The sequence below is a fragment of the Cnephaeus nilssonii genome (assembly GCF_951640355.1).
Source record: "Cnephaeus nilssonii genome assembly, chromosome: 13".
In the NCBI taxonomy this organism is placed as follows: Eukaryota; Metazoa; Chordata; class Mammalia; order Chiroptera; family Vespertilionidae; genus Cnephaeus; species Cnephaeus nilssonii.
This window is the reverse complement of record NC_137084.1, coordinates 6,765,281-6,889,297: the sequence shown is the minus strand read 5'-3', so window position 1 is coordinate 6,889,297 and position 124,017 is coordinate 6,765,281. Positions and strand designations below refer to the sequence as shown.

The 124,017-nt window shown below is 59.8% G+C and overlaps 11 protein-coding genes across 16 annotated transcripts; 7 read left to right on the top strand and 4 right to left on the bottom strand.

Moving 5' to 3' along the window:
* Positions 1-1,965: 1,965 nt before the first annotated feature.
* NDUFS8 (NADH:ubiquinone oxidoreductase core subunit S8) lies at positions 1,966-6,194 on the bottom strand. Of its 2 annotated transcripts, none has more exons than XM_079787924.1 (7): positions 6,126-6,194; positions 4,977-5,034; positions 4,837-4,887; positions 4,252-4,341; positions 3,989-4,161; positions 2,234-2,362; positions 1,966-2,150 (listed from the first exon to the last, which is right to left on the bottom strand). In XM_079787924.1, the coding sequence occupies exons 2-7, from the start codon at positions 5,032-5,034 to the stop codon at positions 2,019-2,021; spliced, it is 633 nt and encodes a 210-aa protein (XP_079644050.1). In that variant the 5' UTR covers positions 6,126-6,194; the 3' UTR covers positions 1,966-2,018. The 2 variants fall into 2 exon arrangements, with proteins under 2 accessions (XP_079644050.1, XP_079644051.1); XM_079787925.1 differs by lacking the exon at positions 6,126-6,194 and adding an exon at positions 5,441-6,086.
* Positions 6,195-7,180: 986 nt separating this feature from the next.
* On the bottom strand, positions 7,181-23,388 carry ALDH3B1 (aldehyde dehydrogenase 3 family member B1). 2 transcript variants are annotated; one of them, XM_079787537.1, is made up of 10 exons: positions 23,084-23,388; positions 18,048-18,210; positions 14,526-14,636; positions 14,262-14,382; positions 13,886-13,971; positions 13,465-13,546; positions 11,336-11,722; positions 10,551-10,717; positions 8,622-8,721; positions 7,181-8,099 (listed from the first exon to the last, which is right to left on the bottom strand). In XM_079787537.1, exons 2-10 carry the CDS (start codon positions 18,207-18,209, stop codon positions 7,909-7,911), a joined length of 1,407 nt encoding a protein of 468 aa, XP_079643663.1. In that variant the 5' UTR covers position 18,210; positions 23,084-23,388; the 3' UTR covers positions 7,181-7,908. The 2 variants fall into 2 exon arrangements, with proteins under 2 accessions (XP_079643663.1, XP_079643662.1); XM_079787536.1 differs by lacking the exon at positions 23,084-23,388 and adding an exon at positions 22,415-22,800.
* Positions 23,389-31,659: 8,271 nt separating this feature from the next.
* Positions 31,660-41,437, top strand: UNC93B1 (unc-93 homolog B1, TLR signaling regulator; the record flags this gene model as incomplete). Of its 3 annotated transcripts, XM_079789445.1 has the most annotated exons (11): positions 31,660-31,817; positions 31,955-32,096; positions 32,593-32,746; positions 34,761-34,922; positions 35,144-35,276; positions 35,552-35,645; positions 36,269-36,393; positions 36,946-37,128; positions 37,626-37,899; positions 39,745-39,863; positions 40,618-41,437. In XM_079789445.1, the coding sequence occupies exons 1-11, from the start codon at positions 31,725-31,727 to the stop codon at positions 40,951-40,953; spliced, it is 1,815 nt and encodes a 604-aa protein (XP_079645571.1). In that variant the 5' UTR covers positions 31,660-31,724. The 3 variants fall into 3 exon arrangements, with proteins under 3 accessions (XP_079645571.1, XP_079645570.1, XP_079645572.1); XM_079789444.1 differs by having other exon boundaries at positions 31,955-32,746; XM_079789446.1 differs by lacking the exons at positions 37,626-37,899; positions 40,618-41,437 and having other exon boundaries at positions 39,745-39,861.
* Positions 41,438-50,734: 9,297 nt separating this feature from the next.
* LOC307109515 (aldehyde dehydrogenase family 3 member B2-like) lies at positions 50,735-57,420 on the top strand (the record flags this gene model as incomplete). Its single annotated transcript, XM_079788293.1, has 10 exons — positions 50,735-50,793; positions 53,654-53,816; positions 54,188-54,298; positions 54,466-54,586; positions 54,776-54,861; positions 54,979-55,060; positions 55,275-55,661; positions 56,265-56,431; positions 56,903-57,002; positions 57,236-57,420. The coding sequence occupies 10 exons, from the start codon at positions 50,735-50,737 to the stop codon at positions 57,418-57,420; spliced, it is 1,461 nt and encodes a 486-aa protein (XP_079644419.1).
* Positions 57,421-62,345: 4,925 nt separating this feature from the next.
* On the top strand, positions 62,346-66,418 carry ACY3 (aminoacylase 3; the record flags this gene model as incomplete). Its single annotated transcript, XM_079788001.1, has 6 exons — positions 62,346-62,581; positions 63,381-63,576; positions 63,821-63,914; positions 64,048-64,155; positions 64,338-64,447; positions 66,197-66,418. The coding sequence occupies 6 exons, from the start codon at positions 62,346-62,348 to the stop codon at positions 66,416-66,418; spliced, it is 966 nt and encodes a 321-aa protein (XP_079644127.1).
* Positions 66,419-69,312: 2,894 nt separating this feature from the next.
* On the top strand, positions 69,313-75,753 carry TBX10 (T-box transcription factor 10). The gene is made up of 8 exons (XM_079786857.1): positions 69,313-69,412; positions 72,183-72,450; positions 72,537-72,638; positions 73,018-73,189; positions 74,179-74,334; positions 74,625-74,692; positions 74,918-75,009; positions 75,433-75,753. Exons 1-8 carry the CDS (start codon positions 69,406-69,408, stop codon positions 75,720-75,722), a joined length of 1,155 nt encoding a protein of 384 aa, XP_079642983.1. The 5' UTR covers positions 69,313-69,405; the 3' UTR covers positions 75,723-75,753.
* A 1,222-nt stretch (positions 75,754-76,975) lies between these two features.
* NUDT8 (nudix hydrolase 8) lies at positions 76,976-79,429 on the top strand. Its single transcript, XM_079787673.1, has 4 exons — positions 76,976-77,273; positions 77,820-77,952; positions 78,553-78,630; positions 78,728-79,429. The coding sequence occupies exons 1-4, from the start codon at positions 77,080-77,082 to the stop codon at positions 78,959-78,961; spliced, it is 639 nt and encodes a 212-aa protein (XP_079643799.1). The 5' UTR covers positions 76,976-77,079; the 3' UTR covers positions 78,962-79,429.
* Positions 79,430-79,433: 4 nt separating this feature from the next.
* On the top strand, positions 79,434-84,980 carry LOC307109106 (double C2-like domain-containing protein gamma). The gene is given in 12 exon segments (XM_079787672.1): positions 79,434-80,904; positions 81,001-81,120; positions 81,126-81,381; positions 81,543-81,622; positions 81,697-81,768; positions 81,980-82,089; positions 82,170-82,308; positions 82,441-82,491; positions 83,689-83,840; positions 83,944-84,025; positions 84,199-84,295; positions 84,375-84,980. Coding segments are annotated over 11 exon segments (1,239 nt in total). The 5' UTR covers positions 79,434-80,904; positions 81,001-81,054; the 3' UTR covers positions 84,509-84,980.
* An 18-nt stretch (positions 84,981-84,998) lies between these two features.
* NDUFV1 (NADH:ubiquinone oxidoreductase core subunit V1) lies at positions 84,999-90,423 on the bottom strand. The gene is made up of 10 exons (XM_079787671.1): positions 90,264-90,423; positions 89,191-89,273; positions 88,947-89,117; positions 87,816-87,999; positions 86,851-87,040; positions 86,258-86,470; positions 85,926-86,092; positions 85,563-85,644; positions 85,268-85,413; positions 84,999-85,163 (listed from the first exon to the last, which is right to left on the bottom strand). Exons 1-10 carry the CDS (start codon positions 90,333-90,335, stop codon positions 85,077-85,079), a joined length of 1,395 nt encoding a protein of 464 aa, XP_079643797.1. The 5' UTR covers positions 90,336-90,423; the 3' UTR covers positions 84,999-85,076.
* Positions 90,424-98,438: 8,015 nt separating this feature from the next.
* Positions 98,439-101,075, bottom strand: GSTP1 (glutathione S-transferase pi 1). Its single transcript, XM_079788932.1, has 7 exons — positions 100,992-101,075; positions 100,621-100,656; positions 100,300-100,406; positions 100,104-100,191; positions 99,694-99,797; positions 98,886-98,993; positions 98,439-98,702 (listed from the first exon to the last, which is right to left on the bottom strand). Coding segments are annotated over exons 1-7 (633 nt in total). The 5' UTR covers positions 100,993-101,075; the 3' UTR covers positions 98,439-98,513.
* A 15,300-nt stretch (positions 101,076-116,375) lies between these two features.
* Positions 116,376-121,049, top strand: CABP2 (calcium binding protein 2; the record flags this gene model as incomplete). Of its 2 annotated transcripts, XM_079787956.1 has the most annotated exons (7): positions 117,356-117,457; positions 117,919-118,077; positions 118,561-118,591; positions 119,360-119,494; positions 119,944-120,053; positions 120,204-120,351; positions 120,913-121,049. In XM_079787956.1, 7 exons carry the CDS (start codon positions 117,401-117,403, stop codon positions 120,936-120,938), a joined length of 666 nt encoding a protein of 221 aa, XP_079644082.1. In that variant the 3' UTR covers positions 120,939-121,049. The 2 variants fall into 2 exon arrangements, with proteins under 2 accessions (XP_079644083.1, XP_079644082.1); XM_079787957.1 differs by lacking the exons at positions 117,356-117,457; positions 117,919-118,077 and adding an exon at positions 116,376-116,540.
* Positions 121,050-124,017: the final 2,968 nt, after the last annotated feature.

Genomic DNA, 124,017 nt, shown 5'->3' with positions numbered 1-124,017 from the left:
ACCACCTAGAGGGCTCGCTGGGCCTATGGCTGATGGGACCCCAACACCCTCAGGCCTGGGGTCCAAGATCCGCCGAGGTTCCAAGACAGCCTGCTCCCCACCTCTCGACCCCTCCGTCTTAGTGAGGCCTGTGACACCTGGTCCTTACACCTTCCGGCCTGACCACCAGAGAAGCGCTCTGTGCCCCAGGGTGGATGGCTGCCCTCTCTGGGCCTCTTCCCTCAAGGACAGCAGGACCCGGAGGCCAGGCAAGGCTGTATTCTACTTGGGCCCTGCTCCCAGCGTGTGCTGGCCAACGCTCTGTGCTTAACTGTTGCTCCACGGGCTGTGGGGTGTCCCAGGGACCTGGCTGACTCAACTCCAGGGGGTTCATCGGGTCCCAGCACTGAACTGGGGCTCACAGCTACCCAGCCGCCTGCACTTTGGACAAACCAGGACCATATCCACTGGGGCGCAGGGGCCCCTCAGCTATGGTGATCCTTGAAAGTCACACTGAGGGGTAGGAGTGAGCAAATGGAACCCCAGAAACAGGGCTGGAAACTGAGTCACAGCCAAGGTCAGCACCCAAGGGAAGTGGGGGATATTTGGGACATCCTAGGGTTGTTCCCAGAGGGAACCCTCAACACAACCAGAGCACCAGTGTGTGTGTGTGGGGGTGTGTGTCTCAGGTCCATAGTGCTGGGTGCAGGGGACACCGGAACGCTATCGTGTTACAAAAGGGCGTTAGAGCTGTAGTCCTGACACAGGAAAACGGGTTAGTAAGGGAAGAACGGCATCAGGAGCGGGAACGACAGTTTAATAAGTGTTCTAGTTACCTGTGCCAACAGGCTCCGTGCCCATCCTCTAATGCTGGTTGTCTGGGAAGTGATTTGGGGCTTTTGAGCCCCTTTTGCGACTGTTTGCAAGCGCTTTGCCACCAGGACCAGTGGGGTGGACTCCCAGGCACTTCCTGGGCTCTGGGATTCCCTTCGGGTCCTACACTTACTTCTCATTTCTGTGCTGTTCCTTGGGCTGTGGGGGCCCAAAAGCCTTGGCCAGTGTTGGGGTCCAGCCTGGCCCAGGGGTCAGCAGTGATCTGGGAAAAGGGGATCCCTGGGCATGAGCTGGGGAAAGGCTGGGTTTCTTTGCTGCAGGCCTTCTCAGAGCCTTGACTGTTAACATGCAGTGCTTGTCCCAGTGAAGAGACTTGGAGCATTTCCCACACTTGGTGACCCATGGAACCCCCTCCCACTTCTTTCCAAGATGATCTTGGGAAATGAGTGTTTATAACAAGTACTTCTGGAATGATGGAGCTCAGACTGAGTTAGTTTGTTCATTGGATATAGGCTGTGTGATTGAGCAAATCACTGCCTCTCTCTGAGCCGGCTTCCCCACTGCTCAGCACACACAGAAGTCCTTACAGTGCTCAGCACCAACTTCCAGGGGCTCATTTTGACTATTCCACCGGCACTGGGCTTGCTTCCCAGAGGGAACCACACCACTTCGCTGGGATCGCAAAGCAGGAAGTCCTGAGCAGAAGCCAAGCCGGCAGCCTGGTCTGGGGAACTTGGCAAGAAAAGGGGATGTGGCTGGAGGTGAGGCAAGGCCAGCTCAAGGTCAGCAGAGCCTGTGTCACCATCTCGTGACTGTCATCCCCAGAGCAGGCTTCACTCTGACCAAAAAGAATGATCTGGCATTTCTGAGTTTCTGCCATTGACGTGCTTCTGCCTGAGACTGTGGGAAGCTCTATGTCCCAGTGCTTAGTTGTGGGAGCCCTCAGGAGAGGGCAGGCCCAGGACCTAGCCCGTGGACACCCCGCATCATGGGAACTGGAGCTGACTGCGGCCTGCTGAGCCCGGGGAAAGTGCCTGGAAAGATGTGTGGCCAACAGGGCTGCTGTGGGCTGGAGCCCAGCCCCAAGGAGGGCCTAAGGGGAAGGCCGGGCTGGCTCAGCTGGCGTGGACAGCGGATACATGACAGAGGCGGTGGGGGTCAGAGCTTCTTTATTGGCAGCAGGGCCGCGGGCCAGCGGGACTGCGTCACCGGTAGAGGTAGTCGGCCTGGATGTTGGCGGCGATCTCGGCCTCCCACTTGTCCCCGTTGTTCAGCAGCTTCTCCTTGTTGTACAGCAGCTCCTCGTGCGTCTCCGTGGAGAACTCAAAGTTGGGGCCCTGCGGGTGGGGGTGCAGGCGGCCATGTCAGGCCTCTCCAAGGAGCTTCTGCCCCAGCCTCCCCCACCCCAGGGCCCACTCACCTCGACAATGGCATCCACAGGGCAGGCCTCCTGGCAGAAGCCGCAGTAGATGCACTTGGTCATGTCGATGTCATAGCGAGTGGTCCGGCGGCTGCCATCGGCTCGCGGCTCAGCCTCGATGGTGATGGCCTGGGGAGTGGCTCAGGGTGCTGCCATCTGCCAGTCTCCCCCAGCTCGGAGCACAGGGTCCCCCCCTCACTGCTCATTTCCACCCCCAAATCTGCACAGGCCTGGCCCCTTCTGGCACTCATCCCCTGGGGCCTACAGAGCGGACCCTCTGTCATCACTTTCAGCCCAATCTGCCCTTCCTGACTTGTCTCCCAGCAGGCCGCCCGTCACGTCACCTCGTCACCTTGTCGGCTTCTCCTTAGCATTTCCCCAAGATGGCATCTTTCTTGTTTGTTTGTTAACCGGAGGACACGAGTCTCAGGAGGGGAGGGCTGTCGCTGTTTCTGCAGCGTGGAGCCGCTCAGTTCTCCTGGGTGTATGCTGAACAACCCCACTTACATCTAGCTTCCCCACTGATGGACCAGAAAACAGAGGCTCAGAAGGTTGAGGGGCTCCCCTAAGCCACACAGCAAACGAGGGGCAGAGCCCAGACTTGAAGGCCAGTCCTTAACTCTCAGTTCCTGGGTACAGCCAGGAGGATCTTCAAAGCGGTGTGGCAAAGCCCTCACATGCCCACCACTCACAGTGGGACCTTCGGCTGGTAGCCTTATCTATAACAAGGGGGATAGCCCTGGCCAGTGTGGCTCAGTTGGTTGGGCGTCATCCGTGCACCAAAAAGTCACTGGTTTGATTCCTGGTCAGGGCACATGCCTGGGTTACAGGCTCGATCCTAAGTAGGCGTGTGTAGGAGGCAGCCTGTTGATGTTTCTCTCTCCCTTCCTCTAAAAATCAATAAAAACGTATTTAAAAACAGGGATAACAATCTCTACTTCCCGGAGTTGCTATAAAGATAAGTCAAGAGCCTGGCACAGTGCCTGGCTTGCGGACGGCACTCGCTCCAGGGAGCATCACTGCTGTCGTGTGTTGGTGGCTGGACTGAAGACGTCAAGGCGACAGCCTGGGGCCTGGAGGGCCTGGGAGCGGCCCAGAAGGCATGCTCGGACTCAGAAAGGAGCCGTCCTGGGTCATGGACACGTGGTCCCGGAGCAGCCCCTGCGAGGGGGTCGCTGTGCCTGCTGGGGCTCCCGCTGGGCATGCCATGGGTCTGTCTGCCATGACTGGTCTTTCTGTTTCTACACAACCAGGCCCTGCCTTCGGGCCATCCACGAGGGACCCTCCAACTGAACCAAACACGGGGGTTCAGGGGAGCAGTGACCAGGGACAGTGACAGCCTCGACTGCGGTTTGCGTGTCCTTGGGTCTGGCCCTGTGACAGGCACAGGCAGGGCTCCTGAAACTGCTGCTGTGCCTGGGGAAATGGAGACCCTCGGTGCCACCCTGTGGCTCACAGGCCTGGTGTCACATCCCTGACCAGACCTCCAAGGGCAGCACCTGGTGTCATGCGGACTGCTCAGGGCTGGAAGCTTCCCCTGCTGACTCAGTGACTCACCGACTCTGAGCCGGCCCCAGCGACAAGGCCTCCTGGTTCCCATTCACAGTGGGACGTGGCTCAGAGAGGGAAAGGGCGTTTCCTGAAGACACACCTGGCAGCGGCCAGAGTTCTCAGCTTCCCTCTCAGCAACAGGCTTCCACCTCCCTCTCCCCAAAACAGGGGCCAGGTGGCGGTCAGGTGGGGTCAGGGGCTCACCTGGGCCGGGCAGACAGCCTCACAAAGCTTGCAGGCGATGCAGCGCTCCTCCCCGGACGGGTAACGGCGCAGCGCGTGCTCCCCACGGAAGCGTGGGCTCAGCGGGCCCTTCTCAAATGGGTAGTTTATGGTGGCTGGCTCCCGGAAAAGGTAGCTCAGGGTCATGCCCAGTCCTGTGGGCATCATAGGCATGGTAGGTGAGGCCCTCATCCCTGACCACTGGGTCCCACTCTAGCCCGTCTGGCCCTCCCCCAAGGGCCCACCTCGGATGAGTTCAGTCCACAGAAGGGTCTGAGCTGCCCGGTCAGTCACTGACTTCATGTCCATCGAGGGCTCTCGAAAGTTCACGTACTCTGCAGGGGAAACAGGCAGAAAGGCCTGTGGCGGTGGTTCGCACAGCCTCACCTCCCCCGCCACGAAGGCAGCTCAGGGAGATGAGCCCCACCCCTCTGGCAGGTACAGCAGCCCCAGGCGCTTGTTCATTCACCAAACCTTCCCAAACCGGGCTCTGGCCCGGTGCCTGTGGAGCCATCTGAGCCCAGGAGCTGAGGGCTGTGGGAAGGGGCTTAGGTGTTGGGGTCCTGATGAAGAGGCACGGGCACCCAGGGCGCACACCTGGCATTCTCTCCACGCCCCCCACAGGGGAGCTCTGAGGTCACACTGTAGCTGAAGGAAGGCCCCCACCCCCTGCAACGAGAGACTCTGTTCCCATGGATCCTCCTCCTCATTTTACAGAGTGGAAACTGAGGCTCCGAGAGGGGAAGACACTGGCAAAGCCAGGCCTCCTCCCCTGCCTCTGGCAGGACCACGGTCAGGAAGGCCCGAGGCTCCAGACGCCAGGGACTCACTGTAGGTGGCTGCCACTGCGCTGCTGTGGAGGCTCCGGGCACTGGGATGTCCTGCAAGGAAAGGGGCTTTGCTGTGCAGCTGCGACCTCAGGCCAGGACACTGGCCCCCCGGCACCCAGGGAAGGTTCTCTTGGTCCTACCTGCACGAACAGCCTGGGCCAGGGCCCGAAGCACCGTGGGTGTAGTCAGGCAGTGCATCTGCGGGTATGAAAAGGGAGGGAGGTATGATGGGTCCCAGACCTGGCCCCCCAGAAACTCAGGCTCTGCAGGAGACCTACCCTTGACCTCAGGGCCACTGTGTCATCTTGTCTCCCACTTAACCCCATTCCTGTCAGAGGCACAGATGGCCTTCCTGTCCCCAGGTATAGCACCTCTCAGCCTGCCAACGTGACAGCTCAGCGTGAGACAGAGCCCACGTTCTATCTTCTGACCTTCTAAGAAACCTTTCAAATCCATCTCTCCTCCCTCCCCCACCAGTGCTCCTGCCTCCCAACTCTCCCCTCCTGTCCATCCTCCCAACGCAGACCCGGACAACACTGCCAGCGGCCACCTGCAGCGACTGCGAGGTCACTGCACCAACGGCCCACTGTGCTAGGGGCCACTCAGTTATCTCGTCCTTACGAGGATCCCACGAGAGAGGCACAGATGAGCAGCTGCAGCTCGGCTGTGTTAAGTGACTTGCCCAAAGTCACGCTCCAGGCGGTTGGGACCAGGACCCGAATCCAGCAGACCCCTCCCTTTCCATCCCCAGCCCGCCCCTGCTGGAAACCGAGGCTTAAATAACCCTCAAGATCGAACTCCTTTCCCCAGCACCAAGGCCCTTCTGGAACTGTCTCTCAGACTGTCAAGTGACCCTGGGCAGGTGGGGTCACCTGGCCTGTTTCCTCCTATGAGAAATGGGGGATCGTAAGAACGAAGGGAGTTCCTACAAGCCAAGGGTTTAGCCCAGAGCAGGGCACTTAGCGGGAGCTCAAGACTGCCCCTCCCGTGACCTGTGACTTCTAACGGGTCCGTTTCTTTTGACCACTAACTTCAGTTTAAGGCACCCAACCCATCTTCTTCGACCTTCCCTATGACCTCTGACCCCAAGGACGCAAGCGGCGCATGCGCCCTGAGGAGGCCAACTTCCAGGTCCCTCTGCTGCACGCTCAAGGGCACAAGGACGGGGGTCTAAGCGGGCCGAGATGAGGCCCAGGGGCAGAGCCAGCAAGACCAACAGAGGCACCACACTCGCTCCCGACGCCGCGCTGCCCAAGCCCGGCCTTAGCAGCGGAGCCCCAGACACCCACCTTGAAGCGTTGCCACTCCTTCCCCTACCGAGCGGCCTGCTCGCCGAGAAGGCGGAGCCTACACCCTTGGATGCTGCCATTGGACCGGCTGGTTGCACCGTCTCCGCGCTGACTCCTCTTGGTGTGGTCTGATTGGCCAGCGGCGCAACCGAAGAGGCGGGACGTAGAAATAGCTTTCCTCTGATTGGCTATGGAAGAGCAGGCGCTTGAAGTTATGTTTAGCGCCGCCATGTTGTATCGGAGAGACCAATAAGCGAGGATTCCGAGACACTAGGGGCGGGACATCCGGGGCGTGGTTTAGGGAGCGGTTCCGGGCCGGCCTCCGCGGGGTGTGTGATAAAGGTGGTGAGAATCGCTTGTGGCGCCGGTCCGTGCGGGACTCCACCCAGGCGGCTTTATTTTACCCTTACAAAGCCCTGGGACGGTTATTACCGCGTTACCAATGGGGGAACTGAGGCACGGACTTGTTCATTTTGCCCACGCCCTAGGCCTGCGAAGTGCAGCTCCCTGAACCGAGTCCTCTACGTGACCCGACCCTCACCAGCCACCAAACCTGTTTCCTCTCGGTGCCTAGTGTGGCGGACGGACCCCGGAGGCTGCGGGCTCGGAGGCGGCCCTGAGGCCTCCTGTGTCTGGGAGCAGGGGGCGGGGGAGGTGGGCTGGGAGGGCTGAATGCGGGCAGGAGTTGAGCAGGCCAGCGAGGGCAGAGAGAGCATGCCCGGGTGTGCAGCGGTCCTCCCGAAAAGGACGGTCACGTGCGTGAGCAGAGGACGAGGACAGGCCACGCGTGCGAGCACGGGGCCATGGCGGGGCTTCCAGCCAGGTTTGCAGGGTTTCACGCCGCGGGCTCTCTGGGAGGATCAGTGGGTAAACTGAGGAGCAGCGGGGCCTGGGGAGAGGGTGGGTTAGGGGTGGCCCTGAGCGCAGTGGTTAATGTGTGGATCCGGGAAGTTGTGTGGTGTCACAGAATCATTGGGACTCGCTGAGAGGTGGGGCTTGGTAGATGAAAGGGGGGGGGGGGGGGGGGGTGCCGAGCAGGAGGCTGGTGAGTTGGGCTTTGTGGCTGAGTGTATGGGGGACCGATCCATGGCATCCGGGCCCAGAAGGATGAGCAGGACAGGGAGTAGGATGAGTCCAGTGTGGGACATGGTGCGGATAAGGCGCCTGGGGCTGGCCACTTGGGGGACAGGAGTGTGTTCAGAGCTCCCGAGAGCCTGAGCTGAAGGGGAGGGAGATCCCCCTGCAGGCGTCTCAGCCTGAGCTGGAGGGAGAGAAGAGGCAGGCAGCTGCACCCCACTTACACCAGGAGACAGGATGTCTGGAGCTCGGGGTCAGCAGCTCGTATTTATTAAGCTCCCAAATGTAATCTCACAACCATCTGAGATACTGATTGTTAGTCACCTCCACTGTACAGATGGGGAGCAGCTCAGGACAGGGACGCCCGGGTCACAACAGGTCCGCGATGTGGCCTGGACCGGATGTCCACCCCCTTCCGCACCCTCCTCAGGAAGGCCGTGGCCCACAGGTGCCCATGTCTGCACCCGGGATGCAGGTGCCTAGCATTGAGGTTTCCATCCTAGTTTGGGGGCAGCTGAGGAGGAGGCTGAGGGCCAGAAGATGGAAGGCCGAGGAGGAGGGCAAGGCCGGGCTGGGCTGGGCTGGGCCCTGGCAGGTCTTTTCATCCTTGTGCCCTGGACCCGAGGCCACATCTCCACCCACAGGTGACAGGAGGACTCGGACATTGCCAGGAGGGGCACTTGGTACCCTGGTGCCCGAGGTGGGCTCAGAGCAGGGTGCACCTGCAGCTCTGGGCCTTCATGGCCACCAGCAGCACCCTCAGGTTGCGCGGCGAGTAGGGTGGGTAGCGGATGGAGTAAATCTTCTCCATTCTAGAGCTGCGCAGCACGCAGGCGCGGTGGTGGGAGAAGGTGTCGAAGGAGAACTTGCCGTGGTAGCTGCCCATGCCGCTGGCCCCTGTACAGTGGCACAGAACGTGGCAGTCAGGCCCTCAGAGGCGTCATAAGACAGATGTGGGCTCTGCCAATCACGCAGTGCGACCTGGGTGGGCTACTTCACCCCCTCGAGCCTTGGTCTCCCCATCTGTAAAGTGGGCTGGCTCATCATGAGAGACTGGGTAAAGGGCTTAGCCCTGAGCTTGGCACCAGCTCAATAAGCGGAGACACCAGGTGCCCTGCCAGGTGTTTGACCTATGGCATGTGAGGACCTGGCAGAGCCCGGTGTGGCCGGGCAGCAGGCAGGGGAGCCGGAGAGGAGGCCGGGGCAGGAAGGGCCGCCTCCGGAAGCTGCCCGGCCCTCAGTGGCCAGCAGGGGCCTGGGAGCTGTGGGAGGTTCTCATGGGGATTTCATGGGGAGTGGTAGGATCAGATTCACTCCCAGACAGACCCCCACGCTCATATGTCAATGCAGAGGCAGGTCTGGAAGGTTCTGGGGCCATCAGTCTGTAAGGTAAGAAGGCAGGGCTCTGCCCGCACCTACCCACTCCTCCGAAAGGCAGGCTGGCGAGGATCAGGTGCATGAAGCCGTCGTTGCCACAGAAGCCCCCGCTGCTGGTCCGGGCCAGCACCTGCCTGACCACCTGGGCACAAGCAGCAATGAGGCTGAGTGGCTGGGCAGCAGGAAGCCAGCCTGCTGCGCCCCACCCCCGTTCCAGGGGCTCCTTCCAGCCCATTAGGGCCCCAGGAAGGGTCTGAGGCCACTACGTGACCCGAAGGGGGTGATGGGCCCAGTGGAGGGCATCGTTTCGCAGCCTGCCACCAAACTCCCAACTCGGGGCATGTTTCCGAGCATCTGCTCTGGTGTGAAGGGTGCTGGGGACACACTCAGGCCCCAGGGGGAGGTGGGAACCCAGCGTTTGCCTGGGGACATGCAGAGTGCAGGGGAGGTGCCAGGTAGTCAGGGAGGTGCCCCAGGAGAGGGATGTGATGCCTGTGGTGTCTCAGGGGGGCAGAAGTCATTCAGGCAGAGACGAGAAAGGCCCCCCCCCAGGCGTGCAGGGCAGGTGGGGAGGCTGAGGGGCAGGGAAGCGGGGGTTGGGGACTCTGATGTGTGGCACAGGGAGGTCAGACACAATCACGTGATCAGATTGGTATTTTAGAAACATGAACTTGGCCTTCGCTTGCTTTTAGGAAGCCCTTTCCTCTTCGCTCTGCAGGTTTATTTGAAGAATGAGAGGGAAAAGGTTAGTAGTCACTAATTGTCATTATGTTCCGTTCCAGTGTGTGACCCTCAGATGACAGCTGGGTCAGAGCTCGCCAGTGGTGGGCAGAGTGGACCCCCCATCAGTGGGCTCAGAGGTCAGTTGAGACTAGCAGTCATGACCACAGAGGGTGGAGTGGGGGGACGTCAGTGCTTCGAGAGGAGTAAGAATAAGTCGTCTGGGGGAGTCAGTGCCTTAAGGGTCCCTGCATCCTGGGACCAGGCCTGGGCAGTCAGAAGCTTGAAAGCCTCTATGCCAGGTGACCCCCATTCCCCAAACCCCGTGTTGCTCTTTCTTATGTGAACATAATCCTGATAAACCAGGGCTCCTGGAGGAGCGGCTGATTGTAGGGCTGGTGGAGAAATTAGGAGGTGAGCCGGAGGCGGCTTGGAGACCGGAAGGGAAAGGAAGGAGGTGGAGAAAAACAGGATGGGCGGGTCTCAGGCACAGCAGCTTCCAGTGAAGCAGAGAGACAGGCCAAAGGAGGAGGACAACTACACACACCGAGGACCCGGCTTGGGTCCTGGGGCAGAAAGAAAAACTGGCGAATCTGGATCAAGTGTGGAGTCCAGTGAACAGTACTGCGCCAATGTCCGCCCCTTAGTTTTGACCAATGTCAGGGCCCTTCACCGGGGAATTGGGTGTGTGGTATATGGTCCCTGGGCCATCTTTGTAACTTTTCTGTAAGTCTAGTTATTCCAAAATAAAAAGCTTATTTTAAAAAGCATTGTCGAGTCTCAAGGGGTCTCATGAGAGCTGGTTGAGGAGGGAGGTGTGCCCTGAACTGGGGGTGCTACCCTTGAGGCGCTGGGGCTGCCCCAGGGGCTTGAGCAAAGTTGAGGCAGGAGGTGAGGGGCCAGGAGTGGGGACCAGGGCCCATTCTTGGCCTATGTGTTCTGGTCCTTCACCCTCCTCACTCCTGCCCATGTGTGTGCCTTCCATGAGCTGGGCACTGAGCAGGGAGGGACACTAGCCACCAGGCCGAGATGGAGGAGGGCTGACCGAGGGGCCCTGGATACTGGAAAGCGTGGCCTAGAAGCAGGGGAGGGATGTGGCTGCTCCCGAGGGAAAGGGCAGAGACAGAACCAAGATTGCCACCAACCAGGAACTCCTGTGCTGCCCAAGGGGCCAGGACCCCGGCCTCCCTCCAGGTCCCTTGGTCCACTGCTGGCACCTGCCCCACCTGTCTAGGCCTGCCCGGGCCGCACCTGGCTGCTGTTGGAGAAGGCGTACAGGGCCAGGGGCTTCTCCCGGCGGTTGATGAAGTCGATGGCCTCGTCCAGGCTCCTCACGGTCACGATGGGCAGGATGGGCCCGAAGATCTCCTCCTGCATCACCGGCTCCGTCTCCTGCACGTCCACCAGCACTGTGGGGGCTGCCCGGGCACAGGGGGCGGCTCAGCCCTGGGCGTGGGGCCTCGGACAGGGCCCAGGGACCGGGGCTCCAGCTCGGGGATGTTCTAGGGAAGAGAGTCTCCCCACGGCCCTGAGCAGTGACCAGGAGCCCCGTGCCCAGCCGTGGTCTGACAGTCTCAGGGTGACTGGATCTCAGAGCCCTGGAGCCCAAGGTCCCAGGCCCCAGCCTGTTGGAGCAGCGGCGTCCCCACGGAGTCGTGCGGCCCAGAGGCTGGGGCTGCTTCGTGAGGACGGCCCAGTGGGTGCACAGGCCGGGAATCGGCTCACAGGACCCGGGGTCACGGCTGTGGAGCAGCAGGTGCTGGGGCTGAAGCTGGGGATCTGAGGGTTCGGGAGCCTGGACACTGGGCCCAGCTCCGAGAAGCAGGGCTTGGACCCGAGGGTGGGGTCACGGGGTCACAGGCTCAGACCACGGCGACATGTGGCGTTAGTGTCCGGGAATCGTGGCAACGGCCGTGGACCTGGCTGGGCTCCATCAGTGGGGCCCTGGGAACCTCAGGGCCCAGCCTCGGCCCAGCTGTGGCCTCAGCGAGGAGGGGCCTTAGCCCGGGGCCCCGGGTCGGGAGCGCGGGACTCACCAATGTAGCGGTCGCTCTCCTCACTCTGGCCCCCGATGGCCACGCGGCCACAGCCCAGCAGGCCCCGGAGCCGCTGGAAGTGCTTCTCATTGATGATGCGGCCCAGGTCTGGGGAGGCCCTGGGGTCTTCGCCATAGAAGCGGGCGATGGCGCTCTGCAGGGCGGGCACCAGCCGCTCCTGCATGTCGGGGCTGCACAGGACATAGTCGGGGGCCACGCAGGTCTGGCCGGCGTTGAAGTAGCGGAAAAAGGCCACTCGGTTGGCCACGATCTGGGCGTCGCAGTTGTCGTCCACGTAGCAGGGGTTCTTGCCCCCTAGCTCCAGCGTGACGGGCGTCAGGTGCTTGGCGGCTGCGGCCATGACAATCTTGCCGACTTGAGGGCTCCCTGTGCATGAAAAACCCCGAGTGACCGTCATTCACCTGGACCTGGTGGGATGGCCTAGGTTTGGGGACTGGGATCCCTCAAGGGGGCTTCACTACCTGCCCTGTGTCTCATTGGCCATCCCGTGCCAATCACTGCACTAGCAGGACCCTCTGCAATGCCCCCTACCTGCCCCCCCCCCCCCGCCCTCCCTGCTTCTGATTTCTGACTCCCCCTGCAGGTGTCTCACGCACTGCCCTGCATTCCTCACACTTCACGCTCCTCTAGGACCCCCCACCCCCCTTAGCTGGTTTGGCTCAGTAGATAGAGCGTCGGCCTGCGGACTGAAGGGTCCTGGGTTCAATTCCGGTCAGGGGCACATGCCCGGGTTGCAGATGTGGGCTTGATCCCCAGTAGGGGGCATGCAGAAGGCAGCCGATCAATGATTCTCATCATTGATGTTTCTATCTCTCTCTCCCTCTCCCCTCCTCTCTGAAATCAATAAAAATATATTTTAAAATAAAACAAAACACCCCTCAACCCTCGGAGACTCCTATCGCCGAGGCCGAGGCCAGAGTCCAGCTGCAGCTGCGGACATTTGGGTCTCTCTCTCTGAGCCGACCTGGCAGCCTTGCCACCTTCTGCACCCACTCCTCCCTCCCCTCCTGGCTTGTCCCGCCCTCTCCTCTGGGGTGATCTCCTGGGTCTCACAGCGCACTCCTCCTCTCAGCCCCCTGACCCTACGCCCAGGCTTCTCCCTCAGCTCCTCCTGTCTTCGCAAACATCTCCTTGTCTCTGAGGACTCCTGACCACTCCCCCCCCGCCCCCCCCCGCAACCTCCCCTTATTGAATTCCACTAAGGCAGTGGTCGGCAAACTCATTAGTCAAGAGCCAAATATCAACAGTACGATTGAAATTTCTTTTGAGAGCCGAAAACCAACTTCTGCGCATGGGCCACGAAGTTTCAGTCGCACTGTACGTGCGCGCCTGAACATGGTATTTTGTGGAAGAGCCACACTCAAGGGGCCAAAGAGCCGCATGTGGCTCGCGAGCCGCAGTTTGCAGACCACTGCACTAAGGCCTCCCCACCAGTGCCCTTGGGGTGCCTGGGCGAGGGCTGCTCTCCATAGTCCACTGAGTGAGTAAATGAACGGCCGCTTCCCAGGTCACGTGCCACGACAAAGGCTTCTGTGTGTCCTCCAGACAGGCCGGTGCCTTGAGGATGGTTCCAGTCTCCAGGTAAGAACACCAAGGCCTGGCCTGGAGCCAGCCTGGGGTCTGCCTGCCTCTGTACCCTCCGTCCTGGGGGGCCAACGCCCGAAACCCATCGAGCTGTGTGGCATGATGGTGGAGGTTGGGTTGGCACCCTCCCGGCTGCCTCTTTCTATACCTCCCACCCCCCAAAATCGGCAGGAACAGCTGAGGACCCTGGCCCCTCTGCTTCCATAGTCCAACCCTGGCCAGTGGGTGACCCAGGCTGGACACCGAATCTGGAGGTCTGTGCCCAGGGGAGGGTCCCAGTCCTCCTGAGGGTCCCCGGGTCCAGCGCTGCTCCCATCCTCCTCCAGGAGAGGAGCGAGCTTGTCCTGCAGCCCCAGGGCACCGCTGGGCACTTGTCCCTCTGAGTTCTGGCTACCCACCTGCCTTGGTACTTGTGGCCTCTCTCAGGGTTGGGGACAAGACCCCTCAAGGTGGGGCTAGTGCAGGCGCCCCCCCCCCCCCCCCCCCCCCCGTCCTGCCCCAGGCGCCTGCAGCAGGCTCCTCACCCGTGAAGAAGATGTAGTCGAACTTGTGCTCCAGCAGCTGCCCTGTCTCCTCGGGCCCGCCCATCACCACGGCAAAGCAGCTCTGCAAGAGGGACAGGCAGAGGGCTCCCCCTGGGACCCAGTCTGGACTCTTCCCTCCGAGCCTGGCCTGAGCCAGGACTGCCCAGGCTCTCGGTGGGCTTCAGGGGGGTGAGGTGGGGAGAGGGTCTGGGGCCCGGCAGGGCTGGTGGGAAGGCTGAGGCCACGGTTGGGGGCATAGGGACCCCCAGGAGACAGGCTACTCAGAACACTGCCGTGGTTGCCACCCCTCTGTGTTACTAGGAGGGAAACTAAGGCTGAGAGGGGTGGTGACTTGGCCAGGGCCACTCAACCCACAGGAGGCAGGAGTGAGGTTGGAACTGGGGCCGCCTGCTCTGCTCACCCGGTCCAGGTATTGGGGCAGCACCTCGACCAGGATCTTCTCGGTGTTCTTGCTGATCTCCGAGGGCTTCAGCACCACGCAGTTCCCTGCAGGGCGGGGCGGGGCCGGGCAGAGCTGGGCGAGGGGGAACCATGCCAGGCCTCACTCACTCACTCCTCACACCTGCAGGACAGGTGTCGGCCTCACTCTGCCTCCAGGTGAAGAATCTGGCTCAGAGAGGTGACATGCAGGCCCAAGGCCCAGCAGCCCGGGGGCGGTGAGCCAGATGCCAGCCAGACTTCCTTAGCCACCTGGCGCCACCGCTCCTCCCTAGCTCTGCGGGCTCCATGAGGCCATGAGGGAGGGGCCGGGTGGAAGGTGGAGGCTGGGCTCTCACCTGCAGCGAGGGCGCCCACCAGGGGCACCAGCGACAGGTTCAGGGGGTAGTTCCAGGGGGCGATGATGAGCACCACGCCGAAGGGCTCCTTCCGGATGAAGGCGGAGTCCAGCTGGGTGGCCTGTGCCGGGGCCAGCGTGGTGGTGAGGGGTGAAGGTCTGAGACTCCAGCCCCTCAGCACCACCCTTCACCCCAGGGGCTGCCCAGTGGGTAGCCCCCCCCACCCAGAAGCCCACATGCCTGCCCTAGCCCAGGCCCGCTCACCAGGTTCTTGGGCACGGTCTCATCCTTCATCCAGGCCCGCAGGTTCCTGAGGGCCAAGTTAATCTCGCCCTGGCTGATGCTGATCTCAGACACCTCCGACTCAAAGGCTGACTGCAGGGGGGAGGGGGGCAGGGTCGGCAGGTGGCCAGAGCCCTGGAGAGGGCACAGCCTCCTCTAAGCAGAGCCTGCTTCTGTTTCCTCATCCCCTCACTCTCTCCGTGGTCAGTGAGTGCTCACAGTGTGCAGGGCCCGTTCTGGAGCCAGGGATGCGGCCGCGGCCGAAACAGACAGAAAACCTGCCCTTGGAACTGCCATCGCAGGACAGTCAGCGTGACGATGACAACACAGGCGACTACCTTGGCAGGAGTTGGTGCAATGGAAAGATGAACAGGGTAAGGGGATAGAGACTGCTGGGGTGTGTGTGCGCGCGTGTGTGCGCGCGCGCGCGTGCACAAGTGTGAACAAGTATGCATGTGTGTGCAAGCGCACGAGTGAGTGTGTGAATGTGTGCATGTAGGTACGTGTTTGCTCTGTTTATGACAGATGTTCGGTGCCTGGCTCTGGGATGAGGTTACATCTGAGCTGTGAAGAAAGGGAGTGGGGAGCCCATGAATATGCGGAGGCAGAATATTCTAGGCAGAGGTCACAGCACGTGCAAAGGCCCTGAGGTGGGCACAGGCCTGCTGTGTTCCCGATTGGCCAGGAGCAGAGTGGGTGAGGCGATGGGGCCAAGCAGCCGAGGTGAGGACTGTCAAGCGGAGTAGGGACAGGACCTAGCTTAAGTTTTAACAGGATGGTCTGTGTGTCCCACCATGGCCTGCTGTGTGCATACCAGTCAGCAGGGGACAGGCATCCTGGGGTAAATGCCATCAGGTCCCACAACCTAGGGGCCAGGCCTCACTGTCAGATTTCCAGGGCAAAAGGGAGGAGAGACATCAATAGGGACATTGCCCTGGTCTTGGTCTCCATGTGCCTGTCCTGCCCCTACCAGGGAGGAGAGACCCCGTCCATGGGCTGCAGGCTGCATGAGGCCCATAGTCAGGGACACAGGAGCCAGGCTGTCCTGATGCCTGAGACTTGGTCATCACAGCACAAGCTCCCCCCTGCTAGAGGGCAGGGCAATGGTCCAAGGGGTGCCAGGCGGTTTGAGGATGAACTGAAGGCCAGAGATGGGGATGCCCTGCTCAGGGTCACTCAGCAAGCAGGTGGCAAGGCCAGGGCCAGAGCTGAGCCCCGAGGGGAAAGGGGGGGGGGGGGGGAGCTGGGACCTTGCAGGAAGATGCCACTCGCACCAGCGCTTCTAGGAGCTAACCAGGGTTCAAGCATGCTTCCCCCACACCTGTGAGCGCAGCCCAGGCTCCTGCCCAGTGAGCTGTGGGCCTGATCACTGCACCTGGTAGGTCACCTATGGCCCGAGTGAGGTTTGGGCTGGTTTAAGGACCCTCCTGAACACCATGATTTTAGAAGAGTAGGCTGTTTGTTTGTTTTTGATTGAAATTCTTTATTGTTTAAAGTCTTGCATCTGTCTCCTCCTCCCCTCTCCCCCCCCATTGACCTCTCGCTGAGAGTAGGCTGTTTCGAGCCAGGGCTGTGTGTTCTCTGTGCCTGCTCTGGGGTGACCGAGGGTGGCCACCCGACCTGGAAGGCCCTTTGGGGTTAACTGAGAGGATTCATGCAGAATAGGGCAGGGCAGGTTTGGGGACAGAACTTGCAAGACCAGAGGGAGGGACCAGGTGAATTTTCTGGGCCGCTGCTCCCTTTGTGGGGCCGGGCTCCTGGGGCTTGAGGAGCTGGGATGGGAGGCGGGAATGAAACCTGAGCCAGAGGGAGAAAGGGACCAGACAGACAGTCAGCTCAGGTCTCCGTGGAAGGGCAGCCGGGCCAGCAGGTGGGTGGTGGCAGAGGCTCCGTGGCGGTACCTGTCCCCTACCACGCCCAGGGAATGGGATACTCCCCACAGGGAGGCAAGGCCAGCCCCTCGAGATGGGGAGAGCGGAGGAGAGCATGGACGGAAGCCCTGGTTTCATAAACGGGACAAGAGATAATTCCAGAAAGGGCGATGAGGTGCTTGGGTGTCACCTGGCTACGGCACGGTAACGAGAAGGTTTGCCGACTCCGAGAAGGGAGCAGGTCTTAGCAGGAGGCCACCCTCTCAGACAAGTCTTCCTGGCCAGCGTCTGCTGTCCCTGTGGAGCGGGGACCCCTCATCCACGACCCCAGGTGCTCCGAGGCACTAGTCTTGAAGTCTGTGGCTGCTCCAGGGACAGGGCAGGCACCTGGCTGGGTGTCTGGGAAGAGGGTGGGTCCCAAGGAGCTGCGGAGGGACCCCTGGCCCTGCTGGCATCCGGCACCTGTGTCTCTATGTGACCTGAGTGGAGCGGCTGCCCACTGGGAAAGTGGGGGAGGAGGAAGGGCAGGGGAGGGGCTGGTTGACCCTGAGGGTCTGAAGCAGGCCCAGAGCAGCAAGGGGTGGACCCCAGGGGTCAACGCAGAGTCCCGAGTGTGGGCTCAGGAGGCCCCAGGCCCTTCCTTGGACAGACTCGGGCTGAGGACTAAGACAAGCTCAGGACAAGCCAACATGGGACTGTCGTTGTCCCCTGGGGACAGGAGGTGACCACCGGGCGGGTGGGCAGCCAACATGCACCAAGCACTGAGGTCCCCTCCCAAGTGTGAAGGATCAAAACACCACTTCACCTCGCTGGTTGACAAGGAGCCTCAGGCCTGGCTCTGGGGGCTCCAGGTGGTGAGGGGCTGGTGGGACGCAAGGGGTGGGTCTGGACACTGTGGCCTTTGCAACAGGCACAGGAGACATTTTTCCAAAGGACCCGCTGGACAGCTGTCCCAGGGCAGCTAAGCAGATGGGCCTGTCAGCTGAGGAGGAGGGGGCTGCCTACGGGAAAGTGCATTTCTTGGAGTCCAGCCACGGCTGCTGCTGGAATTGGGAGGGGCTGAGCCTGAGCTACTGTTAATGAATCGTAATGTAAATATCTGTGGGTCGCGACCCACAGGTTGAGAACCGCTAGCAGGGTTGCCTAAGACCATCGGAAAACACAGATATTTACATTACGATTCATTAACAGTAGCAAAATTACAGTTATGAAGTAGCAACGAAAATAATTTTATGGTTGGGGTCACCACAACATGAGGGACTGTATGAAAGGGTCGCGGCATTAGGAAGGTTGAGAACCACTGCACTAGATAGTCTCTCCGTGCCGTCACCACGCTATGTGGTTATCTATTTGCTGTCATGTTTGGTCAGAAGGCCAGCTTGCTGGGCACAGGGACTTGGTTTGATTCTCTGTTGCATCTCTAGATCCCAGAACGGTACCTGGCACATAACAGGTGCTCAGTAAATAGCCGAGTGAACGAAGGCATGAGTGAATGGATGAATGGAGAGGACCGGGCTATGGCACAGCAGAGGGTGGCGTTGGATGGGCTCTTAGCTCCACTTCACAGAGGATGAAGCTGTCACCAGGCCCCTTGTCCCAGCCCCCCGCCCCTGCCGCCTCCGCCGCCCCTCACCTTGCGCAGGTCCTGCGCCAGCGCCTCCTGCAGCAGCTGCTTGTGCTCCTGCAGGAAGCGGCCCAGGCCCTTGAGCTGCGCAGCCCGGAACTCCGCCGGCTGCGTCCGCCCGGAGCGGAAGGCCTCCCGCAGCCGCTGCAGCGTGTCCTCGAAGGGGTCCATCCTGTGAGGGCAACGGGGAGCATGGGCAGGGATCCCCACCTTCTCAGGCACCTGCTCCACCCTCTCCTGCACCCATGTGGGCTCACAGACACCCTCACCGGACTGGCGTGTAACCCCAGAGGGCCAGGGCTGGCCCTGTTTACACACACACACACACACACACACACACACCACACCACACCAATAAAAGCACAGACAGCTCCCCGTGGTCAGTGGACAGGGGAGCCCCGGACCCTGCGGACTGGTGTGGGCTCGGGGACAGCTACTCCTCAGCCCCTAAGGGTGGGCAGGCAGCCAGGGACCAAACAGAAATCAGCCCCCAGCCAGGGCCCCGCCCCTTTCCAGTGCCCCTCCTGGAGACGGGGCTGCCCTCACCCTGCCAAGCCTGGAGTGACCAGGAGGAGTTTGATAAGGAGAGGGACAGTCCACCAACCGCCACCACAGCCACCACGTGGGAACATTCCAGACACAGAATGCTCTGTTCCCCACCCCCGCCCCCAGCTGCGGGGGGGGGGGGGGGGCGGGCATTGCCAAGGGTGGCGGTGGCTCAGAGGGTGACAGAGAGCAGGGGCCTCCTCTCCCTGTTCCCGAAAAAGACAGGGAGAGAACGGCCTCCCAGAGGCCCTGCTGCCCACCCCAGTGGGGCCAGCCGCTGTGTTGGAAGAGCCCCTAGGGAACAGTGGGGACAAGGGGTTCAGGGGCAGTCATCAGCCAGGGCTGGCGGGTGGGGTAGAGGCCCCGATGTTCCCCCGGGGCCCCACCTGTTTACTTGACAGAGGAGTGCTCTGCGGAATACATCCCTTGGCCTGGTGCCAACGACCCGGGGGACCCTTTCCTCCTGCCCCTCTGACTTCCTCCTTTCAGGTCTCGGCTTGCCTGATGCCTCCTTCAGGCAGCCCGCCCTGGTTACTCCCTCCCACACCCCACAAGGCCCCTTGGCTCTGCTCCCGCTGCACCGGGTTACATGTGTAACACATACCCGTTTCATCCTGTCCTCCTCCCTGGATCTCCCCCTCCTCTCCACTCCCTCCTCCCACTAGACTTAGCGCATCACTGGGGGTCCTGGCACCCACTCTCCTGCTCGTTAGGGGGCAGTGAGGGCACCACCAGCTGGCGCGGTGTTTATCAAGGGCGAGTCCAGTCTGAGCCTGGGCGGCATCCGTGCCTCCAAGGCTGCCCGCGGTTGTGCAATGGCTGCTGTCACTGTGCCTTCCGCTTTCTGGAAGCGAGCCTGCTGCGGCCCACAGGATGGCGGCCTAACGGGCCTCGGCGCCGAGAGCCTGGCCGGAGCCCTCGCCGGCCCACTGGGTGCGCCGGGGCCAAGCGGACCCCACAGGCCTCCGGCTCTGGTTGGGAGAAACTGGGCAGTTACCTCGGGCACCATGGCCCTTAGAGAGGGTGACGGTGTGGCAGAAGGGGACGCGCTCAGAGCCCCTCCGGGCCCCAGGCTCCACCCTTTTTCTGGGAGGAAGGCGCCCTGGCCCTGGGGAGACCCAGGAGCAAGAGCCTGCGGCCTCTGGACCTGCATCTGGGCTGGTGCCCCCGGCTCTGCCCCTTAATGGCCTGACCTTGGGCGAGTCCCTCACCCTCCCTCCGCCTCAGTTTCCTTGTCACAAGGTGGGGACGAGAGAGCGCCTGCTGTCCTCCTGAGGATTAGGAAGCGTCTTCCTGTGAGCAGGGAGCGCCCAGGAAGCCGCGGTTATTTCACACGGTGCTCCTCCTGCCCCCCTCCTCCCCCCCCCCCCCCCCCCCCCCCCGTCCCGCTGCCACTCACAGACTTCTGATGGCGGCTGAGGGCACAGCACCCCACCCTCTCCTGCCTCCCAGGGTATCTGCACTTTCCTTAGAGTCTCGGCAGAAGCCACAAAAATGTCAGGCGCGCACTGGGCTCTCGAGTGGAGTGTGCACTTCAAGGTGCGAGGCTCTGAGCGAGGTGAGGGAGGCAGCTCTGCGGGGGGCGGGGGCGGGGTGGGAGGGTGGAAATCTGGATGGAACCTTCCAGCAGCCTCTCTTGGCAACCCTGAGGCAAACTCACCCGATATTGCCCCCTGCTGGTTGGTCACTCTGGACGGAGGCCCCCAGGAGCTGCCCGCTGGGGAACAAGGAGCTGGGCACAACCCAGGCGTGCAGAGAAGCCAAGGCTGCCTGCCACCGGGATCTGGGGGGACCCTGGGCCTGTGACCTCGCAAAGGACCCACAGATGACAGGGTTCCCCAAGTCCACCCCCCATCCTGGGCACATCTGAGCTGCCGAAGTTCATGAGAAAGGCAGGTTCCACCCTGGCGTTTGGCTCAGTGGATAGAGTGTCGGCCTATGGAGGGTCCAGGTTCGATTCCGGTCAAGGGCATGTGCCTCGGTGTCAGACTCAATCCCTGGCCCTGGTCAAGGCCTGTGCGGGAGGCAACCAATCAATGTGTCTCTCTCACATTGATGTTTCTCTGTCTCTCTCCCTCCCACTCTCTCTAAAATCAACGGGAAAATATCCTCAGGTGCGGATTAAAAAGCCAGGTTCCATCGCCTGCACCCGAGTGACTCACTTAACCAGGACAATGCTCTCCCCACTGGAGGAGATGGAGATCAGGCACAGACAGCAAGGAGCCTGCCTGAGGCCCCACCCCCCACCCGAGGCTGGGCGGGGAGCCGGGCAGCCTGTCCCTGCGGAGATGGGGCACCTCGGCCGGCCTCCGCTGCAGACCCCGGGCCAGGGTGTGGTACCCAGCCGGGGTGGGAAGGCATGTTGTCTGTATCCTGCTCCCTTGGCCTCTGGCCCCTCACTGTTCCTGACAATCCCCCCTCTGCTTCCCCCTCTTGCCTCATCTGAGGCCCCGGGGCTGGTAGGCCAGGGCTCTCGGGGGCACGGACCTCACAGCAGGCTGAGGGGCCACCCACTCAGCTGTTTCTGTCCCGGACCTGCTGCTTCTGGGGGTGGCCCAGGAGTTGCTAAATCGCTGGATGGTGATAAGGGACAGGCCTGTTCCCCTGGCCTGGGACCTGGGGAGGACGAAGCAGGTCCCCTCAAGGCCACAGGCCTGGGATTCCTCTAATAAGAATAACCAAGTGTCACCGTGCCAAGCTCTGTGCCAGCCTGGGTGTAGCTAGAGCCCGGGGCCCCGAAAGAAAGCCGAGGCCCAGAAAAGTCACATGGGCTTGAGGAGGGGGATGGAGGGGTGGGCACCCAGGTCTGCTGGCTCCAAGGCACCATCGCAAATCTCCTGCTAGGCGACCTCGGGCAGGTGGCACGGCCTCTCTGGGGCTCTCTCTCCCTGTCTGTGAAATGGGGGTGGCGCCTGCAGCTGCCCCGTGTGCTGCTGGGAGATTCTGTGTGCCACGCTCTGCCAGGCCGAGCCCTGAATGCTCAGCGACGATGTCTCTGAGCGGTTGTATTCAGACTGTGAAGGGCAGCTGCACAGGGGTTTGGGGCGGAGACGCTGGGGTGGGAGCCCGAGGAGAACTGAAGCCAGGGCTTCAGCCGGAGGCCCAGGTCGGGCCGGGTGCAGAGCTGGGGAAGATGACCGAGGTAAACAGGGTGGCTGGGGACCCTCTCAGCTGCCAGAGGTGGAGGTCACGGACCAGCCTCGAAGCTCCTGATTCCAATCTGATCTTAACCTGGATTTCCACAAGGTCCCTGAAGCTCTGGGCAGCTGCCCCCCTCCCTTCCCGGAGGGCCAGCCCGCCCACGGAGAGGCTGCGCTGGGCCCCCTTGCCCGAAAAGCCCCTCGATGACCAGTTCCTCATGCTGCGCCCAGGAAATGCAATGCGTGTTGCCAAATGCATGGCTTGACCCCCCACTCCAGGGATGGGGTGCTCTCCCTCCTGGGAATGCCAGGTCCAGAGCTGGGGCCCTGGGCTCCCTTACAGGATGTGTAACCCCAGAGAGAGGAAGGGTGGTGGCCCAGCTCAGACAAAACGAGGGTGCCTGCTGTCGGCCTGGCCTCAGCGCCCCCCCCCCCCACACACACACACACTCGGATCTCCCCTCAGCCCCTCCCACTCCCCTTTAGATCTCAGCACAGGGAAGTCCCTCCCTCCTTCCCCTTTCTCCCCAGGCTGGCGAGGAGTTCTGAGGACAGAGCCGGTCTGTGCAGTGGCCGGGAGTGGCCTGCCTGCCTGGGCTGCCAGCACCGGGAGTCCTGAGCCAGCCCACCAGCCAGGCCCCTGGCCCCGGCTGCTCGCCGCTCTCTCCCGGCCTCCCCAGGACACGGTACCTGAGGCTCTGCCAAGCTGTCCTTCCTCCTGGCGTCCTGCTCTGTGGCCAGCCTGCGTTATGAAATGTCCAAGGCTGGGCCTGCCCTGGGGCGGGGCCGCCCTGGCCTGGAGCCTGGGCTGAGATTCACGGCCACCTCCCTCCCTGTGCCGGAAAGATGTGACCCCTGCTGGCCCTGTTCTGGCCCGAGCTAGATCCTGGCCAGAACAGAGACTTCCTCCCCTAAGTCCCCACAGAGACTCTTATCAACCCTCCAGGCGATGGTTCCAGACAGGCCCCTGCCCTTCCCCGGGCAGGCACGTACGGCTTTTCCCTCACGTGTCTGGGACGGTCCCACCCGGTGTCCCCATCCTTCCTGGCCCGTCTTATGTAACTCCTTGGCGCCTTCCACGAATCCACATCACCTGGCCACTGCCCACGGCGCACCTCATGGGTAAGTCTCCTTAATGAACCCTGGAGGCAATGACAGGGTTGCCAGCCTCCTAGTTGGTCTCTCAGCCCCAGGGAGCTCTGAGCTGAGGGGTCAGCCCCAGGCCCGGTGGTAGGGACCCAGGCCCAGCTGGAGAAGGAGGCGGGACCGGGCGGTGGCTCTGAGGATTATGCTGTGGGGTGGGGCCCAGTGGCCTGGAAGAGGAAGGAAGACCCTGCCGCCCACACACGCCCAGCTCACCTGAGTCTCAGTTTCCCATCTGCAAAACGAAGAGGCAGATCCCAAGATGGCTGGAGTCCAGGAACACAAGCTCAGGGCCACGCCCGCCGCGCGTCTGCGTCAACACCATCCACACCTCATCGAGCGCCCCTCACGGAGCCGGCCCCGCAGCCTGACATTTCACCCGGAGGAAATGGAGTCCCGGAGCGGAGACAGGACTGGACCACACAGGGCACGGGTGGCAGGGCTGGGACCCCCCGGGAAGCGTGTTGCTGCGAGCAGGGCCCGCGTCCACTCCTCGGTGTCCCCTCCCCGCCGGGGAGAGCGCCGCTCTCTGCCCTCTCGGGCAGCCGTGTGATGACAGGTGTCACCATGGAGGTTCCTGTGCTCCGCTCCTCAGTGCCTGAGCGGGGCCGGGCCCTGTCCTTTGCCCTGCCCTGGCCTCCACCCCCTCGCACCTGTGGGAGCCAACACAAAGCGGGCGGTTCCCCAGCAGCTGCTGGTGTCAGACAGGCAGGTGGCTAGGTAACAGGTGTGGGGGCAGGAACATCCGTTGTGCCATCACCCTGGGCCAGCTACCCTGGACCTGCTGCCACGGTCCCCGTGCCCTTTTGCCTGGGTGCCCTGGATCTGCCTCGGATCCTGGCCTGGGGCCTGCGGGCCGCCCTGCCCCTGGGAGAAGCTCCTTGCCACCCCCACCCTCCCTGCTCCCCCTGCCTACCTGGGAGGGCCGGAGAGGTCTCCTGGCCCACACCTGCTCTGGCGGCCTCTGGAGGCGTTAGCCACTTGGGACAGGGGTCAGGGCCTGCAGGGGCCCCGTCCTCTGTGAGGGATGGAGCCCCCCAGCCGCTGCCTGTCACGTGGCTCAGCATGTGACAGCCCAGCCCTGCTGTCTGGAGCTGAGCCAGGCAGCGGCAGAGACAGAGGCAGCGGCAGAGCTGGCTCCAGGTGGGGCTGGGCTAGGGCTGAGCCTGGCAGCCCATGGCTAGGAATCAGGCTCAGAGAGGGACAGCCACTGGTCTAAGGCCACACAGCAAATCAGGGCCCCAGCTGGGGAAGTACTGGTGAGTAGGAGGCGTGTTGCAGGATCTTGAGGGGCCCCTCCCTAGCCAGGGATCTCCCCCTGCAGGGGCTACTCCTGAGCTTGTCATGAATTCAGGGACATCCTGGAAGGCCCCCCAAAGAGGCCTGACCTCCTGGCACAGGGGTCCTGACTGGGGCTGGCAGTGCAGCCCCCAGTCTGAGGGGCACTGTTCTTGGGGAGGATTAGGGGCCAGTCCTCTCCCTCTCTGGGTTGGATGCCTCTGTTACAGATGAGACAGCAGCTCAGAGAGGAGCAGGGACCGGGCCAGGGCCACAGCGAGAGGGACCACCGGGGGTTCTAGGCCCCCAGACCAGACTTGCCGGCCCTCGTTTAGGAGCTGGGTGGGAAGGTCACCCTACTCCTGGGAGCCCCTGAGCTGGACATGTGGGTGCCAGGCGCTGGGTAGGGTCCGTGGCACATCTCGGCTCAGGGGCCTCCCCACAGCCTCTGATGATCATCGTCCCCATGGCATTTCGTTTTAAAAAGCGGTAAAGACCCGCCTCGGTGCAGGGAGGTGGTGTCGGGCGAGAGCACAGTGGGCCCAGCAGGCTCCTGTTTGGTCCGCGATGCAGGAGCTGTTGTTTCAAGGTGTTCGCATCGCGAGCAACATTTGTCTCCTGTGTGCTTCTCTGTAAGGACAGCCCCGATGTCATAATGAGAACGAAGAATAAAATCGATTCCAGAGAAAGTCATTTAAAAACATTCCTGGGGGTGTGACAGTGAGGGTTTGCAGCCTGGATGGGGCGGGAGGAGCCTGCCTCCTCCTCAGGTCTGTGTCCTGCGGGCCACGGCCGCCGTGTTTGTCTGGATCCCCCAGGCCCGCTCACAGGCCGTCCCAGGGCGGGAGGCTGAAGTGGGGGAAAGCGGTGTCATCAGCCTCCAGAGCGTCAGGGGCATCCAGGGGCTGGTCTGTGGGTGCTGGGACCCTGAAGGAGCCAAGCCACGCCCACGTGCCTCGGGGGGAGGGGGGGAAATCCCGTGGCTCTCAGGCCCCGTCTTCCACTAGCGCCTCCCATTGGCCGAATCCAACCAGGAGCCCGTTGCCCAAGTATTGGAAAGCCCCTGTCTCAGGAGCAGTTTGCCAGTCGCATCCAAACCCCACGTCTGGACTGATCTGGCCATGTGTTCTCGCTAACGGACAGTTACTGAGCATCCGCGGGGTTTGGAGCCTTGGGGTGGAAAGCGCTGCCTTTCACATCCATCTGATGAGCACTGGCAAGGCGGAATGGCTCCTTGCTCCTTGGGACATGCATGTTTGTATTCTCTCTCTCTCTCTCTCTCTCTCTCTCTCTCTCTCTCTCACTCTCTCTCTCTGTGTGTTTTAAAGAATCAGGTTGTTGTGGGTTTTTTTGGTCATTTGTGTGTGTGTGTACATATATACTTTTTTCCCCATAAAGTTAGAACAGTGTCATTAACCATTGTGCCATAATGTCAGGTTTTGTAACAAGCTACCAGAAAAATGTTCTGAAGTAAATCAATTCTAATAAAGAAATTTAAAACTAAATTTCGTTACCAGGAATGCACATGTAACAAGGACTTAAGGTTAAATACTCAGCTGTAGCCCTAGCTGGTTTGGCTCAGTGGATAGAGTGTCGGCCTGGGGACTGAAGGGTCCCAGGTTCAATTCCAGCCAAGGGCACATTCCCTGGGTTGCGGGCTCAATTCCCAGTAGGGGGTGTGCAGGAGGCAGCTGACCAATGATTCTCTCTCATCATTGATGTTTCTATCTTTCTCTCCCTCTCCCTTCCTCTCTGAAATCAATAAAAATAGATTTTTAAAAAATAAATAAATACTCAGCTGTAGAGTAACCTCTTTGTCAGGCAGGGACTGTGAGACAGAGAAACCATGCAACATTAGGGAAATCAGCACGTAAGAAGTAGCCGCTATCCGTTGAGCGCGTGGCTGGGGTGGGTGTGGGAGACATTTGGGACACCTCGGCACTGGTGGGCCTTCCACGAGGCAAGCCACCGCGCCCCTCCCGCCTTCTCTTTGCTTTCTGGTTGTTTCTTAAAACACTGACTCCTCTCCTCTTGGGAGGAAGACGCAAAACCTCCTTCTGGTGGGAGATTCAAAACCAATGGACTCAGCAAGCCTGTCCCTTCTCCCCCTGAGCAGACACGCCCCCCGGAGACCTTTCCCCTTCCTTGTAGGGCACACACCCACTCAGGGTGACCCACACTTGGCAGCTCCAAGCCCACCCCCTGGGCCTGCGACTTCCTCCTCCCGCCCCGCCCAGCGGTGTCCCCGACCCCGCCAGGCCCCAGCCATGGAGGACCAGGCTCCCGGCTGGGAGGACGCCCTGGGGACCCTGCTTCGTGGGGAGGGCCTTCCCAGACCGTCCCTCCCCGGCTCGTCCTGGGCTCTGTTGGAGCCAGCGGGGGAGAGGTGGCTGCCGGCCCAACGCACTTGGCTGAATTGCTTCCTTCCTTAGTGGCTCGGGCGGCGAAGGGGACAGAGAGGGGGGTCCCTTATGGACCGGAGATGCTAGTCTATCCCCAGGCCCAAGGGCCCCTTTCCAATATGGGTTGAGAGGGGCGCACTCCCCGGAGGAGCTAGGGGTCCGTCTTGGTGTCTTCCTCACTCGGTGCAGAGCCTGTGGGCCCCGGCCGCCCACCTTCTGCTCCATTAAGCCCGCGCCCTGAGGACGCACTGCCGCCTCCCAGCCCTCTTCCCTCCGCCTGGACACATCTCCGCATCCTCCAGGGCATCCAAGTCCACTGCCCCCACCGGCCTCCTGCACCTCCTCATCCCTCCCCCACATTACCCCCCCCGCGGCCTCCTGCACCTCCTCATCCCTCCCCCACATTACCCCCCCCCGCGGCCTCCTGCGCCTCCTCATCCCTCCCCCACATTACCCCCCCCCCCGCGGCCTCCTGCACCTCCTCATCCCTCCCCCACATTACCCCCCCCCCGCAGCCTCCTGTCCCTCCTCAACCCTCCCCCACATTACCCCCGCGGCCTCCTGCGCCTCCTCATCCCTCCCCCACATTATCCCCCCCCCCCCGCGGCCTCCTGTCCCTCCTCATCCCTCCCCCACATTACCCCCGCGGCCTCCTGCGCCTCCTCATCCCTCCCCCACATTATCCCCCCCCCCCCCGCAGCCTCCTGTCCCTCCTCATCCCTCCCCCACATTACCCCCGTGACCTCCTGTACCTCCTCATCCCTCCCCCACATTACCCTCGCGGCCTCCTGTCCCTCCTCATCCCTCCCCCACATTACCCCCGCGGCCTCCTGTCCCTCCTCATCCCTCCCCCACATTACCCCCTCGGCCTCCTGCACCTACTCATCCCTCCCCCACATTACCCCCGCGGCCTCCTGTCCCTCCTCATCCCTCCCCCACATTACCCCCTCGGCCTCCTGCACCTCCTCATCCCTCCCCCACATTACCCCCGCGGCCTCCTGTCCCTCCTCATCCCTCCCCCACATTACCCCCTCGGCCTCCTGCACCTCCTCATCCCTCCCCCACATTACCCCCGCAGCCTCCTGTCCCTCCTCATCCCTCCCCCACATTACCCCCTCGGCCTCCTGCACCTCCTCATCCCTCCCCCACATTACCCCCTCGGCCTCCTGTCCCTCCTCATCCCTCCCCCACATTACCCCCTCGGCCTCCTGCACCTCCTCATCCCTCCCCCACATTACCCCCGCGGCCTCCTGTCCCTCCTCATCCCTCCCCCACATTACCCCCGCGGCCTCCTGTCCCTCCTCATCCCTCCCCCACATTACCCCCACGGCCTCCTGCGCCTCCTCATCCCTCCCCCACATTACCCCCTCGGCCTCCTGCACCTCCTCATCCCTCCCCCACATTACCCCCGCGGCCTCCTGCACCTCCTCATCCCTCCCCCACATTACCCCCCCCCCCCGGCCTCCTGTCCCTCCTCATCCCTCCCCCACATTACCCCCTCGGCCTCCTGTCCCTCCTCATCCCTCCCCCACATTACCCCCGCGGCCTCCTGTCCCTCCTCATCCCTCCCCCACATTACCCCCACGGCCTCCTGCGCCTCCTCATCCCTCCCCCACATTACCCCCTCGGCCTCCTGCACCTCCTCATCCCTCCCCCACATTACCCCCGCGGCCTCCTGCACCTCCTCATCCCTCCCCCACATTACCCCCCGCGACCTCCTGCACCTCCTCATCCCTCCCCCACATTACCCCCCCCCGGCCTCCTGTCCCTCCTCATCCCTCCCCCACATTACCCCCCCGGCCTCCTGTCCCTCCTCATCCCTCCCCCACATTACCCCCGCGGCCTCCTGTCCCTCCTCATCCCTCCCCCACATTACCCCCGCGGCCTCCTGTCCCTCCTCATCCCTCCCCCACATTACCCCCCCCCACGGCCTCCTGCGCCTCCTCATCCCTCCCCACCCGGCGCCATGGCCACACCCTGGACTTGGTCTTCACTGATGTCCATTCCCTGACCATGCCTCCAGCCTCCTGACCTCCCAGCACCCCCTGCATCCTCGCCTCCGCCCTGCCCCTGGGCCTCGGGTCCTGCCCTCTCTCCTGCTCCTTCCACATGTCCCACCTCTGGGCACCACTGGCATGACTCCACCTGTGGTCTGTACCTATGTCTGCACGTGGGTGTGGTCTGGAGAAAGTTCCACCACCTCTCAGCCCGAAGCCTCCGCAAATGCATGCACTCCACACCCCCAGCTCTCCGCCTCCCAGCAAGGCTTCTAGGATAGGCATCTGTCACCCAGCCACTCGCCCACCACCCACCACATTTACTGAGCACCGGCTGAGTGTCTGACACAAGCCTCTGCGTGAGGGACACAGGGTGAGCGGTCGCCTGGGGGACACACGATTAAACCACAGAAAAGCAGAAGGAAAACACTCTCTACTCTTCTCCGAAGTGGTTGGGCCAGTTTACAGTCCCACTAAGTGCACAGCAGTCCCCTTCCTTCTAGCCCCAGGCCCGCAGTTGTTACTGGATGACAGCCATTCTGACAGGTGTGAGGTGCTATCTCATCGTGGTTTTGGTTTGCATTTCTCTGATGATTAGTGATGTTGAGCACCTTTTCATTATCTGTTGGCCATTTGGATGTCTTCTTTGGAAATAAATATCTAGTTAGTTCCTCTTCCCATTTTTTAATTGAATTGTTTGTTTCGTTATTGAGTTGTTTGAGTTACTTATAAATTTTGGATATTAGCCTCTTGTCTGACACATGGTTTGCAAATATTCTCTCCTATTCTGTAGGTTGCCTTTTTTTTTTTTTTTTTTAAGAGAGAGAGTGGAAGGGAGGAGGAGAGACAGAGAGAGAGAAACACGGATGCAAGAGATTTGATTGGTTTCCTCCAGGACACACAGGCCAGTACTGTGAATGGAGCCCACAACCAAGGTTGCCACCGAGGTACATGCCCTTGACCAGAATCGAACCCGCGGCCCTTCCGTCCACAGGCTGATGCTCTCTCCACTGAGCCAAGCTGGGTGGGCTTCTTTGTATTTTTTTAAAATATATTTTTATTGATTTCAGAGAGGAAAGGAGAGGGAAAGAGAGAGACATCATTGATGAGAAAGAATCATTGATTGGCTGCCTCCTGTATGCCCCCTACTGGGGATCGAGCCCGAAACCCAGGCATGTACTCAGACCAAGAATGGACCCAAGATCTCCTGGTTGATGCTGAACCACTGAGCCACACTGTCTGGGCTTGCCTTTGTATTTTTATTGTTTCTTTTGCAGAGCAGAAGCTTTTACATTTGATGTGATTTCACTTGTTGGTTTTTCTCTCCTGTTTGTGCTTTTGGTGTCATATCAAAAATATCATTGCCAAGACCAATGTGAAAAGGAATAAAGGAAACCTCATTTAAGACAGAGTTAGAAGCCGTGCTCTCATGCACTACCACTCACCACACCTGCAGACTCCAACAGAAAGAAGCCTATCTTGCTACTCTAGTGGGAGGAGGGAAGATTTTCTCCTTGCCTAGCAACAGACCTAGCCAATGAGAAACGTCCATGACTCAGCCAATGGAAAGCTACTACACTTCAGAACTCCCGGTTTCTTCCAATGGACATCCTATATAATAAAAGGCTAATATGCAAATCAACCAAACAGCTGAACAAACAGTTGCTATGACGTGCACTGACCACGAGGGGGCAGACACTCAATGCAGGAGCTGCCCCCTGGTGGTCAGTGCACTCCCACGGGAAGCACCGCTCAGTCAGAAGCCCGGCTCAGGGCTGGCGAGTGGCGGGAGCCTCTCACACCTCCGCGGCAGCGCTAAGAATGTCCAACTGATAGCTTAGGCCTGCTCCCCACAGCCTAAGCCATCAGTTGGACATCCCCAAGGGCTCCCGGACTGCGAGAGGGTGCAGGCCAGGCTGAGGGACCTTCCCCCCCTACCCCCACCTCTCCCTCAGTGTGTGAATTTCATGCACCGGGCCTCATGTTGTTTATAACAGCCCCTCCCAACTCACCCTTTTTCTCTATAAAGTAACATTTCTCTCCTTTTTTCTCCAGACTTACCTAAGGTTTGCCATGGCTAACATGTACCGAATTGCAATTCCTCTGCCATTCCAATTCCTCTGAATAAACCCGTTTTGCTGGTAAAATAACCAGCTGTTTTATTTTTGAGATTGACACCAATGTCAAAGAGCTTCTTCCCTTCCTTTTCTTCTAGGAATTTCATGGTCTCGGGTCTTCTGTTTAAATCTAATCTATTTAGATTTAATTTTTGTAAGTGGTGTGAGATAAAGGTCCCATCTCATTTGTCTACATGTGGTTATCCAGTTTTTCCAGCACCTTTTGTTGAAGAGACTATCCTGGGAAATGCATGGTTTAAAAATCTTCCCACGTGTTTGTAACCAGGGAAACAGCCAGTGCTCTGGTGTCCCCTCGGGTAAGGCTGGAACTTCATGGGCTCCCCCTGCAGCCCTGGACCCAGTGGGAGGCTCTGAACCCTCCTGCAGGGTGGTGATGGGGTCACCCCACTGTAGCCCAGCAGCCACCGCAATCAGGGCCTCCGTGTGGCCTGGCCACAGCTTCCCCTTGCAGATGCCAAAACTGAAGCTGGAGGTGCCTGGGAGGTGGCACAGGCCGCCCTGTCCTGTGGTAGGAGCCCTTTGGGGGTGGGGGCTGCTAGGGGGGCTCTTTGCTGACCTGCAGACACACCAACTGGGGCCTGGAGGTGGGGCTAGGGATGACCGTAGTCACACTGAGGGGAGCTTATTGTGGGCCTAGACCTCTTCTAAAGCTTTTCTTTAACTCAATCCAGCAACAGCCCTAGGAAGTAGTGCCCAGCACCCCGTTTTACAGATGAGGAAACTGAGGCACAGAGAAGCGGAGTTAATTCCCAAAGACACAAAGCCAGGAGGTGGCTGAGTGGGGATTTGAACCAGCATCTCACATGCCTGAGACTGGGTCCTGGTCTCACATAGACACTCCCCTCTAACACACACACACACACACACACACACACACACACACACGCACACACACCACCTCCGCAGCGGCGCTGGGGGCCACTCCTCCGCGGGTAGGAAGGGGGCGGGGCGGGGCAGGTCCCCACCTCCCGGAGGAAGTGCGGGACCGAACCGCTGCTGGGACACCGGGCCGCCACCACCCGTCCCCTGGCGAGGACAGGCCATGGCCGAGCCGCCCCTCTACCCGGTGGCGGGGGCCGCGGGGCCGCAGGGCGATGAGGACCGACTCGGGCTTCCCGACGGGGCCGGGGCCCCGGTGAGCGGGGACGGGACCGTGAGAGGGCGCGGGGGCCCGGGGGGGCCGGGTGCTCCGGGATGGGGTGGAGATGCAGCCCCGGGGGTGGGGTGGGAGCCCCGGGCGCCGACCGTGCGAGCGCCGTGCGTGCCCCGCAGCTGGACGAGCTGGTGGGCGCGTACCCCAACTACAACGAGGAGGAGGAGGAGCGCCGCTACTACCGCCGCAAGCGCCTCGGGGTGCTCAAGAACGTGCTGGCGGCCAGCGCGGGCGGCATGCTCACCTACGCCGTCTACCTGGGTGTGTACCTGCCCCTGCCGGCGGGGGGCGGGGGGGGGGCGGGCCGCCTCCGGGGCACTGGCGCCCGACCCCAGGGCCTCTCGGCCCCCACCCCTCCGCCCTCCCTGCCCAGACCGGTCTGGGAAAGAGAAACCTTCGGGCCGGTCGGTCTCCCTTCCCCTTTCACTTCCCAGTCCGCGGCCCGCGCAGCTGCAGTTGCCTCCCCTCCCCACGTGGGGGTGGGGGAGACCGGGCAGTGTCTCCGGGCCCCAGCCTAGGGGAACGTGGGGGCCAGGGGCTGGGACCCCAGAGACCTGCGGGGCGAGGCAGGTGGGGCGGGAGACGGGGATCAAGTCGCTGACGCTGCACAGCTGGCAGGACGCCTGGCTCCCCGCTCTGTCCTCCAGGCCCCGCCAGGGCGTAGGATGCGGGGACCCTTTGGTAAAAGTGTTCCAGCCTCCGCTTGCTCTGCGTGGCCGCCCCCAGCCGGGCCGCCCCTGCAGCTCCCTGTCCCCAGGTCTCCTGCAGATGCAGCTGATCCTGCACTATGACGAGACCTACCGCGAGGTGAAGTACGGCAACATGGGGCTGCCCGACATCGACAGCAAGATGCTCATCGGCATCAACGTGACGCCCATCGCGGCGCTCCTCTACACGCCTGTGCTCATCAGGTGCACACGGCTGTCCCCAAGGGGCGGGGCGTCACCCTGAGCTTGAAGGGGCGCAGGGGCTGCCCTGGGGGGCTTGGGAGTCAGAGGGAGTTGGGAGACGCCTGGCCTCCCTGGAGGGGCGAGAGAGGAGGGGGAAGCCTGGGTTCGGGGGAGGAAACAAGAGCTTTGCCCAGGACACAGTGGGTTTCAAGCAGCTGGAATTCACTCAGGCTCCTTCCCTCAGCGGGCCTGTGACCCACGTGGCGTTGGCCTCGTGCCCTCCTCTGTGGCACACCCCCTCCCCCCTGCCAATCAGCTGTGGCTGGTGGAGAGGGACCTTTCTCATGGAAAGGACGCGGCTGGGCAGGGCCCCCCCCCCCCCCCCCCCCGAAGGCCTGCTTTAGACTGAGCTGGAAGGCCTCCAGCCAGCCTCCGGCCACTGCAAAAATCCCTCCACAGACACGCTATCCAATGGCGGTGGGTCTGTGCTCAGGCCAGAGACCAGTGGACAAAACAGATGGGTTTCAGTTCCCTTATCTTTAAAAAGAGAATCTTTATCACAATTGCACAAACAGTGTGAGAGTCATAATTGAAACCAGAAAAAGGAAAATCCCTCCCAAGCCCTTTTTAAAAAAAAAAAAAATTTTTATTGATTTCAGAGAGGAAGGGCGAGGGAGAGAGAGAGATAGAAACATCAATGATGAGAATCATCGCTTGGCTGTTTCCTGTACGCCCCCTACTGGGGATCGAGCCCATAACCTGGGCATGTGCCCTGATCAGGACTCAAACCATGGCCTCCTGGTTCATAGGCTGATGCTCAACCACTGCGCCACGCCGGTAGGGTGCCCTCTCCTTTTTTGCACATTCACTATGTGCTTTGTAGCTCTTTTCTTCATAAAATGAAAAAAGAAAGAAAGAAAGTTTCTAAGATAAATTCCCACTAGGGCCCTTACTAGGTCACAGGCTTATGAAAGGCCATATGGCTCTTGAAACCCATCGCTATTAAGAACAGCTGCCAGCTCATCTCATTTCCTATGTGCTGGGCTCTTTTATAAGTGTTACCTCATTCCTTACCAGTTGAGGTAGATGCTCTGAGCTTAGACACGGAGGAGCCAAGAGATTGAACAGCTTGCCCAAGTCCCACAGGCAGCACGTGGCAGACTGAAGGTTTGAACCTGGGCAGAGTGGCTCAAAACCCCCATCCTTGCTCCTTGCCCAAACCACCAGGCTGATTTTTCACTGGCTGTATGAACCCGGGCCCTGTGATAGAAGAGAAAGCTATTGTATCAGAAAGCCAGGGTCATTTCACTCTGAGCTGCCTGGGAACCAAAGGGAACTAATGAGCACAAATCCTTAACAAACAACACCGAGATCTGGGCGGTGGTTTTCAGCCTGAACAGCCTCCAGGCCCTGAATAGACCCTTATCTGTTGCTTGTCAAGCCCCTTTGAATACCGTGTGACGTTTTCTCAGAGCCAGCGAGGAGGAGCCTTCCTGACTGACCACATGGCCTGGAAGAGCAGTGGCAGGGAGGAAGGGATACCGAGGTGCTGGCCCTGCTGCTGGCCAGCACTGGAGCCTCTTCCTGTCTCTGCTCCTAAGTTTCCTTGAGCCAGTTTGGGTCAAGTCCCTTGGACATGTGCCTGGGCCCTGCAGTCCCAGCACATGAGTGAGGAAAAGGGGGTTGGTGAGTCAGCCCAGAACTCAAATGAGGGCTGGATGTGCCCACAAGCCACTGACACCTGACACCCTCACCCTGCCTTACCTCCTTCCGTCCTTGCCGTGGCTAGGAGATGGTCATGGTTTGGGCTCTGTGCCCACATGACAGCCTCGAAAACAGATGTTTGGATGCCTGGCTGACCTGAAGCCACTCAGCAAGTCCCTATCTCTGAGTTTCTATCTTAGAGTCCTTGATTCCCAGGCCAGGGGTCTCCCCCCACCTCACACAGCCTCATGCACTGAGCGTTGTGGGCCCTCTGCTATTGGCCCTGGCAGTCCGATAAGCCCGTGACACCAGCATCTCTCAATGCCCATAGGTTTTTTGGCACCAAGTGGATGATGTTCCTGGGCGTGGGCATCTACGCCCTCTTTGTCTCCACCAACTACTGGGAACGCTACTACACACTTGTGCCCTCAGCCGTGGCCCTGGGCATGGCCATCGTGCCTCTTTGGGCCTCCATGGGCAACTACATCACCAGGTGAGCCTGGTGGGCAGCAGGGCGGGAAGCTGGAGACCTGGCTAGGCCCCTGCTGCTTTGCCAACCTTGGCCAGAGGACCTGGGATTGGCCCCTCTGCCCTCTGGGCCTCAGTTTCCCCATCCATAAGATGCAGGGGCTGCCAGCCCATAGCTGTGGGTGCAGGAAGCAGAGGTGTCCGGCAGAGGTTGGGCTGGGGAAAGCCTTCTCCTTTGTGGTCCAGGATGGCCCAGAAGTACTATGAGTACTCCCACTACAAGGAGCGGGATGAGCAGGGCCCGCAGCAGCGCCCACCGCGGGGCTCCCACGCGCCCTATCTCCTGGTCTTCCAAACCATCTTCTATAGCTTCTTCCATGTGAGTGCCACATGTGGGGCCCGGGGGGGTACTCTAGCCTGAGAACCCACACATTGGACCCCATTCCAGTCTTGTCAGCCTCCTAGTTCCCCTGCTTGCTTACCCCTCATTAAAACCTCATTCCCTGGCTGTCCACAGTGCTGACCAGGGGGAAGTCCTCTGGCATTGGGCTATCCCCCTCTACCAGCAGGCCACCCCAGAGGAGGGAGGGCTCCCGTCCCCCCAAGGCTGTGCCAAGACCCCGCCCAGATCATGCCTGTGCCTCCTGCCCACAGCTGAGCTTCGCCTGCGCCCAACTGCCCATGATCTACTTCCTGAATCACTACCTGTACGACCTGAACCACACTCTGAACAATGTGCACAGCTGCGGTCAGTCCTCAGGGGGATGGGGTCCCCAAGCCCTGCTCACCTCCCCCACTGAGTTATCCTGCGGACCCTGGGCCCTCCAGGGCAGAGGATGCTCTCTCTCATAGGGTTCAGGGCTGAAAGTCCGGGGCCCCAGGGCTCTGGTGGGCGAGGCACAAGGCCCTGTTAGAGTATGTATTTAATCTGACCCAGCAAGGGGGGAGGGATGTATCAGGGAAGGCTGCCTGGGGGAGGTGCCATCTGGGATCAAGCTGCCTATGGGATCTCTCTTGGGGTCAAGTCCTACCCTCAAAGCTCAGTCAGTGCAAGATGAATGTATAGATGTGGGGGATGCACTGGCGCCGGCCCCCCAACCCTAGCCTCTGTGCAATAGGATGGGAAGGGGGATGGGGGTGGGAAGGGGGATGGAGGAAGGTGTTCCTTTCCTTGGAGTATGTTCAGCCCTAGTGGCCCTCACATCCAAACTGCTCTCCAAGGAACCCTGCCTTTGCATGCATTGCCCTCGCCTGTCCCCTCTAACCCTCCCCTCCCGCCCACCGGCCCACCGGCCATGCTGCATTTCTTTGTGATTGAGTTGAGAGTGTGCCCTCCTTCCTGCTCACAATGCTCTCACCACCGCTTCTCAGGTACCAACAGCCAGGGCATCCTCAGCGGCTTCAACAAGACGGTTCTCAAGACGCTGCCGCGGAGCCGAAACCTCATTGTGGTGGAGAGCGTGCTCATGGCAGTGGCCTTCGTGGCCATGCTGCTGGTGCGGCCCAGGACTGGGGGATGGGGCGGAGTCAATGAAGTCTGGGGACTGAGGCGGGGAAATAAGGGTGCAGTCTGGGCGGTGGCTGGCTCCTGTGGTCTGAGTGGGGAGCCAGGGCTGAGTCCTGGGGAGTCGCCCCTCTGAGCCTTGGGGCAATAGGGCAGGAAGATGCCTGTGGACTGAGAGTGGAGTTGGAGGGGTACAGACTTGGTCTGGGGTTGAGGTGGAGACTGTGTTGGAGGGGACTGGCCGTGACCTGGGCTGGGGGTGGACGGTGTGGCTCCAACGCGGGGGGCGCTACTGAGGGCAGAATTGAGGCGTTGGGGGCGTGGCTAGGGTGTGAGCTTGGCTTGGACGCGAGGCGGGGGCCTGTGGGTGTGTCTGGGGGCGGGGCTTTGTACCGAGAGGCGGGGCGGATATCTAGGGGCGGGGCCTTGTGCCGAGAGGCGGGGCGTATATCTAGGGGCGGGGCTTTGTACCGAGAGGCGGGGCGGATATCTAGGGGCGGGGCCGGTGCCTGGCTGCCCGCCCCCTCACGGCGCGGGTCCGCAGGTGCTGGGCTTGTGCGGGGCCGCGTACCGGCCCACGGAGGAGATCGACCTGCGCAGTGTGGGCTGGGGCAACATCTTCCAGCTGCCCTTCAAGCACGTGCGCGACTTCCGCTTGCGCCACCTCGTGCCCTTCTTCGTCTACAGCGGCTTCGAGGTGCTCTTTGCCTGCACGGGCCTCGCGCTGGTAGGTACAGCCTGCGGGGACGGCAGTGAAACACAGTCTGTGTGGTTCAGTCTGAACCTCAGATAAACAGCGACTAAGTTTTGAGTACGGGTCTAAGTATGTACAAATATGTCCCAAACATTCCCCTCCCTCTTCCCTTCCTTTATTTCCCCTCTGTCTTGGACACATTATTTCAACCTCTCTGAGCCTGTTTCCTCCTCTGTGAAGTGAGGAGGGGTTCGCTCCCGGAGGGGTTACATGATTGAGATAGGATAACACCCATAAGGTATTTGGTTCCTTGTGGGGTGCAGCTTTGGTGCCTGGGAACAATGTCCGAGCATTTTCTCTGCTCCCTCCCCCTCCTCCCCTCAACCTTCCTAAGAGCCTTGAGCCTTGGAGGGGGTTAGCCCCAAGGTGGCCCAGAGAGGGCAGGGTGGAGGCCTCATGTGGGGAGGGCTAGAGCCTTGGCCAGTTGACCTCACACGTCCACCCCGTCCCCCCCCCCCCCCCCCCCCCAGGGCTATGGTGTGTGCTCCGTGGGTCTGGAGCGCCTGGCCTACCTCCTCATGGCTTACGGCCTGGGCGCCTCAGCCTCTTCAGTCCTGGGCCTGCTGGGGCTGTGGCTGCCCCGCCAGGTGCCCCTGCTGTCTGGGGCCGGACTGCACCTGCTGCTCACTCTCAGCCTCTTTTTCTGGGCCCCCAAACCTCGGGTCCTGCAACACATCTGGATCCTCTATGTAGCAGCCGTCCTCTGGGGTGTGGGCAGTGGCCTCAACAAGACCGGACTCTCCAGTGAGTATAGCCATGGGCACTGGGACGGCTGGGCAGTTGGGGGTAGCACATACATCCCAGGGCCAGACATGGGGTCCCATAGACCCACGGGAGGTCTGTCATGGGGTCCCGTATACATGGTAGAGGTAACTGTGGATCCCTGTGGACATCACAGAGGTGGATAGAAGTTCCGTGGCCATCGTAGGGACAGATGGGGAGACGTGTGGGCACCTGGGGGCTGGTGTGGGAGTCCTATGCCATGGACATGCAGTGGGTACCCCAGGGTGGGCATGGGGCCCTGTGACACTGAGGGCTCAGTGTGACATCTGTGGCTACTTGGGGTGGGTATGGGCTCTGTGGAAACCTCTGAAGGACATTGTGAAAAACATTTTGGGGATACTCTGCTTTCATACCAGGGACAGGGCCCATTTGACATCGTTTTCATGACACGGCAGCAGATTCCGTGTCTGTGCCCTAGTTGCATGGGAAGCGCAGGCGGCCCTGTCCACACCCAGGTGTAGGTGTAGGTGTGGCCTTTACAGAGAGGACCTGGGGGCCTGGTGACGCCCAGTGCTGGTCTGCAGAGTCCAGGCCCCACGTCTGGGCTGCTGGGGTCGGGGCAGCGGGAAGCGGGGCCCTGTTGGTGGAAAGGAGGCAGTGGGTCAGAGTTCAGCGCTGTGATGACCTCTGCCCTCAGTGGGCATATGCCAGTGACATGCAGTGGGTACACACAGCTCAGCCATCGGGGTCCTCCACATCGGCATCTGTTCTGAGGGGCCGGTGCTGTTAACCGTTTTTTTGAACATCGCCCCAGGGGGTGTGGCACGGTGGAGGTCATGCTTGCTGCAGGCGGGGCAGGGCTGCTCAGGTGACCCCAGCACTTACCACCAGAGAGAGAGTCAGGGGTGGAGCCCACGCCCTGGACCACGCTCTCGTGGCTGTTTTGCTCAGGGGCAGCCAGCTCTGGGCAGCATCCAGCCTGGGTACCTTGGACCCATGTCACGGCTGGACTTGGGCCTGGTCCCAACATCCTCTTCTTTCCAGCTCTGCTTCCTGTCCCCTCTTTGTGGACCCTGGGACTCCATGTCCCTTCACAGCAGCCCCATGGGGTACAGTCACCCTGCAGGGCTTACGGTGGGGGTGTTCATGTCGTACGATTTGCCAGGTGCTGTGCGGGCTTTTTCACATTAAAACCTCACAGTGTAAGTATAACATATATTGCCTGGTCTCATTTTCCAGATGGGAACAGTGGCCTGGGGAGCTGACTTCTCTAAGTCACCCATAGAGCCAGCATTTGAATCCACATCTCTGTGCCAACTCTCTCGCTTTACCGGCCTGGGCATACAGTCTGAGTCCCCGACTCTCTGTCCCGTTCTCCTGCCAACTCTCTCGCTTTACCGGCCTGGGCATTCAGTCTGAGTCCCTGACTCTCTGTCCCGTTCTCCTGCCCACCCCAGGGAGGATTCTTAGGGAAATGTGTTCAAATCCCCCAGCGGCAGGCTTCATTTGTAGAAAGCTCATTGCTGCAAGCAGGTTGCCCTCCCTGAGCCAGGGGAGAGGAGGAGAAAGTCCAGGCAGGCCTGGCTCTGAACAGCTGGGGCCTCAAAGGGGCCAGGATGTGATTGGCACAAACGTTTCCAGCCCCAGAGCGAGGCCCACCTGCATCCCATCTCATCTCTGCTCTGCTCAGCTGCCCGGGCAGAGTAGTAACCGGCATATCCACTAGGGGGCAGGCCAGGACCGGTCTACCGCTTTCTAGGCGAGGCCTGGGACCCTGCACAGCCTAGGAGGAGCACTAGTGGGAGATCAGGCCCCCGTGCCCCGGGTGACATTACTCCCATCCCTGCCCTACTCCGTCTGCCACAGCACTGCTGGGGATCCTGTACGAGGACAAAGAGAGGCAAGACTTCATCTTCACCATCTACCACTGGTGGCAGGCAGTGGCCATCTTCGTTGTGTACCTGGGCTCCAGCCTGCCCATGAAGGTGAGGCGGAGTGGGGTGGGGAGGACCTCTGGGGCATTAGGCACCCCACCATCCCCCAGCTCAGGCAACAGATCCCTTCTGAGTGCCCCCCCCCCCCGGCCTCGTAGCCCCGGGAGGGCACCACTCACCAAGGGTTGGCCCCAAACCCAGCCTTCACTTGCTGCCTCACCTCCTGAGGGCCTCAGTTTACCCCTCTCAGAGGGGTTCATGGGTTGCTCTTTGCCTGTGGGGCATCCCAGCCGCCTTGTGTGTTGCTGGAACCTGTTCACCAGGTGTCCGGCTCCCAGAGGGATGCTGAAGGTGTGTCTCCCTTTCTGGCCTTGGGGAGCAGGGTCCTCATGCTCTGCTCTCACTCAGCGGGCGGGCGGGTCGGTGTAGCAGGTCCTTCCTGACCAGTATTTAAAAAATGAAACAATAGGAAGTAGCCGGGAGTATGTATGCGAGTGTGTAGGTACTGAGTGATGAGGTAGAATTCTTTCTCACTGTGGGTTACCGTCGAAACCATCTGAGAAGCGTTACTTACGGTCCCCGCGTGTAAGGGACAGAGGGACCTAAGCCCTGGTAAAGGGGGCCAGGCCTGTGCCCGCACATCTCAGCATCTTCACATCTGCCCGTGGAGGGCGGAGCTGGGATGGAGTCTTGCTGGCAGGAGGGTGCTCAGGGAGGCGGTGGGAAGGGGCCTATGGGGCGAGGGACTGGGCCGGGGAGGCGGGGCGCCGGCCCGCGAGCCCCAGCACCCCTCCCTGTGCCCCAGGCCAAGCTGGCGGTGCTGCTGCTGACGCTGGTGGTGGCCACGCTCTCCTACTTGTCGATGGAGCAGAAGCTGCGGCGGGGCGTGGCCCCGCGCCAGCCCCGCATCCCGCGGCCCCAGCACAAGGTGCGCGGCTACCGCTACCTGGAGGAGGACAATTCCGACGAGAGCGACGCGGAGGGCGAGCGCGGCGGCGGCGGCGGCGGCGGCGGCGGCCGGGGGGACGGCGCGGAGGAGGAGCCGCTGCCCGCGGGGCCCGGCCCCGAGCCAGCCGGCGTCTGCCGCCGGCCCTGCCCCTACGAACAGGCGCAGGAAGGCGACGGGCCGGAGGAGCAGTGAGGGGCGCCGCCGCCCCGGCCTCCGTTGACCGCGTTTTGGGTGGGGCCCCTCTGATGCCTGCGCTACCTTCAGGAAGGACCTCCAGCCCCCTCCCCAGGTTGGAAACAGCCTCCCCCCCCCCCCGCGCCAGAATCGGGGACCACTTGAGCCTGGGCTCGGCTCCTCAGCCCCCTCCTAGGTGGGGTGGGACCTGGAGATCCCTCGGCAAGGCCTAGGGTTTGAGGGAGCACAGCCGACCCCACCCCTCGCGGGGCCGCTCTCCATGACCCACTCTCCAGGCCGGCCGCCCCCCAGCACGTGCCCCAGCCCCAGAGCAGGGCGAGGGTCCCCGCGCCGCCCCCCTTCTCCCCGGTCCTACCCCAGCTCTCCGCTACAGGCCTGGGTGGAGCTTGTCATGCGCTTTGCACATCCTATCCCTGCGGCCCACCAAGAGGTACGACTTTTTCTACAAAATAAACAATAAAGAGGTTTTGTATCGTCCTGACAGGAAGTCTCAGGCCGTGGAGGAGTGTAGAGCTCCCAGGGTGTGAGTGGCTGACCCAGTTTCTGGGGCACCGTGGTCAGAGGCCTTGACTTGCCCCACGTGGGGACGGTCCCCTAGGCCCCGCCCACAAGGTTGCCCCCCTTAGGCCCTGCCCACCAGGTTGGCCATAGGCCCCGCCCACAAGGTTGCCACTTAGGCCCCGCCCACCAGGTTGGCCCTAGGCCCCGCCCACCAGGTTGGCCCCCTAAGGCCCCGCCCACCAGGTTGCCCCTAGGCCCCGCCCACCAGGTTGGCCCCCTTAGGCCCCGCCCACCAGGTTGGCCCCTCCAGGGAGTCCCGCCCCTCGGGGAAGCCGCCCAGTTTTGCCAGGCCCACCCCCACCGCCCAGGAGAAAGAAGTGGGGACCTGGGCAGAGTGACGGGTCTGGAGGATGGGACAGATTCCGGAGACGCAGGTCCCACTGCCCCCTCCGGTAGTCTTTACAGCATCCCTGCCCACCCCCATCCTTTTTTCATCTGTTGGGGCATTTCTGCCCACAGCTCCCCGAGACTCCTGGGGGATAGGGTCCACTACTAAGCCGCGGCAGGGTCACCCTAGGCCCAGTGTGGGCCAGCAGTGTGGTTGCCCGAGCCCAGGTAAACGTGGCCACTGCCCTCTTCCGGCTTCCGCCTCAATGCCCGGGAGAGATTCAGACCCCCTCCAACCTGAGAGGCCGCCCCTTATGGGAGAGGCGACTGAGACCCCACTCTGAAGGCTGTAAACGCCTGGGTGAGGACTGGCAAGGGGGCCACAGTAGGGTCATGGAGTCCCCAACTGCACCCCAACAGTTCCTCTGCTGGGCCACACCATTCCTCATGCGCCACATTCCCCCACCCCCTTCCGAAGGCCAGACCCTGTCCACACCCACTCTAGCTAGATTCTCCTACCTCCTCCGCCCCCCACTGCCCTCACCTGAGTTTTGTCCTCTCAGCCTCTAGGGGGCGCTGGAACCAGGCTTGTGACTGCAGGCCCGGGGTCTGCCTGTGGCAGCCGCAGGTTCCTTCTCTGTGAAGTGTATCTGTAAGGGAAAGGCCAGTGTGAGGCCCTGAGCAGGTGGCTCCGAGGTCCCCGCCTGCAGCACACTCACAAGGCGCAGAGGATATTCTATGTTCCCTACATTTTAGAGGGAAGCCGTGGTCCCATACGTTTCTGAGCAAGTTCAAAGGTCCAGGTGGTTCAGTGTCAGCGTTAGGTCACTCCCCACATGTCTTTCACGTCGTACCTTTGAGTCCCTGGATTTCCTGTGGTTTTGAGGATAAAAAGTGAAAATCACCAAGGAACAGGAAATGATGCTGGGTGTGCGGGCTGATGTTGAGGTCTGAGAGGCTGGCCAGGGCACAGCCGATCAGTAAGTACTGGTAATTATTAAAAGCACTATTTTTTCTTTCTCATGATGTGAATTCTACTTTCTAAATGACTAATAAGTTATTAACACATGCATACTTATTAAGTTATTTAGACCTAAAGTAGTTCATAAGTAGAGCCGTTGGATATTTCTTTTGACCTCGGAAGCACCATGAAAAATGGTGCCAGCAACCAAGAGCGTTTGGGCGCCTGGGGGAAGCTCTCAATGAACCTCAGCTATTGACACTCCGGACCTACAGGGAGTCCCCCTCCCCAGCTGCATCCTTTTGGGGCCCAGTTCTACAGAAGGTGATTGCCTTTGAATGAAGCCCACACAGCCTCCCCCCCCCCCCCCCCATCTGCTACAAACCCATCTAAGCCAGATACTAAGTTGTCTTTGGCAGATTCCGGGGTCCTGCCGTCATGGGGGCAGTGGGAGCTACAGCTGTAGTGAGGGCCACAGGCCACCTCTCCCCAGACTCCCCACCAGGGGGCCTACCCACCCAGGCAGGCGAAGGTCCGAAAGCTGTCAGCTTCACATGCAGACTGGCAATGACAGGCAGGCCCAGAAAGGGTCACGTGGTTTGACCCACAGGCCGGGTGAAGGGCCAGCGTGCTGTCCCTCCAGGGGTCCGCCCCCCCCCCCCAACACCTCCTTCCCTGTTAGCCTGCTGGTTCGGAGGGTGGCACCAAATTTCACACTGAGGCGACAGGCAGCTTTGAAATAGCCAGCGGCAAGATGCAAAACTGGTTTTGCCTTTGGATGTGCCCTGGCAGCTTTCAATTCCACTTTCCTATTGCAAGTCAGGATTTGGGCTGTGTTCCTGGCAGCGGGTGTAATCCGGTGTAATCCTGTTGGAGAGTGGGAATTTTTGAGCATGCTTCCAGAGAGGCCGTGGACTATGCCCCAGATAGAGTTGTCAGTGCTGACACCAGGCCAGGCCTTGAGATATGGTCTTCCCATATCTCAGCACGTAGGCCTTCCCAGCATGTAGGCCTTCTTTCATAGAACACTGTCAGCTTTCTGAAGAACAGGATGACCCTGTGAACAACATGGTTGTCAATGGCACGACTCTGATGTTGCTTGGGAAAAACTGTTTTGTCTTGGGTTACTTGTTCTGCAAAAACAGGATGTGGTTAATGGGCTTAAAAGTGGTCCTGCACAAAGGGTCGGGGCTGCTGTCTGGATTCCCTGTGTGGAGAAAGGCAGAGCAGTCGCCAGCCGGCTAATAAAGGCTCCCTAGATTTTAATTTGGTCTGGACTCCAGTGGTTGTTCACTCGAGTTAGCTCCACAACAATCCCAGACACTCGTCTACAAGGATCTGCCTAGAGAACCCTCCCTGGAGGCGCCGATGTAGGCCAGTCTCGCTGGCACAGTCTGATCCTATCTTGGTGGCAGCTGGGGCTTCACTATGGTTCCGCTATCATTGCACTTGACTGCAGAAAAGGGGGTGCCCTGAGGAAGAGCTTGTAAGCATCTCAGATGTTGCTTCAGAAGTCTCCCAGGTCCGCACCACAGAAGGCAGCCTTAGCATCGTCAGAAGAACCTTCACTCATCCTTGGGTCCAGAATGTCCTCGGCGTGAGGCCTTCCTTGGGAAATGGCAGTCAGATTCCTCCTCGCTGAAGTTGTTCACGGTCTCCGGACGTTCTGAAGGAAAACTAAGAGATGGGATTTAGGGAAATGATTTTCTGCTTTTCACAGACAATCCTCGGGGAATTCCGAGTCCTGCGAAGGTGGGTGTTCCCTCCTGCCAAGGTGGAAATGTTCCGATAGACACAGCGCTTGCTGTCCCCCTACAGCCCAAGGGCCGCCGCCCCGCCTACCACGCAGGACCGCCGCCCCGTCACTCAGCCACCCAGCGGGTGAGACCCTGGGGAACTGTGAGGCCTGCCAGGGAGAGGTGATTTGGAGAAAGGTTTGAGGAGAGGGCTTTGCCCTGGCTTGGGTACTGTTAGAAGCAGGGGTGTGCCTTCGCTGGTTTGGCTCAGTGGGTGGAGCGCTGGCCTGCAGACAGAAGGGTCCCGGGTTTGATTCTGGTCAAGGGCACGTGCCTGGGTTGCGAGCTCAACCCCCAGTAGGGGGCGTGCAGGAGGCAGCCGATCGGTGATTCTCATCATTGATGTTTCTATCTCTCTCTCCCTCTCCCTTCCTCTGAAATCAATAAAAGTTTATTTTTATAAAAAAAGAAGCAGGGGTGTTTCTAAAGTCTTTGTAACCTTATCGGTAGGCGCAGGCTCGCACGGGGGTCTAGGAGACTGCCACGCACACTAGCCAGGACAGAGGAACAGCCGGTCACTGTTGTGGTCTGGACAAGGCCCACCTTTGTCTGTGTTCAGCCATGTGTCTGGAACGGTCTTGCTTTTGTCAGTCCATCGTGGTCACAGGTGGTGAGGCTGATGCTGCTGCTCTGTGAAAATGTTCGTGTTCGGCAGGGGAACAAGGCTCAGCCGACAGGCCCAACCCGGCTCCGGGGTGGGGTGTCTGGGCTTGCTTTCCCTCTTCAGCGTGACATTAAAATCCAGCACACAAAGGATGACATCACAGGGTGGGAAGACAGCTGCCGACTCAGGAAGATGTTATCAAGAGATACGCTTGGGCTGAAACCGGTTTGGCTCAGTGGATAGAGCGTCGGTCTGCGGACTGAAAGGTCCCGGGTTCGATTCCGGTCAAGGACATGTACATTGGTTGTGGGCACATCCCCGGTAGGGGGTGTGCAGGAGGCAGCTGGTCGATGTTTCTCTCTCATCGATGTTTCTAGCTCTCTATCCCTCTCCCTTCCTCTCTGTAAAAAAATCAATAAAATATAAAAAAAAAAAAGAGAGAGAGAGATATGCTTGGCTTCCAGTGAGGAGCTTAGAAGTTATCAGTCCCTCTTCTTCTTATTATTTTTCAAATAATTTTCTTTGTTTGTTTTAAATATGTTTTCATTGATTTCAGAGAGAGGAAGGGAGAGGGAGAGAGGGATAGAAACATCAATGATGAGAATCATTGATCGGCTGCCCCATGCACACCCCACACTGGGGACCGAGCCTGCAACCGGGCATATGCCCTGACCAGGAATCAAACCATGACCTCCTGGCTCATAGGTTGTCGCTCAACCACTGAGCCATGCTGGCCGGGCTTCAGCCCCCTTTCGCCTCCCACGTGGGGTAAGGGACAGAGGCCACTCGAGCCATCCTGTCCCACTAAGGGGGAAGGCAGGGAAGCTCGGGCTCAGACTCACCAGGGGCAGGACCACAGAGCACAGCCTCGCCCGACCCTTCACCTCTTCGTTTGTAAAGGCCTGTTTACCGCAGCCCCTTTCACCCAGCACATCACATCTGCCTTTCTAGAAAGATTACACGGCAGCCCTGGCCGGTGTGGCTCAGTTGGTTGGAGCATCCATCCTGTGCGCCCAAAGGTGGCGGGTTCCATTGCTGGTCTGGGCACATGCCTAGGTTTTGGGTTTGGTCCCTAGTCAGTCAATCTATGCTTCTCTCTTACGTTGATGTTTCTGTTTTTCTCTCTCTCCCTTCCTCTCTCTCTGAAAATAAAATAAAATAAAATAAAAAATTACAAGGCAGACTAAAAGGGTACAAAACAATTTGAAGAGACCGAATAAGCATCAGAACCAGAATTAGATGAGGATCATATGAGCGGAGAGATGGGAATCTTGAGAAAGAATGAAAAAGAAATGCTGAAAAACAAAACACTGTAACAGACATAAAGATTAAGGAGCTCCTTGTTCAAACTGGACACGGCCGGCTTCATTCAGGGTCTGACAACAGAAACTTCCTAAAATGAAGAGCAAAGACATGGAGACTCAAAACAGACCAAAACAAAAGAAACAAACAGACCAGAATACCCAAGAACTGTGGGAAGCTACCAAACATGTGACATGTGCTGAAGCAATAGTGACTGAGAACGTTGGAGAACTTTACTATGAAGCGATGATAAACAAGGCAGTTGGTACTGGTGAAAGAATGAACAATCTGATTTTAAAATGGGCCAAAGGTCTAAGCAGGTATCTCACCCAACAAGATACACAGATGGTAAGTAAACATGTGAAAAGATGCTCCACATCATATGTCATCAGGGGATTAAAAATTAGAACAGCAACGAGATACCACTGCATACCTATTAGAATAGCCCAAATCCAGAACGCCGACACCATGGAATGCTGGAGAGATTGTGGAGCCACCAGAACTCTCCTTCATTGGTGGCGGAGGTGGGGGCGGGGCGGGGGGGGGGCGGAGAGAAAAGGGAGTTTTCATCTCACTGTCTAAACAGAGAAGCCAGCAGTCTTGGGGCTGGGGCTTGTCAAGATAAAATTGCCAGATGCTTCCCATAAATTCTGGGGAAGCCATAACAAAGTAAAAGGGAAACCTGCAGGGTTAATCTGAGCCAAGATATTTGGCAAAGGAATTTAAAAAAATGTAAACCTATGGACAGAAGGGTATATAACCCTTTGAATCCCCACCGCACCGGCTTCTCGGGCTAGCTGAGCAGCCCATCTGTGCTCTAGGCCGGATGTACTCCAATAGATTTGCTTGCCTTGCTTCTTTACTAAATGTTCTTTACTTCTTTAAGAAATTGGCTTTACTACAACGCAATTGTCTGGAGTCACTCATTTGAATTCCTTCCTACGAGATTGATAAGAACCGCCCTCTTCCTTCAACTCAGAGTGTCCAATAACACCTTTGCTGGTATTCGGGGTGCCTATAACAGGTGCAGTTTTACTTAGCCTCTTTGGACACAACATCCAGGCCACATACAGCATACCTGGGACAGGTAAAGGTACACATAATAGACACTGAGTGGCCAGATTATTATGATCTCTGAACGCATAATAATCTGGCCACTCAGTGTATAGCCTATATAATAAAAGGCTAATATGTAAATTGTCCCCTCGACCAGGAGTTCGACCAGCAGTCGAACCAGGAGTTCCCTCAACCGCCCATGTCTCCTCCCCCTGGCCAGGCTGGCCAGACCCCACCCATGCACAATTCATGCACCAGGCCTCTAATATATATATATATATATATATATATATATATATATATATATATATATATATATATTATACACACACACACACACACACACACACACACACACATACACACTGAGTGGCCAGATTATTATGCATTCAGAGATCATAATAATCTGGCCACTCAGTGTATCACCTGCCTGTTTCCCTCTCCCATGCACATCCAAGGGAAACACAAAGAGAGCAGCACCCAATGTTACTTGCAGCAATGTTTGTAATCACCCAAACATAGTGCCCCTAATTTCTACCAGCAGGGGCAGATCAGTCCACTGGGGTGTTTATTGGACACTAGAGGCCTGATGCACAAAATTTGTGCACTTGAAGGGTGGTGTTCCTCAGTCGGGCCTGCACCCTCTCACAGTCCAGGAGCCCTTGGAGGATGTCCGACTGCTGGCTTAGGCCCGCTCCCTGCAGGGCCTAAACTGGCAGTCAGACATCCCTAGTGCTGCTGTGGAGGCGGGAGAGGCTCCCACCACCACCACTGCACTCGCCAGCTGTAAGCCCATCTCAGGGCTTCTGGCTGAGCGGTGCTCCCCCTGTGGGAGCGCTCTGACCACCAGGGGGTAGCTTCTGCATTGAGCATCTGCCCCCTGGTGGTCAGTGCGCATCATAGCGACTGGTTGTTCGGTTTGCATATTAGCCTTTTATTATATAGGATGAGTAAGTGTGGTCCAGGACAGGAAAACCTCAGAAATAAGAGTTGCAGAATGTAGACTCCAACACACATGGCCCCAAATTTTAAAATATGCAAAGCAATCTTGGATAGTGTTCAATGATGGTAGGTTTGAAACTTTCTTGGGGGTTTGCAGGATGTGATCTGAAACCCGCCCCTTATGCAGAGGACCAACAGAGATCGAAGAAAGAGGCAGGTCGCTCCAGATGGGTAGGTGGCAGTTTTAGTGAACCAGAAACTTCCTTACCAGGCTTGTCTTGGGCCCCACACTCAAGAAACTCCCCATCCCAACCCCCAAATCTTAAACATTGCATAGAGGCCTTACCTGGTCCAATCACATGTACCATCCAGACAGTCTCAAGAGCACGTTACAATCTTCAGGCCACGTTAGGCTAGTTCCTCTAAAATAATGTTCCTCTCCTTTGTTTGTTGGACTTGCCTATGGCTTTTGCTATCGTTGCTGTTCCAAATTGACCCATTTTTACTGCTAAAATAACTGTTATTTTTGAGGTCAGCATGCCCCCAGAGCCTTGGGAAGGAGCACAGCAGCCCTGTGGGCACTTGGATCATATTTTTAAAATATATCTTGATGGATTTCAGAGAGAGGGAGAGAGGAACATCAATGATGAGAGAGAATCATTGATCGGTTGCCTCCTGCACGCCCCACCCTGGGGATCAAGCCTGAAAGCTGGGCATGTGCCCTGATGGGGAATTGAACCGTGACCTCCTGGTTCATAGGTTGATGCTCAACCACGGAGCCACACTGGCTGGGCGAGCATATTTTCATTTGCTTGTGGGCTCTTCAGGCTTCTTGTTGTTCAGTTTTGTTTTAACAGCTTTATTGAGATACATTCACCCATTTGAGGTGCATAATCCAATGAGAGGGGGTGCAGGGCCTCCTGAGTCACGCCACCCATGCCCTTGCCCTGACTTCCCTCCCTGGCATGGCGCTGAATCCACTGGGATTTGTGGGCGGGCGCACACGGGTTCTCACATGCTCTGCCTGGAATGGCTGATTTGCTTCCCAGACCTAGTAAGTGCTTGAGAAATACTTGCAGAAATATGAGCCAGCAATTGTGGGCTCTGGCTTTGTACTGGAGCTGTGCTTCTTCCCAGGCGATTTTTCTCAAGAACCATGGCAATTAGGTGCTATTGTTACCTCAGAGAGAATCAGAGAGGTTAGGCAACTTGCCCATATATATAAAAGGCTAAGCAACCGTCTGACCGGTAGCTATGACATGCACTGACCACCAGGGGGCAAACGCTCAATGCAGGAGCTGCGGAGCTGTGGTGACTTGGCAGTGGCGGTTCTCGGGTGACGCACCCTGGAACCAGAGAGGAGGGAGCCCGATTCCGGGGTGCGTCACCCAAGAACCGCCCTCTCACAATCTGGGACCCCTCAGGGATGTTGGAGAGCCAGTTTTGCCCCAATCCCCGCAGGCCAGGCCGAGGGATCCACCTACTGGAGGGACCCCACTCACTCCGCAGATGCCATTCGAGCTGCAGCGCCATCCCAGGTGCGGCCGGCCTGGGAAGGACCACGGGAGGTTGGCTCCAGGGCATGTCCAGCCCGTCTCGCCCAGTCCCGCCCCTCTGGCCACCTTCTAATTAATTTCCTTTCAATGTGCACGAAGCTGTGCACCGGGGCACCAGTAGGAGAATAAAGGGACAAAGGAAGGATGCAGCACTCTGTAGCCACAGCTGCCCTGGCCGGGTCAGGCTCTCTGTGGAGAGTGCAGATGAAGGAGCCCGTGGTGTAGGGTGCGGGTGGTGGACATGAGGGCTTGGTGCAGGCACCTGGATGGGCTATAGAGCTCTGCTGGCTGAGGGCTTCCTGGAGGAGGCACCATTTGCTGCCAAGGTCCCGCTGACATTTTCATCCTGTAATTTCCACCTCCTCCCACATCTTTCTATTTGTCAGCTAATTTCCTGACAGCCTGCAATTTCCAGACCTGTTCCAGAGCCAGCTCGGGCGGGGGGCAGGGGGAGAGAGGACAGTCAACTTGGGAAGTGTAGGTGTGTGAACAGGGCGGCGGCTGGACTAGGCCAGCGGTTCTGTCAGGCTGCCCAGGTGCCACTCCACTTCCAGGTGTGGGCGAAGCGGGCAGAGGGAGTCTCGTGTGGCCAGCGCCTCCTAGGAGGATTAGCAGCTGGCAGAGACAGGTGTGAAACCTGGGCAGGGGCAGGGTAGGCTCATCTGGAAGCAGAATGTCGGGCACCGAGGGCAAAGGCATGGTGAAGGATTCAAGGTCGCAGCCCACACTGGGGTATGTGGGGCCGTGGGGCAAGGGGCAGCGGCAGAGGGGCCAGAGGGTGGAAGGCATGGGGGGGGGGCAGGGATGAGATGTGGGGCCACAGGGCAGCGCCCACGGGCCAGGGCCTGGCTCCACGCAGGGGGCGGGTGCTGCCTGCCCTGGTTGTGCCCGTGTCCTCAGGTCACACTGTCCCCCATGGAGACCCCTGGGAGCAGCCTCAGAGGAACCCACGGTCTGGGCCCAGGGCTGGCCTGGCCCCGGGTGGGGGAGGAGGCAGGGCCTACAGGGGCCAAGCAGGTGTCCCCAGGGCTGTGCCTGATGGAGGGGGGAGAGGAACGGGGAGCTTCTTGGGAGGGGAGGCCAGAACCGAGTCTGGTTTTCGGTTCTAAAGGTGAGACTGTTTCTGGGTTTGGAGGTATTGCATTCTCGCTGTAGACCAGTGGTCAGCAAACTCGTTAGTCAACAGAGACAAATATCAACAGGACAACGATTGAGATTTCTTTTGAGAGCCAAATTTTTTAAACTTAAACTTCTTCTAACGCCACTTCTTCAAAATAGACTCGCCCAGGCCGTGGTATTTTGTGGAAGAGCCACACTCAAGGGGCCAAAGAGTCGCGTGTGGCTCGCGAGCCGCAGTTTGCCGACCACGGCTGTAGACACTATGGAAGCTGCCCAGAGATGCTGAGAAGTCGATAAAAAGCTCAGGCGCAGGCTGGCGCAGGTTGCAGTGCTGTGGGCAGAGCTGGGGCTGAGCTGTGTGTGTGTGTGTGTGTGTGTGTGTGTGGTGGGGGGGGGGGCGGGGGTCGCTATATCCTAGCTGTTGGGAGGGCAACTCAGGTGGGCTCTGGAGCCTGGGTTTCCGATCCTCACAATGCGTGACGGTAAGACTCGGAGGCCAGGTAAGCTGATGCACGCCACACGCTCAGCTCCGGCGGCCAGCTCTGCCCCCTCCCGGGGCTGCGGTACGTCCGTCGCCCACAGAATAGATTCCGACTCCCTCGTGAAGTCTGGCTGCGTCTTGTTCTCAAGATGTGCCCTCACAGGGCCCTCTGTTCGGAGCACCGCTTCCCCGCCGCAGTCAGAGCCTCTGGCCGGCCTCGCACAGAGCCCGCAGCACCCCGCTCGTGTCTGTAAGGCTGCGTATTCCCGGTCAGCGTGGTTCCGTGTCTAGACGGGGTTCCCCCGAGCCGGGCCAAGTCTGCTGCGGTGACCGCTGTGGCGCAGGTCCACCGGGGTCAGGGGCCTCCGCGAGCCGGTGCCTGCTCCCTGCAGCGGGAGGCGAGGCAGGGGGCACCGAGGATGAGAAGCAGGAGCCAGCTGTCCAGCTCCAGCCCCTGTGGGGCCGCTGGGGACCGCAGCCCCCAGCCCCTGGTCTGCTTCCTCACTTTACTGGGCAGTGGTGGGGCTGGCCTTTGGGCTGGGCCATGGACAAGCTAAGCCTGACGCTGTCCCCAGGCATTCCCGGTGGGCACAGTGCGGACACGGACGAGGACGGCTGAGGAAGGCAGGGAACCCCTGCCCCGCCTGCCTCACCTGGGAAATGAGAGCCGAGCGGGGGTTGGGGTCCTGGGATGGGCGTCACACAGAGACAGAGACACACACAGAGACACAGAGAGATAGAGACACACACAGAAACAGGCACACGGAGAGACAGACACACACAGAGACAGACACACACACACAGAGACAGAGACACACACAGAGACAGAGACACACACAGAGACAGAGACACACACAGAGACAGAGACACACACACAGAGACAGACACACACAGAGACAGACACACACACAGAGAGACAGAGATGCACACAGAGACACACACAGAGACAGACACACACACAGAGACACACAGAGACAGAGACACACACAGAGAGACAGACACACACAGAGACAGAGACACACAGAGAGAGACAGACACACACAGAGAGACAGACACATACAGAGACAGACACACACACACAGAGAGACACACACAGAGACAGACACACACACAGAGACAGACACACACAGAGACAGACACACACACAGAGACAGACACACACAGAGACAGACACACACACAGAGACAGACACACACAGAGACAGACACATACAGAGACAGACACACACACAGAGACAGACACACACAGAGACAGACACACACAGAGACAGACACACACACACACAGAGACACACACAGAGAGACAGACACACACACAGAGACAGACACACACACACACAGAGACACACACAGAGAGACAGACACACACACAGAGACAGAGACACACAGAGACAGACATACACAGAGACAGAGACACACACAGAGACAGACACACACACAGAGACAGACACACACACAGAGACAGAGACAGACACACACAGAGAGACAGACACACACACAGAGACAGAGACACACAGAGACAGAGACACACAGGGACAGACACACACACACACAGAGACAGACACACACACAGAGACAGAGACACACAGAGACAGACACACACACACAGAGACAGACACACACACAGAGACAGAGACAGACACACACACACACAGAGACAGACACACACAGAGACAGAGACACTGAGGTTCCCCATCTGCCACTGCAGAAGCTCTGTGGCCTGGGAGGCAAAGAGCCCTCAGAGGCCTGGGTTAGGCCCAGAGCGGGCACTGACCAGCGTCCTCTCCCGGGTTTTGCTTGTGGTCTGGTGCTCTGGGTGGAGGGGAGGCATGAAGGAACGCAGGGTGCGTGTGTTGGTGGGTGCAGGGCCAGCCCTGGACCTCTGGGGTCACACGTGAGTCCCAGCAAGGGTGAGCCCATGTGGGGCAGGCAGAGGCAGGGTGGGTGCCTGAGAAGGTGGGGGGCCCGGCCCACACTGCCTTCACCCCGGCAGGATGGACCCCTTCGAGGACACGCTGCAGCGGCTGCGGGAGGCCTTCCGCTCCGGGCGGACGCAGCCGGCAGAGTTCCGGGCTGCGCAGCTCAAGGGCCTGGGCCGCTTCCTGCAGGAGCACAAGCAGCTGCTGCAGGAGGCGCTGGCGCAGGACCTGCACAAGGTGAGGGGCGGCGGAGGCGGCAGGGGCGGGGGCTGGCCGTGTCCCGGTTCAGTCCTGTTCATGTCACAGGCCCTCCCTGGCACGCAGTGCTCACGGCACTCTCAGCACTGACTCCTCAGACAGGCGGGCTCAGTGGCTGTTCCATTACCGACGGGGAACCTGAGACCCGTGAGGGTGTGTTACTCCCCAAGGCCCCGCAGCTGGGAAGTGGCAGAGCGGGACCTGGAGCCCAGGCCACCTGCCCAGGGGACCGGCTGTGCTGTCCCCGGAGACGGTCTCCATGTCCCTGGTAGGGACCTCTGGGGTCCCCTCACACTAGATCCCTTCCCCGTCCTGCCCCTGGCCTGACCCCCGCATTTCCCCCGCCGCAGTCAGCCTTTCAGGCAGACGTGTCCGAGCTCATCCTGTGCCAGAAGGAGGTGGACCTGGCACTCCGGAACCTGCACGCCTGGATGAAGGACCAGCCAGTGGCCAAGAACCTGGTGAGCTGCTGGCTGGGGCCCTCGCACCCCGACCCAGGGCGAGTCACCGACTCACAGGACCTCTGTGTCCTCATGGGGACGCCACTGCACAGGCACCTCAAGGGCCCTGGAAGTAGGGGACTCAGGGGTGTCCTTGGCTGGACCTCACCATCCATCTTGCACCCCAGTTAACGCAGCTGAGCTCCGCCTTCATCCGGAAGGAGCCCTTCGGCCTGGTGCTCATCCTCAGCCCCTGGAACTACCCCGTGAACCTGACCCTGCTGCCCCTGGTGGGCGCCCTCGCGGCCGGTGAGGCGGGGGTCTGAGCCCTCCTGGCCCATAGCCCTTCCAGCCCTTCCCACAGGGGAGCCCCAGAATTCCACTATGTTATGCCCTAGCCTCGCACACCCTCCCTGCACCTCTGCTTTCCGATGCCAGCCCTGGGGTGGGGGTGGGGACACCAGCGTCCCCCTATATCTCCCCCATCTGCCCCTGCAGGGAACTGCGTGGTGCTGAAGCCATCAGAAATCAGCCGGGGCACAGAGAAGGTCCTGGCCGAGGTGCTGCCCCAGTACCTGGACCAGGTGAGCCGGGCCTTACCCCCTCAGCCCCGTGTCCCACAGGCCTGCCCCTGCCCGCCTGGGAGGTCCGGCCGTCCCGGGGGCCCACAGTGTCCCCTGAGCTGCCGTCCTTCCTTGCAGAGCTGCTTTGCTGTGATGCTGGGCGGGCCCGAGGAGACCGGGCAGCTTCTGAAACACAAGTTTGACTACATCTTATTTACGGGTGAGGATGGCCCCACCAGTGTCCTGGGGCAGGGCATCCGAGAGCAGGGTGGAAAAGGCTGTGGTCCCCCGTGGGAGTGTCCCGGGTGGCACCAGCCAGGCCTCTGGGTCTTGGAGGGCGGGATCCCGGGGAGCATGGCCAGGCAGATCCCAGGCGGTGTCTGAACCCTCTGGCCAAGGCCAGTTGAGGATGAAGGTCAATCCCATGTCCTCAGGGAGCCCTCGAGTCGGCAAGATTGTCATGGCCGCAGCCGCCAAGCACCTGACGCCCGTCACGCTGGAGCTAGGGGGCAAGAACCCCTGCTACGTGGACGACAACTGCGACGCCCAGATCGTGGCCAACCGAGTGGCCTTTTTCCGCTACTTCAACGCCGGCCAGACCTGCGTGGCCCCCGACTACGTCCTGTGCAGCCCCGACATGCAGGAGCGGCTGGTGCCCGCCCTGCAGAGCGCCATCGCCCGCTTCTATGGCGAAGACCCCAGGGCCTCCCCAGACCTGGGCCGCATCATCAATGAGAAGCACTTCCAGCGGCTCCGGGGCCTGCTGGGCTGTGGCCGCGTGGCCATCGGGGGCCAGAGTGAGGAGAGCGACCGCTACATCGGTGAGTCCCGCGCTCCCGACCCGGGGCCCCGGGCTAAGGCCCCTCCTCGCTGAGGCCACAGCTGGGCCGAGGCTGGGCCCTGAGGTTCCCAGGGCCCCACTGATGGAGCCCAGCCAGGTCCACGGCCGTTGCCACGATTCCCGGACACTAACGCCACATGTCGCCGTGGTCTGAGCCTGTGACCCCGTGACCCCACCCTTGAGTCCAAGCCCTGCTTCTCGGAGCTGGGCCCAGTGTCCAGGCTCCCGAACACTCAGATCCCCAGCTTCAGCCCCAGCACCTGCTGCTCCACAGCCGTGACCCCGGGTCCTGTGAGCCGATTCCCGGCCTGTGCACCCGCTGGGCTGTGCTTACAAAGCAGCCCACGACTCCGTGGGGACGCCGCTGCTCCAACAGGCTGGGGCCTGGGACCTTGGGCTCCAGGGCTCTGAGATCCAGTCACCCTAAGACTGTCAGACCACGGCTGGGCACGGGGCTCCTGGTCACTGCTCAGGGCCGTGGGGAGACTCTCTTCCCTAGAACATCCCTGAGCTGGAGCCCCGGTCCCTGGGCCCTGCCCAAGGCCCCACACCCGGGGCTGAGCCGTCCCCTGTGCCCGGGCAGCCCCCACGGTGCTGGTGGACGTGCAGGAGACGGAGCCGGTGATGCAGGAGGAGATCTTCGGGCCCATCCTGCCCATCGTGACCGTGAGGAGCCTGGACGAGGCCATCGACTTCATCAACCGCCGGGAGAAGCCCCTGGCCCTGTACGCCTTCTCCAACAGCAGCCAGGTGCGGCCCGGGCAGGGTTGGGGCAACAGAGGCGCTGAAAGGGGTGCAGACAGCCCACCCTAATCCAGTCACCTAGACGATGGCTCCCTGCACAAGGGCGCCTGGCAGGGGAGGGCTCGGCACCCAAAACCTGCCAGACGGGTGCCTGGCGGCGTCTGTCCTGGCAGCCTCCACCTGGACGGAGAGCCCGCTGCCTGCCGAGAGTACCGTTTGCCTAAACCACGCAAAGGCTCTGTGTGGTGAGCAGAGCCCTGAGGGGGATGGGGCGGAGCTAAGCTGCGTCCTGACAGGCCGATCAGGCTGCTGCTTGCGACCCTTTCAGCTGGGCTTCTGGTCACGGCCCCTCCATGTGGAAAGAGCTTGAGAGGTGATGCTGCTCAGCAGAGGATGGAGCCGGGGAACAGCTGGGCCAAGCCCCCTTTCCCGACGATGAGCCCACCACTCTGCCCCCCCCCCCCCCCCCCCCCCCAGGTAGTGAACCAGGCGCTGGCGCGGACCAGCAGTGGCAACTTCGGAGGCAACGAAGGCTTCATGTACCTGACTCTGTGGTCCATGCCGTTCGGGGGAGTTGGTGAGCTCTGCCCTCCTCCACCTCCAGCCCCCACCCCGGGGACGCCTGTGTGGGTACTCCAGACCCAGAAAAGCCCAGTTTTGTTAATGTTGACCTAAGCCCTGGGCCTCTCAAGGCCTCAGTTTCCCTATCTGCAAAATGGCCCTTAGAATGGCCAGGCTTTCCCTGAGCTGGCTGCCAGGGGTGGGCAGTGGGCTGCCCAGCCTCAGGCCCTCACTTGCGTGCCCGTACAGGCCACAGCGGGATGGGAAGGTACCACGGCAAGTTCTCCTTCGACACCTTCTCCAACCACCGCGCCTGCCTGCTCTCCCACGCGGGCCTGGAGAAGCTCAACGAACTCCACTACCCGCCCTACACCGCCGTGAAGAAGAAGCTGATGAGCTGGGCCTTGGGCTCCCAGAGCTGCACCCTGCTGTGAGCGCCTGGCCCATCTCCAGCGCCCTACCCCCACAGCCCCTCGAGGTCTCCCACTGCTGCCCACGTGCTCGGTCCCTGAAAGGCAGGCGTCCCCTCCAAGAGTGCAGAGGTCCTGCTCCCGCGGTTTTGTCTGAACAGTCTCCCTGCTGGACAGGACCGCTGGGCTGCTGGGCCCCTCTCTCAGGGCCCAAATCCCCGGGGCATCCTCCTGACAGAGTCACTGACCCTCTGCTTGGATATGTCTGGTGACGGAGACTTCACCCCCGCAAGGGTGGGCAATTCAGGTGGTTAGAAAGCACTCCCTTGCCCTGGCAAGTGTGGCTCAGTTGGTAGAGCATCATCCCATGCACTGAAAGGTCGTGGGTTCGAGTCCCTGTCAGGGCACATGCTTCGGTTGTGGACTGGATCCCCCAGCAGGAGGCAGCCAGTCAATGTTTCTCTCTCATCAGTGTTTCTTTCTCTCCCTTCCTCTCTCTCTAAAACCAATAAAAACATATTTAAAAAAAAAGGGAAGCACTCTCTTATATTAGGATCTATAATTCGGCTCCCAAAATACAGAGCTATTTCTTTTTTAAAAATACGTTTTTGTTGATTTTGAGAGAGGGATAGAGAGATAGAAACATCGTCAATCGGCTGCCTTCTGCACGCCCCTTACTGGGGATGGAGCCTGCAACCCCAGCATGTGCCCTGACCGGGAATCGAACCAGTGGCCAGTTCATGAGTCGACACCCGCCGGGCAAATACAGAACTATTTCTGACAGCTCCCCTCACACCTGGCTTGGGGAGCTGACCTGAAGTGATCAGATGTGGCCAATTGCCTGAAGTATGTAATCAACAAGAACCCTAATGCTGTGTGTGGAACCAACAGGAAGGAGTGCGACAGGCAGGGGTTGTGCACGGGGTGGCCTTGGCTGTCCTCCCTGCTCTTAGACTCCCAGAGAAGATCAGAGCAGGCAGAGTCTACATCTGACCACTTTGTCTGACACACGGGGAAACTGAGGTCTAGACAGGACAGGGCTGACCTGAGTTTACACAGCAAACAGGGCAGAGCGCAGAGATGGCGGGCTTTGTGAGAAGTGTGGGCGAGGGCTCGTTCAACAGCACGTCTGGTCCGTTGTGACCAGCCCCTTGCTCTCTCCCCAGTCCTCCACCTGGAGGCCCACTTCCACACCCCCAGGCTGGCTTTGGTGGGCTCCTCGCCCCTCGGAGCCCGGGCTAGTGGCCTGAGATTGAGGGAATCAGGGGGATATGATCTTCCTGCTCCCCTGGGGATTGGTGGGGATGGTTGTCTCCACAAGGGTACAGGGTGGACTCAAAGGAGGTGCTAAACAGGGGCTTGTTGATGAGTGAAGGAAAGAATGGATAAGGAAGTGAAAGGACGAATGGATGGAAGGATGGGTGGGTGGGTGGGTGGGTGGGTAGAGGGCAAGTGAGTGGGTGAATGAGATGATGGATAGTTGGTTGGGTGGTTGGATAAAATGATGGATGAGTAGGAGGCCCAGAGAGAAGCTGAGGGACCATTGGCCTGGGTCTAAGAGATCCCATCCTCCCACCTCTGCCTTGGGAAGTTGCTTCCTCAAAATGACCATTGGACTGAAAAGAGAGAGCCGGGGTGGGCGGGGGGGGACTGAGAATAACTGGAGGGTGTCCAGGCCCCAGTCTGGGCAGTGAGCCCAGTGAGCAAAGAACAGACGATGCTGCTCATCGAAGACTGGACATTTCACCGCCCTCACCCACCTAAGCGTGTTCCCTTTGCCCTCTCGGCCATTGGCTACTGTGGTTCAGATAGGGGACAAAGCCTCCAGGGGAAATGTGGCTCTGGGGGGCCACCGGAGGTGGGGTGGGGAGGGCATTCCCAGCGTGCCGGGCTCTGGTGGCCCCTGATTGGTAGAGCAGTCACATGACTGCATCCTGGCTGCCAGGGAGGCTGAGAGCAGGTGCAGCCTCCTGCCCTGAGGAGGCTGTTCAGGAGAGGCCCCAAATGTGACAGGTACGTGTCCCCTCCCCACTCCATCCTTCCCAGTCCCAGCCCTTTCCTTTCGGTCACCGCTGACCAGGCTCAGTCCCGGAGACAGTGTGTCAGGCACAGAACGAAGACTGTTCCTGGGTTTTGACCCGCACACAGGGTTCCGAGAGCCTTAGGGCCCTTCAGGCTTTGGCTCAGCTGCTCTCTCCTCCCAGCTCTCCCTCCCTCCCACCTCTTCCTCACCCCCACCTCCCAGAGGAATCCGGCAGCCGGGCTCCTGGCCTGGCTCACACAGCACCGACGCGTCCTGCCGCCTCCCTGCCGCAGCGCCACCACCTCCACAGCCTGGGTGGCATCCCTCTCGGCCACTCGGACCGGGTGCCTCTGGGCAAGTCCCTTCACTTCTCTGAGCCTCTGTTTCCTTCGCTTGTAGAATGGGCTCCCCCCACCCCTTGGAGCTGGTGTGAGGGTTAAAGGAGATCATGTGGGTCGGGTGCCCCGGGGGCCCCACTCTGGGATGCAGTGAGCCCAGACTCTCTGTGAGGGAGCCAGCATTGGGCACAGCCCTCCCCGGGCTGCCCAGGGCCCTGCCACGGCCTGGCCTCGAGGTCTGTGAGAGCGGCCTCCCTTGTCCCGCGGTCTCGGGCTCCTGCTGCCCGAAGCTTGGGGCCGTCCCAGGTCCCTTAGCGCTCAGGGGTCAGCTTCAGCCACAGGTGCTGGTCCCACTGTGGTGACTGACCATAGTCCAGACGGGCCATTGAGAGAAACTACAATATGGGGTGAGTCTTCCTCCCACCCCCACCCGGACACCCGGCCGGCGGGAAGGAGTGGGCAGGGTGGCCCTCGTGGGGGTTGGGAGGAAGGAACAGGCTGCGAGGAGGGTGCTGTGAAAACACAGCGGGAAGGCGGTGAGCAAAGGCCGAAGGGGGACGAGCCTGCTCCGGAGGTGGACGGCCAGGCAGGGGCTCCGAAGGAGTGGCTCCCAGGTCACGTGGCTCCCCTGGGTCAAGCCTGACCATTTTGTGGGTTGGCTCAGGTTTCGACCGCTCTCTGGGCCTCAGTTTCTCCAACTGCGTGAAGAAGTGGGACCCGTGGAGGATGCCCCTGCCCTCGGTCATGCCAGGGTCTGCTGTGCCCGTTTCCAAGCTGGGGCTGCCCCTCCTCTCCCTCAGTCCGCTCCGCGGCTCGGGGCCAGGACAGAACCTAGGCCCAGAGAGGGCGCTGACGCTCCCCAAGTCGCACAGCCTGTCAGGGATGGGCGGCAGGGCCTCAGGGCCGGGCACAGAGTAGGCACTGGGTGACCGGGCTGGACAGTTCACTGCCCGGCTCTGCCTCCTCAGTGACCTTTGGACCATCCTTGAGAGCGTGGCAGAGCCCTGGGCAGCCCGGGGAGGGGTGTGGTGGGGGGCCCTCTGCAGCCAGGGCCGCTGTGCCCGACGCTGACGCCCTTACAGAGTCTGGGCTCCACTGCATCCCAGAGTGGGGACCCCTGGGCCCCAGTCACATGTGATCTCATGTAACCTTCACACCAACTCTAAGCCTGGGGAGGGACAGGCCCGGAGGGGGCTCAGACTGGACACCCCCAGGTTCCTGCTCTAGCTCCACCTCTGGTGCCCTGGGGCATTCTGTCCGAGCCTCAGGTTCCACATCTGGGAAATGGGTCGGAGGGTCACGTCCGAAACAAAGCAGGTGGAGTCACGAGCTACACCTGTCTCTCTGGGGGCTGCGAGGCAGAGCATGTTGCTGCGGGGGGGAAGGGGACACTTCTCACCTGGGTGGCCGCCAAGCTACATGCCTCAACGAGGAACTTGTGGTCCCTGGTGGTGGTGGCCCAGGCTGTCAGTGGCTCGAGCCAGGGCTGCCTTCCGCCCCGGGCTGGCACTTGTGAAGTAAGAGGCCTGCTTGGCAGCCCTCAGGCCTCTCTCGAGATTCATGTTCGTCCCAGGCCTCGAAGAGTCCCTGCTGGTGATTTTCCAAGGCCACATGCAGCTCCCCACTGGGCGCCGGCCTGGCTCTGGCCAGAGCACCGGCCTGGCTGCAGGACCTGAACTCAGGGGGCTGCGGCAGCGGCCGGTGGCAGGGGGGCTAGAGCTGGGTGGGGAGACCCCAGCTCCTGACCTCTGGCTGGACCTCAGCCTGCACCGCCCCCCCCTCGCTCTCTGCCAACTTGTCACCAACACTTCCTGCCCGGGGATCTCCGGGCCCACAAATACCCGCTGCTCTCCATGTGCACACCCAGCCCTGGAGGCCCTGGAGGCCCTGGAGGCCCTGGAGGCCCTGGACACCTGGCAGGGAGCCACCTCCCAGCTAATGCATGGGACGTGCTCCCCGCCCCAGACTGTGTCCCGTCTCCCCGTATATAACACCGGAGCATAACCCCCTTCTATCAAGTACCCCCTGGTGAAGGTCTGGGCCCCTCACCTCACCTTAGGAGAAAGAAACTCCTCGTGGCCCTGGCCGGGGTGGCTCAGTGGGAGAGCACTGGCCTGTGCACTGAAAGGTTGCAGGTTCGATTCCCGGTCAAGGGCACATGCTGGGTTGCAGGTTAATTCCTTGGCCCCTGTCAGGGGGCTTGCAGGAGGCAAACCATCGGTGTGTCTTTCCCACATCAATGTTTTTTTTTCTGTCTCTCCCCTCCCTCCCTCCCACTCTCTCTGAAAATCAATGGGAAAACCCTCAGGTGAGGATTAACAACAACAAAAGGAACTCCTGTCAAAGGCAGGTATGGGCAATGCTTACCCTCCGGGAAAGGTGCTCGGGCGCCTGAGGGAGCAGGTGGAGGTGGAGGCGCAGTGGGACTCAGCTGAGCTGGCCTCCGTCACATCTTTTGACAGACAGCCGACCTGCCTGGCTGGGACTCTGAGACTCGTCAGACCTCAGGGAGCTCACCACCCCACCCCACCCCAGCTCAGCACTGGGCCCTAAGCAGGCGCACCCACCGGGCCCTCCACCCACGCGGGATGTGCTCGCGGCCTGAGCCTCGAGAGCCCCTGCGCCGCGTGGCAGTGGTCGGGGGCACCCACGGCAATGAGATGTCTGGCGTCTACCTGGCGCGGCACTGGCTGCGGGCCCCGGGGGAGCTGCGGAGACCCAGCTTCTCCGCAGTGCCCGTGCTGGCCAACCCAGCGGCCACGGCCGCCTGCCGCCGCTACGTGGACTGTGACCTCAACCGCACCTTCACCAGCGCCTTCCTCACGTGAGTGTCCTGGTGGCTGTGGGGCCCTGCCGCCCGGTGGCCCAGGCCCTTGGACTGGCACTGAGAGCCGCACCTCACACTCATCCTCCAGCCGCGAGCAGGGCACACCCCTCTGTTTTCGATGCCTATTCTTCCTTTTCAGCTCAGACAAATCCAAACTGATGTCACCTCCTCCAGGAAGCCTTCCTGACCTCAGGCTGGGCCAGGGCCTCAGTCTGCATTCACTTTACTTTCTTTAATGGACATTCGCTGAGCCCCACCTCTGAGCCAGGCTCTGGCCAGCTCGGGTGAGAGAATGGGGAGTGAAATGAGGTGTTGTTCTCAGCTTACTGCGGGAGACAGAGGAGGAACCCAGTAACCACAACCCCGGAGGCTAAATGCAGGGTGGGGGCTACAGAAACCTGACCAAAGGTAGTCAGGGAAGGCTTCCTGGAAGAGGTGGTGTCTCAGCCAAGCACTGAAGGGTGAGTCCCCGTTAACCAGGTGAAGAGAGGAGAAAAGGAGTTTCCAGGGAAGGGCCCAGCAGGTGCACAGGTCTAGCAGTGAGACCAGCTGGAAGTGTGGCTGGAGTGAGAGCTGGTGAGGCAAGTGGGCCAGGCCAGGCCAGGCCAAGGGTTTGAACCTCAGGGAGCCAACAAGAGCCCTGAGAGGGGCAGGCACGCTGCAGAGGTCTGTGGCTCCTGCAGGGTCTCAGGGGTTCACTCCTGCCAGCACACGAGGCTCCCTCCCCTCCCCTGCTCTCATTGAGCCTCTGATGATTGAGACTGTGGGTGGTGATACCCCATCCCTGCCCCTGCAGTGCCAGGGCCCACCCGGATGACCCATACGAGGTGACAAGGGCCCGAGAGCTGAACCAGCTGCTGGGGCCCAAGGCCTCGGGCCAGGCCTTTGACTTCGTCCTGGACCTGCACAACACCACGGCCAGCATGGGCACCTGCCTCATCGCGGAATCCACCCACAACGTCTTTGCGATGCACCTGTGCCGCCACCTACAGGTGGCCCCGTGCCTGCGGAGTGCCGAGGGGGAGGGTGGGAGGAGAGCACGCTGGGGCTGGGGCCTCTCAGCTGGGGACGGGGTTGGGGAGGGGTGCCTCCTGGGCTCCAGTCCCAGGGCCCTGCCACCCTCTGGACCCACCACCGCCCCTCCCCACGCTGCTCTGTGCTTCCTCCATGCTCCCCCCTCGACTCAGTTTCCCCGCCCAGGTAGGCCTGGGCCCTGACCCACCCCTCCGCTCACAGCTGCAGAGCCCCGAGCTGTCCTGCCGGGTCTTCCTGTACCAGCTGCCGGGAGAAGAGAGTTACAGCGTCAGCTCCGTGGCCAAGAATGGACTGGGTGGGCCCAGACGTTCGAAGTTCTCGGGGGCTGGGAAGGGCGGGGCCAGATGATGGGCGGGGTCGGGGTCTAGGGGTCCAGAGGGCCCAAGTCTCTGGAGTACCTGCCTGACCCCTTCCCTCTGGGTCCCCAGGACTGGAGCTGGGCCCCCAGCCTCAGGGCGTGCTGCGGGCTGACCTTCTCATCAGGATGAGGGCCTTGGTGGCCGCAGCCCTGGACTTCATCCAGCTCTTCAACCAGGGTGAGACCCCAGGACTTGCCGGGAAACGGAGGTCCTGAGAGGAGAGGGCCTGGCCCAGGGGCCCAGGGGCCCAGGAGCCAGGCTCTGGGGTGGGCTGGGAGCCAGCCCTGAGTGGCCCCCAGGGCCCACTCCGCCGGGGCCTGGAGGGAGGGACGGGCTCCCACACGCAGCCTCCCACACAGGCACCGCCTTTCCTGCCTTTGAGATGGAAGCGTATAGAAAAGTGAGCAGCGTGAACTTCCCACGCACGGAGGCCGGGGAGCTGGCAGGCATGGTGCATCCTCAGCTGCAGGTGTGTGTGTGTGTGTGTGTGTGTGTGTTTGTGTGTGTGTGTGTGTGTGTGTGTGTGTTGTCCGGTGGAGCTCCTAGGTCACAGCTTTGGGAGGTGTCAGAAAACGGGCACAGAGGCAGGGACCACAGTGCCTCCCTCAGAGTCGCCAGCACCCCCAAATCCGGAGCCGGGGGCAGTAGCCCGGGCCCATGCCCACCCGTACTGCCTCTGCGGGAACCCTGCACGGGCCTGGGACGCTGGGCCACAGGGATGCTCACAGAGCCTGTGGAGGGGACCCGGGGCCCCACAACAGCCTGGACACACCTCCCCTGGCTGCAGAGAGGCCGGGGGAGGGAGGGGCGGGGCAGGCATGACCCTGCTTGGAGGTGCAAATACAGAGCCCTCTACTTCCCAGTGAATTCCTCAAGCACCCCTATGCGAGTTAGCGGGGAGTCCAGCATCTCCCTCTCCAGGCCTCCCCTTCCTGAATGTTCCAGGGACTGGGGGATCCTGTTTCTACTAGTCTATCTGGCAGGAAGAAGGTAGGCAAGGGCAGCCAACCAGCTGCCATTCTCCTTGCTGCCACATGGGGTCGCTGTGGAGCAAGGCCCACGCCCTCCGTGGCCTTTGCTTTCTGCAGTGCCCAGGCAGCAGGGGTGCCCCCGATGGGCGCCTTAGCCCTAGCCTCATTAGTAAGTGTTCCCCAACCCTCCCCCCCCCCAATCTGGCCTTCAGGTGTGAGAGGGGCGTCAGAGGGGCCACCTGCTCTGTGGCACAGGCCCTCCTCACTCCACCCCAAAGCTCAGCGGCTGAGCCCAGTGACCAGCCAGAACCCCTCTTCCATGATGAGCCCTTGTGGGCCGGCAGGGTCCTCTCCTGCCGGTGGAACCAGTGGGAGACCCCTCCCGTGTCAGAGGTGACCCCGTCATTCTGGATCTGCCGGGATGGGTGTCTGTCTCAGGGGCCCCACCTCCCTCGGTCAGCCCTGTCCGTGTCACAACATGGGGGCGACCCAGCACACAGACCTGGCACACACTGAGAGCTTGGCAGGGCACGGGCATGACAGAGAGGGAAATATTGGGAAGAATTTGATATTTCAAAAATACTCTGAAGGACCAAAGTAACAATTGTAGGAAAAGTCAGAACTTGGTCGGACCTTTCTGTTCGAAAACAGCTGCATGTTTCCTTTTGAGGTGCTATCCTGTGACCATGTTGTGGGAGGGGGCTCCACCCTGTCCGTGTTGAGGGCTCCAGGGCCTTAAGCTGCCCTGCCCATCTTCCGTGCTAAGTAGTAACAGTCGTTTTGATTGATTTCTTCCACAACTTTAATTCAACCAACTTTCATATTATGTTTACTAAATGCAAGCATAAGTGCTATTAGCCATTTAATGTAAACCTCGGGGTGATGGGAGGAGAGATCATTCCTATTTTAAAGCCGAGGAAGCTAAGGAACAGAGAGGTTAAGTGACTTGCTCCAGGTCACACAGCTAGCAAGAATTTGCACCAAGGCTTTACTCTCTGTGCCTGTAACCACGAGGCACTCTTCCACAACGACAAATGTCTTTCCAAGGTGACTGGTGTCTCCCTGTCTAGGCACAGGGCCAGTTGGCATCTCAGCAGACGCCCTGTCATAGTGAGGAAGGCAGTGAAGGAGTGAGCGGGGGAGGCCATAGGGAGGGGCAGATCTGGGACAGTCCCTGCTGGGGTCACCCCCCCCAGGGGCCAGGGCAGAGGTCAGCCCAGCACCCGTGGCCTTGGCTGTCCTCCCAGGACCGAGACTTCGAGCCGCTGCGGCCGGGAGCACCTGTCTTCCAGACGTTCAGCGGCAAGGACGTGCTCTATGAAGGGGAGGCCACTGCGTACCCCGTGTTCATCAACGAGGCCGCCTACTACGAGAAGGGCATTGCCTTCTTCCAGACGGAGAAGGTCACGTTCTCTGTGCCTGCCCTGCCCGCGCTGGCCCCCGCCCCCGCCCCCGCCCCGGCTCCCTAACCCAGGCCACACCCGCCGGGCCTCAGGCCTCCCACCTGAGGCATGATCCCCAGCTCAGAGGCCCCCTTGCCACCTTCTATATAGCATGACCCTTGCCACACACACCCACCCCCATGCCTCAGTTTCCCGTTCTATAAAGTGGAAGATTCCAGGGGGCCATGGCTGGTGTCCTCCATCTTGTGTGGTGCCTCTCTGTGGCCTCAGGATCTGGGGCAAGTCTGGCCCCGTGTGGCCTTGGACGTGCTGTGTGTCCTGGGGCTAGTGGTAGCTGTCTCTGTGCCCAGGCGTGTCCAGGGAAGATCCTAACCTGCGGGGGAACCTCTGAGGGCGGCTGTCCTCGGACCAGCAGAAGGGCTTCCGGAGGCCATGACCAGAGGAGGGTCCCCCACGTCCCACACTCCTGTGGCCAGAGGGTCGGCTAGGAGAGCAGAAGTGTGTGCCCAATATGTGCACACGTGTGTGGGTGCCCACGTGTATGCCCGCCCCAGGTGCTGTGTGTGCCAGGTGTTTCCGAGAACCAGTGCCGTGGCTGTCCTGGGAGGATCTGTATGTGATGGGCGCACAGCCCCGGGTGCGTTTCCAGGCGTGTGATGAGCTCAGGGGAGCTCAGGGGAGTCAGGGCTGGGCAGGGCGTGCAGCTCAACAGAGCTCTCTCCACCCGGGCCCGCAGGTCCCGGTGCCGGCACACAGGGAGGAGGTGCCCGGGGGCAGGAGTGTGCCAGGGGCTACCGCTGGGGTCCCTGGGTCCTGGCCAAGCTGTCCACGGCAGGCAGAACGGGGAGGGTGGACGCCCCGAGCGCAGCCCCACCGTGCCCACACCCGCCTGAGCCGGCAGGGCATGGTTCCTGGCTGACAGGGGCCTGGCTCCCCGGCCCTCCACACCCGCCGGCCCATCCATCTCCCCGCGGCCACAGCTGCCACGCCGCCTCCTGCTATTGAGCAGCGAGATGAGAAGGTGTGAAGGATACGGGGACGCCAGGGACGGGCTGGCAGGCAAGATGGATGAGGGGGCAGGGGGCCAGGAGGTGCCTCCGGCAGGAAGAGCTGGCCAGCGGGAGGGGCTGCGCAGGGAGGAGTGCGTGTGTGCCTGGTGTGTGTGCATGGGGGGCGGGTGTGTGAGCGTGTGTGTCTGTGCACACAGGAGCGTGTACACGTGTGAACACGGGTGGTGGCAGGTTGGTATCCGTGTGCACGTGTGTTATGTGGGTTGGCATGTCCGTGTGGTCATGTTCGTGTTCATGTGTGGGGGTGTTTCCCAACACATAGACCAAGGTGTGTACAAGCACACACACACACACACACACACACACACACACACACACACACACACGGGCCAACAGAACCCCAGGCTGGCCCGCCCCCAGGTCCCTCCATCATCAAGCCCACCTCCCACTCCACCCACTGCGGATCCTGGGTCAGGGTGGCATGGCCCTACCGCAGGGTGGCCCCTGGGTGCCGTGGGACTCTCCATCACAAGCACAGAGAACTCCCACCCATCTTGCCCAGCAGCAAACCCCGAGCCAGCGCAGCCTTCCCCCAGGGCTGGCTCAGTGTGTGCCAGGGCCCGGCCGCCGTCTCCCTGCAGGACCCCTCAGGCTCGGCTGGCAGGCTTCAGGGACCTGGGGACTGAGGGCCCGCGGGCCTGAGCTGAGGGGGGAGAGGTGGCCTGAGGCTCGAGGCTCTGGGAGGGGCAGCCCGGCCCGCTGATGCCCCTCTGAGGCATGAGCCTCTGCCAACCCCACACCCCAGTGCCAGCCTCTGGAGGAGGAGCGGGGTGGGGCTGGGACCAGCTGGCCTCGGTGGAGCCTGCCCAGCCCAGCCTGGGTGCTCTGGCCTGGGGTTAGCCTGGGCTGCTCCCTCCCAGTGGGCAACCTGGGGTCCAGCCGGGTGCCCCTTCCGGGCCATGTGGAAGCGACCAAATGGCCACACAGCACTCCCAATTGAGAGCAGCCAGCTTCGGGGACCCCACGCCCGCTGCCTTCCTGGCCAGTGATTGTGTGTCCCCTGAACGCCCAGCAGGGGGCAGCCTGGAGAAGGTACCTGGCCTGGCTGGGAGAATAGACAGACCCCTGGGCAGCGCAGACCGACCCCCGCGGCCTCGCCGGGGCCAGCCTCCCATCCTGCGGACTGCATAGGCCTCCGCAGCCAGGGCGGGGCCGGCTCACCGCCCATCCCAGGCAGGAGAGATTATGCATCTAGTTCAGTTGGGGAAACCGAGGCACAGGGATGGTCAGGCACCTGCCAGTCCTTGGCTCATTGGGCCAAACCATGAGGGGCACCAGGCTCCCTCCCGCCCACTCAGGCTCTGTCTCTGCAGCACCTGCTCCAGTTTCCCGCTCAGCTTCCCCGTGGCTCCACCCCAGCAGCCCCAGGTCAGGGGTCTGGGTCCTGGTGAGAGGCCACTGCCTCTGCCCTGCAGCCCCTGCTGCTACGGCCACTGCCCTGGCCCCCACCTCCCCGAGGCCCCATCGGCCCGGCCCCTCCCGTCAGCCAGGCCTGGGCCCCTGCGGACCACCCAGCTCGTCCTCCAGATAGGCCCCCACCCTGTGCCTGGGCCATTGATCAGGAATGGCTGGGGGCTCCTCGCAGGGGAAGGGAGGGAGCCAGGAGGGGGACCGGTAGGGGAGAGGGAGGCTTTGCCACGTCAGAGCCTTCCCACCTGCCCTCCTCCCGCACAGCGCCGCCCAGGGCAGGACCAGCCTGGCCAGTGGCCTCAGATGGTGCAGCGTGCGGTGGCTTGGAGAAAGGGGCCCTGCACAGCCCAGAGCCGGGGTCCCCCCTGCAGAGACCAGGTGTAAAACCAAGACCCGGGCGACTGAGGAGCGAAGGACAGTCCTGCCAAGAGACCGAAGACGGAGCGAGCACCTGAGAGCCGGGCTGTGCGCTGAATGAACCAGGAGACCAGGAGTGGCTGACCACCCCGCCCCACCCCCGGCCGGCAGGGCCCGGACTGAGCAGGGCTGCTCCTGGACACCCAGGCCGTCCGCATGGCAGGTACAGCGTGGGCAGCCAGGGTGGGTGGGTTCCGGCTCTGGAGTGAGTGGGGCAGAGCAGGGACCAAGGAGACCCCACTGGACCTGGGCCCAGGCAAGAGGGTGAGGCAGGGGCACCCCAGGCTGTCAGGGCAGGGCTGATGGACTCCCAGCCATCCAGGTGCAATTGTGGGGTGCCGACAGGCAGGGGTCAGAGCTGCTTCTGGGAGGCGAGAGCCTTATCAGGCATGGGTGACCTTGGGCCTGTCCCCTCCCCTCTCCGGGCCTCGCCCCTGCAGCCTGTGGGAAATTGGCATCTCCCGACCTGAGCGGTGCTAGTTTTAGGGGGACTGGGCTGAGGACAGGCCCCCCCCTCCAGTTTCTGAGGGCACTGAGGGGCAGGACATTGACTGGGAGGAGCAGGGGGCTCAGAGAAGACCTGGGTGCCAGTGACCAGCCTGTGAAGCCCCCGGGCCCAGCAAAGCCATGAGCTTCTCCCTTGGGACCCACCACCGTGGACGCTGGGGGCTGGCCTCATACCTGGATGTCACACCTGCAGCTGCCCACCTGATGGCCTGGTCCCAGAGGATGGGGGACATCTGTCTATCCACCCTTCACGCCCCGCTGGGGTATGCAGACCGGACATTCCACCCCACGCACCCCCCGACCCCAGGAATACCGGGGCTTTAGCGAGATGCCCCTTCTCCAATGTGGTCCCAGGCCCCACACTCCTACCAGGTGCTTCCTCAGTGCCAGCTGTGGCCAGTTTGGCTCTTCAGACGCTCCCTCCACCCACCCACCTGTCTGTCTGTCCATCCATCCGGCACCGATATTCTACCTCTGCCAGGGGGTCCCACGGTGTTACCAGACCCTCGGCTCCTCCTGGGGCGGCTATTAACTAATCGCTTGTGTTTCAGGAATTTTTTTTCTATTTAAAAATTTTTAATTGTGGAAAATGTACGTAACATTAAAATTACCATTTAAAAATGCAGTTTAGGGGAATGAAGCACAGTCACACTGTTGTGCAGCCGTCACCACCATCATCTCCAGAACGCTTTGCGTCTTGTAACGCTGAAACTCTGTCCGCTTTAAACACTGACTTCCCCTCCCCTCCCCCAGCTCCTGGCACCCACCGTCCTACTTTCTGTTTATGAATTTGACAGCTCTAGGGACTTCCTGTAAGTGGATTCATACTGTATTTGTTCTTCTGTCTGGCTTATTTCACTCAGCATATGTCCTCAATTTCCTTCTTTTTTAAAATATATATCTCTATATATATTTATTTCAGAGAGGATGGGAGAGAGAAAGAGATAGAAACATCACTGATGAGAGGGAATCATCAATCAGCTGACTCCTGCACACTCCACACTGGGGATCAAGCCTGCAACCCAGGCATGTGCCCTGGCTGGGAATCAAACCGTGACCTCCTGGTTCATAGGTCCACCCCTCAACCACTGCGCCACGCTGGCCGGGCAGCACTTCCTTCTCTTTAAGGCTGGAGCATAATGAATAGTGTCTGGATAGACCACATTTTGCTTATCCATTCACGGGCACTTGCGTTGCCTCCGCCACTGCCTGTTGTGAACAGTGCTGCCGTGAGCACGATGTACCGGTCCCTGTCCGGGCCGCTGCTCTCAGTTCTTTTCGGTAGATGCCAGGAGTTAGGTGGTTGGGTCATGTGGGAATCCTAAGATTAGTTTTTGGGGAACCACCATTCTGTTCCCCACGGCGACTGCACCGTTTTACAGTCCCACCAGCAGTGCACAGGGTTCCAATTGCTCCGCATCCTCACCAACACATAATTTTCTGTTATTGTTATTGTTTTGCTAATCACCATCCTCGTGGGTGTAAACATCCCATCATTGTAGTTAGGATGTTTTTTGTTTAACCAGAAGGGTGGAGGGTGACACAGCTTTTGGCCAAGGCTTGTGCCAGGATTGCAGATCAAAAGGCAGGATCTTGAGAGAAAAGTGAGGAGGCCAGGGCAGACCGATGGCTCCCGAAGGCAGGATTTGGGCGGGGTTTCCAGGTCAGAGACGGTAAGAGCAATTCGTGGTAATGTGGGGGGTCTCTTCTCAGCTCAGCTCTTCTTCGGGGGGACAAGGCCGTGGGGTCTCCACGGAGCTGAGAAAGACCCCCACCCCCACCCCCACATCTCAGGCGTCCCGTTATCTGTAAAACGCGTCATTATGAAGGGCTAACTGTGTGCCAGGCCCCGTAGCTGTCCTCCCAGGCCCTCCCTGCAGCCCTGTGAGCCAGGCATTGCGAAGCCCTGGTGATGGCTGTGGAAGCTGAGGCTCAGGGAAGTGAAGCAATTTGCTCTCGGCCACCTGGCAGCTCAGAGATCCGCTGGGGAGCCAGCCAGGCCTGGTCTCCGGCCGCCAGGAGCATTTTATTTATTTTTAAATTGTTCTTTATTGATTAAGGTATTACATATGTATCCTTATCCCTCCTTGCCCCCCCCCCCCCCCCAGCTCATGCCCTCACCCCCCTGGTGGCTGTGTCCATTGGTTAGGCTTATATGCATGCATACAAGTCCTTTGGTTGATCTCTCTCCCTTACCCCCACCCTCCCCTACCTTCCCTCTGAGGTTTGATGGTCTGATCGATAATTGAGCATTTATTTACCTTACGAGGTGATGCTGAGTCACGTTAACTGTGGGAACACACAGACCTGGCAGTCAGGGAGGACTTCCTGGAGAAAGAGGCACCTAGATGCAGCCTCTGGAGGCTGAGGGCTAGATGGGTGGAGTGGGGGCGAGCAGGGTCCATGCTTCTGTCCTCTCTCCCCAGCCTTCCTCGCTGCGGGCCTTGGGGTACTTGCAGCTTCCGAGACCTACCCCCTGCCCATGAGCAGCTCCAGCTGGGAGCCCCGGCTGGTTTCTCCGTTCCCATCAGGCCTTTCCACTGGCTCCGCAGGGGCCCGAGCCATGGCTGAGCCCACCGGGCAGGGCCCCAAGAACCCGCACGTGTCCAGCGTGACGGTCCAGCTGGAGATGAAGGCTCTGTGGGAGGAGTTCAACCAGCTGGGCACAGAGATGATCGTCACCAAGGCAGGCAGGTGTGAGGGGCAGGTGGGGTGTGCATGTGGGTGCGGCCGGGCCAGGCTGGGGCCGCACTCAGGCTGCGGGCACCCCCCTCCCGCAGGAGGATGTTCCCCACCTTCCAGGTGAAGATCCTGGGCATGGACTCGCTGGCCGACTACGCCCTGCTCATGGACTTCGTGCCCCTGGACGACAAGAGATACAGGTGTGGGGCCTCGGGGGGAAGCGGCTCAGTCCGCAGGTGCTGAGATGGGGAGTCGACCCCTCGCCGCACTCCGGGGAGGCAGGGGCCAATCGAGCAGCACCAGGGAGGCCTGTCCTGGGGCAACAGCGGGGAGTCTGGTGGCAGGGGCACCAGCCCAGCAGCCGACAGCGGGCAGTGGGCCAGCCCAGGACAGCAGGTGGGACCACAGGAAACTCTCAGAGCCTCTGGTTCCCCGTGTGCAAGATGGGGGTAGTGCGTGGGCACTCCTGGGGGCGCTAACAGCCCCTTTGCCCGCCGGACTTGGCTCCAGACTGGGGCAGCAGGTGAGGGTGCTGTGTGATGCAGACGGGCACCCTCACCAGCTCGCTCTGCCCCCCAGGTACGCCTTCCACAGCTCGGCCTGGCTGGTGGCAGGCAAGGCGGACCCGGCCACGCCCGGCCGAGTGCACTTCCACCCCGACTCACCGGCCAAGGGCGCACAGTGGATGCGCCAGATCGTGTCCTTTGACAAGCTCAAGCTGACCAACAACCTGCTGGACGACAACGGCCACGTGAGGCCCCGGCCATGGGGGGCGGGGCCGGGCCTAGTCAGGGGAGCCAGGCCTTGCTGCCCAGCATCCCCGCCCACCACTGCTGGTCACCGCGGGGGAGATGGGGGCCGCAGAGGGCACTGTTCAGGCAGGTGGGGGAAGTGGGCTGAGGGAGTGGGAATGTTCCAGCAAACACAGTCCTTCTCATGGACAGTGTATGGACAGGCCCATGGTAGGTCACGCAGGACTGTTGACACTCTGTCCATCAGACAGAGATGGTGCCCTCACAGGGCTCACCTCCTGGGGGAGGGGAGGATGGTGAGCAAAAGTCCAGGAAACACTGGATGCGGTGTCTCAGGGGGCGATAAACGCCGGGAGCACAAAGGCCCCAGGAACAGGGCTGGGAGGTGGCTGCTCCCTGGGGCCCAGGAAGTCGCTGCGGAGGATGCAGGCAGGATGGGAAGGACGGAGGGAGCCTGTGCGTCTAGAAGGGGAGCTGTTGCAGGTGGGCAGAGGCGCTGAGAAGTGTTGGGAGAGCTGCCATGTGGCTGCATTGGAGCGAGGAGGGGGCGGGGGAGGGGGAGGCCCTGGGCCAGGCTCACCTGCTCACCAGTTGGCTGCAGAGAGGATTCTGGCTTTTGCTCTGGAGCCACAGGAGAGGTCTGAGGAGGGGGTGACATGCGTGGCTCCCTGGGTTGCCGTGTGGAGAGTGGATGGAGGGGCCAGGTGGAGGCAGGGAGGCAGCCAAGAGGCAGTTGAGGAAACCCAGGTGAGATGGTGGAGGCCAGCTGGGGTAGAGGCCCTGGGGTGGGCGGGGCGGTCAGATATTGGACAGTTCTGAAGGCAGGCGAGGCGGGCAGCCGACCTGTGGGTGTGAAAGAAAGCAAAGCAGCGGCTCAAACCCCAGGGGCCTGAACCACCCGCAAAGGAACGGCGGCAGCAGGCCCAGGGCACTGCCTGCCCCGGGGGGGCGGCTTCAGCCTCAGGGACAGCCTGCTGTCCCCCCACAGATCATTCTCAACTCCATGCACCGCTACCAGCCCCGCTTCCACGTGGTCTTCGTGGACCCGCGCAAGGACAGCGAGCGCTATGCCCAGGAGAACTTCAAGTCCTTCGTCTTCACGGAGACCCAGTTCACGGCCGTGACTGCGTATCAGAACCACCGGGTGGGTTGGGCCACAGCTTATGGGGCACCTGCCAGCCCATTTCATAGGCATGGAGACTGAGGCTCAAGTCTCTTAGTCGCCACATGCGCACAGACCCCAGCCCTTCTCTCCTTCCCTGGAGCTCAGTGAGCATCTGCCCAGTCATTCCCCTCCCTTCACACCGGCTGTGGTTCCGGGTCCCAGGGCCTCCTGACTGGGGGGGTCCAGGGAGGTAAGGATGGGTGAGCCTGGCGCCCCACAGCCTTTCCCCAGTTCAGGGCTGACCCTTAACTTCACTCTCTTCTCTGCAGATCACGCAGCTGAAAATCGCCAGCAACCCTTTTGCCAAGGGCTTTAGAGAGAGTGACCCGGACTCCTGGTACTGACTGACTCCTGTCAGGCTTGCCCCGCTGCCCTGACCCAGCCCCTCAGCCCCGTCCCCAGGCATCTGCTAGGGCTGGGCTCCTTAGGAGGGCCACGCCCACTGACTGGTCCTGGGTCTCATTGGCTGACTCGGAACCAGATCCTTGGCGTGGTTCTTCACCTTGACCCCTGCCCATCCCTGCCTGCCCCCCTGCCCCCATCCCTGCCTGCCCATCTCCAGGACTGCATCTGCACAGCCCCTGCTCAGTGTCCCAGCCCGGAGTCGCAGCAGCCTCGGCCCCTGCCTGCTGACAGGCTCCACAGAGGAGAAAGGTTAGACCCCAGTGGGACCAGAGCCGACACGGTGGGTGAGAAGCCAGGGGGCAGCACCACAGGGCTTCCAAAAAGAGGCTCCAGCACACTCAGCAAGCCCACTGGGCACCTGTGTGGACAGAAGGGGAAGCAGAGATTTCTCAGGCAATTTGAGGCCCAGGGCAGAGAGAACAGGGTAGGGACACGTTTCTGAGGGGGAGGGGGCGGGGCGGGGCGGGGGCGAACAGGTGAACTTCCTGGAGGAGGTGGCTCCCAAGCTGGGCCTTGCAGGACTGGGAAGGAGAAAGTGAGAAAGAAATTCCAGACAGAGGCAAGAGCCAGAGCAAAGACTGAGGTGGGCAACTTGGGGTGGGAGAAGCCGAGACGGGCAGGAGTGGAAGTGAGGGGAGGTCTGGGGTTCACTCAGACCAATTCCTCCCTCAGATCCCAACAAAGCTCCAGCTCCCACCTCCAGGACCCCTGCTCGGCTCCACCATCCGCTGCTGGCCACCCCTGAGGCTCTGCTGGCCCCCGCCACCTACCGGGCCCTCACCTATCAGGACCTGTACCCTGGAGCCTCAAGCTCTCTTGGAATCCCAAGGGCCCGGCCCACACCATATCCCCTCCCCAATATCCAGGCTGACAGGGATCAGGGGGGCCTGCCCCTCCAAGCTGGGTTGGGGCTCCTGTCCCCCACTGCCACGTGCCTGAGGTCTCACCAGGACCCTCAGTGATGATGGGTACCCTGTGGACAGAGTCCTCTTACCCTGGACCCCACGCCCTCCAGCTCACCTCCGCAGAGACCCCTCCCCTCCCAAGCTCAGCAGTGAACACAGAAGCCGAGAGAGGGAGGTTACCTGCCCAGAATCACGGCAAGGCTGGGATGGTGCCAGGCTTGGAGCCAGGCCTCCTACCTCCCAACCTGTCCCCTTCTGCCTTGGGGGTGACTCCTCCAAACCCGGCTCCCCTCTTCCTTACCCCAAACATTAAACCATTTGGCATGGGTGGTCAGAGCACTTCTGTCCTCAGGGCTGAGGGTGGAGGGCTCAGGAACACTCCAACGCCAGAGCCTGGGCTGCAGACACCCAGAGCTCTCCCAGCGCCGCTGGCCCAGGGCTGGGTGGGGGGCGGGGTTCCCGCTCCCTACCCGCGTGCCCAGACGAGGGCTGGACTGCAGCTCAGAGAGGTACTTGCTCAAAGTCAAGGTGTGACGACACCTGCCACTCAACGTCTAGGTGCCGGGCACAGGTTGGGGTCGTCTGGCCCTCAGGGGCCAGGGTCCGGCCGAGGGTTACAGAACCACAGTAGGCAATGGCCACACGGGCCAAGGTCGGGCGGGGGCGGGGTTTGAGAATCTGATCAAGACTGACCCGGGACGGCATCTAGAGAAAGCGACCTTTAAACCAACACCTCAAGAAAGGAGTGGAAAGGAGAGGGAAGGGGGCCTGGGAGAACGCCGGGAGACAGCTCCGGGAAGGCAGGCGGGAGTGGGTCCCTAGGAGCGGGAGGTCGCGGCGCGGCCCTGTTATCCTAGGGAGCGCCCCAAGAACCCCTAAACGCCGACGCCGCCCATCTTGGAGCAGTTCCTGTGAGGTCCTTGGGGAGGAACGGACACACACGGGCGCAGAGGGACGGGAGCCGGGGGGTGGGGGGCGGCCTCAGCAGCAAGACACCCGGATTCCTGAGCTCCGTGTCGGAAGGGCTGGGTTCGGTCCCGGGCCGAGCACGACCGAAGGTCGAGGACACACAAGCCTAACCATCCATCCCAGCTTCGCCCCGGCCCAGCCGCCCTCTGCGGGCAGCCAGGACACCGGTCCACGCCCCTTCCGGGCCCGCCCACCGCCTTCCCTTCTGGAGCCCGCCCCTTGCAAAGCCACGCCCCCGTGTACAGGCCACGCCCTTTGCACAGGCCACGCCTCTAAACCGCCGGGGCGACTTCGGAGCCCCAAGGGCTGGGGCGGGGCGGGGCGGGGCGGGGCGTCCGGGCCCATTCCGGCGCCGCCCGCGCCGCGTCCCCGAGCTCCAGAGCGCTGCCCGCCCCCTGCCTCCCGCGGCCCGGCGCCCTGGCAGGAGCGGCGCCTCCGGCCGGACATGCTGCCCGACTGCCTGTCGGCGGAGGGCGAGCGGCGCTGCCGGCAGCTGCTGGCAAAGGCCACGGCCCGGTTCCGCGCGCGGCCCGCAGCGGCCGCGGTGCTCGTGCCGCTGTGCTCGGTGCGCGGAGTCCCGGCGCTGCTCTACACATTGCGGTCCAGCCGCCTGGCCGGGAGGCACAAGGGCGACGTCAGGTACCCCGCCCGGGACCTCCTCTCCCCTCTGGTAGGAGGCCGCCGAACCCCGGAGACGCTAGGACCGTGGCCCAGCACTGAGCCTCTCCGGGCCTCGGTTTCCGCCTCTGTAGAATGGGTCTGCGGAGAGCCCGTCGCTCCGGGCGCCGCGTGGGCTCCCTCGAAGCGCGCCCGCATCACGTCGAGCCTGCGACACCTCTCTCTGAGCTGTGACCCCCTCTTAAAAAGGCGGCACCTCTCCGGGCCGCTGTAGGAAGATTTGGGTCCCAGAGCCTTGAAAGCCCGGGGGCGGGGCTTTCCGGCTTCCCGCCCTGGCCCCGCCCTCGGCGGGAATTGGGGACACCCTAGGGTCAATGTCAGCGCCTGGGGGCTACCACAGACAGAATTCGCGTGTCTGAGTCCCAGGGCCTCTCTCTCTCCCTTACCCCCATTGCTCAAGGAGGTCAAGAGCCTGGAGAGGCCCTGTGGCTTCCGCCGGCCTCACTGTAAACGGGGCAGGAGCTTAGGGGTCACTGGCCCTCCGCCACACTGCCTGTGCCTGTTTAGTTTCCCAGGTGGCAAGTGTGACCCGGCTGACCAGGATGTGGTGCACACTGCCCTGAGGGAGACCCAGGAGGAGCTGGGCCTGGCTGTGCCTGAGAACCATGTGTGGGGTGTCCTGCAGCCCGTATATGACCAGGTGAGCCCACCAGGCTCTGAGGCCACAGCCATCCTTTACCCCATTCACCCACTCTGCCTGCCCTGGGCTAGGCACGGGGACCCCAGGGACAAGGAGCATGGTCATGGACTCCAGCAGGTGTAGAATGCAGTAAGCAGCCGGCACCTGCCTGTCCCTCCTCTTCCATCCCCCACAACCCATCAGGGCGGGGCCCGGGTATTTTTATCCTCTTCTCACAGGGATACTGAGGCTCAGGTTCCGGGTGGGAGTGGCTCTGGGGTGGGCCGGCTCTGTCCAGTTTGGTGGATGAGGGTTGAGGAAGGCCCCACAGGGTAGGAAGGGATGGAATGACAAGCGGCAGATTTTAGGGAAGTAAAAGTAAGGGAAGGTTGTTCTAAGTAGAGGGAACAGTCTGCGAAGGCCCAGAGGCCTGAATGGGAACCCGAGTCCGTCAGCACGGCTGGAGGGAGCCCCACGCAGGACCGGGGCCAGATGGACCTGGCCTTGGCTGCTAAAGGCCTCTGGATGGCAAGGGTGGGGTCTTCCTCTCAGCCTCCCTTCTCCAGCCCCAAAGGCCTGCCAAGGCCATGCCTCCCTTGACTGCCTTCCTTCCTGGCCCAGGCAAGGAACACCGTGGTGCCGGTGCTTGCTGGTGTGGGCCCACTGGATCCCCAGAACCTCCAGCCCAACCCCGAGGAGGTGAGTAGGGGCAAGGGTGCCGGGGGACTGGGCCGTCCCAATGGGGGAGCTGCATGGTCAGCCCTCTGTCCACCGTCTCGCTGCCTCCTGTCCGTAGGTGGAGGAAGTGTTTGCACTGCCCCTGGCCCACCTGCTGCAGGTGCAGAACCAAGGCTATACCCACTTCTGCAAGGGTGGCCACTTCTGCTACACAATGCCTGTCTTCCTTCACGGGCCACACCGTGTCTGGGGGCTCACGGCCATCATCACCGAGTTCACCCTGCAGGTCTTGGTACCTGGTGCCTACCAGCCCCGCCTGGATATCCCTGGGGCGTGGAGGCTGCGGGGCTGAAGACTGGTCCTCAGCAGGCCCTGCCTTCACCCTGCCAGGCCAGCTCCACCTGGGGACTGAATAAAGAGCCTTTACCAACTCTTTGGCAACTGCATCTTCTGCGCTAGGGCCCTGACCTCGAGCAGACCCCATGGGACAGCTGGTCTCCTGGCTGGGGCACCTCTGTCCAAGCACACTGTCACCCCCCGCAGTGGGCACTGACCCTGCACCAGGTACTTGGCATCATTTCTCTCGTTTCACCCTCACCTCAGCCCTGTGAGGTGGGGCCAACACTGTCCCTGGCTGGTGAGACTGGGCTCAGAGAGGACAGACACCTTGGCCAAGCTGGGATTTGAACCGGGCCCTCTCTGACTAGAGCCCAGACCCTTAGCCACTGTGTGCTCCTTCCTCCGTGCCTGGCTGACCACGTGCTGGGCCGCAGGAATCTGGAGAGGAGGCCTGCACATGACTAATGAGTGCCCACCATGCACCAGCTGCTGTGCTGGGGCCACATCTGCGGACCAGCAGATGTTGTCCTGACCTTGGGGGGTTGGGGGCGGGGGGGCTCAGACTAGGGGAGACCTTAGACCAGATACTCATGTGTTTGCACATTAAACGATCACATATAAATAACAGTGGAATTATGCAGGGTTCTGTGGAAGAGTTGAGGGGGGACAGTCGGACTTTGGCATGTGGACTGGGCAGTATTAGCCAGGACAAGTGATAGGAAACTCCACCCACTGGCTGACTGGCCAGAAGAGGAATGGTGATTATGAATCCAGGGTTAACGCAGCTTCAGGCATGGCTGCACCCAGGGGCTCTCTCTGGCTGTGCTTTCCACCGAGTTGGCCTCATTCCCAGGAGCAGTCTCCACTCCACAGAGATGAGGAGAGCCACAGCTCTAGGGTGGCTCCAGTGTTCCATCAACAGAAAAGAGAGTTGCTTGGTGTAAGCCAGAAGCGCCCTGCGCTGGCCTGCTGGGTCACAGGCCCTTCCCGGAGCCTGTCCTGTGGCTGCTGGATTTGGAATTCATTGATTGGCAGGGTCTGGGGCACAGCCCTGGGAAGGAGGGTGAACCCCTAGGCTGGGAATAGGGAAGGGGGCGGCCCCCAAAGGACCACTGGGAAAAGGGAATGCTGAGCAGGTAAAAGCCAGCCAAGTTCCCCTTCAGAGTGACCTTGAAACCAAAGGCGGGAGTGAGCCGGGTCAAAGGGCAGGGTAGGACAGTTGGGGCAGCAGCTGCACGGGCACAAAGCTTGGGGTGTCCAAGGAAACCATGAAGAGTAATGTGGAGATGAGGGGGTGCCCAGGGGCATGCCTCATGACGGGTTAGGATTTTATCCCAAGCCCATAAAAGGAGAGAGGGGTTGATGTGATCTGATCCATGTGCCAAAAAGCTTGAGCTGCAAGGGGGCCTCTTCCCCAAGTACCCCCTTCTTCCCGGGCACCCCCCCATTCCACATGAGCCCTCCCATCTCACCTCCCCTTGCACCCCTCCATACCTTCCAAAGTGCCCCCACACCCCCGCCCCTTCTCACCTCCCCACATGCTCCCTCCTCCTGCACCCCTTCCCTCTCACCTACTCTCCATCCCCACACACCCCTCCCATTGCCCCTCACACCCCTGTCACCTCTAGGCATCCTGCCTCCTCGCCTTGGAGCAGGTCCCATGATGGTGGTAAAAATAACCACAGCATGTGAACAGGGGGAGGGGTTGACAAGGACGGGGCGGAGGGAGGCTGATGCCCCCTTGCCCCGTGCCAAGTAAGGGACCCTCGGAGTTGAGGGCAGGGAAGTGCCCTCTCCTGAGCCCCGGAGGTGGGCTCTGAGCTCCGCCCCTCCCCCTCCCTGGCGGGTACCAGGAGGCCCTGGGTCACACAGATGAGTCACCTCAGTCAGCGCACACCCAGTGCCAGCAGCGAACAGAGCCAGGTGGCAGAGGCAGGTGGCGGAGCTCTCAGAGAGGTAAGGAGCCCAGCGGGCACCGCCGGCGCACCGGGGCCCCCCTCCAGGCTGAAGCCCCCACTTCCCCACCCACCCAACCCTGCCCTCTGTCCTCAGGTCCCCGGCTGCCGCCCAGGACCCTTCTCAGCACCGCAGTGATGCCTCTGCACCATGTCTCGGCCCAGTGTGGTCCCCTCCTATCCAGTCCCAGGGGGCTTGTCTGAGCCCCTCCCCTTGTCTGAGCCCCCATGGCGGGCACTGAGGCAGCGGGCTGGAGGCGGCCACAGCGGGTGAGCATGCAGGAGCACATGGCCATCGATGTGAACCCGGGACCCATCCAGCCCATCCACCTCATTTCTGACTACTTCCCGCATTTCTACCCCTTTGCTGAGCCTGCCCTGTGTGCCCCAGACCCACACCCTGCAGTGTCTCCCGCCGTCCGCTCTGCACCCCAGCCGCAGCCAGACCCAGAGCCAGAGGGAGACTCGGACGACAGCAGTGAGTGGGGCAGGGGATGAGGACACCCTGGGTGGGCCCAGCGCAGCCAGGATGGGGTCTGAGGCATCCCAGGCATCTGACCTGTGAGGGGCAGGGCAGGAGGCATGGTGCCACGGGGGTAGGGTGCAAGAGGAACTGACCTGCGTGCCACCTGCCCTTAGCTACCCTGGGCACCCTCGAGTTCACACTTCTTTTTGATGCGGACAACAGCGCCCTGCACTGCACGGCTCACCGTGCCAAGGTAAGGATGGGCGGGGGCCCCTGAGACAGTGGCCTGGGCCACAGGCCTGCCCCATATCTATTGTTTCTTCCCAGGGCCTCAAGCCGCCAGCCTCAGGCTCCTTGGACACCTATGTCAAAGCCAATCTGCTGCCAGGGGCCAGCAAGGTGAGGGCAAGACCCGGGCTCCTACTGCTGCCCCTCAGCCACACACCCAGCCTGGGACACCCACCCGTCCTGGCCGGATCCTCCCGCAAGGCCTGGACCTCAGGCCTGGAGCTCCCATTGCAGGCTGCACAACTGGGGATTCTGTGAGGGAGGTGGCCAGGGTGGGGCCCTGGGGCCGAGGTGGCCCTGACCCACCCTGCCTGGCCCTCAGGCCAGCCAGCTGAGGACGCGCACAGTTCGGGGCACAAGGGGACCTGTCTGGGAAGAGACGCTCACTTATCACGGCTTCACCCACCAGGATGCTGGGCGCAAGACCCTGCGGTGAGGCTTGAGCCTGGGCCACGAGGGAACAGGGTGGAGTGGGGGCTTGCCTGCCCAGGTCTGACCTGGGTGGCCTCCAGGTTGTGTGTGTGTGAGGACCCACGGCTGCGGCCGCGGCGGCGACGAGTGCCTCCGCTGGGGGAGCTGCGGGTGCCCCTGAGGAAGTTGGTGGCCAACCGAGCCAGGAGCTTCAGTGTGTGTCTGGAGAAGCGGAGGCTGGTGAGTCAGGGTGGCGCACAAGGTGGGGCTTTGGGGTCCAGCAATCGTGTGTTGGGGGAGCTGGAGAGTGGAGGGGCGGGGAGGGAAACTTGGGCAGTATCCGGCCAAGGTGACCAGGCTCTGCTCTTTCAGACCAAGAGGCCGGAGAGCCTGGACACATCCCGTGGCATGTCCCTGTATGAGGTGCGTAGGACGGTGGAACTGAGCAGGCGTGAAGGGGACAGGCCTGGGGTACTCGGGCATCAGGCAGGTGTGAGGTGGGCTTGGAGAAACTGAGGCCAACCCCCATACGTTCTGTGCGTGCTCAGAGCCCTGGGGAACAGCCAGGCCAGAGGATGTGTGGGGCACTGGGATACGCAAAGCCCTCAGGGGGCAGAGACCCAGGCCACCTGGAGGCAGATGTTGAAATGATGCGATTTGTCTGTGGCCAGAGCAGCTGGGAGGGCAGGGGAGAATGGACAAGGTGGGGCTCCCTGGCTGCTCCCGGGGGTCAACGTGGGTGCCACTCCTGAGGCTGGTAGCCCTAGACAAGCGCTTGTCAGGAGGCAGTGACAGTAACTGGAGGGGCCCCAGGGGAGACCAAAGACTAGACTGAGGCAGGACTGGCCCAGGCCCCTTAGATTGAAGGTCCAGTGCTGCTGCCCTGCCCCCTAGTGGAGCCACAAGTTACTGCAGCTGATGCCTAAACAAGGCCAGGCAAGTCCCACCTCCGTGGGGCTGGTAACCTGTGCCACCCACTTCCTGTCCCACTCACTACAGTGCGGGGGTGCACGGCAGGTGCCCACGGGACACTCCCACAGGAAGAACTAGATGCTAGCACGGTGGTTGGACTTCCTGCAAACCGAATCCTATGTTACGTGTGGGAGAAACATGTCCTTCCCAGCCTCCCCCGGGGCTCCTCTTGGAAGCACCAGGGGCCGAGTGTGGCAAAAGGCATTCGGCATCTGGTCCCCAGGATGGTGGGGGGCGAGGAGGGTGGGTGTTGTAGCTGGAAAGACCTGTACGTCCTTGAGTGGAGAACAGCCTCTCGGAGCTGCTCCCGAGACATGGGCTTTACCAGCAGGAGGGTGGCGTGGGCACTCAGTGGGAGGCCATCAGCAAGTGCCTGGCCTGTCTGTGGCTCTCAACATCAGTCCCCTTCCTCTCCACGGCAAAGATGTGGCCTGAGCAAGCCCCTCCCCTTCTTAGGTCTGGAGGGTACAGCTGACCCGTGAAATTCCCTTCCAGGGCACCAGGTCCATGAGTTTGTGAAATTGAAACATGAAGTTAAATCACTGGCCCGACTTCTTTGCAGCCAGTCTGAGCTCTCACACCCTGGCTGATACTGGTGGGTGGGTGGGCTCTGGGCCACAGAGGGGCTGACCCCAGCCTACCCTGCAGGAGGTGGCAGAGGTGGCTGGGGAGGAGCGCGGGCGCATCCTGCTGTCACTGTGCTACAGCTCTCAGCGGGGCGGCCTGCTGGTCGGGGTGCTGCGGTGCGCCCACCTGGCCCCCATGGATGCCAACGGCTACTCGGACCCCTTCGTCCGCCTGTGAGTGTGAACAGAGGTGGACAGGTGGGCATGGGGATTCCTCAGAGTCCCTCTGGGGCTCATCTCTCCAGAGACACACCTAACCCGACCCCATCCTCCCCAGATTCCTGCATCCAAATGTGGGGAAAAAAACTAAATATAAGACCAGTGTTCGAAAGAAGACCCTGAACCCCGAATTCAATGAGGTAGGCCAGGGCCAGGTCAAGGCAGTCCTGCTGCTCTGGGGTGGGGAAGTCAGCATCCTGCCTCAGTCAGAGAACACAGGTCCCAGCCAACCTGAGCCCCTCAGCAGCCTAAGCCTGTTTCTGAAGCTGGGAAGGACCCGAGGCTTCCTTCCTTCCTGTCTCCTTCCCGGCAGGAGTTCTTCTACGCAGGCCGCAGGGAGGAGCTGGCCCAGAAGACCCTGCTGGTGTCTGTGTGGGACTATGACCTGGGCACAGCCAACGACTTCATTGGTGAGTGGGAATGCAGGGGAGCTGGGTGAGGGGCCCAAGGGGCTCCCACATATCTCCTGACTCCTATCCCCCAATCCAGGCGGGGTGCAGCTGAGTGGCCGGGCCAGTGGGGAGCGCCAGCGGCACTGGAGAGAGTGCCTGGGCCACAGTGACCACCGGCTGGAGCTGTGGCACCCGCTGGACGGTAGTGCGCCCCTCCAGCTCAGCGACTAGCTGGGGCACCTGGCCCGGCCCTGCTCACTGCTCCTCCCCCGAACTGACCCAGACGCCTCCACAGAGTTGGGAGGAACCAGGGCTGCCTCACCCACCGTGCCCAGCCCCTAGGCAAATTGTTTCCCTCCTCCTCCCCGTCCAAATGTGCCCAGTGCCAAATCAGGAAGCAGGAATAAACCTCTCCTCCAATCCAGACTAAACCAAGCTTATTCTTTCCTGGCCCATCACCTCACAGGGCAAACTGGACCCTGCTCTCCTTGTCCCCACCCTCAGGGCCCAGGTGTGGACCCCAGGCCACAGCTTCCCCTCCTGCCCTGAAGGCTGGGTGTTCAGGATGGTCTAGGGCAGACTCACTGACGCACCGGAGGCCAAAGTCTGGATTCACGGCATGACCTTGAGCTGGCCTATCCTTTCCAAGCCTCCCCATCTGGGAAACAGGGCCCATGAGTAATGGACCTCAGGGGCAGGGGCAGAGCAAGGCCACAGAGAAGCTGCAACAGGATAGCGGGCAGCACTCGCTTTATTGTCCCGCCGTCTGGATGATGGACACCAGCCCAGGGCAGCAGGCTCAGGCGGCGGCTTGCCTGACCTGGTGCTGCTGGGCAAACCGCTGCATCCGGTCCTCGAGCTCCGGCCGGAAGTGTCGGATCAGGCCCTGGGAAGGGGTGGGGGCACTGTGTGAACCAGGGTCTAAAAATCCCCAAGGCCCTGGGCTCTCAGCAACCCCACACTAGTGCCACAGAGCAGGGCAGTGAGTACCTGCACAGGCCAGGCGGCCCCGTCGCCCAGGGCGCAGATGGTGTGGCCCTCTATCTGCTTGCTGATCTCCCACAGGGAGTCGATCTCGGCAGGCCGGGCGTCCCCCCTCACAAAGCGGGCCATCACCTTGTTCATCCAGTCCACGCCTGCAGCCACAGTAGGAAGAGACTGAGAGAGGCCAGAGCAGGCCGGCAGCATCTGTTTATTCAGGGTCCAGAGCCCACTCCACCTTTGACCTCTGCCCAACCCAGGCCCAGGGTGAGCCAGAGAAAGCCCCACCCTGCCTGGTGCTCACCCTCGCGGCACGGGGTGCACTGGCCACAGCTCTCGTGCTTGTAGAACTCAATGAGGCGGGCGATGGCTTTCACAATGTCCGTCTGGAGAGACAAAGGACAGTGAACCGGGACCCAAGGCCTGAGCCTCAGTCCCCAGAAGCAGCCCCTTCTGACTCCCCGACCCTCTCTGGGCGTCCTGCACTGCCCACTCTCCGTGGCACCCTGCCTCAGCGCAGCCGTGCTGCCCCCTTGCCCATCTGTATCTCGGGCTGCAGGGTCTGGGACGCAAGAGCTGGCAAGAGTTCTCAGAGCAGCCACGGGAGGGGTACCAAGCAGGCTGGCAGGAGGTGGGGACTGGGTGGGAAGCGGGGGCCAGCCCTTACCGAGCGGTCCATGACGATCACCGCAGCCGTGCCCAGACCCGTCTGTGCCTGCACCAGCGCGTCGAAGTCCATCAGCACCGTCTCACACACGGACTTGGGGATCAGTGGGGTGGACGAGCCGCCGGGGATCACAGCAAGGAGGTTGTCCCAGCCACCCGTGACACCCCCTGGGGTACCAGTCAGTCCCCAAAATGATGGGTGGTCAGGGCTGGGGCCAGCAAACGTGCCTAGTCCTGAGCCCAGGGCCTGTCAACCCCCGCTCCAGCCCCAGGCCCTTCCAGCCCTGGCTCTCTCCACGAATGCCCTGCCCTGCCCCAGGCCCCAGGCCTCACCCGCGTGCTTTTCAATCAGTTCCTTCAACGGCACCGACATCTCCTCCTCCACGGTGCATGGGTGGTTGACGTGGCCAGAAATGTTGAACAGCTTGGTACCCGAGTTGCGCTCGCGGCCAAAGCTAGCGAACCAGGCACCCCCTCGGCGGCAGATGGTGGGGGACACAGACACTGTCTCCACATTGGCCACAGTGGTGGGGCAGCCGAACACTCCTGTGAGGAAATGGGACAAATCGGGGCGGGTTTCCTGGCAATGGGTCTGTCCCAGGGTCCTGCTCCCATGGCAGAGAGCCCCCTTCTACTGCTTTATCATTCTCATCCCCACCGGACCCCAAAGCCCAGCAGGTCCTGCACTGCCTTGTTCACCACCCTGCCCTTTGCTCCCGGGGGGCTGGAGGGGACCTGGGAGTCTGGCGTGGGGGCTGAGGAGGTGACAATGGTGGATCCTCTATGTTGTTACCACCTACTCCCTGTGTCTGGCCCCAGTGCAGAAGGAACTCAGAAATTCCCTAAGAAAGACCAGTGGGGACCCGAACCCAGGTCCCGGATTCCGCAGGACCTAGGACAAGGCCCAGGATTGGGCCGGATCTTACCCACGTCTGCAGGGAAGGGCGGCTTCAGGCGGGGCTTGCCCTGCTTGCCCTCGATGGACTCGATGAGCGCCGTCTCCTCCCCACAGATATACGCCCCAGCCCCGCGCACCACGAACACGTCAAAATCATAGCCGGAGCCACAGGCGTTCTTGCCAATCAGACCAGCCTCGTAGGCCTCTCGGATGGCCACCTGTGGGACAAGGGTGAGAGGTGAGGTCACTGTCCCCAAGGGCCTGGGGATACTGTGTGTGCGTGCGGGGGGCAGAGGAGAGGGGAGAAAACAGGCCCATCACCAAATCCAGGGCAAAAGCCCCCTTTTGACAGGAATGGAGGACGCTCTGGGAGGGAGGGAGGACTTGGACAGTGTATATGCCATTGTAACAACTTAAAAATTCTCCAACTACATCTATTTTTAAAAGAAAGATTTTAGAATAATGAAAAATTTAGCAAGTGCTTTCTCTAGGTAGTGGATCTGTGTGAGATTTTTCTCATGTGTGTGTGGTTTCCTATCTTCATAATAAGTACTGCTTCTGCAATAGAGGAAAGAACCTAGAGGTTTAACTTTAAAGTACGTAATAACAATACATTTTATACATGATGCTACTACATGGGCCCTGTACCACAGGCATCACCAGGCTAAGAATCACCCCTTGACCACTGACCCTTCTGCAGGAAATAGCCCTCTTATGAGTTCCCCAGCCCACCCACACGCGAGAAGTCATGGAGCCATGGAAAGCCTCCCAAGCTGAGACTCTGGAGTGTACTGGGCGGCCCAGAGAAGGAGGCCTTTGGGAGCCACGTCCCAATCCTGACACACGCAGGAGTGGCCAGCACTCTCCCAGTGGGACCCGGACAGATTAGGCGCTAAAATCGGCGCTAAAATCTAAGAACGACGACGCCGGGTAAGTGGGCGGTGAGTACACACGGAGCACCACCTCCTCTGTGATGTCCTTCCCCCAGCCCACCTGCAGGTTGGAGGCCTCGTTGTAGAACTCCCCACGGATGTAGATGTAGGCTGCACGGGCACCCATGGCCCGGCCCCCCACTAGGCAGCCTTCCACCAGCTTGTGGGGGTCGTGACGCATGATCTCCCGGTCCTTGCACGTGCCCGGCTCCCCCTCATCCGCGTTCACCACCAGATACTTGGGCCTGTACAGGGGGCCAGCAGGTCAGTTAGGCTACAGGGCCACCAGGGAGGGTCTTTCAACCCCCACTCTCCCAGCCAAGCCTCAAAGATGTCTCCTCTGACAGCCAATCCCTCTCTGCCCTCCCAACATGTTCCCAGGGTTCTGCTTGCTCACCACCAATGACAGGAAACTCACTGTCTATCCCACCTTTGACCTTTGACAGGAAAGGTCTTGGTTCTGCTGTCCAAATGTCTCTCTTTGTGCTTTCCCAAGAGCCCAAATTCTGCTCTTGGTCACAAAGGGCTTTCTGAACCTCCACCATATCACTGAGGCCAGAAGGAGGTAAGGTAGCTGACGTGTATTATTTGCTTTCTATGTGCTGACCAATGAGCAGGCCAAAAGCTATACAAACATTATCTCTTTAATCCCCACAAAAGATAATATCCATTTAAAGAAACGAACACTGAGGTTCAAAAAGGCCAAGAGACTGCCCAAGCTTAATGATTAGAAGGCAGAGCTAGGAATTGATCAATTAAGTTGCCTGAGTCAAAATCGTGTGCTGCCCTGAGCAGGTGGCTCAGTTTATTGGAGCACTGTCTTGTACACCAAAGGTTTTGGGTTCAATTCCCGGTCAGGGCACATACCTATGTAGCAGGTTCGATCCCCCGTAGGGGTGTGCAAGGGAGACAACTGGTTGATGTTTCTCTCTCACATTGATGTTGCTCTCCCTTCCTTCCTCTCTCTCTAAACTCGGTAAGCACATCCTCAGGTGAGGATTTAAAAAAATCTTGTTCTGATTCTGCTACCCTCAAGTCTCCCCCGAGGAACACCAGCGAGAACCGAGTCCCACCTACTTAAGCTCCAGAGACATTTTCCACTTCATTCACTCCAAGGCAACAACCCAAAGCCCTGCGTAAGCCAAAGCACCGCAGGTTTCTCCTGCAACCCCATCTCCGCCTCCGAACACACCTGCCGTCGGAGGGCTTGTTCATGAAGCTCCACTTGAGGCCAGTGGGGAAGCCGGCGCCGCCACGGCCCCGCAAGCCAGAGGCCTTGACCTCGCCCAGGATCCAGTCAGGCCCCTTCAGCAAGATCTCCTTTGTCTTGTACCAGTCACCTCGACTCTGGGCGCCTTTCAGCCTGGGCAGAGTAGGGAAGGTGGTGAAGGGGAGGCCGTGCCCTTCGACCCACCAGGCTCAGGGCACCATCTCACCTCCAGTCATGGCGTCCATACAGGTTGGTGAAGATCCGGTCTTCGTCCTTCAGGGAGCCAAAGGAGGTTTTCTTGGGCGCTGCCTGGGGACAAAGAGGGTCAGGAAGACCAGCAGAGCTCTGGGGTCGTGAGGGGCCAGGCCAGAAGCTACAGATTCTTAGGTCCCCCTGACTAGACGGGGCTGCGCTGGGGAGAGGGGAGGAGCCTAAGCCTTAGAACCCTGGTAGCATCATAGCTACCACCACCCCTAGTAACCACGTCCTGTTCAGCAGGCACTGGGCTAAGTATTTTACATCCAGAACCTTGTTTCTTCCTCATAACCCTGAGACAGGAATGAGTTTACAGAGGAGGAAACTGAGGCTCAGAACAAAATGAACTTACATAAGGGCATATAGCCAAAAGCAGCAGATAGAATTTGAGCTGAGGTCTATCCGAGGCCAAAGCCCACAGCACCATACTACCGCCCTGAGCCCAATGTAATGGCTGTCTTGCTGGACGAAACCTTGGTTAAGCCAGGGCCTTATGTTACTAACAATGTTGGAAGCAAAATGTGTTTACTGATGGAAAAGAAATGTCTCACTAGGACTGGGTGGAGGGAGACCCATTTGGGATGAAACTGACGAGAAGAGGTGGGATCTGGAATTCTACAGAACCCAGTGGCGAGCACTCCAACTGAGAGCGCTGGGGAACTGGCTCCCAGATCCGATCCCCTAAAAGCCACTACAGGAAGCAGAGCGCTGAGCGGGGAACAGGGCGGTGCATAACCCTCTCCAGTTTTCTGCATCTGCACAATGGAGCAACGACACATTCACGCCCCACAAAGCTGTGGCGAGGAAGGAATGAGGCACGGACGCTTCATCACCTTCAAAACTTCCCTAAGGGAAGCCGGAGGCGGGAGGGAGTCAGCCTCCCGTTGGGACCCGTTCCCCTTCTACACCCATGCCGGAGGGGCTACCTTCCTGCCGGACTGGGGAGACGAGGAGGGCTCTCCAGGAGGCGCTACAGACCCACGGGACAGCGCGCGCGGAGACACGGCAGCGAACACCCCTGGTCCGAGCCAGGCCGGGCCTCACCGTGTCGCCGCTGAATCGCACAGACACCCGCGCGGGGAGCGACCCGCCGAGCAGTCGCCGTGCCGCCAGCATCGCGGGGGCCAGCACAGTCACCTCCCGCTGTCACCTTCACTGCTCTGAGGCCGAGGAACCGGCGCGACCCAAACGCTAGGCGGCGCACAGGAAGCGCGTCACGCGCCCCGGCGCCGGCGGCGCGCCCAGGCATCCCTGCGCCTCTCCCACCCCGCCCTTCGCCCCGCCTCTAGGAGAGGCCGGAAGTGGCCTGATAACGCTGGGGCTGCTGGGAGATGTAGTCCGACCTGCCTTTCTTCTACCGCCGGGCTGGTAAGCACTGAGCCCAGTGTAATGGCTGTCTTGCATTGTCTGGGACAACCACTGGCCCACTTTCTGAGCGTTTGCTTCCGGACCCAGCCTTCCAAACCTCAAGTAAACAAACCTTGCACGTCGCCTCCTGCCAGTTTCTGGTGTTTTCCACGTTCTATAGGTTCAGCATTCGGTGTGCAGCTCCTGTATGCACAAGTGCTTGGGGGGAGGAGAAAACGGCCTGACCCTCATGACTATGTTAATTTCATTTTATACATGAAAAGAATTGTGGCCCATGGAGGCTTCATGCCTTGTCCATGGGCATCCACTTAGAGTGTTAAATTGGAGTCAGATCCAGGCCTTTCTTCCCAGAGTGCCCCGCGCACCACAAACCTACAGAACAATTGACACACACGTGACAGTCGTGGGATGTCTGTGGTATTTCCAAAAGAGGCGCCGAAACAATGGCAACTTGTCTAATGTCTTACAGATGGGCAAGGCAGTAACAGGCCCAGAGCCCAGCAGTCCTGGCTCCCAGCCACGGCCCCTCTCCTGGCTGGGGAAAGAGATTGCCCAGACAGATCTGGGGATTACACAGCTAATCCGGAGTTCAGACTTGAGCTCACGAATGCCTCCCTCTGGGGTGGGAGCAGATGCGTCAGGGTGGAGCCAGAGGATGGATTCCTTCCTTATTCCTCTCTAATTGGGTCAAGGGAACACAAGGCCCTGGGGAGAAGGCAGCCTGGGACAGGAGATGGCTGGACATGGGATGATGGGAAATGGAGCATGAGGGGCAGGGTCTCCCATTCATCCAGCGCCAGGCTGTGTGCCAAGCACTTGCCATGTGTTATCTCGTTAATCCTCCTACAATCTAGGGTGTAGGAATGAAGAGCCCCTGTTTTCAGAAGAGGATAGAGTATCAGCAACACTGAGTGGCCGACCCAGCACAGCATCTGCCAGAACGTGGCTTGAGGTCTCCTGACCCTACATCCCCCACTCCAACCCCACCCACCTGCTTGCCAGGCTCCACTTCATGTCACCTCCCAGGAAGCCCTTCTCCGAGGAGTCCCAGGTCCTGGCTCTCACCTCTCCCTCTGCACCTGTCCCATCCTATGTCATCATCTGCCTCCCCCACCAGCCTCCAGGCCACAATGGGGGAGGTGTCAAGATCTCCCCAGATTCACTGCATCCTGCCAACTCTGCCTTCTGAACACTCCCCGTACCTGTGCCTGCAGGCCCTGCCCCATGGCCATGGCCCCTGGAAGTCACCCAGCCTCCCATCTGGGCCCCTCCAATCCCTTCTTTGCACCCTGGAACTGTGCCTCAGTTTCCTCTAGTGGGAAATGAAGGATGGGAACCGTGAGTGAGCAGTGCCTGACACACAGCAAATGCCCAAAGAATGCTGGGCTATATACACTGGCCTGCAGTTTAATTTAGAGAAGATCCAATCTGTGCAATATTAAGTCTTCCTACCTAGGAATGGGATGTCATTCATTTTTTCAGATCTTTTAGGTCCTTCACTAAACATTTAGGATGTTTTCTTTTTTAAAAAAATCTGCACATTTTTTAATACAGGAATTTTGTGTGATGTTTTGCATTTCTATGCTTTTGTGATATCTGTTTTGATAACATTTTCTTTTTTAAAAATATATTTTATTGATTTTTTTTTTACAGAGAGGAAGGGAGAGGGATAGAGAGTTAGAAACATTGATGAGAGAGAAACATCGATCAGCTGCCTCCTGCACACCCCCTACTGGGGACGTGCCTGCAACCAAGGCACATGCCCTTGACTGGAATTGAACCTGGGACCTTCCAGTCCGAAGGCCGACGCTCTATCCACTGAGCCAAACTGGTTAGGGCCTAATAACATTTTCTAATTGGCAATTGATTGTGAGTAGACAACTGTTGATTTGCCTCTATTGAGTCTGTATCTGGATCCCTTAACGGACTCCCCTGTTATAAAAGTGTGTCCATTCAAGCTTTTCTATTTTCCATGCTGATGATCATATTGTTGAGAAGAATGAGAGTTGAGTCTCTTCCTGGCCAAGATCAGGTTTCTTTTCTAGTTTCTTTTTCTTACCTTCTTGCACCAACTAAGAACTTCAGACGACGGTTGAGTAGTGGTGACAGCAGTGAGCTCTCCTATGTGAGGTGGGCCACTTTCCACCTTTTTCCTGAACATCACAGGAGTTTGCTGAGCGTAAGAATGATCATTTCCTGAAGTGAGACTAGAACTCATGTAAGGCCACCTGGAGCTGTGGCCTCTGCTTAGGGGTGATCTGATCACCGTTTCCATTTCTTTTGTGGTTATTTATTTCCTTGAGCCAATTTTGAACACCCATACATTTTATTTCTATTTTTAGTGGTTTTCCTTACATTTCTAACAGTCATAACTAAGTTTCTTCCCCCCCCCCCCCCCAGGAAAAAAAAAAGCTAATTAATATGTCTGGCCTTCCTTCCCTCCCAAATTCTGCACTCCGATCTTCTGAGTTGACTCCATTTGTGACATGACAAGGAGGGCATCTTTGGTTCTCTCCCCCCCCCCCCCCCGCCCCCGCCCCCCCCCCCCCACTTCATACTGCTGGTGGAGGCTGGCCTGTCACAGGGGGCTCTCAGCTTTGCTCTCCAGAGCTGGGCCCAGACTGAAGGCCTGGCCCAAGCCCTGTGCATTCACCCAGGCTGTGTTCCTGCCTCCTGGCTAAGTCACGGGCTACAGTTTTCCCTATTTCTTTCCTTCAGAGAGAGGCCTATTTCAAGTCCACACAGAATTGCCTTTTTCTTTTCTATGTGTCAGTTCATTGCTTTTTCTTCTCTGAATTTGATGTGTTTGAGAAGGACAGGATGGACTTCAGGTTGTACTCTGCTATCTTGAACTGGAAATCTTTTTTCCCATTAATTTACACTTTTGAGAACGTGGAGTCGATCAGTCGTGACCGGTGGGGTGCACAGGGGAACGAGGTGAGCGCCTCTGGGGAAGCAATGCCACGATGAACCCGGCCAGATGTCCCCCTGCTCTCCAGCGGAGGGCGCCCTCACACGCTCTGCAGACCTAGCACTGCCCTGAGACCCTCCCTGTTAGCCGGCCAGAGCCTCAGGGTCCCTCCTTGGCTCACACTGTCCTGAACTCTCGGCACTACCTGCACTCTCCACCAGGGGGAACCTGTGAGGTCACACAGTTGGGCAGAGGTCCCGGGCACCAGTCCAGTCCCCTCGGCCCACCCAGCCCGGCACCTCCTGGCAGCAAACCACGTTCAGCAGAGCAGGTCCAGGTCTCTGGAATGTCCCCCACGTTGGTTCTTTGCCACAAAAGCTTCAGTCTGTTCTTTTTCATCCCATGTAGCCCTTGATGGCTATTTGGGATAATAGACACAGAAAGAGCTCACAGCCCCTTGACTAATCCCAAACGGGTAGAAATGAGTCGTTTTAAAACAGATTTACAAATGTAACTATTATAACTTTGTAGTAAAGCTATGGACATCAGGGTCTTTTGCTTCCTGGTTCTATTTTTTGTTTGTTTGTTTGTTTTATGGTCTTATAATGAGAGACTGTTGTCTGGATTATTTCTCTCTCCCTCTGGGAAGTTCTGAAACTTTCTGAGGCATAATAGATGGTTATGACAGAAAATGTCCCAAGAGCCATCGAAAGGAAGGCGCCTTCTCTTGTTTCCTATTGTAGAGTTTTAAATCTGTTGTTTCTAGTTGCCAAAATCTTTGACCTCCCACCTGCTTTCGCTTTATAAATGTGTATGTTGGGAGAGGAGGGTGCATAGAAGTCCATGTCTCCCACCTTCATGAGAGACGGAGTGGGTGTGTGTGTGTTTTTTTGTGGGGGTTTTTTTGTGGTATTCGTGACTTTGAGAGGATTCTGAAAGATTAGTGGGAATGCCAACTCCAACATTAAAAATGACAGGTGGTTGCAAATATTTATTTTGTGTTTACCATCTATCTGATCCTCTGATAGGCAATAACCATCACTGTACAAGAGAAATCCTCAGTTTGGGTAAGTAGTAAAATGTATTCACTTGGGGACCTCGTTTAAGAACTTCATCCCCAACCCAAGGCCCTACAGAAACCCCTCACATTTTTTCCGGTAGTATTTTATTTCTCTCTGTCACGTGTACGTGCACCCTGTTGCAGGGTTTCTCGGTCTTGCACTGTGGACATTTGGGGCTGTGTCATTCCTTGTTGGACGGCTGTCCTGTGCACTGTAGGGTGTCCGGCAGGATTCCTAAGTGCCAGCAGCACCCCACAAGTTGTGACAACAACAATATCTCAGACATTGCCCAGTGTAATCTGGGATTGCACCCCCAGCTGAGAACTACTCGTCTACCTGGCGTTTGTTGTTGTATATGGCATGAGGTAAGGACCCAGCGATTGCTCTCCCTATGGTGAATCAGTTTTACTTAACACTAAAGCACTTGTCCATGATGCCATGACCGTCACATACCAAGTTCTGGTATACGCACGACTCTGCCGCTGCATGTGGTAGACATGGGCACAGAGCCCCCTGCCTGTGGGCACAAGGGGGCATAAGAGGAGCCTGCCCCTCCCAGGTCCCGCCCAGCTTCCGGGGGAGGCCGTGCAGTGTTTGTGGGCAGGTTTCAGAATCCCCACGAGAACTCTGATGCGATTCCAAGTTCCTTACCCCTCGTGGTGAGACCTGTTTCCCTCTCTCTGGAAGGTTGCAGGGTCTTCGCTTTCTTTCTGGGGCTCTGCAGTTTCACCATCGGCTTTTGTGTCAGTCTTTGGTCTTTTTTTTTTCCTTCCAATATGCTTGGCTGTCATTGTGCCGTTCAGCCGAAAGCTCATCTTCCCCAGTCGGGAGGTTGCGTTGTGTTGTTCATTTGATCACCTGCTCCCTATTTCTCCCCCTCCCCCCCCCCCCCCATCTCTGGACCTCCTCGAATAATCTCTATTTTTCTTATCTCTCCATGCTTTTATCTTTCTGTTCTGTTTTTCATGTGGATTTTTCAACCTCATCTTCAAGATTGTTCATTTCCACTGTTATCATACTTTGAAGTTCCAAGCTCCCGTTTCCCGAGCGTTCCTTTAAGCTAGCGCCCTTTTCCTGTCTTCCGGATGAGGTGTCTTTTGTTATCTCCCCGAAGGTAATGATTAAAGTTTATTTGAAGTTTCTCATGCAGCCTGCACGGTCTCTATCTCCCCCGAGTTCCTTTTATTTTCCTGTTTATGATCTCGCTCTCTTTTATGTGAGATTTCTCTCCAATGTCGGACCGTTGTGTGTTGTCCATTGGTATTTGTCGTGTGAGGAGTGAGGGGAGTTGGTGGAAGTTCTGGGTGAATGTGAAGTTGTAAACTGCAGGGCAGCTTTAGTGGGCGCAGTGTCCCCGGGGTCCCCCGCAGTCCGTTTCTGCCTCTCCCGCCTGGGGTGTGGGCCACCCGGAGGCCAGGCTGGGGGAGCATGTGGGCCCTCCCCCTGGCACGCAGGCGGCCCCACTCTGCCCACTGCTCCCTAAGAGCCTGTCCAGGCCCTTGCTCTTCACCTACTGCACTTAGCCAGTCTCCTGCTGGACATCGATGCTGTTTCAATACACGTGACCACAATGGTACGATAAATAATCTTTTTTGTGCCTCAATTCACACCATCAGCAAGTTACTTAAACTTTCCGTGACTCAGTTTCCTCCTCCACAAACAGGGATAAGAGTGTCTACTCAAGGGTGGTGAGGATTAAGGAAGGTAACATACTACAGCAAGTATGTCAAACTCGAGGCCTGAGAACCCATGCGGCCCACAATGAATATTTTTGCGGCCCAGCCAATATAACAGTATGTAAGAAATGTTTTAATAAAAATGTTGTAACTTGCCCTGGCTGGTTTGGCTCAGTGGATAGAGCATTGGCCTGCAGACTGAAGGGTCCCAGGTTCGGTTCCAGTCAAGGGCACATGCCAGGTTGTGGGCTCAATCTCAGTGGGGGGGCGTGCGGGAAGCAGCCGAACAGTGATTCTCTCATTGTTGATATTTTTACCTTTCTCCCTTCCTTTCTCTGAAATCAATAAAAATATATTAAAATCATTTTTAAAATCATTTTTAAAATGTTGTAACTTAATTTTTACAATATCCTGTTACACATAATTATTTTTTAATAATATATATTTTTTTATTGATTTCAGAGAGGAAGGGAGAGGGAGATAGAGATAGAAACATCAATGATGAGAGAAAATCATTGACTGGCTGCCTCCTGCACGCCCCCCACTGGGGATTGAGCCCACAGCCTGGGCGTGTGCCTGTGACTAGAATCGAACCTGGGACCCTTCAGTCTGCAGGCCGACGCTCTATCCACTGAGCCAAATGGACTAGGGCTATACATAGTTATTAATAACGAACTACAACCTTCGCTAATGACTGATTACTATAATCATGTTGCATTCATTTCCCTTTCCTCTCCACTAATACTAGCAGCGAATATTTTAGCAGCCGATTGCCACGTCGTTAGTCTTGTACTGACTTGTTTGGTGTGCGCAACAGGAAATATTTCGTTTTCGGAGAACAAGAAAAATAGGTTTATTTGCGTGACGCTTATTAATTTGTGCAGTTATTCAGTGTCTGGTAAGTTAATGTTCAAGAAAAATATTAATTTTTTGTTAAAATGTTCTATTATTTTATGTTAATGACTCATTTATTTCAGCCCTTTGTATTCAGCATGTCTCTATTGAAATAAACCTGTTTCGATGCAAATTGAAGCTTTTGTTTCTCTGCGCCCACATACACTTAAACCGTGTTTATCTGGCCCGTGTTAGCCTTTGAGTGTGACATGCCTGTACTACAGCCTGTCGCATCATGCCTGCAGGGAGCCAGCGCTCAGTATTAGCAGCTACGGCTGTTATTTGCAGGCGTGGCTGTAGGCGGTTCAAGGATACCTGCCTTTTCAGTTTGGATCCACACATCTTAAATCCAAAGTCCTCCCCGAGGCAATGCCTGTTCCAGCTTCTAACCTATGTCCTCAGCCTCCTGGGCGATGCCCAGGGAGTGCCTGGCACCGCTCCGCGTTCCCGGGGCTCCCCAGCGGTGGCCAAGCATTCCCCAATGCCCCAGCCGTGATTACTCTGACACGCATGGCCCCAAGGGGGGCCTCCGGGATGTGGGATGGGTGCAGGCCTCCCTTTGCTGACCCAACGCTGCAGCCTGAGGCCTCTCAGAAGTGAGAGGTTACTTCCTGAGGGCCTCCCCTGTGAGCCCCCCTTTTGGGCAGGTGACTCTCAGGCTGGGCAGGGCTCCTCCTCCAGCCATCCCTGGAAGCCCTGACCTGCTCACACCGCAGTGCCTCCCCTTTGCCTGGACTCTCTCCGCTGTGGACACGCGCGCCCCCTCCCCACCCCCAGCTCCCCAGGCTGGTTGATCTCCTTCTCAGGCTCCATCCTTTAGCAACCTGGTGGAGAGGCGGCGGCGGGAGAGGCACCTGATCTTTGTGTTGCCCCTGTGCCCGCAATGTCCGAGGAGGCCAGGAGAGCCCCACCTGCAGAAGAGTGACTAACCCTCCCACCAACCAGCCCGGGCTGCTCTGAGCTGTGTCCCCTGGAGGGACCCCTCAGCTCCCGCTGTCCAGGACTAAAGTCCCCTGGCAAGCTGCCTGCTGGGGCTAGAAAGCCTGCTGACATAGTGAGCCTTTTCTCTCGAGACTGGGACCTCCAGGGTAGGGATCTCAGTTATTTCTCTTCCTGTATCTTTCTTTTTTTTTTTTTTTCCCCTCTCTTCCAGAGTTCAGCAAACACAGACTGCATTGCAAGCTCCCAGTAGACACTGATTGTGTTTTAGGATTTCAAGTATCCTAGCCGGGCCACCTCCAGCGTCTGACAAGTAAGGATCCCACAGCCCTTTCCCCAGGAAACTCAATGCCCACGGCACCACTTTTCTCTTGGAAATTTTATTGGTCCAGGGAAGGGGGAGGCCGGCAGGCAGCCCCCGCCTCCTGTGGAGGGTGCCCAGGCCTCACTGTTTCCCATTGCCATTGATGGGGCGGTTCACGTGCTCCGGGGAGGCCAGGAAGGCCTTGAGCTTGGGCCGGGCGCTGAGGCGAGACACATAGGCCGAGAGCAGCGGGAGGGAGTCCAGGCAGCCAGGGGCCAGGACCTGGTGAATCAGCAGCAAGTCCAGCAGGTTGTAGTCGGCGAAGGAGATCTGCAGGGAAGGGGCAGGGATCAGGAGGCGGGAGCAGACCACAGGGTGAGGGGAGGCGGGGGCCCAGGGCCTGAGCCGGTCCCTAGGTCTGTCCAGCAATGAACGGCTCACATACCCTCTGCACCTTTTCCCATCGGTACGTGAGGGTGGCACGGGAGGGGCGCGACAGGGACAGTCGCTCACCTGGTTGCCCACGATGAAGGCCTGGCCCCCCTGGTTCTGGGAGAGCAGGGTCTCAAAAGGCTTCAGGCGGCCCGGCAGCTCCTTCACATAGTCCTCCTTGCCCGCCTCCTGCCGGAAAGACGGCCCTGGTCACCCTCCTGACCCTCACACTGCCGCTCGCCCCCCTTCTGTTGGCCCCGTCTGTGAGTCACCACCCTCAGAGCCCCATGCTCCTCGGCTGACTCCCACCCCAGGCTATGACACGTCCTGTCCACTGCAGCAGCCAGTTCCTCCTCCTCTCCCTGTGACCTCTCAGCAGATCCCCAAGGAAGCCCTGGAGGACCCTTCTAGACCTCACATTTGGACACCACCCTGCTTAGACTCCTCGATGGCTCCCTACTGCCAGCAGGAGCGGGTGCAAGCCCGGGGGTTCAGACCTTCAGGCCCTGGGCCTCCCACCCCTCTCTCACGCACAGCCACGGCGCCCGGCCTCTGTTAAACTGGTCGTGGGTCCCTGCATGTGCTGTGTCTGCATACCTGTGTACCTGAAAGTATGGTACCCGGGAGCGGTAGCTCCTCCTCCTCCCGCACCTGCTCCAGGAAGCCCTCCGGACCACCCGCAGCCCAGGCGGTCAGGACCCACCCCTGGCTCAATGTCTCCTGTCCTTGCCCTGTTCTGCTATTGCTGGTCACTGGCCCCCAGCACATGGCCGCACCCCGCCCCGGCCCCCAGACCTAGGGAGGTCTCGGCCAGAGCCGCTTGAGGGGTGTGGGTGGGATGCGAGTTCAGGAAGCCCCGTCTTTGCGGTCCGGCCCACCCCGTGCTCACGTAGTTGGTGTAGATGAGGCTGGCGTATTTGCAGCGCAGGTCCTCCACGCCGTCATTCACCACGTCCACCAGGGCCGCCTCGCGCTGGTCCTGCCCGTAGAGCCCTGGGGAAGGGAGCGCCCACAGCATGATGGTCAGCTGACACAGGACTGACCCACAGACAGGCCATGTGGCTGCCTGGGGGCCCCAGCGAGGCAGGAGGGAGGAGGACGGGGAGGGAAGGAAGGAGCAGTCCTGACCCACAGGAGGTGCTCAGAACTGGGTGGGAGGCGCCTGGCATGGGGCAAGGGCTGCAGGCGACCTGGGCTTGACCTCAGGCAAGCCATCTAACCTGCCCGCGCCTGGTGCACCCCCACCCCCCCACCCCTGCCCCCCGGCCTGGACTGGGCCAGTGCACCCTCAGGACTCACCCAGGGAGCGGCCCAGGTGTCGCAGGATGGCATTGGACTGGTACAGGGTCAGGTCTCCGTCCTGGAACTTGGGGAGCTGCCCGTACAGCTGGGGTGCCACAGCTCTGTCAGAGGTGCTCAGCCTGCCTGCCCCCCTCACCCCCCCCTCCGTCCACCCCCGAGGCCCCGCCCCTGACCCCCCGCAGGCAGCACTCACACAGGAGGCCTTGAGGGAGCCCTGCAGCCAGGTCTCCCTGGTCACCACCTCCTCCTTCCAGCTCTGGCCCTGGTCAGCCAGCAGCATGCGCGTGGCCTCGCAGCGCCCTGCGGAGCGGAGACGGGTCGTGGGGCGGAGACCCCAACCCGCAGGGCCGTGGGGCGGGGCCTGCTCACCGGGGAGGGCACAGGCCACAGGCGGTCGGACACGAGGAGCTCAGAGACACGGGCACGAAGGCGCGGGCCAGCAGCGGGGTCCCCCCCCCCCCCCGCCGTGGGTGAGAGGCCACAGCTGCCCCTCCCCCTCCGGGCACAGGCCTACCTCGAACAGGGAAGTAGACGATGGTGTAGGGCGCCACTGGGGGGACAGAGAAGTTTGTTAGCGCCCTGGGGGGGGGGGGTCCTGAGGGGCAGTGCGCCCACCCGCCCTCCCCGGGGTCCCATCCCGGGGTCCCATCCCGGGCTCCGGGGGCTCCGGGCCTCCTAGGGGCCGGTCTCTGCGCCGGGGACGCCGGGCCCCTGAGCACCCCAACCCCGCGCTGGTGCCCTGGATGCCCCTCGCGGCGGGGGGCGGGGGCGGGGGGCGGGGGCGGGGCAGGGCTTTGCAGGGGGGTCCCGGCCGCGAGCGGGGCGCGCTGCCAGCCTTGGGGGCCCGCCCGCCCCGAGCCCCTCGGAGCCACGGCGCGTACTCACTGGCGACCGTGCGGAGCGGCGGCGGCGGCAAAAGTGCCCGGGAGGCCGCGGCCTGGAGCCGACAGAGGTGGTCCCGCCCCGTCCCGCCCCGCCCCGTCCCGCCCCCCGTGTCCCACCTCCCGCCCCCGGTGCTGAGTCACGCGCCGGCCCCGCCCCCTGCCCAGCCCGGACCGGCCCGCGCCCCCCGCCCCGCACTCCCCGCAGCGGAGCTCCGCCCAGCCCGCCGGGCCCGCGGAGGGTTTGCCGGGGGGAGCTGGTGAGAACCGGGGTCAGGGTTTCCAGAACCTTCTCCAGGCTTTGGCTTTGCCCTGGCCGGCCTCCTCCTCCGCTTGGGTCGCAGATTCAAGAGACACAAACTCTTGCATTTGTGCCCACAGACAAAAGACGCTGCACAAAGGACAGGGCCACGTGCCCTGCACACAAACTCGCGTGCACGCACACTCCAGGCTGGGTTTTTCATACGAACCAGCCATTTGGATGCCACCATTTTCCCCTAAATCACCTCACTGAACTCAGCCTATCGGAAAAAGACCCTGTTTCATCCCTAAGTGGAAACAGGCTCCGCTGGTTAAAGGTAGAGATCACGGGCCCAGCTGGTGTGGCTCAGTGGTTGAGCGTCAACCTGTGAATGAGGAGGTCTCGGTTCGATTCCTGGAGAGGGCACATGTCTGGGTTTGGGGCTCGGTCCCCAGTACAGGCGTCAGGAGGCAGCGGATCCATGATTCTCTCTCATCATTGATGTCTCTCTCTCTCTCACTCTCCCTTCCTCTCTGAAATCAATTCAAAAATAGATTTAAAAAATTTATTTATTTATTTACATTTTATTGATTTTTTACAGAGAGGAGGGGAGAGGGATAGTTAGAAACATCGATGAGAGAGAAACATCGATCAGCTGCCTCCTGCACACCCCCCACTGGGGATGTGCCCGCAACCAAGGTACATGCCCTTGACCAGAATCAAACCTGGGACCCTTCAGTCTGCAGGCCGACGCTCTTTCCGCTGAGCCAAACCGGTTAGGGCAGATTTTAAAAATTGTTTAAAGTAGAGGTCACTATAAAAATAGTCACAAGGAGAACAATGTGGTTTTAAACCGACCTGGATAACGGGACACTGAACCCTCCCTTTCCACAGTAACAGTAAGGAGTGTAGGTGTTTCTGGCACCAAACCCAGCTGTGCCCCTCGATGTCATCGGGACTGAGGGCGATGCAGAGGGTTCCAGGATTCTGTCTGCCTGGGAGCCCCTTTCCAGAAGTTCACACTCCACTCTGGGACCCTCTGATGGCAGCGTTTCATAACGACCCTTCCCACAGAGCTGGCAAGGGGTGCTGAGGCTGCAGCCGAGGCCCCCGGTGGGGCTGGCCTGGGCGTCGGCGTGGAAGTTTCCAGACTTGGCGATTGCTGGGGAGGCAGGCTTCCTCCCCTGAGATGGGGACCCAGGAGGAGAGGCAGCCGCTGAGGGCACACTGTGTTCCCTGGGCGACGAGGGACTGGTTGACTGGGGGTCCCCAGGAGGCAGAAAGGAAACGCAGTCAGGAGCTTACCAAAGAGATGGGGTCAAGTCAGAACCAGATTCCTGCCTCAGGGCCAGTGCTCTCTTCACCTTCGAGCCCCTTCCTGCCCAGAGCAGTGGTTCTTCGGGAGCCATAAGAAGCTTGGAAACACCATCAATATGATATACAAGGTAACTTCATACGTGGACAATGAAGTGAGCGTTTCCTTACAGTGCCTAGGCAGGTACGAGCAGGGGTGGCACCCTCCGGACTGGCCCAGCCTGAGGCAAGGGAGGCGCCGTTCTGGGGCAGACAGTCCTGCCCACGGAGGGCTGGGCCAGTGGCCATCAGCACAGTGTCCTGGGCCTTACACATGCTCCAGGGTGCAGCCCAGGGCCTGGGCTTAGGGTCTCTGCTCCTCCCCACGCCTGGTGGCCTTCTTCCCTCGGGTCCTGCCAGCACCCTCCTTATCCCTTCACATGCAAAACCCTTTTCTTATTTTTCTCCCAAAAGAGCCCAATTTGCTCATTTTACTTATGCTAAAAGCAACCTGAAATTTGCCTTCGCCAGTCCTGCCTGGCTGGTATTCAATGAGCTACAAAAGAACAAAGAGAAAAGCAAAGAAACAGTTGCAGTTTATCTCCGAAACAGTGGGAACGGTTCCCTTTCTGCTACATTCTCGAACTCCATAGCCCTGTCAGACACTCCCCATCTCCAACACACTCACACAACTCTCCCCCCTCTCTCCCCCCCGCTCTCTCTCTCACACACACACACACACACACACACACACACACACACACACACGAATCTTGCAGGCAACCCAGAGGTTTCCCATCTCCAGGGCCTGAGGGACAGGAAGACCTCAGGGTCTGCCTGTGTGGGCAGGGGCTGGGGCTGGGCTGTTGAAGTGGGCGTGGCCGTAGCCGATGCTTCTCCTCCCCACCCTCCTACCACTGCCCCAGCCCCAGGTCTCTGTCCCCTTCCCACCTCCCCGAGCCTAACGCAGCATCCGTGGTTGCCCTGGGGTGTGCAGAAGCCTTTGTTTACCCTCACCTCCATCCCTGGGCCCTGTGGACCACAGAGGTTTCCGGACTTGTTTTAACTTGTCTGGTCTCTCTCTCCTACCATAGCAGGGTCACAGAGTGGTGTGTGTGTGTGTGTGTGTGTGTGTGTGTGTGTGTGTGTGTGTTCCTCAGTTCCTGGTGCAGCATTACTGCCTGCCTTGTATGCATGCATGCACATGGTGGGGCAAAAGCAGGTTCATAGTTGCGAGGACGTGAAACAGAATTTATTCTTGTGTTATTGTTTATGAATTCGTGTGTTGTTTTCCATAGGAACCACTGTAAACCTACTTTTGCCCCACTCTGCATGTCTGTGTTCCCTGTACCCCCACATCCTAGTCCCACTCCCTGGGGGAGACCGTTCGCATGCTCCCAGGTGTGTGAACACTGGATTGGCATCAGCAGAGCCAGCTTGGCCTCCCAGACGCTGCCCCGGTTGGTGGAGCCACATGCCCAGCTGTTCGCTGCAGCCCCATGAACCCTCCATCCCTCCCTGCGCCCTCCACCCCGCCACGTGGCAGGAGCGCCCTGGAATGTGCCCCAGGCCAGGGCATGTAAAGGGACGGCCTTTGTTGTCAGCTGCTCGTCCTCATTACTGAGGATTTCCACCATCTCTTGGTGGGCTCCCTGGGTTTTGTTCCCCTCTTCTGCAGATCACCCCTGTGTGCCCTGGCCAGTTTCTATTTGATTTGCTGCCTGAGTTCTTCATTTATTCTAGATCTTAATGTCTTGGCTTTAGACATCACACATGCCTTCTCCTATTCTGTCAACTCTGTCCAAGGGTTCTTTCATTGAACAGACTTCCTTCACTTCAGTGTCATCAAATTCATCAGGTTTGGGGAGGGGGAGGGTGCTTATGTTTTGTGCTTTTGAAATTTTGCTTAATTGGTGTCCTCCCTCCTGTACCTCTCCCTCCCGCCTCTCCTTCCCCCGGGCGTGCATTACCCTTGCTTTTCTCTTTGCCTTTCTCTCTCCTAAGCTCCAAGGGCCCTTCTTTTGCTTCTGTAACTTTTTAAAAAAAATTCGTTTTATTGTTTTTTTACAGAGAGGAAGGGAGAGGGATAGAGAGCTAGAAACATTGATGAGAGAGAAACATCGATCAGCTGCCTCCTGCACACCTCCTACTGGGGATGTGCTCACAACCAAGGTACGTGCCCTTTCAGTCCGCAGGCCGACACTCTATCCACTGAGCCAAACTGGTTTCAGCTGCTTCTGTAACTTCTTTCCTGAACCCACCTAGCCCAGCTGGTCACTTCTACTACCTCTGTAACTAACTTTCTCTTATAATTTGGGGGGGGGGGGGAGTCTTTTATTACTGCCCTGGATCACAGCATATTCTCCTGTGTGGTCTTCTGTTAACTCTGTTGAGTTACTTTCTCATTAATGAATCCATCTAAGGGCCACCTTGCCTGTGCTGTTCCATAGGAATCCACCCCCCCAACCCCCATCATCCACTGGATCATCGGATTTATCATAAGTTAAACCCCTGTAGATGCTGGGTCTGCCTGTCAGTTCTCTGTCTCTGCCATTGTCTATGTGTCTGTCCCTGAGCCAGTACCACATTTTATTATTATTATTATTATTACCATGGTCTTATAAAGCTGGTAAGGAAAAAACACAGCTTTCTCCTTCCCCTCCCGCCTCCTCTTCTTCTTTGACTAAGACTGCATTACATTTACAGGTGAATTTGGAGAGAACTCACATCTTTATAACTTTGTCATCCTACCCTTCATTATGATCAATGTCCCTATTCAGAATCTCCTGTATATCCTTTATTAAAGTTTTCTACCAAGAAGTTTTGCATAATCTTATATAGTCTAGGTACATTGTATCTAGTTGCCGTGAATACTATGTTATTTTTTTTAGTTGGGCATTAGTACCTGAGATGTAGAGAAATACTAGGAATACGTGGGTTTTGTGGGTTTATATCCGGCAATGTTGCTGAAATCTCATGGATTCCAATAGCGAGCTGGTTTGATTCCAGCGGTCCTTTTAGGTATATGATCAACCACCTGCAGTAATGAGAATTTTCTTTCAACCCTCACATCTTTTATTTCTTTTTTTTTTAAATCATTTTGATCAGGACCTCCAGAATTATATTAAATGGCAGTAGCTGATCTTAAAGGGACATTGTGGGCATGAATGAAGAAAGGGGGTGCCTGTACTCACACCCCATCTTCCATGGCTCAGGCTGCTGTGACCTTGGTGAGGGTGTGTGGGCTGGAGACCCCGGGGCATTGTGGGTAACATTTGGTGTAGATTTTTGGCATCAAGTTCAACATGTTCCCTTCTGTTCCTAGTTGAGTAAGAATTTGTATCGGAAATAAGTAACAAATCTTACCAAAGGCGTTTCTGCATGGCCGTGTTATCCCTGCTGCTTCTCCTTTATTCTCGGTGGGGTGGAGAGTGACATCGATACACTTTCCGGTGCAGTTCTGGGAAAAGCCCAACCAGGCGGTGATGTATTACTTTTGATACAATGTTGTGTGTTTGGTTTAGGGCTTTAACATGCGTTCACAAATGAAATGGGCATGTCATTTATTTTATTGTTTTGTCTTTACCTGGTTTTGGGGATCAAAATTTCACTAACCTCATACAATTTGGGGGGGAAATCTTCCCCTTTGTCTATTGTGACTTCCAGTATCATCGATTTTACCTTCACCGAGACTTGCCGCATGGCTAGGCCCCGCCACCCCCTCACAGTGCCCAGCTTCTGCCTGACATCCTGGCACCAGTGGGTGACTCCAGTCCAGTGTGGGAGCTGCGGAGGTCCTGGGACGTGGCCCAGGGTGCTGGGCGCCCTGTGAGGCCCCCCCACCTCAGAGCCCATCTCTCCGGAGAAGCGGAGGCCCATCCCAGAGCTGGGTCAGTCACTGCGGCCACAGAGCTCCTCGGGCACCTTAGATCTTAGAAAGCGCTGGTCCCTGTAACCTGCAGCGTCCTGAACGGCATCCAATTTGGCGCTTCTCTCACAGAGAGGCTCCCCCTGGGCCATCGGGGCCAGCGGCCTGGGTTCAAGTCCAGCTCCCCTGCACTCTCAGGAGCCCTGGCCCGGCTATGAGAGCCTCCTTGTCCTCACTTTCCGTGAGGAGTAAGCCAGATGACACTGACACTAGTGAGAGCTCAGTAAATGCCATCCTTTTCCTTTCGCGCTCTGCCTGCCTGGCCCCCGAGTTGGAGGGCACTGAGCCCGCCCCCGCCCCCGCCCCCGCCCCACCCCAGGCTGAGCCACCTTCGAAGAGGGGAGTGCTCTGAGGCCCCTGGGATATTCCCAGATGCCTTTCCTGCTCCCCTGAGGCTGGCCCGAGTGTCCCCACACCTACCAGGGGGTGCTGAGCCCCACCCCGTGCGGGAGAAGAAGCTGGGGGCAGGACTTCACCCGGGTGAGTTTTTCCCCTTCCCCTGGGGACACAGGCCCTGGGTCCCCCAGCCAGGGACCTGGCAGGCACGAGTCCTGGGGCAGTGAGGAGCTGACTCCAGGCTGCCCCCACCAGACACTAAGGTTCTGGCGCCCTCCTGAGGCCAAACCAGGGAGTGCAGCGGCCGGGACGGGGGACCAGAGAATGCCACCAGGAACAGCAGGACACGCGCTCCTTCCACAGATCTTTCTGGAGCACCTACCAAGTGCCAGGCGCGGCCCAAGGCTCTGCAAACTCACCTGCGAATGAGATGGAGCCCCCGGGCCGCGGAGCTGGCTTGGGCGCTACCTCCCCGTGACCTGAAAGACTGTCGGTAAGTAACCGTCCTCAGAAGGACGCCTGCCCGCCACGCCCTCCTCAACGTCAGGAAAACCCCCCACACCATCACTAGCCCCTGCTGTCTTAGGCTGGGTCTCCCCAGAAGGCAGAGCCTGAGACCCGGGCTTATTTTGGGGAGAGGCCCCGGAGCAGGAGGAGGGACGGGGGGAGTGGGACGGCAGGAGGATGAGCCCGCGTGCCGAGGCCAGAAGCGTCCGATCTCACGGCGTCAGGAAATCCGCGTCTGTCTGCCTGGGGTTTCTGCGGTTGGCGGTCAAAATGGTCCTGGCAAATGCAAATGGGAGAGAGAGGATCAGGAGGGAGCCCTGCCCGCTGCGGTGGGGGGGGCACCTGTGGCCCCAGGAGATGCCAGCCGGGTGTGGGACCATGGTGCTGCTACACCTGCAGCATGTCACAGCCGGAGCAGGTCTCGGCAGAGGCCACCAGGCGCGTCCCAGGGGCCGGACAGGAAACCGAACTGGAATAAAGCGGTTACAGAGCAGCCAGTGTACCGACCCCCCCCCCCCAACGTTCCTTAAATAACTGCTTAAACCTGCCTCGGCCCGCCCCACGAAGGACTGGAAGGTAGAGAAAAGCATTTGATAGCACTGGCCGCCCTTCGCGGGGTACTTTTGCGAGGCATGTTCCCTAGAAATCATTGCCCGCTGAAAGCCAGGGATTCCAAAGCAGCGGCCGCGGGGGCCACGGCGTGTGTTGGCGAGTGACTTGTTTTATCAAGCACCTTGTAAACCCCCGCACGAGCCTCCCGGCCCGCTGTGCGTCCCCGGGCTGGAAGCCGGAGGAGGCAGGGACAACACCCTTCGTGTGACAGACAGGGCTGCAAGGAGCCTGGGCCCCAACACCCCAGCGTGGACACCAGCCCCGTTCACGTGACTCTGGGCTTTTACCTGAGCCAGAAACCCTTCTAGCTCGCTTCCGCCGCTGCTGCTTGGACACGTTGTACCCTCAGCTGAGCGTACAGCTAATTAAGACACAACCTGAAGCAAGAAGGAGACTACAGAGAAGCAGGAAGTGGTTAAAAGGTGGGGTTTTTTTCCCAGCCTCGGAGCGTGAATGCTTCTGTAAACAACGCTTTTAAAATAAACTTTTTAAAAAGCAACTTCTGTGCAGCCAAACTAAATACATGTTGAGCAAATATTTAAAGACCTGGTTGGAAGGGGGAGCAAATGACACGCTGAGCCTACCTGTGGCCACATTTCATGGCCCAACCCTAATAAAAAGGTTTCCTGTCCTAAGGTATTTTGTGTGCCACTATTAGACCGCCATGAGGCATATGAAAAGGCACTCAGCGTCCTTAGTCACCAGGGAAATGCCCGTGGAACCGCAGCCCCCAGCATGGACAACAGCAGGTGTTAACAGGACACGGGTAACCGCGCTGCGGGTGGGAGTGCTGAAATGGCTCAGCCACTTTAACAACCGGTCTGCATTATTAGCTACAAAGCTCCACTCCTAGGTGGTGGTTCATTTGATGTGTCAACGTGGGTAGGCCACAGCATCCAGAGAGGCAGGGAGAGGGAGGAGAGAGAAACATTGATCGGTTGCCTCCCGTATGTACCCCAACAACCGGGGACCAGCCCACAACCCGGGCACGTGCCCTGCCTGGGAATCAAACCGGTGGCCTTGTGGTGCACAGGACCACGCTCAGCCAGCTGAGCCACACGGGCCAGGGCTGTGAGGTGCTTTGTGGATGACACCAGCAGTTCAGTGCGTAGACCGTGAGTAGCGCAGGTTACCCTGCCTAAGGCGGGGGAACGTGAAGGGGCTGCGCTGGAAACTCATTATGGGAACGCGGGGTGGCGGCTCGGCCGCACGGGGTCCACAATCAGAAATCGAGGTCATTAACGGGAAGACTCCTGTGGAAGGATGTGCCTTTGTCCCAAGCGCTGACCTTCACCCCTGCTGAGCGGCCTCAGGGACCTCACACCTCAACCAGGAAACCTGGAAAACAGGCTCATTAAAACTCACGAGCACAAACCAAAAAAACACCAAAGAAGCTCAGAGCATCTGCCTCCTGAGCCTTGAGATCCACTCTCCTTTGTCCCACACGATGGACAGATGGTGTCCCTTGGTTTTGACTCTGTATCTATTGCTGCCAAATGAATCACCTCGACATTCAGCTGCTTAAAACAACAAGCAGCCCTCGCCGGCTTGGCTCAGTGGATAGTGTTGGCCTGCAGACTGAAGGGTCCCAGGTTCGATTCCGGCCCAGGGCACACGCCCGGGTTGCGGGCTCGATCCCCAGTGGGGGGCATGCAGGAGGCAGCCGATCAGTGATTCTCTCTCATCATTGATGTTTCTATCTCTCCCTCTCCCTTCCTCTCTGAAATCAATAAAGAAGTAAAAATAAAACAAAACAACCAAGCATTTATTATCTCTGTTTCTGCGTCGGAACTTTGGGAGGGGTTTGGCTGGGTGGCTGCACAGGGTTTCTGTTTCATTATTATTGGGTGTGGCAAGGCCAGCAGGTCAGGGAGGGGCGTCCCTGCAGGGTCAGCAAAGCCCCAGATGCTAAAGCAGCCGCTTGAACAGAAAAGAAAGCCGCCATAGCAGGGGTGCTCCTGGCATCTGGCCAGATGTTGCTGTCGGGGACCAGTCCGGGAGGACTCTGACGGACCCAGCTGTGTGCTCACGGGCTCGCCCCTGGGGCCAAGCGCTGGGTCTGGGGCCGGCGCTCGGTGGGTGGCCCGGCTTGGGTGGCAGGTGTCTGGAGGACAGGGCCTTCCCAGCGGGAGACAATGGGGTCTGTGGGCCTGGAGCTGAGTGGCCATCCCAGGTCGCAGCCCTGCCTGGGCTGGGTTTATGAGCCAGAGCCGCAGTGGCCCTATTTTTGGAAGAAACAGGAAAAAACAACTGCTTCAAACTGTCAAAATGGTACCTTTCCACAGGGGTGGCCTGATCAGGGGGTCTAATTGAAGTCTTGAGTGCACTGGGCCTGGGTGCCGCTCAGGAACGAGGCTCAGGAACGTAAGCGGAAGGGGCTGCAAACAGAGCTCGCGCCGGCAGGACGCACGCTGCGCGCTGTCCTCCGGAGCCGGCTGCAGCTGCAGGCGCCAAGGCTGCCGCTCCCGTCCAGAGTCTTCCGGCGGCAAGGTCTGGAGCTCAAGCCTCATTGCCAAAAACACCTCCCAGACCAGGGGTCCTCAAACTTTTTAAACAGGGGGCCAGTTCACTGTCCCTCAGACCGTTGGAGGGCCGGACTATAGTTAAAAAACAAAACAAACTATGAACAAATTCCTATGCACACTGCACATATCTTACTTTGAAGTAAAAAAACAAAACGGCAAAAACACCCGCATGTGGCCCGCGGGCCGTAGTTTGAGGACGCCTGCCCCAGACAAACACTCGGCAGTTCCTGGGGGTCACTGTCCCCCAGGTTCGGTGAGAGGAGCCTCAATGGCGCATGCTCACCCCAACCTCGTCCCCAGCGTCGGCAGAGCTGGTGGAGGCAGGCCAGGGGTTGGACGTGACCTCTGTTCTTGTTCGAGTTGACTTCCATCAGCATAGTTAACATTTAACTAACATCCGCATGTTAAATGAGCACGTCCTTTGTCCAGAGCGCAGTGGAGAGCGTTTTCTGGGGCTGTTCGGGAAAGCATGAGGCTTGGCAGCCAGGCAGGTGCAAATTCCCGCTCTGACCTCAGTTTTCTTTTCTTTCTTTTTAAAAATATGTTCTTATTGATTTCAGAGAGAGGAAGGGAGAGGGAGAGGGAAATAGAAACATCAATAATGAGAGAGACTCATTGATCGGCTGCCTCCTGCAGGCATCCTACTGGGGATCGAGCCAGCAACCCGGGCATGTGCCCTGACCGGGAATCAAACCTGTGACCTCCTGGTTCATAGGTCGACGCTCAACCACTGAGCCACACCGGCGGGCTGACCTCAGTTTTCTCATCTGTAAAGTGAGGTCTTTAGGCCTGCCACGTGTCTGGCACCTAGGAGGTGCTCAGTGAACAGTGTGGCGCTTTGTGACCGCCAGGGATGTCAGAAAAGGAAACGGGCTCAGAGAGGGTCAGCCACTCGTCCCAGGCTGCACAGCTGGGGAGGACAGACAGGATCTCGACCTCTAGTGCCAGGTGCTGGACCAGGGCAGGGAAGAGAGTCCTCAGGCAGCTCACAAGGGGGCACTGGGGGCCGAGAGTGGGGGGAGGCAGCCACTACCTTTTGGAAGGGAGAGGTGGGCTGGGAACGAGCAGTTGGGGGCAATCCTACCCGGGGCTGCCAGGCTCCCTGAAGCTGAGAGGGGCCCTTGACCCTCCACTGGGGTCCCCACGCAGCAGGAGGCTGACCAGAGCCCTCCACTTCCGGTTCTGATCCTCTTTTAACAGAGCATGAAACCGAAACAGAGAAGTTAAGTGCCGGTCCCAAGGTCACACAGCTAGCGAACAGGATGCAGCCCCCGGCCTGGCCAGCGTCAGAGGCCTCGCTTTTACCCGCACCCTTTCTTCTGCAGGGTCTCCTCTCCGAGCCGTTTTCTGCCTGAGCCTGAGTGCCCTGCACTCTTCAAACACAGGCCGGACCTGGGGATACGGGTGGATGGAAAGACAGAAAGACCGGAACGAGCAGGACCCCCTGAGACAGCATGGGGACTTGGGGGAAATACCAGGCGGCCAGGAAGCCAAGTTAAGACTAGGGGGCCAGAAGGAACGGGACAAGCGGACTGCAAAAATGTCACCACCTCCCACTCCCTGCTCAAACCCGCAGAGCCAGCTGATTTCGTCTCCCCCGACCTGCGAGCTTCCTTGCAGCTGTTTAAACCTCTGGCCCTCACGTGCCGCTGATCAAGGGGTGACAGCCACAGGACCTTCCTGAGTGGCGCCAGCGAACCACGCCCCCAGTCGTGCCACATCACAGGTGTACGCATACTTACCGGGCGACGCAGCAGGAAAATGCAGCCATGGGATCCTGAAATGAAAAAGACTTCAAAAAGCCCACCTTTCCGCGCAAGCCCACTGTGCACCCCCCACCCCTCACCCCCGCTTAGGAAAGCAGCCAAGCAGAGCCAACCCCCACGTCAGCTCGGAGCACTTCCTCTCCTCTGGGCCTCCTCCCTTGTGCTCAGGCACAAACTTAATAAAATCTCTCTGGAAATTTCTCTGGGGCTTCCTCTGAATTTTGTCTTGGGGAACCCAAGAACCCCAAAGCCAGTAACGCCCCTGGACCTGGGAGGGCTGTGTCCTTCCAGGCAGTGCCCGGTGCCGGCTGCGCTGGCGGCCCAGGCCTCCTAGATGCCCTGCGCTTGGCGGCAGAGTGGGGTGGCTCTCAGTGGGAGCAACGGTCCTCCTGGGGAGCTGGGGCCTGACAGAGCTGACCGGCTCAGCCTGGTTTTCTTGTCAGAGCTGCAAGGAGGGGAAGGTATCCCTCCCAGGGGCAAAAGTCCCCACCTGAAGTGTGGGGGGAAGCCATCATGCCTAATGGCCAGCACCCCTTAGCCCCATCTGAGCTCACAGCTGCCTGGGACTGGGAGGGCGTGGGGGAGGGGCGCCAGAGTTGAGTTCTATCCCTGGTCCACAGCTGGAGGAACATCTGCCCAGCACTTAGCAGCTTCCAAAGAGCGTTCCTATAAATGGTGTCATTTCATCTCCACAGCACCCTGGGAGGGGAGGGAGCCTTGTTCCCATTTTACAGACGAAGACACCAAGGCTCAGAGAGGTTCACGCACCTGCTCTGGCCTGGAGCCTGTACCCCCTCCCCGTGTGCACACGCATCGCGGGCCTGGGAGAATGGGAGACGCCCTGCCGTCCAGTGGGCCAGCCTCCTGGGCTCACACCCTCCGGCCATCACGCTCAGGCCCCGGGGGGGCTGTCCCCAGGACGGCGTGGCACTCTGCGGCAGCGCTCCAGGCGCTGCCTTACCTACAGCCCTCTGCTCCCTGGGCCCAGCCTGTGGTCCAACTCTGTGGCCGCCTGGGGCCTCCGGCTCTGGGGCCCAGATGCACAGGTTTCCCAGCCCAATTGGCCAGGCACCTGCCCGTGTCCAAGTCCCACCTCCAGTTCATGTATGTATCAGCATCTGTCTTCGGTGGGGTTTTAAGTATATATATATGTATATACAGCTTTGTTTCTACATAAAATTCACCCCTATAAAGTGTATGTTCTGTAGTTTTTGGTATATTTGGTGTTGTGCAGCCATCACCACTATCTGGTTCCATGTTCATCATCCCCAAAAGAAACCCCAGACCCACCAGCAACAACTCCTCATTGTCTCTCCCCCACCCGTTGACAGCCACGAATCTATGTCTGTCGCTGTGGATTTGCTTATTCTGAACATTTCGTATAAATGGAATCACACACTATGTGGTCTTCCGTGCTTAGCAGGTGCCAAACCTGGGTCTGGCTTGTGGAGAACAAAGTGGAGAAGGAGCCATCATCAATGTCATCAGAGGAATCACAGCTGGGGGCGGGAGTGGGGAGGAGGGAGGCAGAGATAGATAGACACAAGTCTTCACTCACATACTGGTTACTATGTATCAGGCAATGTGTGGCTAGGACATCATGGGAGACACCGAAATAGGTAAGATCTGCCTCATGGTGCCTTTGTGAATATTAAATGATAAAGAATCTTGCAGGTTCCTGATAGAGTCCTAATGGGCTCTTTTAATAAAGAGTACAAGACCTTCACCGGCAGCTCCCCTGTCTTTATGTCCATCTATACATCCATCTATCCAATAATCCATCCATCCAACTACCCACCCAATAAACCCATCTATCCATTCACCTTTTTACCTATCCACCTATCCATCCATCCTTCCATCTACCAACCATTCAAACACCAATCTATCACATGACCCACCCATCCATCCAACCACCCACGTATCCACCCAACCATCCACCTGTATGTCAACCACTGATCCGCCTGGCCATCCTGGACACGAGCTGGGACCTCAGCTTGGCTAAGTCAGGTTGGGCAAATCAAGGGCACCCATGTGAACGCCTTAAAGATGCTGTTCTTTGAACACAAGCCAGGAAGGACTTCCAAGCCAGGCTCTCTTCACCTAGACGCAAGGCGTTGCTCCTTGATGGAGAACGCTTCTACCCACCATACCCTGTCGAGGGATAGCCCCCGCTGCTTTGGCTTATGTTTTGGAACACCCACTTCTCGCCTTCTTAGGTGGTCATTCGGACATGAGTCATTTATCACATGTAGCATCCGTGATATTTTGAGCCCTGCCTGTGTATCAGGAACCGGCAAGGTCCTTTACCGTTTAACATTCACAAAGGCACCGTGAGGCAGATATTAGGTCAAGCCCCGTTTTCCGGAGAAGGAAACTGAGGCTCAGAGAGGTGAGAGACCTTGCCTGGGTCCCACGCGAGTGCACGGGGGGAGGTGTGACCCGCGTGCACACCTACGACCTTGAAGGGGGAGCGAGGGATGCTTGCCGAGCTGCCGGGGAGGCAGTGCCCGCCTGGCCTCTGGGGAAGGGGTGGCCGGGGTGCAGAGGTGCAGAGGTGCTGAAGGCTGAGCCTTCAAATGATCGACACGAAGGGACACAAGGAGCCCTTCCCGCCCTTGACCACCTGGCCAGCGTCACCCGCCTCTCAACGCTGGCCTTTCCTCAGGCCCTGGGACCCACTCAGGGCTGTGGCAACCGTTCTCTGCCTTGGGGGCCCCCTGCCCCTCCACGCGGCCACTCCCACACGCCCTATGGTCTTGGCTCACACATCACGTCACTTCCACAGGCCCCCCCTCACAGCCAGGTCCCCACTCGCCTCCTTCCCAGCATCCTCGGCTTGCTGAACGTGCATCTCCCGCCCGGTGGGCGGCATGCCGCAGGTGCTCCAGGAACATTTGCTAAAGATCCAGCCCTCTGAGATGGTCCCCACCCCCGTGCCCCCCTGCCCTCTCCAGGGGCTACTGCCCCCTCCTCCCTGCGGGCCGCCACCCAACTCCTCCTGCGGATCCCAGCCCCCGGAACACGCCCAGCTCACAGCCTTCCCCAAGCCCAGGCTAAATGTGGGTGAGCAACGCCAAGAACGGGGCCACGTTCCCGCGTCTCCTCTGTGAGGCCCCCCAAGCACTTGGAGGCTTGGTCCGTGGGCCCCTTTCTGAGGGAGCTGTGCCTGCGAGCGGGGCCCCTGGGCAGCTGGGTGTGCATGTGGCCCCAGCAGCCAGCCGGGTCTGGGTCCCAGCCGGCCTCGATGCTGCAGAGCAACACATGAATGGACGGGCACGCGGGCCGCGAGAGGCCAGCCCAGCAGCTCAGGTGGCAGGCCTCTGGCAGGATCTGGTTCCCTCGGACAAAAGCCGGGGGGGGGGGGGCAGGTGAATAAATCATGAGGGGCCCGGAGCAGGGCCGGACAGGACAGCTGACCTCATTCCGGGAGGGAGGAGCAGGCGCTGGGCGGTGAGTGGTCTGGGGACACAAGGGCACAAGAGGCAGGGGGGCTGCCTGGTCACCCCATCCTGTTGGCTGGGAAGCAGGGGCGTGGAGGTCAGCAGCGGCTCAGCGGGGGGTGCTGGCAGGAGGGGAGGGGGGGAGCGCAGAGGGGCCATGGGAGGGGAGGGGTGTGGAGTGAGGCTGGGGGGACCTGTCTTTCCACAATTCAGGAGCCTTGCTGGGAGGGGCTGGGGCGGTGGGAGAACAAGGGTGGACAGACAGAAAGAGCAATGTGAGAGGAGCCCACGCACAGAGGGAGGAGGACGGAGAGATGGGTCCGAGGTCCACGGACCGCTGGGCAAATGTTAGCAGGGGAGGGTGGAGAGAGGGACTGCCAGAGAGACAGACAGACCACCCGGAGCAGAGGGCGGACAGGGGCCTGGGCAGGAGGTTCGGAAGCCGGAGCACTGGCCGGTGGGCCCAGGTGCGGTGGGGCCAGCAGGAGGCTGGAGGGGTGGGGAAGGCGAGGATTGGAGCGAGGCGCTGTTGGAGAGGCCTGGGGAGCTAGGGGAGGTGGTGTTGGGACTCGGGGCAGCCCAGGCACAGAGATGCCTGCTGGTTGGCCCCCCGTGGAGGGAGGGGCAGGGGGAGAGAAGCCGGGGCCCACAGCTGCCACTAAGCCCCCTCCCGCAGGACCGGGGAGACCGGAGTGGGGCGGTGCCCCTCGGCCAGCAAGAGGGGCCAAGCCCTCGTCTCCATGGCCCTTCCTCAGGGCACAGAAGGTGACAGCCTCCCCACGGGGGACCCCAAGGCCTCTGAGGACACTGCGGGGCCCAGCCAGGCCCCCACCAGCCCTGCAGTCACCAGGCGGCGGCTCCTCCTGCGGGAGCTCGAGGCCCAGGTGCAGGCGGCCTACGGGCAGGTAAAGTGGGCAGGGGTGTGGGCTTATCCCCAAATGAGGGGACGGTGAGTGAACAGAGGGGATCCCGTGCCCCAACTGGGGCCCTGCAGGACAGACCCAGGCCGCACCCTGAAATGCGTGCTGACCCAGGAGTCCCTCGCTCAGCCGCTCACAGGGGGCCTGCGCCCCTCCCCGCCCTGTCCTCACTGAGCCCTCCCGCAGGCCCTGGCCCCCAGAGCTGGCTCTGTCAGCTCCTCATCCAGCTGCGAGGGGCGGGGGGGGGGGGTGGTGGTCCAGGGGTGCCCAGGGCAGGCGGGCAGGCAGGTGCTCCGAGGTGAGAGCCTGAGAGCCGGGGTCCTGGCAGGAAGAGGTAGGGGCTCCCAGGCCACCTTCCAGGACAGGCAGCGTGCGGAGGGTCTGCAAAGCTCATACCACCGGGTACCCGTTCAGACGGGAGGGTGCCCCAGCCCGCCCTGCACAACAGGCGCCTGGCGTCCTCCTCCCAGGCCCAGGCCCTGCTTCTGAAGAAATCCAGTCTCTCCTGATGGGGAGAGATTAGGGGGAGGGGGCAGGGGAAGGGGAGGGATGCCGAGAGGGGTGTCTGGAGGACCCTCAGGAGTGAGCGAGGGGAGGCTGAGCATCCAGGGGCCTTGGGGCCCTGGTGGCCCCCCTCACCAGCAAAGACACTCAGAGCTAATCCCGGATTAGGACCCGAGCCCCTGTGCCAGGGCTCCCCGCCTGCCCACCCGCCCCCGATCTTCCCCACAAAACCCTTGGAAAATCCCCTGCCAGGCTCCCAGACTCACTGGGAGCAGCTGGGGCTGGCGGGAGCCCACGGCCTCCGAGAGGCCCAGCCCGCGGCCCCGGACTCCAGGCCTGGCATGGTTCCTGGGCCCATGGGAAACTGTGCCAAGCGGCCCCGACGCCGGGGACCTAAGGTAGGGGGGCGAAGGGGGCGAAGGGGGCGAAGCCACGGCCAGGAGCCTGGGCTGGACCCCGGGAGGGTCAGGTGGTAGGCAGGGCCCTGTGTGAGGCAGGGCAGGGCTTAGAGGTGGGCACGGCGGGAGGATGGAGGTTGGTTCCCACTGGGCCTCCCCCGCCAAGCTCAGGGGCCCCCAGCTGCCCATCCTGCTGGCCGACCCTGCTCCCTGCTGGGGGACCCAGAGCTTGAGCTCAAGGTCTCACTCTGCCACTGGCTTTCTGAGTGACCTTGGCCAAGTCCTTTGCCCTTCCCGAGCCTCAGTTTTGCCCAAGTGGACGGTAAGGGGTGGACCCCTCAGCCTAGAGCGGCAATAGGTGAGGGCCCCTCTCTCCTGTGCCAGGAGCCAACGGCAGGAGAGGCTGGTGGGTAGGGGTACCGAGGAGCCACTGCCCCAGCTCATGGCCGGCTCTGCTGCAGGGCAGTTGGCTGTGGCCCGGCTTCCGCCCAGGGGGCTCCCCCCACAGCCCCAAGGAGCCGGGGGGCCCCAGACGGGGCGTCCAGGGCTACTCGGTGCTCAGCAGCCTGGTGGGGCCTGCCTGCATCTTCCTGCGGCCCAGCATCGCGGCCACCCAGCTTGTATGTACAGCCGCCCGCCGCCTGCCGCTGCCCTGTTCCTCTCCCTTTGTAGGGGGAGAGGATTGAGGGGGGAGGTCGGAGCAAAGGCACACAGATTGGGGAGGGGGGCAGAGAGAGACCCAGCGAAATGTCAGAGAGCCACCCAGGGGATGGGCAGGGAGGTGGCAGGGTCCCTAGGAGACAGATGGTGACATTGAGGCCACCAAGCTTGGGATCTGCCCAAACCAGACCCCCCTCTGGCCAATGGGCTCCGTGCCCTAGAAGAGGGTGGCAGGGGGTGGGAAGGCCCTGGGGGAAGCCTGGCAGGGTCAGAGGAGGGGAACCCAAGACCCCAGGGCCGTCAGCAGGAATGGGGGGAGGAACGAGGTCTGAGCAGTGTCAGACACAGGCCCTGTGCCTGGGTGTTGTGGGGGCTGATTGGAGAGCCCCAAAGAACAAGAAACAAGAGGTCCAGGGAATTCCTAACCCCTCTGTGCCCCTCAGGACCGGGAGCTGCGGCCGGAGGAGATTGAAGGTAAAGCGTTTGAAAAGACCTAGAGTTTCCGGAGGGGTGGACATGGGGGGTGCACACGGAGCGGGGGTCGGACGGGGGCCTCAGCATGCTCCAGGAGGAACTAGGAGCCGGAGGAGGCTGCAGGGGACCTATGCGAGGAGCCTGGGGACAGCCTGAGCAGGGAGGAGTCCACAAAACCCCCAGCTGTCAGTTGCCTGCTCTCACTTGCCAGGTGGGTCTCGGGTCCCTTTTACATTTGCTCAGCGAGCACTTCCTGACCACCCACCTGGCCTGTGCTGAGCACTGGGAAGCATGGCCAGCCACACAGACGTGGCCTGGTCCTCTGGAGACCGACGTCAATCAGTCAGCAAGTACAGTGGTGCTCAGTGCGTCCAGCACAGGACAGATGGGCGGCAGGGCTCTGGGTTTAGAGGGAAGACTTCCTTGAGTACATGACGTGAGGACCAAAGGGGAGGGGGGAGTGTTCCAGACTGTGAGCTCCTTCCTTCCTTCCTCCCTTCCTCCCTCCCTCCCTTCCTCCCTCCCTCCTTTTCCTTTCTTCATTGTCATATTCTCACTACCTAGAGCAGAGCTTGGCACATAGCAGATACTCCTAAATATTTGCTAAAAGAATGAATTATAGGAATAGCATGTGCAAAGGCCCTGAGGCAGAAAAGAGAAACCTGTTTAGAAGGAGGGAATGATTAGCCCAAGGAGAGAAGGGTGAGTTGATCCAAGCTGGGATCCAGGGGGACACTGGAGAAGGACTAACCCTGCCCTACCTGGCAGAGCTGCAGGTCGCCTTCCAGGAGTTTGACCGAGACCGGGACGGCTACATCGGCTATCGGGAGCTGGGCGCCTGCATGCGGACGCTGGGCTACATGCCCACGGAGATGGAGCTCATCGAGATTTCACAGCAGATCAGTATGTGCCTCAGACCCCCCCAATCCCCACTTCTCCAGAGGCCAGGGCCAGGGCAGCTGGGCAGCCCAGGCATGGAGATGCCTCCTGGTTGGCCCCAGAGCCCAGACCTCGGCCGTTCTCAAGGCAAGGACTCTGCCTCCAGAGACTCTCACCATCCCTATGAGGTGGGCAGGGCGAGGACCACTATACCCATTTTTTGATGAGGAAATTGAGTCTCTGATAGGTTAAGTGATTTGCCTAAGGTCACGCAGCCAGGTCATTGGAGCCAGGGCTTGAACCCAACCGAACTCTTCAGGAAAATTAAGGAAAGTCATCAAAAAACACAGATGGCCCAGCCTGTGGGGCCCGGAGGGAGAAGGGCACAGTTAGTGGGCCCCGGCCCGAAGGGGAGGGCAGCGGGCAGAGGAGGGCCAGGCTGGGCCGGGATCTGTGATGAGCACGGCCCCCAGGTGGCGGGAAGCTGGACTTTGAAGACTTTGTGGAGCTGATGGGCCCCAAGCTGCTGGCCGAGACAGCAGACATGATTGGTGTCCGGGAGCTGCGGGATGCCTTCCGAGAGGTGTGGCCCCTGGGCTGGAGGGCGGGCGGGGCCTGTGTGTGTGTGTGTGTGTGTGTGTGTGTTTGTGTGTGTGTGTGTGTGCTATGAGTGAGGGGCTGAGTGAATGGATGGTTCCTCGGTGACCCTACGCCTTGACCCACGCCGCCACAGTTTGACACCAACAGGGATGGCTGCATCAGCTTGGGCGAGCTCCGGGCGGCCCTCAAGGTCCTGCTGGGCGAGCGCCTCACCCAGCGGGAGGTGGACGAGATCCTCCAGGACATTGACCTCAACGGGGACGGCCTGATCGACTTCGAAGGTACCGCCTGCCACCACACCCTGGGAGGCTCCTGACAGATAAAGAACAATACGGCAGAGCTTTGGCTGCGTGCCAGGCCCTGTGCTGAGCCCGAATCCCATCACGAGCACCCAGGAGGAAGGAGCTTTATCTCCCCCGTGAACGGGAGAAGCCAGTCAGTCAGGTCTTAGGAAAGGGCCAGTGCTCGGCCAGAGGAGGTAGATGAAGCCACGATCTGACCCAGGCAGCCCGATCCAGACCCCGCTCCTCCTCCGCACTGCGCTCCCCCTGAGGGAGCACACGGATGACATCATCACAGGAGGCCGCGGGAAGCCAGTGTGTCGCCCCAGAGTTGCTCCTGAGCTTCCTAGCAGCCAAAGCAAAGAGAAAGTAGTTGAGTTACAAGATGTTTTTCTGTCCACGAGACAAAGCCCCTCTCCTTGGCCTAGAGACAGACCTATTACCTGTCAGATCCAGGAGACTCACTTGACCACACGCCCTCACACCTCAAGGCCAGCATATTGGCCCCGCCCCTCGTGGGGTCCACAGAGCAGACCCGAAACCGTGGCTTTGTCCCGGCAGAGTTTGTGCGAATGATGTCTCGCTGAGCCTGCACAGAAGCTGGAGGCAGCGGAGAGGACGTGAGACCACAGCCACTGCCCACGAGTGTGTTCCTGGAAGCCCATCGCCTCCAGCTGGGACCCTCTGCCTCTTCCCCCCCCCCCCAACCTGTGTGCAGCGCCCTTGCCTGCCCTCACCCCACCCCCGCTCCTCCACCAAGCCCATCTCTGTTTCTCTGACAATAAAGGACCTCCAGACCTGGGGAGACGGCTTTCACCTCTCACTTCCTCACCCTGGAGGACCCAGGATTTGGCCCCCAGAGGTTCAGTCCTGGGTCACGAGCCCCCTGGATTGTGCGCTCTGGGGGAGCAGGGCCCTCTGTGGATCCTGGACCCGGCCCACAGCAAGTGTCCGGAAAGGTCCCTGAACCAGTAAACCCAGCCTGCTTCTTCCTCCCAGAGCTGGGTGCGTGGGGCCCCTCACCCTGTGACTGGCCCCTGCCGGACCCAGGGTTGCTCTAGAACAGTAGTTCTCAACCTTCCTAGTGCCGCGACCCTTTAATACAGTTCCTCAGGTTGTGGTGACCCCCAACCATAAAATTATTTTCGTTGCTACTTCATAACTGTAATTTTGCTACTGTTATAAATCGTAATGTAAATATCTGTGTTTTCCGATGGTCTTAGGTGACCCTGCTAGCGATTCTCAGGTCTCGACCCACAGGTTGAGAACCGCTGCTGTAGAGCCTAAGACCATCGGAAAACACAGATATTTACATTACGATTCATTAACAGTAGCAAAATTACAGCTATGAAGTAGCAACGAAAATAATTTTATGGTTGGGGGTCACCACAACATGAGGAACTGTATTAAAGGGTCGCGGCATTAGGAAGGTTGAGAACCACTGCTCCAGAGGGTGGAGCAAACGTGTGAGGGCTTTTCCCAGGATCGAGCTCATTCTCTCTGGGAGGGGTGCTGCTCGGAGCCTTCGAGAAAGAACTGGAGCTCTTCCAGCTTTACTTGTCCGCTAGGAAGAGACTCCGCTGTTGGGCTCTGGCTGGGGGTCCCTTCAGAAGACAGCTCAGCTTCGGGGCTGCCGTCGCTCTTTGTGGAGCCCCCAGCCACTGGCCCAGCACGGCGGGCGCCAGGACACGCACGTTCCTGCCGGACTCGAGGTTCCCCTCCGGGGGGGGTGGGGGGGTCTCTGCTGCGAGCTCCCCTGACGTTTGCTGAGGCGTGGCTGGGCTGGTCTCACAGCCGAGGCCCTCCTGCAATCTTGTTTTCTTGCCGTTCTCTGCCTTGCATTTCTAACGTCATCTCACTGTCTGCTTCCTGGGGGACCCGAATGACAGGTCTGCTCACCCCCACCCTCCCCTCGTCTTCATGCCCCATTTTCCAGATTGAGGAAACCGAGAGGCCCAGTCTAAGTGATTTGCTAGAGGCCACACAGAGCACTGACCGCCCCCCCCTCCCCGGGCCATGCAGTGCATGCTGCCGGGTTATTCTTCCTAAAATAGCTCTTGCCTTTTGCGACACTGCTGTTCAGGGACTGGCCATGATCCCCCAGGGTCCTCAGATGACCCACCCCTGTGCCTGGCAGAAGTCTCCGGGAGGACAAGGGACTAGCATAGACCCGTGCAATCCGGATGAAGGGGAGGTGGGGCTTGCACTCAGGCCTGGAGGCTCTAACATCACAAGAGAGGACACCTGAGGGTCAGGGTGGACCCAGGACAGGCCTCAGCCTCCTCCGGCTACAGCCAAGGCCTGGTCTGCGGAGCTTGGCTGACTGGGAGGAAGATGAACCTGACCGTCAGCCCCGCACCTGGTCCTCGTCATCACTGCGGCCAGCGCGACGGCCCGGGGCCACCGAGCAGGCGGGCAGCCACTGGTGCCCTGCCCAGCCCAGAGCCTGCACACCGAGGTGCCAGGGCTGGCAGCAGCAGCTCAGCATCACTCTCCTGGAAGATCCCAATTAATCCTTAATCCCCAATTAGGCCATCTCTCCTGCCAGCCCGTCTGGCAGGCCTGGGGGGAGGACCTGCCCCAGGCCAGCGGCTTCCCTGGGAGCCACGGCCCGTCCTCCTTCCGACACCCTCCACCAGTTGGCGCACCCGGCATTGCTTCCTGAGATGTCTGTCTTCTTCACAGGGGCTGGAGGGTACATGCCAGGGGAAGACTGGAACCCCCTCAGGGTTAGCCTCCCACCACCCTGTGGCCCCCAGCCTGGGAGGCTCTGTGGTTGGTGGGTTGAGGGAGTGGCTGGGACGGTTTTGATTATCTGCAGCGTATATGCTGGCACCAGAAGTGTCCACGGCTCCACCAGTTCTCACACATGCCCTCTCGCCCCACAAGGCTGCGGGCCCAGAAGGTCTCAACGATTTAAGTCTACTTTAGTGTGCGTATAACATACATTCAGGGAGGCGTATAAATCTGAGCACAGCACAATGAATTTCTACCTGTGTATGCACCCAGGTAACCACCATTCTATTAGAACTTATTTTAGAACAGTTCTCGGTTTACAGAATTATTTCGGGGACAGTCCAGTAAGTTCCCATGTACCCCAAACCCAGCTTCTACGTGTTAGGCCAGGTTCTCCAGAGAAACAGAATCAACAGGAGATGTGTATGAGTATGTAACAGATATTTATTATAAGCAATTAGCTCAGGTTATTATGAGGGCTGAGCAGTCCCAAAACCTGCAGTCAGCACGCTGGAGGCCCAGGAGAGCCGGTGGCCCAGTTCCCGCCCAAGCCCGGAGGCCTGAGATCCAGGAAGGTTGACGGCGTGGGCTCCAGTCTGAGGTCCGGAGAACCCTGAGGTCCCAGCTCGGCAGGCAGGCAGGTGAAGTTCCCTCTTACTCAGCCTTTCGTTCTATTTAGGTCCTCAACTGATTGGATGAGGCTCACCACATGGGGAAGGGCAACCTGCTTGACTGAGCCCACTGATTCAACAGATGTTCATCTCGCCCAGGTACACCCTCACATGCACCCCCAGCATCACGGTTGACCACAGGTCTGGGAACCCTAGGATCCTGTCGAGTTGACACATAAAATTAACCATCACACTGTTATTAACATTGTACACTAGAATGGCACATTTGTCACAGTGAATGAACTTATACTGATACATT

Excerpts from the sequence above, each read along its gene's own strand:
- NDUFS8 (XM_079787924.1), bottom strand. The coding sequence starts at position 5,034 with ATGCACTGCCTGACTACACCCACGGTGCTTCGGGCCCTGGCCCAGGCT. Across the intron at positions 4,162-4,251 it reads GTGGACTGAACTCATCCGAG|GACTGGGCATGACCCTGAGC; the intron begins GTGGGCCCTTGG and ends TGATGCCCACAG. Across the intron at positions 2,363-3,988 it reads AGGCTGTCTGCCCGGCCCAG|GCCATCACCATCGAGGCTGA; the intron begins GTGAGCCCCTGA and ends GCCACTCCCCAG.
- ALDH3B1 (XM_079787537.1), bottom strand. The coding sequence starts at position 18,209 with ATGGACCCCTTCGAGGACACGCTGCAGCGGCTGCGGGAGGCCTTCCGC. Across the intron at positions 13,547-13,885 it reads TGCCCCAATACCTGGACCGG|AGCTGCTTTGCCGTGGTGAT; the intron begins GTGAGCAGAGCA and ends TCCCTCTTGCAG. Across the intron at positions 10,718-11,335 it reads GGAGAGCGACCGCTACATTG|CCCCCACAGTGCTGGTGGAC; the intron begins GTGAGTCCCGCG and ends GTGCCCGGGCAG.
- TBX10 (XM_079786857.1), top strand. Across the intron at positions 72,451-72,536 it reads ATCGTCACCAAGGCAGGCAG|GAGGATGTTCCCCACCTTCC; the intron begins GTGTGAGGGGCA and ends CCCCTCCCGCAG. Across the intron at positions 72,639-73,017 it reads CTGGACGACAAGAGATACAG|GTACGCCTTCCACAGCTCGG; the intron begins GTGTGGGGCCTC and ends TCTGCCCCCCAG.
- NUDT8 (XM_079787673.1), top strand. The coding sequence starts at position 77,080 with ATGCTGCCCGACTGCCTGTCGGCGGAGGGCGAGCGGCGCTGCCGGCAG. Across the intron at positions 77,274-77,819 it reads AGGCACAAGGGCGACGTCAG|TTTCCCAGGTGGCAAGTGTG; the intron begins GTACCCCGCCCG and ends GTGCCTGTTTAG. Across the intron at positions 77,953-78,552 it reads TGCAGCCCGTATATGACCAG|GCAAGGAACACCGTGGTGCC; the intron begins GTGAGCCCACCA and ends TTCCTGGCCCAG.
- NDUFV1 (XM_079787671.1), bottom strand. The coding sequence starts at position 90,335 with ATGCTGGCGGCACGGCGACTGCTCGGCGGGTCGCTCCCCGCGCGGGTG. Across the intron at positions 87,041-87,815 it reads ACGAGGCCTCCAACCTGCAG|GTGGCCATCCGAGAGGCCTA; the intron begins GTGGGCTGGGGG and ends CTTGTCCCACAG. Across the intron at positions 85,645-85,925 it reads TGATCGTCATGGACCGCTCG|ACGGACATTGTGAAAGCCAT; the intron begins GTAAGGGCTGGC and ends TTGTCTCTCCAG.
- GSTP1 (XM_079788932.1), bottom strand. Across the intron at positions 100,192-100,299 it reads GCTCCCTCAAGGCCTCCTGT|CTGTACGGGCAGCTCCCCAA; the intron begins GTGAGTGCTGCC and ends GTGGCACCCCAG. Across the intron at positions 98,994-99,693 it reads GCCTCATCTACACCAACTAC|GAGGCGGGCAAGGAGGACTA; the intron begins GTGAGCACGGGG and ends TCTTTCCGGCAG.